The sequence below is a fragment of the Primulina eburnea genome, chromosome 3, assembly GCF_022965805.1.
Source record: "Primulina eburnea isolate SZY01 chromosome 3, ASM2296580v1, whole genome shotgun sequence".
NCBI lineage: Eukaryota > Viridiplantae > Streptophyta > Magnoliopsida > Lamiales > Gesneriaceae > Primulina > Primulina eburnea.
Window position 1 is genome coordinate 10,667,695 of NC_133103.1, and position 138,561 is coordinate 10,806,255.

A 138,561-nucleotide genomic window follows, 5' to 3' on the forward strand; every position below is an offset into this window, starting at 1 on the left:
TAAAACCACAAATCAAATACGCACAACGCATATTATGTAGATATAAACTTTACCAAAATAAATACAAAGATATCATAGAGTTTCATTTCTCTTGATATCCAACATAAATGAAAGTGTTGGGTTGTGCTTTCCACACCTGAATCGTCACCTATACTTTAGAGCCTGCTCAATACCGACGCGTATTTCATGTGCACCACACCGAAACAATTAACCGTCTATCTAAAAAACCTCTAATAAAAAAAGTCACGAAAATCCAATTAGTTTTGCACATAAACATTCTTCTTTCCATTTTCTGATCTATATCTTTCTCAATAGAAAACAAATTAAGATGACGGTGAAAATTTGGTGCCCAAAAAGGATGTGGTCGAAGGGTCCTTTAGAAGACTGAAACTCAAGATTTCGTAACTATCGCAATTTTATTAGGGGAACCCAACACGGATAAAGAGAATTTGCAGAAATCTTGCCTCACCTCATAACAAAAGAAGTTGAACTGATGGTGACGGAGGTGCGGCGGCTGTCGTCGTTACTCCCAATTGTCTATTTTTTCATAGATTGGGGCAGAACAAAAGACACAGCAAAATTCTAAGTTGGAGCCCAAAATTAAAATGAGCTGAATATTGAAACAATCGCCGACATACCTATGTGTGCGAAGGCGGAGAGACGTGAATGGAGCGAATTAGAGGTGGTCAGATTACCATGGGTAGATGAGAGATTGCGGGGAGAAATGGAGTACCGGCGGTCAGCATTCGGTGGATTTGATTCGAATGAGTAAAATTGAATTACTCGAGAATGTGTTATGCTATTTTTATTTTTTGAAAAAATTTAAGAAACACGCTTCGACGGGTCGTATTTTATGACACGTATCTTTTATTTGGGTTATCTATGAAAAATTAGACAAAAATTTGTGTGAGACAGTTTCATAGATCATATTTTGTGACAAAGATATCTTATTTGAGTCATCCATGAAAAAATATTACTTTTTATTGTGAATATCGGTAGGATTGACATATCTCACAGATAAATATTCATGAGAGCGTCTTACAAGGGACCTACTCGAAAAAATATTATTTTTTTATGCTAAGAACATTACTTTTTAGAGTGGGTCTCAGGTGAAACCGTCTCACGGATCCTAATCTGTGAGACGGGTCAATCATATCCATATTCACAATAAAAAGTAATACTTTTAGTATAAAAAATAGTATTTTTTCATGGATGACTCAAATAAGAGATTCGTCTCACAAATACGACCCGTGTGAGCGTCTCACACAAGTTTTTGCCCATTTTTTATTGTGAAAATCAGTAGGCTTGATCCGTCTCACGGACCCGTCTCACGGACCCGTCTCACAGATAAAGATTCGTGAGACCATATCACAAAGATCTACTACTTATTTTTTTAAGATAGCATCGGAACCGAAATAACCCGACAATCGAAAAAATTGTTGAAAAAATTCAAGTTTTAATTAAAAAAATTAATCAATTATTTTGTTAAAATAAAATATTCTTACTTAACTTTTTATAGCCTAATTATAATTGCAAAGTATTATTTACATTCAAAAAATATTAACAACACTTCATTTATCAATATTGTTAAATTATTAGATTGTCGTAATAGTATATTTCCTTATATAATGAAACCTCAATTTATCTTAAAAGAACCTCAATTAAAATAATTTTGTATGGCAATAACTAATATTTTAGTTTTTATAAAAGTTTTTCACGATATTTTATGATATATAAATTAAAAGAACAAAACATTATTTTAATCTTAAAATATTTATAATTTGTCCAAAATTTAATATGAATATACAAAATATTGGACCATTTTTCGCACAAAAATATATGAAATACAGGATTAAAAAATTTCAATTTACCAAAAAATTATTTAAGTTTGATGTAAAATTCAAAATATCTTAAAACATAGACTAAATTAAAATTTCTATGTTATTTTATATTTTGTAATATATCCCCCAATGATTAACAAAATAATTTATATACTATAATTACTTTAGATAAATACCAAATTGTAATTTTATTTTGCTTTTTTTATTTTGAAAACTGTAAATACACAAATATATTAACTCCAAATTCGATAAATAATTTTTAAAAAACTAATTGTTTTGAAACTTTTTAAATATATCATGATTAATTAAAATTTTAATTTTTATAATTTTTAATATTTATTTTTATATTTAAGGATATTAACAAATTTAATTACAATTTTTTGTAACTAACATTTTAGATAGTAATTTTAGGAATTTTCCATTGTAATTATTAATAAATTTATTAAAAATAAAATCAATTATTATAAGACTTTTCTCGAGTTTCTTTTGGGTTAGCAACCAAAAGTTTATTTTATTAATCATGACCGATTAGTTGAACTACTTAAATGTTATATTAAGTGTGGAAATCGGTTCAAACAGTGCGGCGCAATAGATTACTCACACTGAAAGCTGATTATAGAATAACATTTTATGAATTTGAATTATTTGAGATATTACGTCTCTATTTCTTTTGATTTTCGTGAAATTTTACTAAAATATTTTGTTCATACAACGTCTTGTACAAACTCGACTTAATTGAAGTCACACTTTCACTGCCAGCAAAACCTCTATTCGACAAGCCAAAAATAAGAATTCAATTACACAACAATTCAACAATCGTTCCAAAGCACAAATCTACGATTTTTAGTATAAGACACAATCGTTTATACAACCACAATTCTGCACTCTTTTGACAAAAATGATTTCTCCTGGAATGACTGAGGGGGATAGATAAAGCAATAAATATTGCTATTTTTTGAACATACCCGGTTATAGCTTTTTAGACAAAAACTTGTGTGAGACGATCTCACAGGATCGTATTTGTGAGACGAGTATCTTATTTGAGTCATTCATGAAAAAATATTATTTTTTATGTTAAAAATAATACTTTTTATTGTGAATATGAGTAGGGTTGACCAATCTCACAGATTAAGATCCGTAAGATCGTCGTCTCACATGAAACTCCCTCTAGCTTTTAAGTGATGGCTCCGATAAACTACCTGAAATAAAGAGAGTAGAAGAAGAGGTTTTAATGAAAGCTTTTTCATGGCTGAAGAACGTTTTTCTCATAGTTCTAATACTATTTGTATTTATGTTTTGTTTATTGGATTTTGTACCATTATTTATCTTAACAACAACATTCATTTTTTAATTTTCCCCTCAACCCATTGAATACAGGTATAGTTCTGATATGAATGTTAACTCGTTGTTAAAAACTTAAAAAAGCTGTGAAGTCCGAGGTCAAAGAGGGCTGTTGTGATCGTTCCATGAAGTTACATGGACAATGAGCGGTTCTTAGTAAGTTTTTAGGCGAAAGAAACATAAATGAACATATCTTACACCGAAATATGGGGGATTCTAAAATTGTCCAGGTATGAGATTATTTAATTGAGAAGCGCTTAAAAGATTTGATAGGAACTACTCATATCAACAATGTGTATTTTTTTATGATAACTCTAAAGTTATGTGTGCTTGACTTTAAACAATTCTAGGATAGGTGACTCCGGAAAGATTCACATGGTTCGTGTGAATGATGACATAAATACGTTAAAAAGACACATATTAATACAATGTAGACAATTGTTGAATCTAAAACGTTACAAGCGAGATTAATGCATGCTCTAAACAAAGGTGATAATCATGTTAAGAAAAATATGTATTACTAAACATTTGGGTAAGGACTTGTTCAATCTAGTACTTTAATAAAAATGATATCAAAGGTCCTAATTTTTGCGAGGATTGTTGTTTTAAACCATGTCAGAAACGAAGGCCATCGAAAGGGTAATGTCGATGCTACCTGTTGGGGTAGTTCCCTCACAGGATCTCAGCCATTGATTTTACATGGTGATTAAATTTAGGTCCTTTGATCACTTCATGAGGTGTATGTATGTGTAAATCTGGACCTTTGATCACCTCATGAGGCAGTGTCTCACAAAGTAGGGTGAAATGAACCATCGAAAGGATATCCTATATATAGTCACCATAAACTTGATCAGTTGTGACCCTCGATCTTACTCCGAATTTCTTGGAAGAATCAAGAAACAAGTTTATTCAATTACCAACAAACGAGCCCGATTCCTTCTCTACGCTTGCTTAATTTTCTCAAAATACATTAATTATCAATCGTCTCATGGTTGGGATCATCCTCCTTCAGGTCCCGTGACATGGGAGATCAAACTCCACCACAGACGCCCACCTCGTCCTCCTCCTCGTCCTCCGCCGCACCACCGCCCCAGGCTTTAACTCTCCTCCAGCCCTCTTCCAAGAAGAAAACCAAGCCCGTCAAAGTATTCCGCGTCTTCCGCTCCGTCTTCAGATCTTTCCCCATCATAACCCCTGCCTGCAAACTACCTTCCCTGCCCGGTGGCCGCCTCCCAGACACACGCGCCACCGCTGGAGCTCGAGTCACCGGAACTCTCTTCGGATACAGGAAAGGCCGCGTCAGCCTCTCCATTCAAGAGAACCCCCGGACTCTACCCACGCTGGTATTGGAGCTGGCAATGCAGACCCAGGTTCTGCAGAAAGAGATGAGCCTGGGCATGGTTCGCATCGCCTTGGAATGCGAGAAACGGGCGGAGAAAGACAAGACGAAGCTGGTGGACGAGCCTCTGTGGACGATGTTTTGCAACGGGAAGAAGATTGGGTACGGCGTGAAGCGGGAGGCGACGGAAGAGGACTTGCATGTGATGGAGGTGCTGAAGGCGGTGTCGATGGGTGCGGGGGTGCTGCCCGGGCGGTCGGAGGTGGAGGGGCCCGACGGGGAGATGGCGTACATGCGGGCTCATTTTGAGAGAGTGGTGGGATCCAAGGATTCGGAGACGCTATATATGTTGAGCCCAGATGGGAATAATGGACCTGAATTGAGTATTTTTTTTGTAAGGATATAACGAATTTAAAATATATATATATATATGTATAATAAAATTAATATTAGGTTTTTCTTTTCTAACTTGGAAATGATAATTAGTTTGTCCATATAGATGAATATTTAATTCCATTTGGGATGATTTTAAAATTCAAGTTAATAAATTGTAGCACAAAAGTAGATGCATAATTTTTAAGGTTTACACCAAGCTGTGGCTCTTCCTTGCATTTGACAAAGAACACTTAATTATATTGAAGCTGCAACTCCTGAAGCTAGAGCATTCATTTTCTTTCCTCTGACATTTGTGAGCAACACCCTATGTAAAAAGCCTCTAGGTCCATTTACAAAAAATAAGCCACCATTTCCCTGATTTTCACACACACTCGAGAATTGTTTCAAATGCTTCCTGTTGCCCGACAATTTTACTTGAACTGCGCCAAATAATCATCCTTTGAGATTTGTATAGACGTTTCTTCTTATATTTATCAGCAAAATGTTACATTTTCAAGAGATACTCATGGAAGATTAAAAAAAAAAAAAAAACCTATGTGTTTTCTCATGTTTTCTAAAGTTATATTTATATTTTGAAGTGTTTTTTAGAGTATCAAATCCCATAACAATTTCACGTCAGCTGGTTCACAATACACCAAAATTGGTGCAAATAATCTTGTGATGTTTGGAAGGTAACAACTTCATTCAAACATTCAAAATTACTTGGTCAGAATCAAGTAATCCCCTTGATGGTGCCCCTGGATGGATTAAGATTTATGGTTTGGGGAGCCGCATATTAATTGACGACAATGTATGGCGATGTCGAATCTACCAATTTCCTGTGGCGTTGCCAATTTCATTTTTTTTGACTCGCGGAATATGTTTATTTTCCTAAAACTTTATGTTTGAGTATTGAAAAAAAAAAAAAATTGAGAACTAAATGACACGAACTTTGAGTCTAAGTGAAAAAAGTCACAAAGAAAAAATATTTTTTAGAATTTTCAAGAGTCACGGAGATCTGTCACTACTAATGAAATTAAAATTTAACTTAATAAAAACTCTAATTTTTTCCCATTTAATAATTAATTTTTAAAATTAAATTTAAAATACATAAGAATTATTTTTACTAATTTTTAGATTTTGTAATACGGAAAAAAAATGAATTAAAATAAAATTTAAAATTAGGTTTTAGTTTTATGAGAGATGTTTTCACTTCACGTCAATACATAAAAAAGATAAAAGTTAATTCAACTCGATAATATTGATTGAAATTGGCTTAATTGACCAAAGAAATAGATTTTGGGGAGGCATGGGGAGTTATTACAAGTTTGCCCCCAAAACAAATGAATGTTTTTCATAAAAGAAAATACTTGAATTGAGGGGCTTCACTTGGTATGTATAAATACGTAAGAATCTCATTGTGTTTATTATCATTATAATACTAAATTTTTTTAAAATCTTCGGGCCATAGGTCTCCATTTAGATCCGCCTCTGTTTGATGCCTTTAAAGTAGCATAAAATTATTTTATATTGAGAGTCCGGAGATATTGATGATTAAGATCTAATATATTGAGGATCTAAAGATACTCGTCTGAATATTAAGAATCCAAATATATATATATATATATATATATATATATATATATATATATATATATATATATATATATAGTATCAGATCTAAAATTTATAAATATTATTGAATGATATTAGATCTAATATCAATTAAAAAATAATGGTAAAAAGATGCTAAGATTTTAGATTTGTTTACATTCGTGAAAAGTATTAATATAAGATCTAATATTTTATTACCACCTAAAATTTATTTTTTCAAATTTGAATTTATTTCGATGAAACTAATGATATTTACCAAATTCTTAAAAGAACAATAAGAAAAAAAATTAAAGATAACAATTAGCAAACTAAATATCATAAATAAATAAAAAAATGTTATAAATAATTTGTTTCAACACCATTTTCCAACAAAAATATCATAAACTCTATATAACATATGAACAATTTTCCCGTGGGTTCGAGGTCCCACAAATAAAACCCGAAATAGGATGGGTCGAGGGGATGTTATCTGGTGTGGGTCAAGGTCTAGGTATGGGAATGTTATCAGCCATCCCCATCTCCGGACCTGTCACGATCATCATCATAATAATAATAATAATAATAATAATAATAATAAAATAACATTTCTACTTATTAAACCATAAACTATTAATATCATCATATGTGTATTGTTTAAGTAATATTATTATTTAAGTAAACTAGTTATCACGAATTTTTATCTGTGAGACGACTCAACCTTATCGATGTTCACAATAAAAAGTAATATTCTTAACATAAAAAGTAATACTTTTTCATGGATGACCCAAATAAGAGATCCATTCGCCCACCAAACAAAAAACTTTTATGTTTAAAAATTATTTTCATCGCTCATTCAACATAATTGAAAATTAAAGAGATTGTACGTTAATTTGGTGTGTGTGTGTATATATATATCAAACACTCAAAAGCTTTATAAAAAAGGATATTTATCACGATTAATCTCTTGTTTTACACGATACGTGTGTATAATATAATATTATATAAGAAATATTTTTTGATTAATTATAATTTTTACATCTAACTAATATATAAATAAACTGAAAAGGTATTTATCCTATCTATGAATAGTCAGGTGAGAAAAAAGATAAAAAAAAAAATTGATGATAAATATTTAGAGTTACTGATATATACATAAATCAAATTTACATATCTATACAATCTAAATGCAATTTTAGAATAAAAAAATTGATGTCCCTAAGCTCAGCTATTATTCACAGTAAGTATAGGTAAATATATTATCTATAGTAAACTCTGTTTTAGATAAGAACTAGTATTTAACCCGTGCGATGCACGGAATGATATTATTAAAAATTAGAATATATATTTAAATTGAAAAAAATAACATAATTAAAAAAATAAACATAAAAACTATTTTTCGTTAATTTTAAAAAACTTTCTTAAATATAACGCATGTCGATTAATTTTTTTGGCTAATAATCACTATCATACATTAATTTTTTCAAATTATAGAAATCTCGAATTGCATGCATTGGGTGTCAAACATTTCTGATTATTGAAGGTAATATACATGTTTATTGAGAGTAATTTAATGTTCATTTGAAACTCTTTTGAATCTATATCTTTTAATTTTTTTTTGTGTTCTCTTATTTGAATTTTTAAGAAGACAATTCAAGATATACAATATACATATGATTTTGGAAGAAAACTACAACGCATTAATTCTTTCAAATTAAGTAACTAATAATATGTATTTGGGATCAAAATTTTATGATTATTAAATGGTAAATTAATGTTCATTGGAAAACCTTGTTATAGTGATAACTTTTAACATTAAACCAATTTTATTTTTAGAAAATTTAAATAACTAATTAAATATTACATTTATTTTTTAGTAAATAATTTAAACAGAGAATTACTTAAAATAGGAATTTTTATTTTTGAATGATTTACCTCATGAGTGATATTGAATATTGCAATCATTTGAATTTTAAATTTGTTTATACAGTTTTTAATTAAACTAATTGATATAATCAATACAAAAATTTTAAAATAGTTTATGCTTTCAACATAGTTTAATTTTAATCTGAGTAAAAACATAAAAGACATGTAATACATAAATTACATTTGAATTATCAAAATTGAATTAAATGAATTGATATAATCAATGCAAACAATAATTGAAGTGATCATTTATTGCAGTGCACATATATCAATATTCATGATAAATCTTTCCTTTTTTAGAAATGATATTTTTGCGGAAAATTACTATTTTTAGCAAAAACTCCGCATATATATATATATATATATATATATATATATATATATATATATATATATATATATATATATATATCTTGCAATGAAACAGTTAAAGACATATATCTTTATTTGACTAATAAAAACATATATCTTACTCAAAATGCATAATGGTTGAGTAATTAATATTAATTAAGTATAATTAATAATTGAATTTTTTTCACAAGTAATTTGTACATATTATTAATTAAAAAAATAAGGGAAAAAATAAAATGAAGGAAGAAGAAAAGGACATAAAATAGTATTGCTACAAAAGATAAAGCAATGAGCATTATAGTTGCCCCTTGCATGTTGACACATTGTGGATAGTGATGGTTATCTGATATTTATATAATATAATGTTACTTTTTTTTAACTAGTATGCATATTGGGTTGGTGATTGAATGATATGGTCCACGTTGAAGGCGCACCCATCCGAGTATATGCATATCCCCTGTGTTTGATGACATGAAACTCCACTACCTAGCTAGCTCGTCCAGTATATGCATATATATATATGTGTGTGTGTGTGTGTGTGTATAGCTGCTACCTATATTGGCAATTATGGGCGGTTGGAATATTAATGTTTACCTGGATACCATAATAGTTCCATCCAGTTTGTTTTTCACCATCGGATACCATGCCTATCTGTGGCATCAGTTGAGGCACAAGCCCATTATCACCTCAATCGGCCTCAACATGGTGAAAAGAAAGGGTTGGATGAGGGAACTGAACGAGGGCGATGATAAAAAGGGTATGCTGGTTGTCCAAACACTGAGAAACACGCTCATGTACTCCATTCTCACCTCCACCATCACCATACTCATCATCCTCTCTCTCGCCGCTCTAACTAGCAACGCCTTCAACGCCAAAGACATCTACTTGATGGGGTCGCATGAGTCGAGTCGGATCATGGTGCTCAAGTTTGGTTTGGCCTCCATATTCTTGGTTGCCAGTTTCTTGTGCAGCTCTATGGCGGTGGGTTACTTGGTGGATGCAAATTTCTTGATGAACGCGATAGGCATAGGAGTGGAGTGCTCCAATTCTGGGGTAGTGCTGGAGAGGGGATTCATGCTAGCGGTGGTTGGGAACAGGGTGCTGTGTATTGCTTTTCCATTGTTGTTGTGGATGTTTGGACCCTTGCCGGTGGCTGTCTCCTCAGCGGCGCTTGTTTGGGGGCTTTATGACCTGGATTTTCCTGCTACTCATAAACTCATGCCACACTCCTCCTCAACCACTTATGCATAAATACGTGCTTTAACCATCTGATAAATGAATATATATTACTTCTATCTGCATGTGCTACATCTATCAAAAAGGTTTCATCCATAGACCATCATGTATATGTAATATTTCAATCAGTGAGTGTTTGCTCTCTATAATTACTATATATCACCATCCTATGCACTTAGGGAGGTTAGATTGTAACATCTCCTGTGATCCATTCCTAATCTTGATTTAGGCTGGATGAAGATAAATGAACCCTCTGCTATTTTCCCTCGATTTCTCCAGCAAAGCAAAAATTATATTATTTTCGGCCCATCTGTAATCAAGCTATTAGATAAAGTTATAAAAGCCAGATTTTTCCATGGGATCTGATTTGGTTGGTAAAAGAAAAGAAGCATACAGCATAGATCATATTTCAAAAAAATCTGAGTTGAATAATAGCTTATACATGTAACCAGCCACACGTATTTTCTAAATTCGTTCAACTGCGTTAATTCATTAATTATATCATCAAAGTATTTATACAGCCGAATTGGTACAAGCAAGCAACTTCAAAGATTTTCAATACAATATCGATTCACACATAATGGCACCAATGTAATCTTTTATTATTGTTTTTTTTTTTGCTGATACATGCATATATTATATAGAAACATTTTGCTGATAAACTCGTAGGAAATCAGCCAACTACACATAATTAGCATTTATATATGATATCCACAGCCATATATATTACACCATGCTGCTGCTGCTGCTATTCTCATATATGTCAAATAACTTCACCTACATAGGTAGCCCCTCTTGTCGGATCGCTCTAAATAATTCCTTCATAGAGCGCAAGAATGTCATCAAAAATCATATTGTTGGTCTCTGTGGCAGTAGCACAAGAATACACATCCCCCGCATAATCTGATGCTGATGACGAAATAACACTGAAATTATTGTCAATGCATCTGAGCTGGTCGGGGGAAGTATCGAGTACAACGGATGAAGAGGATGATGTTTCTGACTTGCTAGTGTTTTCCCGTTTGATCATAGACGACAAGAGTGAATCGAAACTCCATGTGATGGAATTAGAATCGGTGTCCATGATAATTTGATTGGGTGAGTTGGATGAGCAGGTATGATGAGAAAGGTATGTAGTCTTGAATAAGGGAAATGGATCATCTTGAATTTTCTGAACTTGTTTAGTAGCTTGGCATCCCTGGTCAAACTTGTGGGTGCATCTGTAGTAGTTTCTGCGATCAAACACAAAAATAATTAGTACTCACCAGTCTCAAAAAATTAAGTCTTGCTCTGATCAATTCAATATTACCTACCTGGGATGCTTGGCATTGAGTATAACCTTTTGACCATATTTCCTCCAGGCGTGACCGTCTTCAACCAAGCTAGTGGTCTCTTTAATCAGTATTTCCGAAGTTTTCCTGAACCAACACAAGATAAATCAAAAACTTTAATTTGTCCAATTAAGTTCAATGCAAACAGCTAATTGTTACCTTCTCTTATAACATCCTCTCCGATCTTTATGTATGGGTAATGCTTCCGATTTCAGAGGTAGTTGGGAAGTCAGGAGTATGGAAAGGGAGTGAGTGAAGGAGTGGAGGATTTTTTCAACCAAACAGCTCGAACTGGCACTGGATGTGTCGTCTCGGAGCATGGCTAACAGTTGATCTGCATACCGGCGACCTTGACTCAGCTCCTCCATCACTCGTTCGCTGCCTTTATCCACACTTATACTTGCTGCTGCCTCCATCTATCTATGTACTGTCGATCGATGGATCTTCTTCCAACAACAAAATCCAAGGCTAACGTTTTACTCAATAATTTATATATATAGCAAGAAGGAAGTACTTTTGGGTGTAAAATTAGTAAACAAATTCAAGGAAACATCAAGGAAATTCATGTAGATGGGAGTCCCACGCGCATCACTGGATTCGGAGTCACGCGCACAACCAGAAGAAACTTGATATTTCTCGTAATGAGGCGTGGGAAAGTAAACATGTTTGAGGGGCGTGGCCTAGTTTTCTTGCGCATTGGTGATTACGTACGACTGCCTTGTCATTCTCTACGTCATTCCATGTGCCACTTCAAATCTGACCCTTCACTATAGATTCTGCTCTATCCAACGTTCCACATATTTATTCATTTAAGACAATTTGGTACTATATCAATCAACGAGATCAGGAAGCAACGCAGGTAACGGAGTAAGATAAACAAGAATATTGAGGGCAGCTGGGCAGGTAACAAGACTTGGGGCGTGTTCACACTTCACACTCATTCATGCCTCTGTTTTACCATATATTATTATAAAATGTTGTTGCTTTATTTTTGCTCCACGTGTTAACATGGAATGCACTTGATCAAATTAACAAAACATAACACCTCCCCATCTTCCTTCTAATCTTCTTGGTAATGGGCACACTCTTTCTTTGTAGCCATCCTCTTCACTTACTTTTTTTTAAACATTTTTACATACAAAAACAAAACAAAACAAAACAAAAGAGAGAAAAGATCCACGGCTTCTCAATTCACTGTTATAACAAATACAACTCTTCTCAACAAATTTACCCTTCTTTTTCTTCACCTGGCCGATAAAACACCTCAGATATTACAAACTTCTTATAAAAGTGCTTGAAAATCACTACCTATTCTTTACATAAACTAGTGTACACTTTGATATATCTTTCCCTTCTCTCTGCATCTCATAATTTTTCTCACACAACTACAATTGTTGAGTGATATCAACTATTAATCACATCTAGTAGGAAACTTGTAGAAGAACCAGCCAGCAGGCTTATTTCAGTTGACTTCAATCTCCCTTTACGATTAACACAGCCTGGCTGTGAGGTCATACTTCGTCTCCCTCTTTGCTCCTGTTAAATTAGCAGAATATCCAATCCACCTTTTTTGCTTGTTCCACTACTTTTCTTTCCACATGTGGGTAAACAGTGCGCCAATAATCTGAAGGATTTAAAAGCAAAAGCTTCAAGGATCCATGGGAGAAAATCCAGAAATAGTTATGATGTGTCCAAGAACATTCGAATCTTTGCTTCTGCAGGATAAGTCAGCTAAGTATGCATTATAGATCAATCCACAAGCTACGTAAATGGTAATAAATTTCACACTTACTATTTAAAAATTAAATGATATTTGCAGAGTTCAAACAAAATTCATTCTGAAAAGATTCAACGTTCTATTATCGAACGTTCCTTTTCAATTTGAAACTCTATCAACAACAGCCACTTCATCAAAATCAATCCCAAAGTTATACACAGATCTTGAAAAATCACAATTTATATAGTAGAAGCTTCTCAAGTTGCTCAATCATGATTGGACAATTCATTAAAAAGCATTTGGACATTAACCCTAGCAGTAAAAGAACCCCTATAACACTTGGTTACCATGGCCAAATCAGGTATCATCTAATTCAAACAATTAAAAATAACATATTTTAAGTAGTGAAGAACCTAAGAATGGCTGATAAAAGAACAGCTCATGCAACAAACTGCGAGCCATATCCAACAGCCATCACGGCCACGAGTGCTAGCAAATCCATGGGATATAAAAACTGAAAACCCAAACATGGAACCCGACGATCAAGAACAAGACAACATGATCCAAGACCCAATCAATTCATGGGCGTCAAAAGTATGAGGTCCTAAGTACATTACACATGCCATTGCCTATAAGTATCCCCGAGCTATTAACAGAATATGATAGATACTAGTGGATCGCCACCTTGTGTTGAATATGCACATCATGAGATGAGCCGTGTCAATAACACAGAAGGGAAACCATGAACTTACAATTGGGTGGCAATGCCCTATGGAAGATGCATCTGGAAAAAGTTGAAAAACTTAAGGTTTGTTGAAATAGAATAAAGTAACCGGTCAGCTTCAAACTACACCAACCTATGATTCAAAAAACCTGTGCCGCTTTCTCAATATTTCAGCCTCTCTAGCAATTTGGATATCTGAAGGCCAAAAAATCTGATGGAAAACTTTGAAAACAAATCGAGGGAGCAATCCTATAACTGTTATAAGCAAAATGGAGAGCCAATAAGTTGGTGACTTTCCCAGGTTGTATATTGTACTGCACAAAACCAAGAAAGATTCCAGTTATGAACAATAAGAAACAATGAAACATAACAAAAATGTCTGATTTCAACAAACTAAATCACTTTGCAAACTAACCCATAATTAGGCAAGACGGGAATAGAATCAAGCACCACCATGCAACCATATGTTACAATTATTGATCCCCACGTGGCCATATGAGTGATAACTACCCAGCGTTTAATATCCATTGCCAAATGCACATTGACTAAGATTACAACAGCAATTGTCCACAAGCTGCCCATGCTCCAAATGTCAATGGTGCTCTCTTCATAGGTGAACAATGGGATATAGAAGAGAACAAGGCTCTGCCATAGCGTGTCCACCATGGTAATCCAGAAGAGGAACATATTGTAGCTCTCTTGTCGATGACCCGCAGCATAAAGTTTTGGATATTTAAGTAATGTCTTGTGACTTAAATCCTTGTCAAGAATACCAACAACTATAGTAGGTACTGAAGTATATATAACAGAATAAAAAACACTACTCCAGTCTGTCAGTGCAGATGTAGTTGAGAAGGCTGTACACAATATATACCTGAAATTTAATTTTATTAAAGTAAGGCATTAGTTCGAAAGAATACGCCACAATACAATTAAGTGAAAAATTACAATGCAAAATCGAAACCGAACAAGAGATTGTCATTTTTCATCAGCATTGCCAATGTGTGATTAACAAGTACATGGGGTCAAATATTGCCAAGGAAAAACGATAGTACTATCATTAGTCACTACAAAATACCTTGACCTATGCTGCTGTACATTCAACTCTATTTTTTATTGATGACTGATGAGCACAGAGAATTTGAAAGCCTTAATGGGAAATAGACAAACTCACAGCAGCTAATGCAAAATATTAAAGCCAAGAATGATAAGCATACCAGAAAAGCATCAATACGAAAACAGCATTGCGATAGAAGTTATATAGGACCAGATAACCAATTCGCTGATAATTCCAGTGTCCATGCACCAAAAGCAATCTTTTCAAAAATCTGAATTGTCCCATAGCAAAATCTGAAGCCATCACTGCTTGTCGCCCTTCTTGACCACAAATTCCGACACCAACATCCGCCATTTGGATCATTGAAACATCATTAGCCCCTGCAGATACATTGTGCATCAATTGTAAGCAAAAGTAATTTAAAAACCCTTATTTAAAGATGCAATTTGCAAAGAGCCTACACACACACACCACTTGTTTAGGGTATGAACATAATTCACATTAGAAAGAATCTGCAGAGTCAGGATACAAAGCTTTCTGGGGATTAACTGGAAAAACAAATGCAATCATCTCCTATTCTCCTCCCACGCCCGACCTCCCAAAAGAAAGAGACCAAACAAAAACTGCATTATAATATCTTTAATTTTACATGAATTCAGTGGACTTACTCACCATCACCGATGGCAAGTGTCATGTCATCAGTGCGGCCTTTGATCATGTCAACAATTCCAGCCTTCTGCAACGGTGCAACGCGACAACACAGCACTACCCTGCACAAGGTTGCAAGGTCGAATAGCTGTTACAAAATACAAAGAAATTTGTGAGAAGCAGCGTGAGTGAGTAGAGGACAGAGCATTCTCACAGTCAAAGATCAACAAGGGCCATTCAAACCAAATTTTAGCAATCATAGGAGCAAAACTAAATCAAGAGACCAAAGAAAACAAAGTAAATCAAATTACAACAAAGATAGAGATGATGCATGCATGCCTCGGACTCCAGATCTTTCTCTAATATGTACACCAGACTATTCCCATCAATAATAAGTGCCAGCGGTCTGGAAGTAGGTCCATCTTCCTGTCCTGCATGCAGCTGTGGTGAAGCTGACTTTGTATTAGAAGGGATTTCAAGATAATCAATTTCGGCACTTTTTTTCCGTTTAGGAATCTGATCGCAACAACTTGCGGACTTCAGAAAATATCCGTCCCTAGCATCACACAGAAGTTTTTTGCATTCATCCTCTGAATTCCCATTTATGATTATCTGGTGCATCTCCGTGGTCAAGAGTCTGCAAGAAAGACCAATAGATATCGCTGTCTCCTGCTTATCCCCAGTGAGAACCCACACCTTTATTCCAGCTTGCCGCAGGGACTCAATGGCTTCTGGTACTCCCTCTTGTAATTTGTCCTCAATGGCTGTGGCCCCAAGCAGGGTCAAGTCACGTTCAATAAGAGCTGCAGTTTGGCGCAATTTTATTGATCTGTCAGTTAAAGATGTGCTAGCATCTTCATACATGCATTGCCACTCCGCAAGTTGTTCACCCGTAAGGTCTCGAGCAGCAACAACAAGAGTGCGCAAACCTTCAGCAGAATATTCATTCAAGTGAGATTGTGTTGTACATATTACAGGATCATCACTGGGGTGGCTCTGCTTTAAAATGCTAAACATAGAAGTATCTGCCCCTTTCACCAATACTTTTACAGTATCATTTGGAAATCTAATAACCACAGACATCCTTTTACGCACACTATCAAATTCATGCAGACCCAAAACATCCAACCTGCATTAGAAGTGTATACATTTGAGTATTCAAAGTAACTTCAAATTTGATAGAAAAGGTAATGCCTGGGGTTTACTATTTTAGATTACATATTGAAGAATATAGCAGTTGATTCAACTTGATATCCTTAAAAAATTCAATGAAATGGATGGTGTGTATGCGTTAAAGGAAAAAATAAAATAAATAACATATGCTGCAAAAGAGGCGACGCTCGTCCATAATAACAGCACGCATCACTCAGAAATAAAATTCCAATGAGACCTACACTTTGTCGAAGTAAAGAGAGCCTTCTAACCTCAATTTCTCACCATTGGCATCAATGACAATATGCCCGGATGTACGTTCAAAAAGTGTATACCCATAAGCTGACGACGCAGCAACCAGAGCCTGTTCATCTGGAGATTCCCCTTGATATTCGACAGATTTATGACTTTCACCTGGTGTGCAGTCCAGATCACTTGAAGGGCATTCAGATACAATAGGAATCACTGTATTACAGGCTGCCAGGGTCAGAAAGAAGTCATGTGCTGCAATCTTTTCTTCTCCATATAGATCTTTGTACAACAGTTTCATGAGTTCAGAGTTTGGAAAGATCTCAGATTTTAGCCTCCATTTTTGTTTATAAAACTTGGCATCTTCCCCTGCAGAGGTATGCCAACCATTAGCATATATACAATTGTATATTGTCACTTGATAGATGTGATAAAAAAATCAATGCATTATTCCACCTCAGTCATTGCAAACATTGTCAGGCACGCATATGTATACAGGTATTTAAGGAAAGCAATATACTAAGTACATCACTATTGCAGATTCTGAAGGTTGAAGAAAGCTGTATAAATTCAGTAAAAGCTATAGTTGTTAAAGAAAGCTGTATAAATTCAGTAAAAGCTTGCAGTGTGTGGGGTCTAGGACCAATCTTTATGTTTACAACTTGGCACCCTTTAAAAGCTTCTCCTACACGAATGAACGCATTTAGGCTATGTGAATTCATGGTGATACAGTCATTCACATTTCCTGTAGTCTTGAACATCAATAAATTCTGAGAGCCTGATTTAATGTATAGGAGAATCAACCACCGGCTTTAATGTGTATTTAGATATATACACATTCAGACGCATGTGAATCACCTGAAAAGCAAAATGCTTTTAACAATTTCATATATCATGATGTGTTCTGTACATATAAATTCAAGCAGATTCATGGCGTATACTGATACCACATTTTGCAAGCTTAACTATGGGGGGGTAATGAATTCAAACTTACGGTATTACCTCCATTCCTAGAATGCAACAAAAAAACACACAACAATATTTTTAAAGTACTAAATCCTCTGGAGCGTCAAAAAAAATTGAACAGAGCCACAATATTATAATTTTTACTATTATTATCATCAAAAAGTGAAACAGGAATTGACTTGTACCTTCAACACCTGATGGGCCAGTCAACGAGAGTCTGCAATCATAATTCTTTCCCCAAATGCTAGCTTTTTTGAATTCCATCTTGTTTTCTGTCAGTGTACCAGTCTTGTCAGAAAATACATATCTTATTTGTCCCAAATCCTCGTTAATATTCAAGGATCTACACTGAAACTTGGAATTAGTACTGCTGTCGTACATATCCCTGTCGCCGATCATAAAATATGATTGTCCCAACCGAACAAGCTCCATGGTGATATATAGAGATATTGGGATCATTATTTGGAAAACAATAATTGAGCTTAAGAATGAGAAAAAGGTTTCCATAGGAATTCCATAATATTTGTATTTTTTTCCAACTTTTCCTTTCTCAAAGTAACTTTTCCTGTAGTAAGGCAATGTATCAAGCTCGGGCTCATGACGCTTTAGCCATAAACCCATCCCAAAGGCTACAACGAGGCACATGATCAAGAGGAAAACAGATAACCATAAAGTCTCCCTGTTCATGTAGGTTTCCAGTCTACTTCGTTTAGAAGGAGTCATTGCGCTATTTAGCATAGCTTTTGTCTCCTGTCCAGCATAAACCACAACGCCAACAGCCCATTCTGTATTCTTGAGCTGACAACCACGCAAAATGATGTTTGATTGGCTGAGGGAAAACCTATGCCCTTTCAACTCCATGTTTGCGGTGAATTCATAAATGTTTCGGTTTGGCTGCTCACATCTGACAATCCCTGATATTGTTGACCCTTCAAGTACCAAATTGTTAGTTTCTTGCCGAGCATACCTTGTCTTCAAATTTGACTCGCCGTCTAAATTCATTGTCAGTATATAAGCAATTCCACTAGGATCACTTGTGCCCAGCAACACCATATCGCAGGGAATAGACTCGTCAGAATGGATCTTTATTACATCACCAGCCTGTATTTTTTTCCACCTTTTGGGATAGAATTTATCAGATTTCAGCACTAGAGCCTCCCGGTTGTTCTCATTCCTATCTGACCTGTGTCTTCGCCAATCTTCATAACCATCTTTTACAGCTGTGACAGTGAGCACAAAAAGAAGCGGGAAAAGGGAAACCGTTCTCCCAAAGACAGCAAGAGGGGGAAGTTGGTTCAAAGCAGCAATGGCTAGAAAGTACAAATAAGCGACTCGATGGAACTGAATAAAAAGATTCTTAGGCAAAAAATTAAGGAATGTATATTTACTGGTCCGGATCTCATTCCCGGAAAATTCATCCTTTTCATTAGTCTTTATTGAATCATTGATGTGGATCAACCTGGGGTTATCATGATGAGTTATACTCTCAGCAAGCTGCATGCTTATCTGAAGGAATCTTTCAGACCTTCGTGACTTGTTCAAGTTGTCCTGCACCCGAGAAGAAGCACCAGAAACTTCCAGGGCACTAATATCAAGCCATGAATCCGCTACACCACCCCATGACACAAGGCCTTTCCTCTTGCGTCGGGGGCATTGCAAATGAAGCTCCGCTGACCGATATTCCTTTCTTTTAGGCCAGAAAGCAGAACCTTCACGCGAGTTCCTTGAAACAGTAGTAGTTACAGTATCTTCCTCCACATCCTTCAGATCATACAGATTGTTATCTAGTGTTTCGTCAGCAATAGAAGAAGAGATTGATGCGGTATGGCGCAGGCATCCCAATGAGCTGATAGTCAAGGAAGAGTGACGGTTATGGTGAATGGGGTGAGGCTGTGGAGCAGAAAGGGGTCCAGATTGAGACAACAGCGGCTTGCCAGAAGACATAAAGAATCCACCAATGCGAAAAACACATTGGAGAATGGCATAGCTAATCCTTAAGCAAGACAACTGCCGAACTTATCAAACACAATTGGGACCACCCCCAAGAATATATGTAAATCTATACCTTTTCTCAACCCAAGGAGTATATGCCCCGCCCAAACCAACAGTCAGAAAACGAGGTGCCCAATTGAAGGTCTGCTCACCGAATAATTTTTTCCTCTAAATATTAGCCAACATTAGGAAGATGATAAAAATACAATAAGCCGCACTACTAATGTTCTCCAAAATAATTAATCTTGAAACCCCAGACAGCAAAAAGACTGTACCTTTGGCCTTCAGACATATAAAAAAAATCTTTTCGCCTTCAAACAGAAAGAACGCCTACAAATGCGTGATTGCTCCAGGAGAAACCAAAAACGTCGAAGAAATGCCAGAACTGCAAAAAACAGAGACACAACACAAAGCCAAATCTGAATCAAGACTTATATATTGGTCGGGCAAATAAATGCGAGCGATATGAAATGACATTGGTGATTGAAGATGGGAAATTGAAAGCAGAGAGAGAGGTGGGTCTCCCTCGTTTGTTTACCGTCTCGGAAAAGGCTAATCGATGTCAGATTAGATTCAGATCTGTTGCCTGCCTTCTACCCCAGTTTTTGGGCTTTTTCTATCCATCCAAGTTCCAACAACAAGAATTCTATGAAAATACAAAACAAATTGCCGATTAATGAACAAATTTGAACGTGTAATTGATGATGTTGACACAAAGAGAGAGAGACGAGTGGAAGAGCATGACTTTTGGCTTTCCTTCTTTTTTATTATTACAAGGCTCGGTAACTAATATTATTTTTAATTTCTTCTTTTGTCTCTCTCTAACCACCAATCCGTATACAAAACTAACAGACAAATATTCATTTCTCTTTTGAGTGCTACTACATCGTTTTATGAATCTTAATCTGTGAGATGTATCAATCTTATTTATTTTCACAATAAAAAATAATATTCTTAGCATAAAAAATAAAAAAAATTCATAGATGTCTTAAATAAGATATTCGTCTCACAAATACGACACATGAGATCGTCTCACACAAATTTTTGTCTTTTTCTTTTATAATTTTATTTCTTCCTATTTAATTTAACTATATTTCTCATACCAGAACAATCAATTAAATTTTCATCAAGGACATAGTCTCGCTCATTTTGTCCTTTTTCCACCCTTCACATTTGTGTGGGTTGATGATTTGTACCCATCGTGATGGATGTTTTACGTCTTTTTATCTTAAAAAAAATCAAATTAAATTTCCAAAAAAATATATTATCTTTCAAAATGACCCATTCTAATAAAAAATGGACCCAATATCCTATATTTCATATATATGATAAAGATATGTATATAGTTATTTCTAAGGCAAAAACTGTGTGAGACGGTCTCACGGGTCGAATTCTTGTGAAGGATCTTAATTATCATCCTGAAAAAGTATAAATTTTTCGAAGAGTATCACTTTGTGTGAATATGGTAGGGTTGACCTTCAAAAGTATCCGTGAGCGGTCATTGAGACTTCTTATTCTAAATTACTATTACTAACTTAAGTTTAGTTCGGTGGCGCTTTCGTCTACGCACATTAAAAAAATATTTTTTTTAATAAACCTAACAAATTATTTAGTTTTACAAAAAAAAATTATTTAAAATTACATATTTTTAAGTTTATTGGTAATACAAATACAAAGCTAAAAAATAATTTTCCCAGAAAATATAATTCGTTTAAATGGTAATAGAATAGTTTTTCAATTTCAAACTCGTTCTTGTTTAATTCGACAAAATTATTTTTATTTATTCAAGGGCATTTTGGTGAATTAAAATCATATATCTTTATGTTTTGGATTTTTCGGCAATAATTAATTACTAGTTACTCTGCACACGTATCGCGTGTGTACAATTTTTTTTATCATTATCGATGGACTAAAGTGAAATTTGATAAATTATGGAGGGACTAAATTGATATTTAAATGGTTGAAATAAAAAAAAAACGTGTGTTGAAATTTAAAAAAAATAAAACAAAAAAACAAAAGTGTAATATTAGGTATCATACAATCTAGGTAGTTATTATCATGACCTCACACTTAATAATATAGCGTAGATAGCATAGATTACAATGGGTTTGTACGGCAAAACAAAAATTACTTGGGATTTTCACACAAAAAAAAACAAAATTTTTAGTGACTTTTTATTATGATAATTTTCTCCATCCATTATAAGCACGCTTCTCTATATTTTATTCGATTATTTAATAATATGTAAAAACACGCGCGCGCACACACTTATATATATATAATTTTATTATGTTTTTCATCCATCGTTGTGGTCACCAATTATGTGAAATTCACACACATAAAACATTTATATCTGATATATCAACTAAAACATTTGTAAAGTGCAATTGCCCGCACGCACGCATGCATAAATTTAATCATCCGGCTGCATATGTATATGATCGTGCCTTCTATGGCATCCCCATCGGCATTTCCAGGAGCACAAGGAATTGAAGGTCTTCAACCTGGTGGACTGAATGGATATGATATTCGAAGTTGAAGGGGACTTGGAAAGAACAACTGCATATCCATCGTCCATGTAATCCGTTCTCTCCGGAAACAGCTGCCACAAAAGGCTTCCTCCGCCACCGCCCCCCTTCTTGGAGGAGTTCACCAGTGTCTTGTACACGCTACTAATCAGGGTGTCCCTATAACTTGCGTTGTAGCCTGGATCTTTTGTCGACACTCCGAACTCGGAGAACAGGACCGGCATGCCTAGGAAGGTCTCAGCATCATCGATGTGAGATTGCATCCAAGATTTTGTAAATTCGATGTGTGCATCAGTTATTGACTGAGAAATCCTTGATCATGCAATAGAATTAATTAATTCACAAATTAATGCATACTTCATTACTTTGTTTATTGTTTGGAAAAACTCTTACCAAGAATCTGGATAAATGTGAACTGAAGCAAAATCAACCCCAAGAACTTGATGATTGCGGATGAAGTCGGTGCCAACTTGTTGAGCATAGGTATTTGGGTTATTTTGAACCTTATGAGGTGTCGATGGACCGTAGAACCCTTCGAGTCCAATCTCTACTAAATGCTTTGGATCAATGCTTTTCACATACACTGTCATTTCTTCTATCCAACTCTATAATCAACTTTGAACCAAAATGTTATATACCTGGGAGGCATGCGTATAACTAAATGGAAGGATCAACAACACACAATTTCATTATGAATTGCCAATATATATCATGCATGCTTCAACTGATTACTCATAACAATTAGATCAAAACTGAAACTAGACCTGCAACTTATTTCCTGAGGGGTCTGATTCACACCGCGGTTCGTTCATCAGTTCCCAAGCAAATATAGTAGGATCATCCTTGTACGTTATGTTGGTTATGGTATTTACTCTGTCTAGAACTGCCTGTACATACATACATACATATATATATATAAGAGCGGAGGAGCTAGAGCCAACGAAAGACGGGGAACAACAACATAATTATTTCATGCAGTTTAATTACCTTAACATGAGATTTGTAATAGGTTCTGATAGTTGGATGGGAAAAGAAGTCATCGTCGGAAGTCAAATTAAGGCCAGCTGCAAGACCCCATTTCACATACTGCGGTTTTCCACCGTATGCTTCCCAGTTGTTAACTAAGGATAATATCAGTCTTATCTTATACTTCTTTGCCTCACTTAAAACAAAATCCAATCCCTGTAATAGTTAGTTAGTGAAGAATCAAATACAGAAACATCGTTATACGAATCCAGAAATTAAAAATGATGATCGGGTCACCTTGAAAACTTGCTCGTCATAAATAGATGGGGACTTCTGAAGAGCTCTCCATTGTCCATCGTTGAAAGCCCAGGTCCTGCACACCGATAGTCCAACAGATGAGGCCTGTTGAAATACCTCACTCACCTTTCCTTTAGTTGATTCATCCGCTGAAAAAACCATTAACCAATAAGTGTTGAATCCATTAACATAAAATGGTTTCCCATCAACCGTGAATTGGTTCCCGTTTCTCTGCACCATACTCCATGCATCTTCATGCATATCACATAACCTGATCACCATAAATTCTTTGCTAAGATTTATCCTCATGTATATATGTATATAATCAAGCAGAAACTATACGAAACTTGGGCTACCAACCCAGGGTCTGTAAAGCCACAATAGGATGATAAAGCATTCCCTGCAGAACTGAATTCCTCCATAATTAGCTCGGCATGAATATGTTGAAATATTGAGTAATTAAGAAGCATTGAGAGAACGAAGAATACTGGATAAATGGATTTATCGAGAGGACTATATCTAAAATCCATCGTTTTTACAAATATTTGGTGCCAGCCCATTGAACTTAACTCAAGCTAGCTACAAATAAATATAATTGGGAAGAAACTTCATGATTCATAGATGCTTAAGATAGAGAATTGAGTTGAGTTACCTTCAAAGCAAAGATGACGTACCCCACATCCTCACCAAATTTCTTCTCTTTCAAACACAGATATGAATATGGATATACATGTCACGCTCTCATTATAGAACATGGTATCGGCGGTACATTACATGATCTGATATATTTCTAATAAAACTTTCAAAGCACATCAAACTCATAATACAGAAACTTGCAAAACCAGTCTTTCATTTCATCAAAACAAAAGCATCTCCTGTTACAAATGAAATACGTTCCAAATGATTTCTTGGAAACTTATCTCTATATAGGTACGCCCTGGAAGGGTGTGTTGAGTTTCATCCTCAACTTGGATAGATGTTAGCTCAGCTAGTCAACATAAACCTATCACTATCTTAATTAACATCCCATGCATTCTCCAATATATATTTCTGGAGGTCCGGGTACTTGGTATATTTTAGTCTGTATAATTGATTAATCTAGCTACTAATGGTCTTGGATTACATAGAAGAGTTGGTCCATAGCTGAATTATTTTTTCATTGTCGATTATCTATATTCGGACCTGATACAAGGCACATGATGCCATTGCCTCATGCCCAAATCCAAGCAGAGACGGTTTAATTTTAGCCTACTTTTGGATTTACTTACTCGATCTCCAACTTTTTCTTTTTAACTCTCAAGCCTCGCCTCTTATCTTTTTCTTCGAGAGTCAAATCTTAAACCCATCTGTCTCCTATTTAATGGAAAATACTAGCCTAGCCACACTTGAAATTTTGGTTAAAATCCATCAAGTTTTAATAAACTGTTGATTTTTTGCACTCGGAAATTTATCGTGCATTAGATAGATAAATTTCAAGAAATTAAAGTAGGTTGATTTGAGATGAGTATATCCACTCATCGCATATGTAGTTTTGTCATCCATAATTAGTCTTCATATGCGCACACACACACACACACACAAACTAATGTAACATCTTTTTGTTAAACTTTTTGTCATTTTCAGTTTTGTGATTTCTTACAATGAATTTTTAAATAGTAAGAGTTGTATAATTATTTAAAATTTCAAAAATTAGGATTAAAGATAAAGAAATATTTTAGTAATTCTAAAAATTATGGAAAGTAGATATGATAGTTATAAAGGAATGTATAAAGCTACCGAAATATATTTTTATCAAATAAAAATATTTTTTATAGGGTACTTTTGGTATTTTCAAAAATCATCGATACACAAATGTAGTTATCATAAGCTCATCAATCTTAATAATAACAATACATCGATGAACGCATTGCGTACTTATACAATATTTTTTATCATTTATTTGATTTATATTTAAATGATAGTCAAAATGTAATTATAAGAAATAGTCATATTACATTGCAATTATGATATAAAACAATTTTGGTGAATTTGTCCATAATGGAGGGAAAAAATGAATATACATATTTTGATGTCATTCCTTGACGGTTTCTATCATGTGATCGACTTTTATAAAATAGAATAAAATAATAATAATAATAATAATATATGCACGGTATAGTATTTTATATAAGAAAAGTCTATTACTCGTTTTCTTAAAACGTGCTATAAATTTTTTTTCTCTTTTTAATTTCCATAATTCGAAATATACATATATACACTTTAAAATATCTTGACACCATGTTTAAAATAAGACAACCAACTAACATTGGAAAATCAAAGGAAAATAGTTTGAAACATCAAATCGTCAAATGTTTTACCAAACCTAAAAACATTATTTGAAAAGTATATGTTGCAAATTCGGGTTTCTTTTTTTTACATTAAGAATATTTGTGCCTAAATGTGAAACCGAAAAAAGAGCGGTCTCACGAGTATATTTTGTGAGATGAATATCTTATTGGGTCATTCATGAAAAAATATTATTTTTTATGCTAAGAGTATTACTTTTTATTGCGAATATCGGTAGGGTTGACACATTTCACAGATAAAAATTAAAGAGACCTACTCGAAAAAAAAAAAAAAAAATTGGTCCTGCAGTACCAATATTGGTCCTGCGGTACGTGCTAGTACTGTATCGCCTTAGTCGAAACTTGCAGTGATTAACTGTCTAATGGATTATACCTAGGACTTGGATGATATAGACAAAAAAGTTTCCTGAATTAGTCCAAAAAAGCAGTCTCCTTGCTTCCTGATTTTATCAAAATAGAAGAAACCAAAATTTGTCATATCCAATCACATAATTAACAGTAGTTTAATGCTACCGTAAGTTGACATTTAATCGGGGAGAGAAAATTATTGAAGATGATTATATAAACATTCAAGTAATTATTCAAACGCTCGTATTTAATAAATTCAATCATTAATTACATAAATATAACATTCCGACGATAATATCAATAAAATACAAGTGTGTCATTAAATTAGTACTAATCAAATGCGCACCGATTACTTGAACAATTAAATAATTAAAGAGGAGTGTGGGCAGCACCAAAAAAGAAAAATAAAATAAATTGACTTATAAACTCTATAGTACTAAATGTAAGTCATCACCTCAACAAACAATGATGGGATAACTAATCCATGTACTCAGCAAAATGATTACTTATTAATTCATTATTCAAAGTCAATCCTACGATAAATATATGGATTAAAAATAAGGTTTTCTCTTTCGTTTGTTCCAAGAAATAAATAAATAAAATGGGATTATATATAATATAATAAACCCATCGACAAACTTATGAATGGTCAGCCGCAGCAGTTGTCAAAGACCTGTGGACTTGGTAATTAGTGAGTATATACTAATCATGCAGAAGTCATTAAATTTGAACGATGCTTAATGCTTACGCCTCAGGAAACCTTCAACTTTTTATTATTTTTTTGGTGATAAGACTGTTTTCATTAATTAAATCGCCAAGTTACGTTGTTGGAGAATATATTTTGGTAATTGCCGAACTGAATCGGGAGTCGATTGTCGATTCCTTGGATGGAAGCAATTGTTGATCCAGTGCTTCTGTTTGTTTGTTTGTTTTTCTTCTCTATTATCTGCATAAGCACCAAATTACCTTTTCACATTCGACACACTTTTAACAATTGTTTATTATTTATAATAATTGATTTCCTCAAATCTTTTGACTAGCTCCCCAAGTCCACTAGCAACTTGGACATGTTTATCGCCATATGCAATATTCCTAGCTACCACTTGGACTTCAATATATATAATAATCTGACTAGGAAATAAAAATAACTCGAATCATTTGTTCTTTTTTCATCAATCACAATGAAGTAGAATTCCGTTTTCAGATTGTGTGAGCATACAATACAGTTATGCGAATGGATGAGAAAACAGTATGGGTTGTGGGGATATTTCTTACGACTATCTCATTATGTTGGTGGTCTTCTCCACTTGCCTATGGACAAGTTACTGATCCAAATGAAGGTTATCATGATTTGTTTTGCTCTGATTGTCTTTGCCATTGTATTCTAGTTAACTTCATATAAACTAAGCCTGCCTCTGATCCGCTGCAGTGACTGCGTTACTGGGAGTTCGTCGTAAATTGAACGACAACTTCAAGTATCTAAATTGGAGCCAGAAGCACGATCCATGTAACTCACATTGGACTGGGGTGAAATGCTTTCTTAATCAAACTGATGGTTTCATGCACGTCCAAGAACTGTACGTGGTTAATTTTATTTTCTTCTTGATTTTTTATCCCTTTAATTAGTTACTATATATCAACTTTGAAACTGTTCTACTTTCAAGGATCTCTTGTAACAATTTTCACGTTACTGCTTAACTATATCAGGTTTAAAATGTTAATGACTGATTACATTTTTTAGGCTAATTTTATGATTGCGTGTAATTTTAATAATAAGAAAATCGGCACATAAAAAAAGATAAAAAAAGAGTTATGCGTGTTTATATTTGAGTTTTTGATAATAGGTTTCGTTACCCTCCCTCTGATCTCCCGAATATGTAACTTTCAGGCGATTGATGAGAATGAATCTCTCTGGAACATTAGCTCCAGAGCTTGGGCTGCTACTGAATACAAAAATTTTGTTAGTCCGTTCTCCACCACTTGTATTTGTTTGTTTTATGTTCTTAATAAATTGTTTGTGCCTAGCTAGCACCGTTCACTCATCAGTGCTAAATTCATTGACATTACAAGCGATGTTTGCATGTACCAGGGACTTCATGTGGAACAATATTAGAGGAAGCATACCAAAGGAGATTGGCAATATTAAGGCACTACAGCTCCTGTATGTTTGATTTCAAATTTCATGTATCTTTGATTGTCCATCCTTCAGTAAAAATGAACTCCCAAAACTTAAAGCTAGCAACCCGCCAATTGTTCTCCAGTTTACAATACACAAGAATTAAAGAACCAACCACGTTCTGATTCCGGCCCCTGCCCCAGAAAGAAAATTTTAAAAAAGATGTAGATGAGACGTACGAGACCATGATAATTTGAAACTACGCAAGCTAGTTCCTCTTCACATCATTTAGACGTCGATCCAGCCAAAACAGTACTATTATAAATTCAATATGCGTGTTTCCGTGGCTTTTCTTAATTATGATGAATCCCTTTTTATTGCATTTTATTTTATTTTTAGCCCAAGAGACATGATACAACTAATGTCTGCATTTTAGGCTTCTAAGTGGGAATCAAATATCTGGTCCTTTACCAGATGAACTTGGTTATCTTCCCAACTTGACAAAGTTTCAGTTAGACTTGAACTTTATATCTGGACCTATCCCCAAGTCATTTGCAAATTTGGACAAAGTTCAGCATTTGTAAGTATATTTTCTTATTCAACTCAGAGGATGTGATTTTGTAACATGCCTACTCTCCACACTTACCGCTATAGGTGACTTGTTTAGCCACATGAACGACAATAATTTCAGCGGTCAGCTTCCACAAGAGCTTTCTACGCTTCCTCTACTAAAACACGTGTAAGCCCTTCACACATTTCATCCATTCTATCCATATATATCATTAGATACATGCTTACAGATTGATTTTGTGGGTTATGATGTTGACAGCCTGCTAGATAATAACAATCTATCTGGGTATCTTCCGCCGCAGTTTGCACTAATGCGTAGCCTCACGATTCTGTATGTCATCTTCTGCTTCTGATATACAGAGCAGCATGACCTAATTAATTTCTTATTGACTTCAAATTTTTATTTTATTGCAGTCAACTTGATAATAACAACTTTGCTGGAAGCGTGATTCCAGATTCTTATAGCAACATGACCAAGCTCAGGAAGTTGTATGTCCTTTCCTTTAAAAAAAAAAAACAAATCATTATCATGAAATTTTTTGATGAAATCATGCCCTTAAGTGTGCTTGCATCACTAGCTCGTTCATCCTGAATGTAGATGTTATTTTGCTATTCTGATACATGGAAAATTTCAATAAACATCTTAGTTTCAAATTTTAGTTTGAATCATTTTATTTGCAATTTTAGTCTTTTTTTAAACGTGGGAGTGCTATCATAGTGTCAAATACGTCGACAATAGTCAGTGTCATATTAACACTCCCACAAAAAAAAATGACTAAAATTGCAAAAAAAATATATATATATAGCAGATTAAGACTGAATTTTGATTACTTAAATGACAAAAATCACAATGAAGCAAACATAAAATTATGATATTTCCTTTTGATACAGGTGAGTTTGCAAATAGATCATTATATTTATTTCTTCATATATAAAAACCTGTTAACCGGAATCAATGCATTCTTGAAGTGGCGCAGCAAACCAATCTCTACTTGCCAAGGTTATACAATATTATTACCCGGCCTCACTGAAAAGGTCTTGCTAATTTCATTTCATTTTAACAGGAGTCTAAGGAACTGTAGTCTGCAAGGAACAATACCTGATCTTACCGCCATGAGAAATCTTCTTTACTTGTACGTCTGTAAGTTTCCCTTAGAAATAATACTTTTGAATAGAAGTCTCTGTATTTGCTGCATGCATGGAGGAGTTATAAAGATTTATGTATTGTTGAGTACCATGGAATACAGTATAATAAACTAAGCTTCAAATCTATGATGAAATTGTAATATATACTTGGTAAGAAAAAAAACTACATGCATATGGTACATTAAATGAGCATGTGACATTAGCCTTCCCGCCATATGAATGAAATCGCAATTGTCTTGTGTTTCCAAGAAATTCGCTTTACACCAATATAATGTGCATCTCGTTGTGTTTTTCCTGTTATCAATTGATCTAGCCTAGTCACTATTAATGTAGCCAATTAGGTTGTTTACATTTTATTTAGCACATTTGATGTCATCTACTCTTGTTCCTTGCATATAACGTACGTATACTATTCGCTTGGCAGCAACAAAATGACTTTGAATCGGACAGATACCGCAAAAAATTACTATTTTCTTCATGTAGATCACGATCTTTCTAATTTTGGTGCTCTAGAATATTAGCCTTCACTTAAAAAGTTTGTTCCAAGTTTTGATTGCTAAATCAGCTTATTCATTTCACGTGTGCTTCTAAAGAACTCATGAATTCATCTAAACAACAATTTTCTTAAATTTTGCTGATAAGCTCTTCAACACTTTTTCTACAATCTTTCTATCTTCTTCAATATGACCATACTATCAAATTTGATTGATCACTATAGATATTCTAGAAAAGAATTTTTGTCATTTTTTTTTCCTTTTATGGCAAGATTACAAAATCTCGTCAAACTGAAGTAACCTTTTCGTAGCCTCCAAAATGTTTCTTCAGAGATTTTCCAAGCACTTTTGTGAAGTTTTGACGTGCATAATTGGGGGAAGAATCTCAATTTTGGTCTTGAAAATGTCTATTTCTCATCTGTAGTCATAAAAATTTTTAATTTGAATATTTAATCTAGCAAGTTCCATTTATTTTCACTCTTAGTCATTTTTCACCTGAATGTCTACGTGGTGTCGAACATGTCCACGTTGGCAACATGTAGTGTTCCAAAGATGATAACTTCTTAAGTTTGCAAGTCATACGTTACATATTTGTCCACCATGAATAAGCCAACTTAGACTACTCCATATCGAAGAAATTTTATATATACCATGATTTAACCGACTTGGAGCATTGCGGTTGAGAAGCTTTTTCAATCTCAAATATTAATTTGATTGGATAAGATTACCAGTTCTTCAAATTATTGAAAATCTTTACCATCTTATAAGAAAAAACACGAAAACCTCAAAAAAAAATTTATTTCTATTAAAATTCAAGATAATTGGTCATATGATCTATAGTCCCTTTAGTGCCTCTAGTTTCATGGTGTTTATTTTACAGGGATCTTAGCATTAATAAACTTACTGGAGAGATACCCTCAAATAGGCTATCGGATGGTATCACTACCATGTGAGTAACTCCTAAATGCTCCCTCTTGATGTGAGTGACTAGCTAATTTGTGACACAACCTTTTATATTTTCAGTATTCTGTCCAAGAACGAGCTTAATGGGTCGATTTCTTCCAATTTATCTGGGTTTTCCAATCTCCAGACATTGTAAGGAAATTATCTACTATGATTCTCCCAAAAGTATGTATGTAGCATTCATTTTCAAATGATGTTTATTCACATTATCTCTGATCATCTTGTTTTAATATAGGTATCTGGATCACAATTCTTTAAGTGGATCTCTGCCAACCACTATTTGGAAGAATATAACCTTCAGTTCAGAAACAAGACTTGATATGTATGTCAAAAAGCTTTCTGAGTCTTTAATTTCAATGTGGTTAATCGAAAACTTTGACATGGTATATATGTATGTGTTAAATTCCAGCCCCAAATGAGTTGTGTCATGCCCATGTATTCATCTAGACAGTCACTCTCTTAAGTTTCACCATCTCTAAGGTTTCCCTGCTACTACATAAAAAATCCTACATTAACCTTATCTAGTTTTAATTTGTTGTTTCTTGCAGAAATTTTGAAGATAATTTACTGTCCGATATTTCAGGCATCCTTGATGTTCCTTCAAACGTTACACTTCGGTATGTCTAATTCGTGCTCAAATATTTATGTTACGTGAGGATCAGTTCCTCCTATGAACAGTAATTGCATTATGTTTTATGAGCAAGGGTACGGAGCAATATCATAGCTCTTATCTAGATTAAACCAAGACAAAACATTTTACCCAACAGATATAACATTGTTCTCCAAATATATAATTTTTTAACTACAATTTAACTTGGGTGGATAATCACCTACACCTACCATATTGCGAAGCTTAGTAGTTTAACTCAGTTGTTAAGCCAACTTGACTGTCTCAAGTTTCTCCTTGAACAAATTTCATTTGAAATTAGAGGATAGCTCAAAATTTGGTATGTTTGTTTTGTTCCCTGTTTCTTTTGACTGATGACTCCACAATCAAATTTTAGGCTTAATGGAAATCCTGTTTGTGATATTGCAAACAAACAAAACATCAGCCTGTTTTGTGGACCTGGTTATGGAACTGATGCAAAGACAGAGTACTTGAAGAAGCCAGTGTTAACTTGTAAACCCGAGGATTGTCCCAATTACTATAAATATGCACCAACTTTACCAAATAAATGCTTCTGTGCAGCACCTTTTGGTGTCGAACTACAACTCAGAAGTCCTAGCATATCCATTTTCCTTCCATATCGTGAACAATTCCATTACTTCATAGCATCTAATGTGTATCCAAAACCAAATCGAACATTGCATCAGTACCAGCTTTATGTTGAATCCGTCCAGTGGGAACCAGGTCCAAGGCTAAGAATTTCCCTGCTCTTCTTTCCCGAGGACACCAATGATTCTAATATATACGCCTTTAGTTCAGATGAGATTCTAGCAATAGCAGAGACATTTGCGACCTTCACCATACCGGGAAACGACACATTCGGCCCTTATGATTTACTTGGTTTCACTGCCGAGGGTCCTTATTCTGATGGTAAGTAGTTTTTGAAAGTTAAAGCATTTTTTATTTACCTTGGTTGTGTGACTTCAGAATCAACATAACTGACTGAAAAGGCGAGGGGTGACAATTTAGATTTTCTGTAACCTGACCATATATTTTCAATATTTTGATATACTGATAACTCTTTGGAGTACAGTGTTACTTCCTTCTCTTAGCCGTGGGGGCCTACGTAAAGGAGTGTTGGCTGGAATTGTGGTGGGATCTATATTGGGTGCAAGTGTCGTGCTTGTGGGCATACTGCTTGTCTATCGAAAACTGCATCCTAGGATGCAAGTCGAAGTTGGCAAAAAGGAACCACGTGAGTCTACTTTTACCTTCGTTACAACCATATTCCCTCCAACATTTGCGGTTACTATTACGATCCTTTAAAATGAGCAGTATTAGTTCTGGATTTGAGGAAGTCCCAAGTTCTCAATGAAACTGCAATGCTCATTGTTCCAGTTCATCTTAAATACCTGGAAACATAATTAATATTTGTATGCAGATCCAAAACTTCCAATGAAAATGGATGGGATTAAGGCGTTTAGTTTCGAGGATTTGCAAATGGCAACAAATAGTTTTAGCGTTAGTGCTCAAATTGGTCAAGGAGGGTACGGAAAGGTCTACAAAGGGGCTTTAGCAGATAGTGCAGTTGTGGCAATAAAGCGTGCACAACAAGGTTCCTTACAAGGTGATAAAGAATTTTACACTGAAATCGAAATGCTTTCACGATTACATCATCGAAATCTTGTTTCTCTGGTTGGATATTGCGATGAAAAAGAAGAGCAGGTAAGACTCAATATCACCGCTATTCGGTCCAATATATATATCTTGGTACACTCTCAGTTTTCACATACCATGATACATATTCTGAGTCTGTTGTCCTTTTCAGATGTTAGTGTATGAGTTCATGCCCAATGGCTCGTTACATGACCTACTATCTGGTAACTGATTTTTGGTACACTTAGTTGATTCTCTTTAGTGCTTTTCATCTTGCGTTTTATAGGGCTTTGATTTATGTTGATGTTTTAATCACAGTATGTATAAAAAAAATCAGACGAGAATGAGTAATTATCATGTATGAAATTTCTTGAAAGTTGTAGTTAATTAATTGTTTTGTTAACAGCTAAATACAGAAAACCTCTCGGTTTTGGGACAAGATTGCACATTGCTTTAGGTGCTTCCAGGGGCATTCTATACCTTCATACGGAAGCTGATCCACCTATTATTCACCGTGATATCAAGGCAAACAATATATTGTTGGATTCCAAGTTGACTGCCAAAGTATCTGATTTCGGGATTTCAAGGCTTGCGCCTGTGTCAGCTGCTGAAGGAGATACAACTGCACATATATCCACCAACGTTAAAGGAACACCAGTAAGACAAATAGAAAAACAATTTCCGGATTCGACTTAACTTTCGAAATTCTCAAATACATAATTGTGAAACAAAAAACCATGGTAACCATGGTACATTTCAGAAATCATAAATTCAAGATATTGTAGCACAAATGCTTCTTTTCAACAATATTATTTTTTAATAACATGTGATTGGCTCTTGATTTTGAAAGTAAGTTTACACATATTGAGTAGAACAAACTATGGAGCAATTTTGTTTTACTGGAGTGATGTTCCTGTAGAATCTCATGTCTTGAGGCTTTGATAACTGGAGTGATGTTCCTGTAGAATCTCATGTCTTGAGGCTTTGATAACTGTCGGACGCTTAAAAGATGCATCGGTTTACAACTCTAGTACGGTTAAAAGATGCATTAGTTCACAACTCTTGATGATTCCATAGAAAAACTGAAGTTTGATGTTGCAGGGTTATGTGGATCCAGAATACTTCCTGACCCACAAGTTGACGGAGAAAAGCGATGTATATAGCCTTGGAATTGTATTCCTGGAGCTCTTAACAGGGATGCAGCCTATATCTCATGGAAGAAACATTGTCAGAGAGGTACCAAAGCCTTTATTTATGCTGTTATTAGTTGTTGTCCATCCATAACACTTCCAGGAAATGAACGAGAAAAGATGGAATACTTAAACATGTATATTTTTTAAACAAGGATTTGATTAGCTTTTTAATAGGTTGCTTACGGTTATTTATCAGGTCAATGCAGCGTGTCAAAGTGGGATGATGTTTTCCATCATCGACAGGAGTATGGGGCAATACCCTTCCGAGTGTGTGAAGAAATTCATGGCTTTAGCCCTCCGATGCTCTTTGGATGAGACCAAGGAAAGGCCATTAATGCTGGAAATTGTAAGGGAGTTGGAAAACATATTTGCAATGCTTCCGGAATCTGACAACACGGCCTTGGAATTGAACTTAAATATGTCGAGCTCTGGAACTTCATCTACCTCAATTCCAACCTTGTCAGATCGGAGGAGCACTTATGGCACTATGGATCTGATCCCTGGAAGTGACCTTGTTAGTGGTGTCATTTCTACCATTAAGCCTCGCTGATGCCAGACTTGTGAATCTGTCTGTCCACATGTGTGTATCTATATATCTCGTACATTGATAGACCACATTAGGCTTATCAACTACAAAACTGCCACCGCCTCGAAATGTGTCGCCATTGTCATCAATCATTAGTCTCTTTTACTGAAAATTATCTTGGAAGATGGCATGTTTTGGTTTCCCTCTTGTAACTCGTTAAAGTTTGGATCATAGTATAGTAATTTTTTTTTCACTTTTAGTTTTTTCTTGTGAATGTTGACGTTGGGCAGGAAACATCAGCAATGTCAGAGACCATATCATTATCAGCAATATCCGATTCCCTCCATTGTATTACACATATAATAATGGCTACTAGTGTCTTTTAAATATGGTTGTGGTTTGCTACGATGAATGTGTGTAATAATTGCTAAAACATCTAATGAATTAACGTCAAATAATGCAACTTCCTAACATAAAAGCGATTCTGAGATTGAGGAATGCATTATAGCATGTGTTTATGAATAAAACTACATATTGGAACTATGCTGAGAAATGATGGTATACAAATAAACTGCTAACTGGGTATGATGACCCAACGCTCCATAAAACGAGTCCCAGTGCGCATTTTGTTTTGTCATTTTTTCAAATTAATTCACCCACCTATACTACTCCCAAGTCTACTACCACTAATTGTAGATTTATAAAATCCTTGCATCTGCTGCAGCCTTGCTTTCAAAAAGGGAATGTCGAATGTGAATCGCGAGGTTAATGGCGTGCATGTATTCTTGTTAAATATTAGCTCATCTTTACCCCATACTGATGCACTGCTTTTCTTGTTTCTTGACTGATCAGCATCAACATTCTTTATATTTCTTGTGTGATAATTCTCTAAAGCTAATATTACTGGCCGCCGCGGTTGATCAGTCTTTGGCACCATCTCTGAAACTATCAGCTGAAGGACGCTTAATGGCTGAACAGGAATCATCACTGATGATAATTTCATTTCTCTGTACCACACCACATTCTTCTTCTTTTTGTAATTTATTATTCGACTCTTTGAAATATTTGTCAGCTTTGTCTTCTCCCTTATTATGAGTATTATTATTCGTTGTTATTATATCAATATTATGGCAGAAGGTTGCTAATCTTGGTCGACCGTCCCCGTCTTCTTCAATTCTTTTACTCATTGTTCTGCGGAAGGGACAACCACCCAATGATGTTCCAAATGCATTGGAATCCGCATGATTAGAAGCCACAGAAATAATTACATCATCTCCTCCCAACGCTAGCTTCCTCTTTGCAACCATTTGCGCCACCGGCCCCAACTGTTTCGCGAATGACAACAGACTATTCTTGTAGCTATAATCACCATGCTCGTTCAACTACATAAGTAGAATTATTTACACAAGAATGATCAAATCAAAATTCAGCATCATGAAGTTTGTTGGTGCACGCATAAAATTAAAAGAAAAACATAAGTTATTTCGAGAATCCTAACCATCATCAGTGGTTTACAGTCGGTATAACAGGCAGAATGATCATTAATCTCATTGTGCAAGGCGGATGATTTCCAAGACAAATATGTGCAACGCCTATCCGTTGCTCCTCCTTCGCGTGAATTGGATACTCTCCTACGACCTACATGCACAAAAATCTTAATGATCTATTAGTATTGCAAAATTTAAATAAGATGTTGACATCTACTGAATGTACGAACGTTTACCTGTCGAGAAATTTGTTGGGATCTTCCTTTTCTTCTTCCCTTTCTTCTTGGTGCTGCTACATATTACCCGGCCTTCAGAAACAGAGGACATTGTTAAAGTTCCCTTTAAAGCAGAAGACACATCACTACCCGATGTTTTGGCAATGTGACATCTTGTTGAATTCTTTGAATCATGACTCTTCAAAGCTTTTCTCATCGATCTTCTTCTCCCCCCAGAAAATTCCAAAACAAAGTTTTCAGGATTTGTTTTAAGAACATGAAAAACCTTCTTAGCTAATTCATGTATTGCGCTGGCCTGCATATCATAGATATATACACAGATTAGCCTACGCAAAATCGAGAAAAAATGGATATTAATTGCTGTCAAAAGATTATACACACTAACTTACCTGTCTGAAATATATGGTGGCTGAGGAATTGAAATGCATTGCATTTTTTGGTATCAAAAATGCATCATGCTGCGACGTTACATAGCGGAAAACCATTAATAATCAAATGCTCTAAGAACACGATTCATTATATTGAGTATCCTACTATTGATTCAATCAAGGTAATGGAAACTGGAAAATTATATGCTTAGGAGGGAAGAAGCCGGCGAATTAACCTCGAATTGTTCAAGGTTTTGGTACATTCCTTCATGGAGTTTAGCCCTCATGGTGCCAAAGTCCATAGGCTCTTTAATGATTTCATAGTAATCCTCAGCCTTATTAAAAATATATATATAATAATTTAGGTTAGTTATTCAGATTATAAAATTATTGAATGAAGTTCACACCTCTATATCAACATATATACTCTATCACACCAGCTAGGTATTGAACATACCTCATCCGGGTCAACTGGTTCAGCAAATATTTCGTATCTGTCTCTCCTAAATTAAACAAATGAGGAAGACACTTCAAATTTAAGAGAAATATTTCCTCAATGTAGTTACTCGTATGTAAAAAAAAAAGTAGCAACCTCTGTAGCGTATCAAGAACGAGCTCGAGTATATGCTTTGCTGGCATTGTAGATGATTTACCTGTGAAATGGATGCATAAGTGATTTCAATTGGTATACTAGTTAATAATATTTTTAATCTGAGTATCACAACTTATCAAAAGTTAGGTGTACATGTACATAGAAACCAACCATTTGAAATTGCACCATCGACATCAATTGTACAGCTTCTCCATTCTGTTGATACAATCATCAAACAAAATTACACTCCACATTTCCATATATTTATAGACAAGTCTGTTTGTGTGCATACGTATACTACTGATCAAGTACGAGGTGCATGGCGACTGACCACATTCGATGGTTGAGAGATTGTGTTCACGACTCTGCGGGTTGTCTCTACCCTGCATTCACAGAATCACAATGTTATATACAGGTATGAATCCAGAGCAAGCACGCTGTATTGCCAATTGTAAATATATATCATGCACGAAAAAGAACCTTCCAAACTTGTTTGGCCAATTTGAAAGTGGAATGAAGAGAAGCAAGTTGGTGGTGATGATCATCATCAAATTTTGGTCTCTTGATTCTGCTTCTCAGGGTTCTTCTCTCTTCCCCATCAACTTCAAGGGACAAGATTTGCATGCTTTCGCTCGATCTCCTCGCCGACCTGTTTTCTTTAGTTTTGCTGCATAAGCCCATATAACCATCCTACTGTTACGAATAAACTTGGCATAATTGCATTGCAACCAAGAACAAAAGTCAAGAAATTGAAAGAACCAAATATAAATATATTTTGCAGATAGAACATGGATCAATATAATATAAGCATGTGTGTGTGTGTATCTACATGTGCATTGAACTTTATATAGGAAGAACAAGGCAAGAAACTAAATGCAGGAGGATGATTCATGAGAGACACGTACGTAGGTAGCTCTATAATTTGGACAACAAAGATTCTGAATTTTCAGAAGAGGAATTTGGAGGATGGAATTGATCACCAATATACGTATTTAATACCTCCGGTTAAGAAATTTGTGATCACGTATTCACTACCTCCAATTCTTGATTAATTAGTCCGACCAATTTCTATTTAAAAGCATATTTCGATTTAGATTAATGTGCCAGTTAAGAATTGTGTTTAACGTTTAAATTATGATGAATTCCATATTTATTATTTTTAAAAAAAATAACTAGCCAGAAGCAAGCATTAATACATGTTCGATATAAGATATTTTTAAAACCTTGTTATAATTATGTCTTTTAGTACCCAAAACATATATCTATAATTATCTTTGGTTTATTTATATTGGCCAATTATTTTGGTAAAAACTTGTGTGAGACGGTCCTAGGGGTCGTATTTTGTGAGACAGATCTCTTATTTTGGTCATCCATGAAAAAGTACTACTATGTTAAGTATATTACTTTTTACTGTGAATATCAATAAAGTTGACTCGTCTCACATATAAAGATTCGTGAGACCGTTTCACAATTGACCTACTTTTTTTTAGCATTTACTCTTTACTGTATAATATTATCATTCTCTTTCAATATTTTTAACAATGACTAATTTGGTGATTAATATAATACATTCAATATGATTATTGCATTGCATTCAAGTGCATTATCAGTTTCTTCTCTCCATATCACTTGCAGACAGTCTGTAGAGAGTGATTAGGACAAAAATATAAAGAAAATATTGTCTTCAGTAAAGTTTTTCTTGTTTAATTCTTAGCTTATTATATCTTAAAAAGTATTATTTTATATTAGTTCATAGTTTTTATCATTATTTTAATAATTCCTATCCTAATTTATTCATCTTTTTTTAGTTGCTCATTTAGTCATCTTAAATAAACGTTTTTTTAATCATTATTATATATAAATGATATAGTTTCACTAAGTATTATTATTATTATTATTATTATTATTATTATTATTATTATTATTATTATTATTTTATTATTATTATTATTATTCTCATTCTAAATTTTATCATATTAAATAAACATTAATCATCTTCCATAAAACATTTTTAAGGTTTTTTAATAGGAATTAGGGTGAAAATTAAAGAAAATGTTTAAATGATCGATGGTGTAGGGCCGAGTGCTTACCGCTTTACCAAAAGCTATAGCTAGTGGTAATGGTGCAACTCAAATCTTTTAAACCGCACAGCAGCACAAGCACCACGGTTCGATCACTCTACCAAGTAGGGACAATTATTGCACCCAACAATCTCCCTCCCAATAATTGCAATCCTTGCAATCAATGAGAATCGAACCCGTGACCTTGGCTCTGATACCAATTGTAGGACCGAGTGCTTACCGCTTTACCAAAGCTATAGCTAGTGGTAATGGTGCAACTCAAATCTTTTAAACCGCACAGCAGCACAAGCATCACGGTTCGATCACTCTCTCAAGTAGGGACAATTATTGCACCCAACAGATGGTAATGGCATATTATAAATTGCATAATTAATTGAGGAAGAGAAAAAAAAAAGATTGTTATGATGATGAAATATAAACAATCGATTGGTTGAGCATAAATATTTTTAATTATTATTGTCATTACTATTGATAATTTTACTATCATATGAGAATAGTAATTATCGTTTATAATTTTTTAAAAAAATTATTTTTATAATCTAACAAGAATTAGGGTGAGAAACAAAGATAACGTATAAATTATTATGGTAAACGTATAAAGAAAAGTTGCATAATTATTTTAGATTATTGACCAACTCAAACAAAAAAATAACTATTAATACAACTTTATTGGAAAAATAAAAAAACAATGAATGGGAAGTTAAAAGGTTGAGAACCATAATTACAATTTTAAATGGCATTGAATGGGGTGTTAAAAAATATTACTAATCGCCTCTTGATATGCCTAATATATGTTTACATACTTTTTTTTTATTAGTGTACTTGTTCAACTGATAAAAAAAATTACTGATTAGCTGATAGCTATATTGCACCATAATTCAATAGGCATGACTGTAATTGATTTAGCTCTACTGCTCGACGTTGAAATAATAAAAGGAACTACAGATTTCCTTCCATGTCTTGAAATTGCAAGGCCAATTAGATGGACTTGCCACAAGTAAGCATAATGATCACACAATCACACGTAGTGCATAAATCAGGTCTATTTACATAAAGCAATATCAACTGATGAAGATGATAGTAGTCTCCTCAACAATAAAATAATACAGTGTATTATCATTAACAGATATAGTAATGAAGTTGAAAATATCACCAAGATGATGAAATCTTTCCAAGAGTGCTAATAAACTCATATAGATATCAGTCAAGCATGAAGACGACCTTTAACACTTTCATAAGGAAAACAATTCAGAATTGAGATTTATCCAAGCTGTCAAAGTATGGGTGATCAAGAGCAGCTTTCGCTGAAATCCTGTCAGCTGGATCATATATAAGCATCTTCTGCATAAGCCCAAACAAGATATAAACACCCATGTCACAATTTTTATTAAAAGAATAACGGTCAAACCATGATGGATATGCTTAAAAAGAATATAAAATCAATTCAAAGAACTGAGTGTGATGAATCATGAATTGCACCAGTTTTTCAAGCAAAGCAATCATAAAGATATATGAGAAGCTTCGAGCACTTCCATCATTTGTCTTAGACCAAAGACACACAAGCATGCATGCACAAAATACAAGAAAAGCTGGAAGTTCAAGAGACTCAAAGATCAAATCACTATGACCTTCAATATTATTGGAAAGTTGAAAGGAATCTGTGTAATTTACTAATTTATATACTACACAAAATTTAAGCCACCAGCAGTTCAAGGATAAGGAATTTACCGATAAAAGGTCGACACCATCAGGTCCCAGTGAGGGAACGGCACGGGCCAAGTTCTGAGGTTCCCATTGTGGATACACATGCCAATCTCGCAGTGACCTAACTCCTGGCCACTGGTTCTCAGTTGGTGTCCCCAGCAACCTGCACGATGCCACTATCCTAAGTCAATTAAAACTTTTATGAAACAATTTGATGGTGACCAGTTTGGGATTTTTTTATTGAAAGAGGCCACTAATATGAACTAAAGATAGCATTCATTTAGGTCTAGGTAGAAGAAATGTCCATAGGCAAAATATTTTTTTAACACATGCATTTCATGTGTGTTCCTTCAGTCACCAAATAGAACAGTTATATGATGGTTAGATTACAACATAAATACTATAATGCATTGAACGAGCTGCGACAAGTTTAATAACCAAAGGACCATAATATAGAAAATCAGCTCCCAAAATTAACTAGAATTTTGATTTCTTTATTTCCTTACTTATAGTGGGTAGTGAAATTTTAATGGGTTTTGCAGTTTTCCAAGTGACAGAGAGAGGATAATACTTCTTACATCAATATTCTTCTTGATTTTGAGGACATTTTGATCGAAGGAACTTGGTCATTATCTTGTAAAAACTGTGTTCTAAATGGCGGTCGAGACGGCCACCTAGGCACCGCCTAGGTGATGGGCGGCCCTCGACCGCACCGTCTATGCATGAGGCTGGTGTTTTAGGCGGCCCAAGCTATACGACGTTGGGGAGGCGGGTCGAGGCGGCGAGCAGACTGGTCGAGCAGGTTGAGGCGGCGAGCAGGCGCACGAGGCATGCAGTCAAGATTTTTAAGTTGTCAACAATTTTAAAAACCTAGTCTAAGTCAACTAATTTTAAATATTAAAATCCTAACACACCTAACTTTATTTTATTTTTGGTTTTCACTCTCAACCACCACACACAATCCGCCCGCCCCGCCCGCCGTTGACTGCCGCCAGCAGTCAGAAAAATAATTAAAAAAAATTAACTTAATTTTTTGATAAAAATAATTATATTACTCTGTTAGCATAATAGCATTAATATGACGATGAATCTTTATTAATTGCACATTATCTAGATGATATTATATTTTGTGCTTAAACATTATTTAATTACACATTTTATATAAAAATGATTATATTGCATGATTATCTATAAAAAAAAGTACTTAAAAAGATTCAACCGCCTAGGCGGCTGAGGCGGTGCCCCGCCACCGCCCACTCCATTTACAACCTTGTGTAAAAAACATTTAAATTATATGAGACTGAAAATCAGGACCCCGGAAGGAACTTTTTTATATCAACTGGCTGGACCCCGGATCCAGTGGAGGAGAAAGAAACCAGGACAACAACAAGAAACGAGGCCAAAAAATAATCCAGAGAGGAGGCGCTGGTGCACGTGGAGAGGGATAAAAAATAGAGGATCAATTACATAAAATAGAAGAAACGATAGAGACCATGCATCAATCCATCACTTACACCATCACTTACCAGCTGGGAATGAAGACATTAATGGAGTGTCCCATCTGATCAAGGAACATGGGACAACATAACCAAAGCACAGGAAAGGAGGATTTCATTCAAATAGGAAAAGGAGAATCGAGCAACCAAAAGGTGGAGGAAGATGAGCAGGCAAGTGAAGATCGTCGGCTGGGCAGCAACAAAGTGAAGCAATCCGTACGAAGGGTGGAGCTACCAAGCTTTGAGGGATAGTACTTTGAAATTCAGGGAATTAGGATGGACAATAGAGTCCAATAGTGATATGTATGGAAGAGGAATTGTACACGGGTGTTGAAGGGTGAAGATGAGGATACCAGATATAACATGGGATGGATTTGCCCCGAAATTCATAAGATGATACAGGTCCCAAAAACTTCCAACCCTATGAACATAGGATTCACTCCAGCAAGGAGATCAAATGGTGCAGGATGTAAACAATTTGAGTTGTTGATGGCCATGTTTGAGGGATTATGGGAGGAGAAAGTATTAGGATATTTGTTAGTGAGTTAATTATGTGTTGAGGAAGATGAAAACTCATGGACCAAACTTACAGCCCACAACATCAATACCTGGGCAAATCCTTGCGCATCACAGTTTTGTCTAAGAATGAGGATTAACCCACGTAATGATGCCAGATCGATTGAGGAAGAAGTTTCAATAATGGGATATTGGATGCAGAGGCGGATTGTAGGCTGCTCGATTCCCCTTGTATTCTGCGAGGAGATGCAGCCATCCTCAAACTATGAAGATGGGGAGAACTATGGGAGGAACACCTCCATTATTGATGGCAGATAATAGCTCAAGCCACAACTATATTTTTCTTTCTTTGTTCTCTCTCGCATCTATAAAGAGGGATCGTAGTTTTAGTTTTTTTGTATTTAGTGGATCAATTTCATATTCCCTAAATATGATGTAGCACAATAATCTCAACTTTAAACGACATTCTGCGCAAACTACAGTTATCATTTCCAAATTGCATCCAATATTTTCAAGCTTTGATAATTCTAAAATTAAGTAAAATGTACCTAAAGATATGCAGCAGTTGTTGAAACTCGGAATCTCCAGGAAACAAAGCTTGTCGTCTGACCATCTCAGCTGCAAAAGGAAAAAAACCCAAGTGAAGAAACTTGGCTAAACACAAGCTGTTTCGGGTGCAAGAAAAGAAAGGAAGTCTTTCTCACCGAAAATACACCCAACAGACCACATATCAACTGCAGTAGAGTAATTAGTTGATCCGAGGAGGACCTCAGGAGCTCTATACCATAGAGTAACGATCTCGTGTGTGTAGCTCTTGAGAGGTACAGTAAATGCCCTTCCAAGACCGAGATCGGCGATCTTAAGAACGCCTTTGTCCTTATCAAGAAGCAGATTTTGGGGCTTGAGGTCACGGTGAAGAACTCCGTGACTATGGCAGTGAGAGACGCCCTTGCAGAGCTGGTAGAGGAAGCTCTGAACCAATTGTTGGGGGAGCGGCCTGGGGTTGGGGCCTTTGCGGTGGGAATCGATGAACTTCTTGAGGTCGGTGTCGAGATACTCGAAAACCAGATAGAGAAGGGGCTTTCCGTTCTTGTTATCTACGTGCTCCACGCAAAGCAAACGCACCACATAGAGGGATTGGGACAGCATCTGAAGGAGGGACACCTCTCGAAGTGCGGTCGGCGGAACCCCCTCTTCATCCATCTCCAGCCGCGTTTTCTTCAACGCCACCACCTGCCCCGTCGCCTTCTCTTTGGCCTTGTACACCTTCCCGTACGTCCCTTCCCCTACCTTCTCAAGCTTTTCGTACTTGTCCATTCGGGAAGATCTCTATCTCTATCCCGCTTTCTTTTTCATTTTTTATCAGAGTTTTCCCGCTTCAAACCTTTAAATTTTGAATTTTGTGGGACAGAGCAGAACCCCACCCTAGCTGGCTGACCCCAATTGGATTCAATTATTCCACACAACACATCCCTCCCTCAATTTCAACCTCACCCCTTTAATTTTCAAATATAATTTTTTATTATTATTTAAGTAATATATTAAAAAATGATATTAATTAGAAAATACAATATAAATCCAAAATCAATTTCTCCTAATTCTTATTTCGTTATTTCTTTGATTTTTATATATCCAGTTTTCTACGGACCCAATTAAGTGATCGGCTTAAATCATATTTAGCATGTCGGGAGCATCAAATTTAACTATAGAAATTATTTCATGTAGACACTTATTTTTTTATTTACTAATTTATGACGTATTAATTTAGAAAAATAGTGTATATCGATTTGCATCAAACATCCATCATTATGTATTCGGGTACACTTGATTTTTATTGTTATTTCTTTCGTTGATTTGACATGAAATATCCTGCTTTCATATTTGTATTCAAATCTCAATTATTTTCTAAAAGAGAATGTTTTTTGAAAAATAGAAAAGAACGTGGACTTAAGGCAACATATGAATGTGTTTATGAAATCCATACCAGCACCGAACGGTATTTTATGATACACACAAACTCTTGTGAAACGATTTAATAAATCAATTTTTTGAGACAAATCTTCTGTTTGATAAATATAAATATAGTTAACATATATCATAAATGTGATATCATCTCAAAAGAAAATAAAGTGACATGAACCTAATCATGAAACTCGAATGACTAAAAGAAAAATATATCAAATTATTTGGCCTTTGACACGAACTGTTAACGCATGGGCCTGATACGAGATAATTGAAAATGGCTGATGTGTGCCACTCATAGCAAAAATTGATAAATACAGACAATTTATGTATCATCATGTATATGAGATTTGGTTGAACAACCAATAATCCTCCTATCAACCACAGAGAGCATACCACAGATGTTAATTATCATATTTGTTAAATAATATAGTTAATACCGAGTGTGTTTTAAATCGTAAATTTAAAAATTTTATTGCATTAACGGAAATCAGAAAAATAAAGTTAGATATAAAAAAGGAAAACAAACACACGGGAAAATGTGTGGATAATATATGACAGACCAAAGTCTAAACTGTCCTGGCCTTTCTTTTCCTAGTCTTCGCCCCAAAAAAAAAAACGAAAAAGGCAAATTAATTCAACAATTAAACGTACAGTTTTCCTCCCATACTACATCCAAAGATAGAATTTAACATGTGTCGTCATATACTTACATTTTTAATTATTGAATTTACTTGTTCTACAACTTCTAAGACTCCAAGTAAGTCAGAATAAAGATAATTTTACAACTGCAAGAACAATCTTGAACGTCTGTAGAAGTTCACAGGCCACAGCAGCTGATAGCACATATTTATCAAAGTAACCGACAATCTGAAAATGGTAAAATTAGATCCACGAGTACCACAACCACCAGCAAAAATTACCGGATTGTGGCAAAAATAGATGGTTTCATGCGTTTACCTCCACTATTGTCAAGTCAATCAGTCACCCAAAACATAAGATTTATCTTCATAATACCTTCTCTCACTTTCAGCCTTTTTCTCATTTCGTCTCTGCACAATAACCAGCCATCTTCTTGTCACATGAATTTGTTAAAGAATCACATTTCATAGAACTCTTTCATGTCTTGAAACAATATCAGAAATAAAACCTGGTATGCCTCATGATTTGATACAATCCTCTTGATTATTGTGCTAGTCGTAATGTCCAGAGGACTTTCCAAGAGCTTGAAAATACCAAGGCTGTTTGGGACAGAATAAGGATTCCTCTTCTCCTAAACAATCAACGACCATGAATAACTTTTGGTAACTAACATTATACCTCCATATATCAATAGACTACAATACAACTATACCTTCTGAAAATCATTATCCTCTGCTACAGTTCCATGCACAACCAACGAGATATCGAAGGTGGTTATCTACAGCAACAAGAAATTCGAATGAGATTGAAACTGAAACAAGCGTGCATGCTAGGAACATTTGTGATCAGGATTTGATTACATGGAGATATTTTTACCCTCTCCATCTTTCCTACCCCAACATTTTTTTGGGGAAAACAAATATCCCTTGTAAATACATGCACATGCACATAACTTTGACATGAATTCATGGTAACCACAATTGGCGGAAGTGGTTAAGCCATTCATTTTCTTTCACGCAGCACACTTCATGACATGAAAACAAAAGCTTAAGCAAGACCATAACCGTTGACTAGCAAAACAGTAAGCTAGGTCAACAACATTCTCTGAGTCGAATTTTACCCAACTGTTCATAATTTCTGTAATGCCCTAACAATCAAGCTCATAATTAGACTGTTAATCATATGCTTATGCGCAAAATCTGGCTCAGGTCAACCTGAAAAACAATCATAGGTTAAAAGTATCTCTTGGGTGTTATTACTTTGCCAAACTGAGTAATAAAACAAACTCGAAACAAAAAGCACGGAAACCTACTTTGACACTAACAGATGAGATACCAAGGAGAAAGCAAGACAGCCTACACTATGAGAAACTGGACAAAATCATGCAACACATTGTATTCAGACGCCTGAGATGTGAATTGGTTGGATGAGATATTTACTGCAGCAGATGTCACGTTCAAAGTCTTGGACAAGATCCAGCCACGACATGAAAACATCGAGGAGACCACCCAAGTCATGTCAGCATCAACACTAGCAAACCGAGCCCCAAGCAGCCGGGCAGTTGGACTCAGAATTTACTATAAATAATGGCTTCAACTTTCACTAGCATATGAAAAAAAAATTCTTCTTTACCACATATATTTCCTTCGAGGGCCTTCCGGGCAGTCTTTTAGTACTTTTTGCAGGTTCTGCCGTGCTTCTGCCCGGGACCTTGTAGCGGCTATAAGGTAGGGGGTCAAAGCATCCAGGAAGTAACCTGCCTTTTCTTTGAGCTTTGTTATTCTTGGTAGAAGCGTACACTAGTCTTAGTGATACTCTTGCAGGTACGTGTTTGGGCTTAGTAATACTCTTGTATGCCTAATTTGTCGTATCCGTGCTTATTTGACTTTTATCTGTCCGATTGTAGCATTTATTTGGTTCATTTTTATAGTGCGCGACGTTGACAGCATATTGGAAAAGAAACGAATAAAAAGAAAAGTCCAAAAAGGAAACGGGGCCGTAGAGTCACTCTCGAGATTACACCGTCAAAATTGAAGGATAAAAGTGAGCAAGAATCGAAGCACAGTACCACGTATAGGGTCGTGAGTGCCATGTTTAGAGAGGAAAACTAACATGTAAATTAAGAAGCCAACAAAGAGGCGAACACGTCTGGATACATGGTTGGTGTTGTTAAGAGATAGAACTTAGAAGCACGGAATGGTTTCGTCTGTTGTGTCACGTAATGCATGAAAGATAAAAATGTGAAGAAAACAATAAAGCAAGAATTTGGAGAAGCACGACTCCATGCAATACTTCGTGTGAGGACCATGTATTTAGCCCTCCTTGTCCAAACTGTGTGTTGTACACACACATCGAGATATTAAACAATTAATGGAACACAAAGAAAGGAGCAAGATTAGAGATGAACAAGCTAGCATCGCGGGCCGGCTTGTCCAAACTGTGTGCGCACATTGAGATAGTAAAGAATGAATGAAACACAAAGGAGCAAGGCTGGAGATGTCAGAATGGGCTAGTGGGGCGCATAGTTTTTAATGGCAAGAGGCGCAGCCAGTCGCACCCCACGCGCCTCGGTAACCATCCAGGCGCGCTGAAGCGCTCGTCTTTGGCCAGGCGCAAGGCCAGCATGAGGTGTAGAAAAGCGCCCGTCATGAAAATTGTCTGCCAGCTTTGGTTTGGTTATCAATAAACCCAAGTCCAACCAGTTTTTAAGCCCAATTACTAAACCCGTAACTTTTTATTAATAAAAAAACCTGAAATGCATGTTTCTATGTGCCAGATTTTTTATCTCCCTGTCTCACTCAAACTTCAAACTCTTACGTATACGCCGTGGAAAATCAGCAAAACTAAGCGCATGTTTGGTTTCTCACTTTCTACCAATTCCAATCAAGCAGCAGGCAGCCGTTATTGATCTTTTTCTTTTTTTCCCCAACTCCTCTAATGCCGAATGATAAAGTTGAGGAGGATGACGAGGGGTTTTTTCCTTAGCATATTATGCACTTATGATGTACAAATGAATTTTAGATGTTTGAATTATTCTTTACTACATTATTTATTAATGCAAATATATTTAAATTCAGGTAATATTATAGTAATCACTTTATATATGTGGATTCTCAAATTTTATGTCAAATACATTTTACTTATATATGTGGATTCTCAAGCTCTTGGTACGAGGGAATGAGGTGGAATTAGAATGGGCATTCCTGACTCATTCCATATACACATACTCGCCCATTCCCATGGCAATGACTATTCTCATGTTCATTGGATTCGTCATTTCACCCATGTTAGATGGGTATAGCTATTCTCCCTCTCTATTTTTCTACTTTACAAAATTGTTCTCTTTCTTCTATTTACTGTAACCTACCTAAAACCTTGGCATATTGTCGTTTTAATGATGATGAATTGATGATAATAATAATAATATAATTGTTACAATCAATAATAATCATTATTGTTTAATGATGTAGAAATGATGATCATACACTAATTAAATAATAATAATAACGGTAACAAATAAAAAGATAATTTAATAATCATTGTATTAATAATAATAGTAATTAATAATTAATAAATAAATATGTAACAATAAATAAAACAATTATTTAATAATTAATAATATTAATAATTTATTTCATAATAATTATTTTAAATAAATAAAATAGTAATAAAAAACTCATTATATAATTTTATTAACGAAAAGTTTTTTTGGTGTCACAAAATAACTATTTTTTAAAACATTTGATCCAATTTCAAGGAGAAAAAAAGGTAATAACTATAAAATTATATTTTAAATAATTCATCATCTTTTAAGTTTATTGTGATTTTATCCTATTACATACAGATAATTTTTCTCCACATCAAGTATAGTAGAAAAATATTAAAATATTATTTTTGAAAAAGAGAACATTAAAATATTAGATTACCACATATGAATTTCTATTCATTCTTAGCACACAAAAGATTGCTAGTATTGATAATAATTTCTTAAATAATTATTATTTAAATTTTTTTAATTAAAAAGTGATTTAGGTATTAAAAATAATTTTATTCCATTTTTTTCGTTCCTTATCACACTGATCATAAGACTGGTATAAGCTTACCATTCCATCATTGTCTCTATTCCATGCCAAAGACGATTCTATTTTTATCTTATCCCATTAAAATATAATAATCATGGTGGCCTCAATGTTTTCTTTAGAAGACCCTTGCCTTCTTATTAACCTTGAATCAACATTAGACATGAAAGAGTAAAATACTTTAATTTAAAATTACTATTTATCAACATTATGATAAACCATACTGACCATATCTTTAGAAACCTCCCACGGAGCACCAATTATGACCTCATCCGCATAGCGACAAGCCAAAACACTTAAGCTTCGTTCGTGTAGATTCATAATCGGACGGTGTGCTCCTCTTTTTGAACTGCAGAATGTAACAAAAGTAATATGTCAAATACACCCTCCAGTTGCATAAGAATAATGACAGTTTCTTTTAATATGGCTTCAGTCAACGATAAAAAATGAAGACAACTAAAGGCAATCGGGATTGTGTATAACAATCAATGTACCATTTGCCTCAAAACAATATTCATTAGATTAATAAGTGCTAGGGAGATCAGTTAAGATTCAGAATTTAACTTTAGCAGCTCCCTGAAACCCTAAAACATTGACGAAGTCATGACCTAAGACAAATCTACGCAGACCAAAGAATGGATTTAGTTCTTTCACTTTCCAATATGTCTGAAATTTTCCATTGACGCGTTAGACAGAAAACTTCAAATAAAGCTTAAAAGGTCGATACCAATTTTCTCCAGCATTAAAAAATAAAGGTTAAGCCAGATGACACGCTCAACCTGCCTCAAAATATACATATTCACACCACATTTTGAGGCCACAAGTTATAATGATGATGAGACTAATGACGCAATCAATGGTGACAAGATCCAGTCCTCATAAATCACCTAGCTGGTATTAATTTTAATATGCTGAGAACGAATCCATTCTATTGTTTTGGAAAAAAAAAACATGCCAGGAACATGAAGAAAAACTTATAATGGAAAAAGGTCAGAAGTTTGTGGAAAACCTTTAAACAGAAAATAGAAATAGCCATGTTGATCAGTTGAAGCTAGCCACTCAAAAGATCATGTATCTAGAGCAAATTAAGTGTTCTTACTACCAGCAACCTCGTATCTCCAGAAAGAAAGATTAGGGAAATATTGATGTTAAATGGATCATTGATGTCCAGACAAAGATAAAGAAATGAACAGGTGCTTTCATTGGGAGGAAATAAAGGTAGTTTAGGGAAATTTGATACAAAGGGATCTCTAAGTAAGTATACAAAACACGATCAGCCAAGTACATTCGCCCTGGAATGTTGATTTTCATAGAATGGCATGATAACATTGTGTTGAGCTATTGCGTGATAGCATAGCCTTGAGCTATGGCGTGTCCAGTCGTAAGGCACAAAACATCATGAATTTAGTGAAAATCATGGGATAGAAAATTTGTACGGGCCTAGGGCTTTAGTGATTTAATGGACCGGGTAATTACAAAATAATAATAAGTGAATCTAGAAGCCAAGGGAGAGAGAGTGTCTTGCAAGTGAGAGAGGGGAATAAAATGTGAGAAGAGGGTTGTTATGTCATTCAGTTTTCAAATTTTGGGGAACTTTTACTAGCTTATGCTAGGGTAGGTTTACTTGACAGAGGGAAATCTCTGGGTTTGTCGATCTTCCTATCAATTCATATGATTTCAGCATCAATTTCGTGTTCTTGTTTGGTTCTTGAGTATCTTTTTGTGTTAATAATAACAAAACCACATTCACTCGAGGAAAAGGAAAATTGGGAAAGGCAAAAATAGAAAGCATCTGAGAAAAGTTTCCACCTGACAGTTTGGTCAGTATGGATACCAACAAGCAGAAAGTCACCAAGCCCCCGGGCCATCCTAAGTATCTGTAAATATGAGCATACAGAGTAAACAAAGAAAAAACTTGGTAAGGAAACCATCACTTTTACCAGAATTTATACATTATGGCAGGCATGAACGGGGTATATGAAATTTTCTAAAAGCATAAACAAGCTCTTCTTGAACATAGAAAAAAACTCATAACATATTGAAACAAAAGGACGGGAAAGATATAACCACTAGACGGAAAATAAATAACCATAAGTGTCAGCCATAAAAAACTAACGAGGATGCATGCTCATTTCACAATTGTTTCCCACAACAAAAAGACAACAAAACGAGTTATAACAATTACCCACCTCCACATGTCCAGCATGGAATAGATCAAATGCACCGTCTATATAAACTATGCGAGCATCTTGTCCAGGCCCCTAAAAAGTAAAAAATTATAAACTTCAGATATTAAGCAACATGGTTCAACATTGCAATCAGAGTAGAACTATATGTCCTGCAACAGAACAGGAAGACACGTGTTGTTAGCTTAAAATCAGGATCTCAACATTAGTCCGGGTTAAATTCAAAGGTAGAAATGAATGCAGAGGGGAAATTAAATGGATGAAGCAAATTGTGCAAAAGAATCCACAGCAGAATTATGAGCTACCTTTTTCACTTATAATTTGAGTGAGTCTAGTATTAATATCCATATAATATCCTGATACAACAGGTAAGCCACAGCTTAGTCCAAACTGGCTAATGGATAATACCAATTAGACTGAAAGTTTTGCTTTCTTGGAGCTTATACAAGAAAAGGCAAAGATAGTAGGATAAGGAAAATGGCACCATAAAATTTTTTTTGGTCTTTATGGACAGAGAAAAGCTAGAATGGCTGAAGACGAAGAAAAGTTACTGCTTGCTCAAAGAAAGAATTTTTGTATGATTTTAGTACTATAGAGAACCTCGTAAATAGCTAGAGCTACGGTTCTTTGGCTACTTTTCAAAATGATCCAGCAAACGTGTACAGATAGAAAGCATTATTCAGTATACATGGAAGGCACTCCTCGGTGATTTATGGTACCTTTCCATTGGAAAATTGGACAATCCTGCGAGATGTAGGCAAAAAATGTGATATTCTTGTTCCACTACCAGACTCACCATCTTCAGATTTGTGGCTATGACCATGGCTGAATTGTCTTTGTAGAGAAGAGTGGTTATGACCGTCACCAGTTGACCTCTCTCTCACACAGAGAAGCATACGACCTATTATGCAAAACCACAAAAAAATACTTTAATTTGTAGACAATTACATGAATAACATCCAGGAGTCGAATGTTAAGTTTTACAATTGACCAAAAAATATAATGTTACAGGATCTGTCTCCAAACACTAGCGCTAAAAGAGCTTCTGCTGAAGAAGTGATAGCATTGTGTGAACAATATTTTTCTTGGAAAAACACTATATGAAATAAACCATCCAGCATGCTCTTAATTCCATTAATCTATCTATCTATACACACGCACACACAGATATATATATATATATATATATATATATATATATATATATATATATATATTCGGAAATATATTAATGGATAGTCACATCACATGCCACTAAATCAATGAGAATTTGCAAGAACGGACCAACAATGTCAGTACTTGAGACCCCTTCAGTACGCTTAATCTGTTTATATCGTCCAACCTTCTTGGCAAGGGCATAAGCATCAGTCCCATCTGGAAGAATGCAGGGATCATCCCCATGGATAATATAATCAATATTGTACTCATCAAACAGTTTTCTCATGAAATCTTCAGTGATAGCATAGGGAGCATCAGGAATAACTTCGTCCACCCATTTTACAGCACTTACCATGATCATCCTATGACAAGTAAAATAACAAAAGCGCAGATGTTAGTTGGTTACTTGGTTTGAAAAGGTGCATCACAGGAGGCTACTCAGAGAGATTTACAAACAAAAGTTATGGGACTGACTTAATGAGCTGACGAAATAAAGGAAGTAACACAGTGATCTAAGGAAGATGAAAAAGTGTGTAGCGATAATGGATGTAGACAACCCATAACTAATTTCTAGTACAAAGCAATCAAGCTACCATGAAGAACAATCACATGAGTAACGATGAATAGGTCAACAGCATAGCTCACCAACTGCTCATGATTAGTCGCGTTTTAAGCTACACTTGATCCTAAGACCTAGGAACAAAGCCTTGTACACGTGAGGGTAAGATGCTATGATATTTTGGTGTATCGAAATTCATCCCATCGTGACGCGGAGTAAAACAGAATCGATAATCAAACAACAGAGGCAAGAAATTCAGTGTATACGCAAATAGTGTAAATATAAGACAAATTATCTATAAAAGATAAGCAGCCAATCCAACGCCAGTATGTAATGAAAGGAAAAGGAAGAGGGTCTGAGCTCAGACCTCTCACTAAGAGGCGTGACTGGAGGGCCTTTGTTGGCAATAATTTCAGCATCGCTTACAACGCCGACGACCAACTGATCGCCGAGGGCTCGAGCCTGACGAAGTGCGTTGCAGTGGCCGTAATGCATCATGTCGAAGCACCCATCCATATACACCCTTATCGACTTCTTCTTCCTGTTCTTCGGCAGGGCAAAGTTAAAACCTAGAAATGAGACCCCAATTACCAGCCCTCCAATTAGCCAAGATTCCAGAATCCGCGAGCTCGGCTGGCCATTCTCCCTCTCCGACACCATTTCTCCACTTGTCTAATCAAAACACAATAACCATCCACCAGGCAACAAAACCCCTAATTTTTAAGTCTTCCACGACAACCCATACGATTTCTCCTCTCTGTTAGCATACCATCGGGGATGACATAAGAAATCTCGACTTTTTTCGTATAAAAATTTACTGATTGCAGAGACATGGAAGAAAATGAACAAATTCTTGAGATTTGTTGCGGAAGAAAAATACCAACTCTTGAGATCGGGGTGGTTAGGCAATATATGAGAAAAAAGAGGAATTTCGAGGATCAAACTGATAATAATAACTAGTAAATGAATGAAAGGCATAACAAACACTTAACGTGTGGATCGTATATTTTCTCATCCCAGTCAATGACTTTGTTATAATTTAAAAGTCTGATTAAAAATATCTACAAAATTATAGACAAAATTAAGGCGTTTTAAAAATTATTATATATTGTATCAAAACAATATAGAACGTCTTCAAAATCAATAACATATATGTTATTGTATATAAATTATTCTTGTCAAAGACCTAAGATAATATGGAAACGAACCGAATCGAGTCGTATATGTTGAAAAATTAAAATAGATTTATTCAAGTTCGAGCTCGGATCGAAATTCAAAAAATTTAATTATTTTGTTCGAGTTCGGTTCGAAAAAAGCTCGAGTTCGGCTCGAAAGATTCAAACATATTTACGAGTTATTCATATTTTTGTGCGAAATATATTTATATAATATATATTTATATTATATTAATAAAATATCAAAGTTCGTCACAGCTATTGAACAATAGAACGATATAATATGGGCTCAAGTTCTCGACTAGGAGGAATTCAAACACAAATCAAAAAACAAATTCGAGTCATTGACTAGTAACATATATTATTGATTTTGAATGAGAAAATATGAAGTTTTCTCCTCGTCGACTCAAATTTATATAGGTCTATGTAGAAGTATAAACGAACTAATTTACTCATTAATTGGTGTGAAATATAAATTTTGTACTCTAAAATCCTTTTTATTTTAATTTTTATTATTATGCAAAATATGCTGTATTGAGGTGTATTTGTTCTGCATAAGTTAGTATGTTCAAGTTTTATACGTATATTTTGGAATAAATGATTCAATTTTTTATTTTAAGATATTATTATATTTTAAGATTTGTTCAATATTAGTATTTATTGACTAAGTTATAAAATTATTTGAACTCATTTTATTTGAATTCATTTAACGCTTAAAATTATAAAATTACGAACAATCTGGGATGAATAAACTGGCGCTGAAACTCAAGTGGCTAAATATAATTAATTTATTCGTCAACTTCCGTTACGTAATAACCAAAATTCCGTTCCGTTAATTAATTTCATGTTTTATATCATAATTAATTTCATGGTTTAATAACGCAATTGTCATTATAATTAATAAGCATTGACTCAATTAAAGTCCAAAAAGTTTTAATAACAATTCACCTCACCTAATTAATATAATATTAGACATGATTGTCCATATAACATCTTTCCTTACATAATAAAATCTTGATTTACTTAAAAAAAATCAATTAAATCATCATCATCAAAAATTTTAATATTTTAAAAGTTTGTCATAATATAAATAAATATAAAATAGCAAAAAAATAATTTTTTGATCCTAAAATATCTATAATTTATCCCAAATTATGAATAGGTCTTATGTGAGACAGTCTCACGGATCTTAATCTACTGAGACGGGTCAACCCTACACATATTCACAATAAAAAGTAATACTATTAGCATAAAAAGTAGTATTTTTTCATGGATGACCCAAATAAGAGATCCGTCTCACAAATACGACCTGTGAGACCGTCTCACACAAGTTTTTGCCCCAAATTATATTATGAATAGACAAAATATTGGACGCTTTTTTTTACGAAAATATATGAAATACTGGATATAAAAAAATTTTGATATACCAAAAATTTATTTGAGTTTGATATAGAATTAAAAAGATCTTAAAATGTAAGACTAAAATTAAGATTTCTTACCTCTTCCAGTGATTAACAACAGAATTTCTATAATATAAAGATATTATTTGAACTTTACTTTATGTTATGTAGATAAATACCAAATATTAATTTATGTTTATTTTGTTTTTTTATTTTGAAAACTGCTAATACACAAAATATCAACTCCAAATTTGTAAATTTTTTTTTTAAACTAATTTTTACAATTAAAATTTTAATTTTTTTTAAAGTTAGAACAAATAATTAAAAAGACATGTAAGATAAGTAATAAGAACTGATCATAAATTTTTCGTATATTTGAATATACAAGTAAAATTTAGTTTTTAATATTTATTTTTACATTTAATGATATAACAAATTTAACTATAATTTTTTGAGTAATTAACATTCTAGATAGTTATTTTATGAATTGCTGATTGAAATTATTAATAAATTTACTAAAAATAAAACCAATCTATTAAAGAGCATCATTGTCAATTTTTAGTATAAAAGTTGAAAATGAAAGCACATTTTCACAAAAAAGTTGTGTAAATATAACTCCCCATATATATATATATATATATATATATATATATATATATATATATATATATTATTTTTTTATTATTATGATATACTATATTATTAAGTGTGAGGACATGATAATAACTACCTAGAGAGGACACCAATTTTTTTTTCTAATTTTACCCTTATATGATACTAATATTACACTTTTTTTTTTTTAATTTTATTTCAAGACACACTTTTATTGGGATAATTTGAAATATGACCTTCATACATTAATTTTTTAGATTTTTTATCTTCTAACCATTTTAATTTGTAAACTAACCTTCATTTAAAAATTTTTATAAGAATTTGGTCAAAATTACCCTTACATGCTCAAACATAATTGTTCTAACCTAATTACTCATTTACTCTAATCTAAAATATTGATTTTCCTCCTCTACATGATATCTTTTTTTAGGCACCTTCCCTCCTATTCTCTATCATTATCTCTTTTCTCATATTCAAGATTATCTTCTTTCTTATGTTTTCTTCTACATATCTTTCATAACGAAAAAGAAAACAGTCTGATATCATTTGCTTATCCCGGGTAACGATTATATGTATAATTTCTGTTATTTGTTTACTTTTGATCATTTATGTTATTTCTGTTCATTTTTCTGCAAACTATGTGAAAAAGCGAAAAAAAGTAGAAGAATGTGAATTCCTTTTTTATTTATTTATTTTTAAAAGAATAAGACAAGTAGTGATGTTATAGTGATGAATGTTCTTGAATTTTAATATGCTATTGATTTAAGACAAATTATTGATTTTTTGACGCCCTCATTTATTTTCATGGCTTATTTCAGAATAACTTTCTAACGAAACAGATTTTGGGCGTGGATACGCAATATTCTCTTTGGTTATAACATAATTCAGCTAAATTTTTCTATCATATACTAGAGTTTTTATAAAATGATCCTGAAGTTCTACGTGCCTCATTTTTCTATGGAAGTCTGTATTTTTAGTCATATCTAGATGCTGTAAGAAAAAATTGTAGAGCCAGTCGAATTTTGTGATGAATTTTCAAGAATTGTTCTCAGTAAAATTGCTTCACAAACTAAATTAATAGCTGCAAGCCGTACAGTAGTCCTTGTTATCGTAAAAATTTTTAAGATATTTTTTTCAGAATTATCAAATAATAAAATAAATTTTGTATTAGTTTTTTTTTTTAGAAAAAAAAAGTTCATACGTGAAATAAATAGATAGTGTTGATTTTGATTTTCGATTTTTTTTTTTTATTTTGAGTGATGCATTTTTTTTACTTAATAATATACTTCTTTCTTTTTTCTACAAGAAAATGACGCAGGTCATTGTGTTGTTCCGATATGATGGAAAATGGAAAAATAATGAGCGAGAAGAACCTGAATGGTGCTCGGGGTTGAATGGTGGATATGGAGCCATAAATTTTGATGACGCTGAAGTAACCATGTCAATGTTGAAAGATCAAGTATACGTGAATTGTGGCTTGAACAAAAGCGAGCTTGAATTAAAATTCAGTTACTCAACACATATTTGTGATCATATTATTGGTCCGATATATCTAAGAAGTGAAAAGTGTCTGTTGACCTATCTATTGCTTGGTGATACACATCATAGGCCTTTACTGCTGGTCACCATGGTATAGACACATATGAATTGTGCTCACATTATTATACCACGAATGTATGGGCTTTGGCATATACAGAAACTATTTATCCTATTCTCACCTCTGAAGAATGGAACATACATGCTGTCATTGATTCTCTGATTGTACTACCTCCTAAGGTTAGAGTTAACAAATGAAGAACAAAGAAAAAGAGGATTCTTTCTGTTGGTGAATTTAAAAGTAGAAAGAAGAAATCAACAGTTTAATATATATATATTTAATTTTTCAATTATTGTTAAGTTGGTATTTTGAAACTTACACGTTCATTTTTTTTCTTTGTTTCAATGACATGTTCCTTTGACATTTGAAGCTAATGAGGAAGAACATACATGGTGGAAGTTGTTATTTTTTTTCGATTTCTTTGGTATTTTTGACATCTAATTATTAAATAAGCCAACCAAATACTTCATTGCATCCTGATTTTTTTTCTTTTTTTCTTAATTTAAATGAAAACTTGAAAATGAAAATTATTTTATACGTTTTGTATGGTATATCATAAACAAAAGAACAAAACATCATTTGTGATTCTAGTCCGTTTTTTTCAAAACATAACTGCTGACATTTGTAATTTTTTTCAAAATTTAAACAGAAGCATTTGTTTCTTGTTAGATTGATGTCAAAATGATTTTTTTATAGCATTTATGTGAAAATAGTAAAAAACTAACAATAACTTAATAAAAAAAAAAAAGTCATATATCTTTTATTGGACTTATGTGAAAAAGGGTAAAGAAGTAACAACTACCTAATTAAAAAAATAAAGTCATATATCTAAGTGAGAATCAAATGGAGGTTATATTTTTAAATATCTTCACTTTTATTTTTATTTTTTTCAACCATTCAAATATCAATTTAGTCCCTTTTATAATTTATCAAATTTTACTTTAGTCTATCGATAATGATAAAAAAAATTGTACACACGCATTGCGTGTACAGAGTAACTAGTATATCTCACATAATAATAACTACCTAGAGAGGATACCAACTTTTTTTTTCCAATTTTACCTCTATATGATACTTATATTATATTTTTGTTTTTATTTTTATTTTTTAATTTCAACACAAACTTTTATTTTTCTTTTTTATTTCAACCATTCAAATATCAATTTAATCCCTATAATTTGTCAAATTTCACTTTAGTCTATCGATAATGATAAAAAAAATTGTACACACATACAGAATAACTAGTATATAAAGAGATATCGCCCACTTTCTTCGCCAACTGCAGTTCTAAGCAAGCATCACATCTCCCCAACTTGGGGGGTTGTTACAAATCAGGTTTATAGCCGATAACGGTAGGTATCAAATGGAGAATTGGGTAACAAAATTTAAAACATGTATAGACATACATACGAGTGGTTAAACACAAATTGTAAAAACATGCAAATCAGTTCTAATATTTTTCTTTGTTGCACGCGCAATTTTCTAGTGAACATAAAATAATCACGCAACAAAATGTAAATAAATATTGTGTCAATTTGGTTTTCTCCTCTTGTTTGTTTTGGAACCCTTTTCTTGCTTATTTCTCTTCCCCTCACTCAGCTTCTCAATCTTACTTTTACTTGATTTTACGCTAAAATGACCACCAGACAGAGCCTTTCCACCTCCATTTTTCAAGGCAGTCTCGAAATCAACTTCTTTCTCTACAATTGCATACTGTTGTAGATGTTCAGGGTTCAGCATACCATCTGCCTTTGCTTTCATCTCATCCTGGATACAGTACGAGGTAAGAGCCGCAACAAAAACGTTAAACTTCGAATTGAAGAATAGTAACAAGAAGGTCCACAAACCTCAACTTGTTTCGCTGCAGCATTGAGATCTTCTTCCACGGAAACTGGATGAGGTTCCATGGTGATCTGAAAACCAAACACACATCAGTAACATAAGTTCTTTCTTGCAAACAGTAGTTTAGTAGTAACTTACATCTCTCAAGTGAGGAACACTACAATGAATCTCGTTTGATGCCAAATCACGTAAGAATTTGTAAAACTTCTTCATTACTTTCATGTACAACGACATTATTTGCTGCCTCTCTATCTCCATCTCCGCCTATAAGCCAAAATGAGTAACAGAAACGGTAATCAGATTATCATCTCTATGAGATTAAGAAATTCAGAGGTCAAAATGTGCTGAACAATATGCTTTGGAACCAGATGTTCCGCCAACATCAGTACATCTTTCGGCCCTATAAAATTGCGGGAATAATAGGGCAAAATATAAATAAAGCTAAATGTGAACAGCTCTAAAAACTCATGAATTGGATGTAATTCTGCTTGCCTAGAGTGGAGATTTTGCTGAGTTCAGAAAAAATTCATTGGACACAGATGTAAGTCACCAAAACCAAATTGAGAAATTATAAGTATACCTCAATGCAGGAAATATCTTTTCCCTGCAAACCGATGCAGAGCAGAACAGAAGCCTGGGCATAAGACAAAGTGATTGGCATCTTCTTCCAGAAGTATGCACGGGCAAGATCGTCTACAAATGCTGCAGTCTGCCATATGCATGATAATAGGCAAATCACACTGGTAACTCAAAAAGCAATGACATCATAAAGGGACATAGACTCCTAATAGTCGGTTTTATATTCAGATATTCAGCCAGATAATAAAGTGGTAACAAAAAATGGTGATCAACTCCGAAAATATAAAAGGTGCAAAAAGATTCTGTCATGGAAAAACCTAAGAAAAACAACTGATTTTAATGATTGATAGTCAGAGATTAACTCACTGATACATAATCAAAATTTTATAAAAGCAAAGCATATCCCTAAACTTTTTCTTGAAGTGACCATGTCAAAATTGTTATAGAATTCAATGTGAAAGTCAAAACACAGGATGCTGCATATATTCTTATTAATTATTCATAAGATAATTAAGAAAAGGTTCTAAAAGTTCAAACGAAAAGCCATAGGAAATATACAATCAATTAATAAAATTTCCCCGAGACGCCTGACTGCTAACTTCTTCAATCATTTAAATAATATCCTACCATGCGATAGTCTACAAGATTATTAGTGTATGCTTCCAGGCGTTCCATAGCAAGGGGTGATAGGATCCCACTAATTGAATTTAAAAATCCACTGGACGAGGACAGATCCACCTCTGAGAACTTTATCTTCGGGTCCAAGACACTGGCAAAAAATCCAGCAGCGTCAGAATATTGAATTATGATTTAGATGAACACCAGAACCATACCTCATGGCAAGTTTATATTCCATTCGACGAAATGTACGAGCCAACAACTTAGTGAAGTCCTTCCTGAATTCTGAGAACTTAAAAATGATCATTATTCTCGTCCAAACAGATCAACTTCTAATTTGAAATAAAAAGGTTTGTCTTAAAAAAAGAAACAGAGCAAACCTTCAGAAAATGGACTGAAAAAGCCCAAAGTATCAGATCCACTGGTTTCAAAGTCATCATTATTTAATGGTTTCAGAACCATGCAGGAGTGTTCACCAGTCACATTATTCTATTGAATGAAGTTCAGAAAATATGCTCGTATCTTAGAACATTTAAAAAGTAGTAAGAATAAAACAAAAACCAAGGGTTGGTTCATTATAGAGAAGTCACCATCTTACCGGAACGGGGCTAATGTAGAATGGAGCAAAATTATGTTTCTTCCAAAAGCCAAAAAGGTCAAGAGTAAGCCCAAACGAGACACCAAGATAATGGAGCTTTTCTGGCCGTCGTTCACGGAGAGGTACAAGCAATGGAGGAAGGTCGGTTCTTGGGTTTATACTTTCTTCCAGCAACGAGGCCTGCAGTCAATGACTTGTAGAAATTACAACAAAGACAATAAAGAAATATTCCCGGCCATAAATTCAACGAGACTGAGTGAACAAATGAAACATCACATCCTCAACATCACCACTTCATATTATAACAGAAGGCATTGATTTAACAGTTTCTGCCGCAATTAAGTTGCAATTCTCACGCTTCTCTCTTTTCCCCATTAGAAATTTCATTCGTGTCAACTAAAACAACTTCATCTTGGTAATGAGAGTGTGGAGACTGTAATTTATCCTCAGTCTTTGGTATCAACTTGAAAAAACAAGAGGCCCACTATCATAGCAAAACAGCAAAACGATCACAATCCCGCAAAGACAAATGATAAGATGTACGAGATCCTCACCAGAAAAAGAAACAAAAAGAATTAAAAGTCAAGTAAGTTAAAAAATAAAAGACAAGGAAAGTAATGGAATTGTGAGGGAGACCTTCTCTGCAGCATCAATGACCCTGACTGGGGAACTCTCTGTGAGTTCGTCAACTTCTAATTCAGATATTGGAGTCAACTGGCCCTCAAAATACCTATAAGCAATACATATATAATCCTTGCATCCAATATCCACGTAACTGAATCATTACAGACAATTGGCAGCTCATTCTACGACGCTTGCGCGAGGGGTAGAAAAGTGTGATAAACATACCTTCTAAAGCAAAATTACTTAACCGAGGAGATGAAGATATGAATTACCTCACTACATTTCGATATAAAATTGTAAAATAAAAGGCAAGAAGAAAAACTAAAATCAACAAAAACCAATATCCTCATCTGTTTGGCATGTTCAAAGCTACAAATAATAACCCTCAAACAGCATTGAGGAATGCAAGTCATTATAAATTACCAAGATGGCTAATATCACCATAAAGGAGCCTCATTTTCACATTTGCAGAAATAAGCAAATTATGAATCATGTATGGACATGTTATCGCAGTTATTGCTATTTAGAAAAAGGGAAAAAACACTAGAGGTAAGTTTAAAGTAGCTGCATCAGCTATTTGGAGGTTCCTATGCAGATAAATTGACTACAGAGACCAGACCCCACACACAATCATCATAACATCGGTTTCAGGAAATTTTGTTGTGGCAAGTCCATAAATGCAAGAGATAGACTAGAAAACGAACAAATTTAGTTAGAATTCACAAAACCTACTAGGACACAACAGAAAATTTCTATTTATATTGATTTCATCACGAGTTGTTGGCTGTCACAAACTGCATATTCTCCTAAATCACAGTACATGAAAACGCCAACATAACCCCCAACCCACCTACACGGACAACCCAGAACTTCCATCTTCATCAAAGAAACCAAACAAAGCAATCAACCAAATAGAAAATGAAAGAACACGAGCATGATGAATTAATATTCTTTCTTAGTGGCTCGAGAATCTTTATCATTAAAAAATGAGTAGGAATAAGTGAATACTTTAAGAACATGTACATAGAACGAGGTTTCTGTTATACAATGCATAAACAGGACAGAAACCAATGCATAAACAGGATGATCAGGCCTCAGTTTTGTTTGATTCATTGGTGGACTATACAGCTTAAAAGTAACTGCATCCAGTACAAGTAATTATAAAGACCTACATGGGTAGAATAATAGTTTTGGAAGAATATGAACATACCTAACTAAAAGTTCAACAGCTGTAGAGCCATATTTAAGCTGCAGCAATTGAATTATGTTATTGATGAAGAGGGTATACAAATACTTCATATGTATCAGAGCACCCCAGTATTACCCTCATTGCACTTGGATGTGTGGCAATGCGTACAATACGAGCGCCTGAAAGACTGGGAAAATCTGTGTTCCGAAACTGCTCACAAAATTTCCAGGGAATTTGATCTCCAAAGGGCTGATGACCCTCACTTAAGCTTTTAACCGCAGATTTACGAGAAATTTCTCCCTCAAGACAGACCTACAGATTGTATTAACAAGCAAATATTTTACCAACAGCATAAACAAGACCATCATTGTTTTGTAAAAAGTAGATCTCGTGTTGTTAAAGAAGGCCCAGGTTTCTTTAATCATCTACATTATAATTTTAAAAACCAAAAACTGTATCTTAGGATTATTATCGCTCATATATTAGTGATGCTATATATAAAAGAAGATGGCAAGCGGATAGAGAGTGCAACCGATGGAATTTTCAGAATCGAAAAAAGATTGCATTTTGATAACCAAATTGCAACAACTAGGCTAAAGACTGGATCAAGGAAAAGCCGGGTTCCAAACCTGTCATTCTACTAGAATTCATATAAAAGTCCATCACAAAAACTTGAAGAAGCACAGAAGTTGTCTACATTGGGAAGCACAGAAGTTGTCCATCAGGCTAGATATAGAACATTTATTCATAAAATGAACTTCATCATTAAATAAGAGCATCTAGAACTAAAGGTCATGAACACATTTTTTAAGGTGGTAGCTTATAAAGGAATTCAGACCTGGACTACACACAGAATATCAGGAAGACGGTTTTGGGACTCATCAATGGGACCTGCAAATATGATCAGTAAATATACAGCTGGAGGCAAGGTAGGTAAAAAGTACCAAAAAAAATACCAAGTAGCACAAATAAGTGATGTGCGGGAGCATCAGCCATCAATTGCAAATCATTGGGAGAATTCTTGTAGTGTGAAGCAACATACAGAGCCATCATTCGCTGCATAAATGGTCATAAAACAAACTTAACCACCAGTTAGATAAATACATAAAAAAGGAACTCATTAGCATCATTATCAACAATTAACCATTCAACGGAAAGCTTTTATCCCACTAGATGTGGTCGGGCTATATGGGGATATATGGAAGGAGAGGTCCGTGCATAAAAAATTGCCAAGGTTTTATAATTACCTGCAAAAATAATTCACTGTCCTTATGATAGGAGAACAATGTATCTCGATTGACATAGTAGAGATCGCATTCGCCAGGTGAGGGTAGCCTGATAAAGAAAGAAGAGACCTTCAGTGGAGATTAATGTTTAGCTTCTCTTTTCAATAAAATGTTTAAAATAAAATTGCAACCTGTTAATATTAGGGATGGATTTTGTAGCATCAAGACACAGTAAACCATGAAGCCATGATTCAATTGGATCACTGGAAGCATATCTGATAGATTCACTCAATTCAATCTTTTTGAAAAGCCGACCTAAAAATAATGATAAGCCAGCCTAAAGATGAAGTTACTGGTACTTGACCAAGTTGACCAAGCAAAGTTTTACAACAAAATTCATAAAATAAACACATCACTGAGGCTTCTCCACAGAAAGGATAAAATGCTAGAATGGATATATAATTAAAATTGTTGAAGCATTCTAGAATCCATCCAATGAAGAAAACCAACAAAGCAGAGAACAGTAATGAAGCAGGTATAATTGTATCTTTCTGGAAGCAATAAGGCAAGATTTGTTACATACTCAAAGAAAATTGATAACACGGCCATCCTAATGCTCAGCTTTACTATTTATCCCATATTTCTATATCATACCCACTCACATATGCCTACGACTAAATCAAGAATTGCTACAAGTACACATTCAGATATAAGCCTCTACGACCTTATTTTTCTAGAAGTGACACAAGTTCTTTTGCATGCACAGACCGATTTGACTTAAATATGGGACTTACACACTAGTTTCTGGGATTAAAGTATGGAATGTTCTCACATGCTAGCAGCATATTTGACTTAAAGCTGGGAATTGAACCTTTATCATGCAAAACATTCTCATACGCGCATATCTACTGAGCTTATATCACATGCAAGATGTAGACGAGCAGCTTTTATTGTTATGCCTCCAATGTTGAGTAGAATTGAATGGATATATATACACCACTTAGGAATGTAATTACTTTGTTTGGATGACAATTGACAAACTCCTAGCAAGGAATTTGATAGATGTGAGATTTTGGGTGGGTCCCAAATATTTCTCGATCTCACAAAGGGCACATTCCTGTGGATTACTTTTTTTTTTCACAGACAGCTTACCATTATGCATTCATATCTTGAGTAACACTGCGTTAAAGTGAGGTAATCCAATCGGCTTTGATGCATGTAAGAGTTAGCAAAGAGTAAACTATAGGGATTTAGTTCTGTTTACAAAGCAAGCAACTTAGGTTAATGGGTCAAAATATGGCAGGCAGCAAAAATGCTTCACACCACTCTCTTTGGCTCTACCCCTGAATTATCCAGTAATAGGTCTTTCACAATCAGACCCGCCTATACAGTAACGGTATTTAATTATGAAAATTAGCTGGGTAGCTGACCCTTGTAGTCCGTTAAACAAGTCATATAAATTTGTACATGCATGTTTACCGTCAGTAATCAGTATTAAAAAGAAAGATCATATGAGATTAAATAAAAAACTACGACTAGTAAAACTCCAAATGCAACGGTCTCTTTTATGCTAGGAAAGAAAATAAGAACTTAAAACACCTGAGACAACAGACTCTGTGCTCTTATTTGACATCTGACTTTGTTGCTCCAGTTGCTGCAGAAGTTTTAGAGATAATGACCGTCCTGTACCTTCATAGCTTAAAAAGAAGGAAATTAGAAGAAAACATCAAATGACAGCATTTAGTTATGAAAATAATGATTCCTTCAAGAAATCTACAATTCCAACCAATGAGGGCACTCATTTTATAGAGTATTAACAGAATCCGCAAAAGAGCGTCATTTACCCATTGACAGTAGATGAAAGGAATACAAGATAAGGACCAAGCAAGGACTTCACAACTGGTAATGGATAGCTGCTGCTTCATCAACCACCAACAATTCAACTTGGGAGAGCTTCTCATGTTCATGTGGTTGAATATACTGCACAAACATTGGGATGCAACTTATTTTTCCAAATTTCTTCATTCAAAAGTATACAATGTCATTCTTAACCTATCATTTCAATTATTTAGGTGTAAAAAATAGCTTCAAAGAACCTCTAACCAATTAATTAATGCACTTTAAAGCAACCTTCATGTTCTCTTTTGAGTAGGTAACAAAAGAAGAACAAAAAGTTTTTCTTATTCCTTCCACGTGAATACTTTAATCAATCAATGATGGAGAGATCTCACTCTTACGCCAATCATTCCTCAATAAATGAAGAGTTGGTCAATGACAAAAAAATGATATATTACTCATCTCATTTTCCTCTTCAATAATGCCGAAGGCAAAAAAAAACAACACACCCACACTTCTTCTCAGCTCAGCAGCCCTTAACAATCTACCACTTCCGTCGTTTCCGTGAAAAAAATAAATGTCACAGAGAAACATGAAGTCCTAAGAAGCACATTACATAATAGCTGATAGCCCAGAAAAAAAAAAAGCATAGCAAAATAAAGTTTGTGAGAAAAGTCCTTGAAGTATGGTTAAACTTAATACGGTTGTCCGTAAAGAAAAAAAACACTACAAATCTACTAACCTGAATTGTCTGTCTGTGTTGTTTGTAGATATTGATTCGCACAGTGGATTTTTTGAAATCAGGATTTGCACTTTTCACCATGTCATAATCTAAGTGTTCCTAAAATCAAAACAATATGTTTCAGCCAAATAATGAATATTGTTCTGCAACTTTTTATAATAAGAGGAAACTCTATAAGATTTTATTTGATTAAAAATACTTTAACATTCATTACTAAAAAACACAAACTTCTCACACAAAATCTCTAAATACATTTGACAATTCAAAACACAAAAGTCCTTACCACAATTTCATACGAATGCGTGCTAAAAGTGACTAGCTTTGACACAAAAATTAAGGCATGAATCCAAAGGATGACGGGGACATTTTCAGTACGTAAAAAATAACCTGGAAATAGTCGAGCCTAACAAGGAATTTGTGTTGAACAACCGCTTAAACAAAAAAACACTGATTTGTTTTCACTCACCTCGTACAAGAAGAGGAACGGACCATACCTTGTAATCGAGTAAATCAAATCCCTTGCTTATAAACTCAAACAATGTTTTCAGGTTCTCTGGGCTTGGTGCGGTTACATAAATATTTGAATACCTATTATGGAAACTATTTAATCAGCATGCAGAGAAGCTAAAAAAATAGAGGAATGAGGTTAAAGCTTGCATGCAATGTCCTGCATTACCCAGTAGCAACTGCTCCAGCAATTGCCAGACCAAGAGCAGCAGACTTCCCACGGCCACGAGCAGCAAGCAAAGCTACCGTTTTTCGAAGGCTCTTGTCCAAAATTGCATCAAGGAAAGTAATTACAGCTTTTCCCTGAGTAAACAAATAGAGTTCTTCAGAATCAGAACAATAAAAAATAATAGTTCATTCTACCAAGCAACCTTTACCTGATCCAACGTGCAGCATTTTCTAATCAGAGGGCCCACAGGAAAATCATCATTGAGTTCTTCTTTCAAATTCTTCAATTCTCTTTCAGCTTCTGAGAGCCCCTCAGAATCCTTGCAAAGTCAACAGAAAATAGCCAATCATACGTAAAGCATTCCAGACATATTTTGGTTTACTAACAGCAAAAAAAATATAATCCACCAAGCAGAAGTCCCGTAGCTCAAAAAGGATTTGCAATAAGTGTGGCAAGTACTTCAAGAGTATGCATTATTTACAAACAGTAGTTCTCCCTCCAGTGTTTTACACACTACAAAATAATGTATTTTGAAATTGGGAAAACTGAGAGATGCTGATTAGCTCCATTGTAAGCAATAAACATGGTGTAATATTGCTCCACCAGGTAGAACTTAAGAGTACGGAGTACCCAAGAAATAAATAAGCTCACCTCTCGAACTGCAACTGGGGCAATTGTTTTCATATGCGAAGAAATTGGTAGAATGTTGAGTTCATCATCCATGACAACACAAGCTTCGCATGAAGCAACTGAAAGCAAGAAACGTTCATTGAAACGCCCAGTAGCCTGATTATGAGATTCTGTACGAAACCTTTCGTGAACATCCTGAGACAGTAAAGCCCAATAAGCACAAAAGACAATATTAAATGGAAAAAAAATCATCTCGTCTTATCTTCAAAGCAAAATTTGTATCATCAGAATTCAGAATTATCCTCCATTGAAACTATCATACGATATAATTAAGAGTTGAGTTGACATTACCATAACCATAGTGCACAGACTAGTGAGTGAGGAAAGAGAGCGCAGAAGCAATACTATCAATCCACCACCTTCAACAGTTTCGATAGTCCTTGCTAGAAGGTTTGGTGTCAAAGCTTCAAAATCCTTACAGGACATAAAGAGTGTGAAGTAAATATTCCAGATGGATAATAAATGCCCATAGAAAATGCTGTAAAACTGACAAGTATCAGGCAACTAAAAAATTCATGTTTTACCTGTAATACACACATGCCAAAAGTGTTCCCCAGAATTCTCTCAGAATCTCTGTACAAGCAATAGGTTATTCCTCCAGTTTCAACAAAAAGCGTGAAAGGATCAACTTTCTCAGGATCCAGCTGCCCCCTTTGCACTAGCTTCTTTCTTTGTTTGGCTCGCTTTTTTTGGTGGCTACAGTACCAAATATCGTAATGTATTGAAACAAATTTCTCTTCTCAGAAAACAAGATACTGTTACAGATTCATATTTGTACCAAATTAAAAATAACAAAAGAAAAAATCATGAAATATATGGAGAGGCATTAAGTAAAATAGAGCAATGCGGGTATAATTTTTATCATCCTTCATAAATAATTTATTTCTCCTTTCCATATCCTCTAATCTACACAAAATGGACGGAAGTATGCCACTTAGTAACTGCGTGATACATAGAAAGTTGACATCATCAACAACAATGTAACTTCATCGCCAAGTGATGTTTGGGTAAAATCATAACAGCTTGAAATCCAAAGTTTAATCCTATATCATAAAGACATAAATTGAATTTCCAATGCATAACTTCTAATTTGCATATTGCTAATACTTGAAAAGGAAAAGGAACCTGCTAAGCTCCAGCTTGTCCTTGTAGCACCACAGAACACTCGGCCTCGACTTAACCACTGATTTGCATAGCATGTAATGCAAATTCGCTATCTGTTTCAAGAAGAAAATTTGATAATAAATTTCAAGTCACCTTCTCCAACAAATGATCAGATTATGCATGAAAATGTGTATATACGTTTTTATACCTGGTCACGAGACTTGTCACCAATTATGACAAGCATAGAGCGGTGTCGGGACTTGACTCCATTTTCTATCAAAGTTCTGATGCGTTCGTCGACTTTTTTCCTCATCTTTCCTTTATTTCTGCTTCTTCCTCTTATTTGAAAATATTAGCGGTAAAGAAAGAGAATTTGAACGGATAATTCATCAAGTGCTCGAGGAAAGTGGGGAAAATATGAAACGAGTCGGCAGCCGCGGCGGCGTCTAGCGGACGATATGATGAGCTGAGCGGCGGGACTCAGTTTTCTGTCCAATTTATAGTAATTTGGGCCCAATGCTAAACATTGTGGAAGAGCAACTCCATTAGGCCCAACATTTCGGCCCGTTATCAAACCAATCATCTTTCTTGTCCTATTTTACAACCCTTTTTTTCTATTTATGAATTATTAGTTTAGATTTACTTTAATTGCTTTTGAATAATTTTGTATTGGCATTGATCTGGTTTTAGTGGCCTTTTATTTTAACTTCTCTTAAGTAGGAAATGGCACGACTTGATTATGTGCTTGCCTGCTTGATGTTTATTGGGAGTCCTATTACCAACGAGATTTGTGGTTTGGTTTTAGTACAAAAATAACTATATTTTATAATACTAATATCCCAACTAGGATGCAGAAAAGACAAAAATTTATGTAAGACTATTTCATAGAGTCGTAGTTTGTGATATTGGTCTTTTATTTAGATCATTCATGAAAACTTATTATTTTATGCTAAGGGTATTACTTTTCATGCTAAGAATGTTATTTTTTATTGTGGATATCGGTAAGATTGACTCGTCTCATAGATAAAGATTCGTGAAACTGTCTCACATAAACATCTCATAGAAATTAGTTTATCAGATAATATGCAGTTGAAGTTGAATAATTAAAAAGTCCCGTTTTGTAAAAAAACAATAATATAATTTGTATTTATTATCCACTACACTATATAACTACATGATTTTAAACTAAAATTTTAAGTTGTAAAATGAATTTATAGATAACAGTACTTTTGTTTACAGCGTAAAAAGAAGGATACTTTTGTTTACAGCTTAATCAGGATAATGGTTCTTCCACCGTCGATGCTCTACCATCCATTCCATGCCCGCTTCATTTTCCCAACGCTCGAACTCTCCGTTCTACACGCAACTAATGAATACAAGCCTCGACTGTACCGCTCACCGGCTTTCTTCATCGCCAAATCATTCGGTTTTCCTCCGAGTCACCGCCTTTTATGCCATACAAATCTATTGATCCGAGGCACAGATTTTCGTAATTGTTCCACTTCAGCTGCCACGGACGAGAGTACGAGTCCGGTGAGAATAGTGGCTCTCGTCGGAGAAGGTAGCGTAAGCCCGCTTAAATCCACACCGTGGTCGGACGTTATGCTCCACACAGTGAGTGTCTGTCTTTCAATACTAATTTGAACTTGGTAAAGGATCGGTTGGGTTGGATCACGTTCGATGATTTAGTTTTATTACACACCTTTTTCTCTGATTTGATGACATTTTCAAAGTTGAATGCTTTTTCATGAATAGTAAACTCTCTGTATCTTTAAAGGCTTTGAATGATTTTCTTGTGTTAAATGAAATTTGCAATCAAGTTGATAATTCTTGGAACAATTGATAAAATGGGCATTCGTGCATGGTTTTTTATTCTCTATCCTCTTGTATATCAGAGTCTTGCGAAACTGTTCGAATAAGTTTTGATTTTCTCTAATTTAAGTAACGTCTTATGTGAATGATCATCGATCATGCGTCGACAGCTCAAATGATGAATCACCAATGCCTCGAGAATCATGTATTTAGAGAAGCTTTATTCAATTTAAGTTTTTTGAATGTCAACTTCTCCAATTTATAAATTTTGTATTTCTTTGGTCTTTTTTTTTGAAGTTTTCTTTGGTCTATCTTTACTAATGCTATAATGCATCAATTGCCCATTGATTTCAAGATTGATTGTTGCATTTTATGCATCTATTAGTGATCTTATTTTGTTGGCGTGGAGTGGTGAATTTGAGACCTCTAGATTTTTCTAATTAATTCTGTATCCCCAGGCTGAAAGATTGCGATGGATTGATGAAGGGTTTGAAATGCTTGTTTTTACGGATAACTTTAATCAAGCGAATTATGAGTTCATAGGGATGAAAATAGATCATGCAAATATTTTGATGATTGTTGCTGTAGTAGATCAAGAATCCGTTGAATGGATCCAAGCCAATTGTCAACAAGTCTCAAATGTCATATGTTTTGATTCATCTCCTGCTTTGACAAACAAGTTAGGGGGGTATCTTGTCCAAACTGAGGCAAAAAGAAGTATATTCAGATTTTTATCATTGCCTCCACAACGAGAACTCGAGAAATCAGAGGAAGTTGTTCGAACTGTATTTGAGGCCTGGGATAGGCATAATGCTGATGATATACGGTTCTGTCTACTAGTTATAATAAATGCTTATATAAGGCCAGTTTCGACCCTGAAGAATCTCAGAGCAAAAGGCTTTTCGACATTGAATTGCATGGTGAAAAATTGTGGGCCTCAAATATTGAATTGTCTGTTGGATCCAAATTGTAGGAAAGCTCTTCAATGCTTGAATCAATGTAGTCCAGTGGACCAAGTATGCAACTATTGTTGCATTGCTTCATACGAGAGTCCTAAACTCGAAGAATTTTCCTTATGTGTACTGCAGAAGCATAACTGTCTTGAATTGGATGCCAAGATTCCAGAGAAACCTCATGTGATGCCAATGGTTCGGTTTCGAGGGGAGGATTTGAGTCATGAAATAAGTGAAGATCTTCTTGTGGGTTGGTTAGGAAGGTTGGGTTGGAGTTGGCGTGTTGTTGCTGGACAAAACCCCGCTTATGATCAGTTCCCATGCCAGTACCAGTTATTCTACCGGGGAAAGGCGAGAGGGTCATTTTGGTATGAACCAGTTTTTCAAGTGAGAACACTTGGAGGGGCTTTGGTGTGGAGACGAAGAAAATACCGTGTTAAACGAGGAAAGATACCTGGGACATTTTACTTCAGTGTATTGGATAATGGAGTGGTTTCAAATGAATTTTGGACGATAGTGGATGTGACAGATGATTTTACTTGGGGTCTGTTTCACTATCATGGAGCTGCTCGAGTTGCGGGACAGTCGTACAGTGGGGCAGTTCTTGTCAGCCCGGATGGCACATACCCAGACGAGAGTCAGAGGCATCGATTGGAGTCTGCGTTAGGTAGATGTAGAATCAAGGAGTGGGAGCTATATTTTGTTGATAATTCTTGTTGTCAAAATCCACCTTTAGGCCCGCACGAGGGTTAATGTTTGCATCATAAGTCGGAAAGATTTATTCTTTGAGATTCTTGGAAAATAAGCCAAACCTATCGTTACTCCAAATCCATAATAACATACTTGACGTTTCATCAATTTCGAACTGTGGGATAGGATCTAAAGCTGATTACAATATGTTTGACATAAACTACTCCCAATGTCTATATTTATGATGTTTGCTGTGAACTTTTACGAAATAAGGTTGAAAAATTAGTTTGAGAATCTAAAACCACGAGAAATTGTGGGTTCGATCAACAAGGCTGCTGGGTTTTTTAAGCTTGTGAAATCCAAAATATCAGAACATGAATTTCATGTCCCCACGCGTAAAAATAGAAATAAGATTAATTATTTTTTTTTTCTTGCGACAACTATCACGTTGTTCAACCGATATTTTAGTACTCATATTTTCCGTACTGGAATATTTCTGGTCTCTGAGATATTTCAAAAAGACATTTCCGGCCGTTTAATTTTAAAAAATGTGACATATTTAGTTCCTATCGTTATTTTCAATTACAAAGTTAACGCACAAAGACTAAAACATAGCGATAAAATTCACCGTTTATAATATAAATTCATTTGTTTTGCCATTTCAACAAAATTTTGTAATCATGGAATTTTAAAATAGTAATAAAAACCACAGTAAATTTTAATCTTGTTTTTTGAAATAAATTTTGTTTAATTTTATGATTTTTTTATCACAGGCGGAGGGATTCGAACGCAAGGAATCAGCTAATCTGGTAAAGAGTGAGATCACTGACTACAAGCTGGATCTCAATATTATGATATTTCAATATAACATTTATAGTCCCTAAGTTTTAAAAAATATGGTGTGTTCTTTATGGTTAAGATAAGGGTAGAAATTAAATATGTTATATATATATATATATATATATATATATATATATATATTCATATCCTGATATTTTATTTTTCCTCCTTACAATAGAATATATATTATGGGGATTTTTTTTACTAAATACAACATTAAAATTTATAAAACTATCGTAATTAAATAAATAATTAAAATTTGGCATCTATACACACAAATTTTCTATTTTTCATAAATTTAAAATAAATGAATTTTTTAGAAAATAAAATGATCAATTATTTTTAAAAAAGATGAATCAACTACTATTTCTAAAAATAAACACGCTTTTTCAAGCAATGGTGAACCGGTCCATTTGGACCCAGATTTTTTAAGTAACACGCGGGGGTCTCCGCCAGGCGCCAACATAAACGGAGTTTTGCGTTTGTACCTTATTTTTTTTAAAAAAAACCCTAAATTCTCTATCAGGAGCGAAACAATGACTGGTTTCTCTGGCAGAAAATCTACCGTGAAATCCGTTAGACAACAGAAAAGAAAGATTGTCGAGGTTGGAAGAAAGCAAGACGAAGGTCCTGCAAAAAAATCTGCGAATATAACTGGTCGGGGGTATCATGAAGCCACAGGTTTGGAAGCTTACTTGCATTTTTTTTAATTTGACTGTCTTCTGCAAAGATGACAGCACTTTCCACCCAGCAAGATACGACTCAACATGTTGCCCATACGCTGACTTAAAGCATTGAATTAATCGAAAGCCTGTCACTTGCTAGGAGGTTATGGATTCAAGCTGAATCTATCTATCGAACCAATAAAATAGGGCTTAGCGTCTTAAGGTGCATGTATGCCATTAAATTTCGGCTTATTTCCTTATTTCTTATGTTGGTAATTTTGTGGTTGCAACAATGATTTAAAAAAATAGTGACCGCCTCTTTTACTTTTTTATTCTCTTTGTATTGCATCTGTGACTGCATTGTGGTCGATCCTGAGTTGCGTTGGTTCATGTAAATATATCAGTCTGTATCCTTTTACATTTTGAGACCCAAACCAATTTCTACTAAAGTTCTAAAAATAATCGCTGTCTGTCTTCTTGAGTTTGCAGAAGTTTTCACCCTATTTCTCTTAACCCAATTTCCACAGGAAACCAAAGCATTAATCAGTTAGCTAGTTAAAGGATTTCATATGGTTATTTCTGTATTGCAGAAAGTATAGGGATTACTAAATTGCAGCCTCCGGCTCAATTGCAGATCCCATCTGCAAAGATTAAACTGCAGCTTTTCCCAATAAATGAAAGTACTCGCTTGGGATTAGAGGAGGTATGACTGTCAACTCCATAGGGGCAAGTTGTTGCTTGCTTCAAAAAATTTGTTAAAATTGTTTTGTTGCATGGTGTCATTTTGTCACAGCATGGCTACAATCCATTTCTAGAACTCACTCTAAGTGCTCAGAAGAAGATATCATCAGTGGTCAGACATCTGAATGCAAAATGGAGCTGTTCAACTATTGCAAGAGGACAACTCATGCTTTCCCCCTACAGTACAAAGTCAGAAGCACTAGATACATGCCAAAAATGGACGATAAATGACAATGCCATTACTGCAGAGGAGGTGTATGTTGCTGCGGAGAGTCCATCCCTTTTCCGCCTAAGGTAAAGCCTATTTCTTCTGTCTTCTGGAAATCCGTGTCCTGTAGTTCTGTCATGCTACTTGATTTTCTTTCTAGGTATGGCTGGTACTCAAATATCCAGCATAGCACGAATGAGAGAACCCCTACATTTAATGGATTTGAGGCTCATACAGATTCTGAGGGAAAGATCAGCCTCTGCAGTAGATTTATGGATATCAGAAACCAGCAAGAAGCTAAAATAGTTGAGGATAGTGAGGATGTTCAAAATCTGATCAATGTGAGTGAAGTTTCAGATCCAGTAGTGAATGAAATGAAGGTTGTGGATGCCATGGAAGATCGCATGGTAAATTTGGGATTCAGATTTTGGTTAATCAGTTTTCTCATGCTACTTTGTTTAACTGTGGATGATTTCTCTGGTAATAGTCTTGAATTTCAATCTTTCCTGGGTAACAACGAGTGTATTGTGACTTAAATATTTGTTGGAAAAATGGTAATCGTCAGTTGTTAGGGATGCGCAATTGAATCAATAATATGAAATGAGACTAAACCAAATATTGATTTTTAACCTGCTTTGCCAGGTGGAAGGAAGATCTTATGATTTCCAAAATGCTGTGTCTTAGAGTTTAATGTGAACAGAATTATGTGGATGTGAAGTTTACAGTCCTTGAAAAGTATGTGCATTATGTTCAAGATGACATTATGGAGATAGACCCATAACGGTCTTGGACATAAACTTCTTGGAAATCATCAAGGTTAGGCTGCATATAAAGGAACTGCTCTTGAAAGGTTTATTTGAATACCCAAATTTAACGATACTGCTGCCTTTTGAATACGTGTTCTCCTAACATCCTACGGCCTCCTTTGTGTAGAGTTTTTATGTGTTTCATATGATTTTTCTCTCTGACATATGAATACTCTTATGGCCAGGTAGATCATCTTTCCAACTTGGTATTAACTTCTATGTTTTATTTAACCAATGCATCTTGTTCTTGTTAGGATGATGAGGTAACCACTGACGTCCCTGCACAACCAACAATACTTTGGGATGATACTTTCACCAACTTGAGCATTGGAGACCTGCTATCTGAAATATCTTTGCAGGGAAATATCAAAGACTCTGATCTCAACTCCATAAATAAATGTATCATGCAGCCAATTGGTTTACTTTCTGACATAAGTGTTGGGGCCCTGTTGTCTGAAGCATCTTTGCAGTCCAAGATCAGTAATTCAGGTGTGAAATTGGAGACCGAGTCAACCTTGCAACCTATTGTTTTGACTTCTGGTGAAAGAAATGGAAAGTTACTGTGCGATGTGTCTCCACACACAGATGAGAGCAAGTTGGATGGACAAACAATAGAAAGGAAGCACACAAAATCTCAATCTCCATGGGATGATTGCTTTACTACCTTAAGCATTGGAGGCTTGTTATCTGAAGTATCCTTGTTGCGTAAAGCTGGTTGTGAACCAAAAGAGAATGAATCAGGCTTGCAGCATGGTGCACCCTTGTCTGATTCATTTGATGCTTTTGTCACAGCGCAACTATGCCAAAGTTCTGAACTGCAAAATCCATCATGTGACAAGTCGACTTTATCTATATTGGATGCTGAAGAAACGTGCCATGGTTTTCCTATCCAGAAACTTCGACCATGGAACATTACGGATGTGACTTCGAGTGAAAGAGCTAGCCCTGGTGGATGCTACGTTGATACTAGTGGAAGGCCATTTTGGTCCCCCAATGTCGGAAAGGTTTGTGTGGACATTCTTTTTATGTTGAATTATCTTGAAGTCTGAACTAGTCCCAGTTAAGTGATTAGTATTTGGAATGTGTTGATGTTTGAATATCCGGTAGATTCACTTGCATACCCAAATAGAATGGTTGGCTGTTTAGGTAAAGATCTGCAGAGATGTGGTGCAATGTGCATCAAAGCTATTAAGTAGGTGTATCTGTACTTTATTTTAATGTTAAGAGTGCTGTTTATTAAAAAAATTCAGATTTCTGATTTGCTTCTGATGGGACCGTATAGTTTAGCATTGTTAGTTTGTTCACTTGGAATTGCTTATTATATTCCTGGTCAACATTTCCTCGTGAGGAAAATGAATATATTTTGTTTGTATTTGTAGGAGAAGAATGAAACAGTGTTTTTTAAGGAATCTTCGTGTCAAGAACAGAATCCTTTGACTTGCTCTGGAAACGAGTTTGATTAAGATAGCACCCTTGGCCTGTCAGGTAATCTCTTTCTGGATGTTGGCTAAACTAATTTCATTCCATCAGTAGAGTGACTCTTTTGAACCCCTTTGCTCTTGTTCCAGCGCAGCACGCGTGAATTTGTCAGGGTACTAGGATTAATCCTCATCTTTGGTACAAAGCCATACAACATAGAACATATGAACCCTACTGCGCAGAAGAGGTCATCGAAACAAGAGACTATAGACAATGTGAGGGGATATGATTTGGTTGCATGTTAAATAATCAAATCATTATATACAAAGCAATACATAATTTAATTGGGTCGAATTTAAAGTAGAAGATAATTATAGGTGATTTGGATGTGATATTAATGTTCGATTATGAAATAAAATAATTATTGTCCTTTTTCCCTTAGACTATTACAAAGCAGCACACATTTTGGTATATCGTATATATCAATCTACGGAGCTGTAAACTATAGCTCTATCAAATCTCGTTGGTGCGATATAAAATACTATAATAATGTTTCACGGAACAAATATAGGATGACATAGAGAAAGTAAATAACCCAGCCTACTAATCCTATGTAATTTCCTAACCACTAAGTAACATTATTTACCATTCAATAAATATTGTCCTATTATCTCATCAAGTCACCCAATCAGATTGATTACACAAAAAACATCAAAATTATGGTTGTGATCATTATATACGAACTTCCCGCCTGTCATCTCTCATAAGACCCCATTAGAGCCTTAAATAAGACAAGCGATCAACTACATTCACATACATTACCATTCAATCAAACTTGACAGAAATTCCAATTTTGGTCGTCTTAAAAACATCGATGGTAATTTTAATTAGCAGTATAAAACAAAATTACACATGCAAAAGCTCTTCTTTTAATTTATAACGATAATGATGATGTTGGTGATTCGGACAAAATGTATCGGGGGACCAACCAACAGCTTTTTGGGAAACCCCTTTATCCGAAACAATGTAATGTGGCACACAATTTGATATAATAATGGTATGATATAATACAACTCAAAAGAAAGGAGCAAATCAGCGATGGTGCCTTCCCTGAAAGCCACTTTTGTTCTTTGCAAAGAAGGCATTCTTTGGTTTCGGGATCTCATGAATATCCATCACCTGAATTGTCCTTTGCTTTTTGGCTTCACAAACCAACACAAACAGATGCCAATCAGTATAAAAAGAAACATCTCTAAAAGGTGCTGCTACATGCCTACATCTTCTATTACTAAGCCAAGGGGTAAAATCACACCATTCTCAGCTTCTTGGTAATTCTCTTGGAGCCGCCTTCTTGCTGAATTAAGTCTTTCGTCATCTATCACAGATTCCCTTTGTGCTCTCTGCAAAAATTCCATTTTGTTCATTAACACCTAGTCAAAATACCTTGGACTAAAATCTTTATTCAAAACGAGCAAGCTCCTAAATAGGAACTTGACAACATAAATAAATGGCTTCAACATTTCTGCATCAGACCGAAACTGACAAGTTCATGATTCACAGTTAACGTGCACACAATTATGATGCCAATTTTTTAAAAAAGTTTGGGCTCAGCTTCAGATACATTAGGAGGAGCAGAGGAAGATTTAGGAACAGAGTGCGGTGGTCTTGTTGTTTCTTTCCGAGGTACAGTTTGAGGTGGCTTAGGCTTTGGTTCATATTCTGCATGATTTCTTTCCACACTAGAACTCCCATCTGTCAATTAAGAGAGGAAATTAACAACATAAATAAAATAGAAACGAAAAGTGAAATCACAATCTGATTTGATGCTTACTTCGTGGATTTGGAGAGTAGCCAAAATCTGGAACCTGAAAGAACCAAAATTTCATCTCAAATAATATGTAGAAACCCATTTCAGATTCTCTTCATTTTCTTTCCAAACAATATAACCATTTAGACAAACTCGGTTACCTGGTGACGACCATTTTGCTGATTTTTGGGTATGTTGTGCTGAGGTGAATCCCCATCAGCTGTCACCACCATCACCCACCAAGAATTAGCAATAAATTCTCTTATCTACTTCAGATTATTCATTAACATTAAAATGAAGTAATTTTAGCTAGCCTGTTTAGTAACAATACAATAGAGATCACTTTCTAAATTTGGAACGTCTTAACAACTTTACCTAAGAGGTTTGAAGATGTTTGTGGTTGGTTCACCTTGACCCATTCATCCACAGTTTCTTTCCATTTTCTGTGCACCAACGAAGCCCCCAAAAAAACATCACCAATGACCAAAAGCACGAACACCAGCGTAATAAAGTAAAAACAAGAAACAGAAGCATATCAGATAAAGAACAAAACAAAAACCTGACAACCATCTTGACCAATCTGCGAACTTCGCCTGATGGATGCTTCCTCAATCGATTCACATGCCTCCCGATATCAGTTTCCTACAGTAGAAACACAGATCCTTTCATCTTTTGTCCAACACTTGAAGTAAAAAAGGTCTGGTAAATTATAAACAACTAGATGGAAGATGGCTAAAACTAATTCTCACCTTGAGAGCTTGGAACGTGATATCCATATCAGCCAGGATTTGAAGCAAATCCACCACAGCATCTTCGCTCTACACTCGAGAAAATATTCATATACAGCGGCAGCTAATTTAGAAAGAAGCGAAAACTACGTAAAAGAGAAAAGTGGAAAACCTGGTGTGGGTCTTCAAGCTGCTCTTTGATGGTGAGAATTTTGGTTTGTTCATCGTCGAACAAACCCCCATAGGGATCCAAATCTTGCTCGTCTCCTCGGCTGAAATCGGGGTTGTTTGACTCGGGAGTCAGCGGACTCTTGCTAAAATCCTCATTTAAAATCCTAGTACTATTATCATCATTAGATTTATTACTAATAGTGTTGGTATCAAGGTTGTCGTTAAAATACTGATGCTCCTCAACAACGTTGCTGTTGCAGCTTCGACAAAGCTGGGATGGCGGTGTATAGAGAGCCTCGACGATTTTGTCGCGGCGAAGGCGAAGTTCCTCCGAAAAATCGGAATTAGCTACTCGAATGGCCGTCTCAATAAGCGCCCATATCCCTACCCTCGATCTGGATAGAATCGCCCGAAACTCTTCGGAATCCATGGCTGGATAGGTAATCGTGAGGTTACATCAGCAGATCTGAGGAAAGTCGAGGAAACGACAGAGGATTGGCCATCTGATAATCTCACGCTGATCAGGCGGAGCCAGCGGAAGAAGATGACAAATTATATTCTTATTCTTTTTTTATATTAATTTTTAATAAAAGAAGAAATAGTGGCGAGGCGAGAGGGATTGGGTGAGCTGTGAAGCAGCAACTAAACACAACACTAGTTTAGTTGCTTTATGATTGGCTTCTTCTTCTATTAATTGTTTCTTTTTTATATTATTATTATTATTATTATTATTATTATTAGTATCAAGAAAATCGTCAAGTTTTAAAATAAACTATTTTTAAAAATCATTATAATTCATCTTATTAATTCTTATAAAAATGAATAATAAAAAGTAAAAAACCAGAATTTCAGGTAGAATTCCCACCCTGCTGTTTTTTTTTTACGACTGTTGTATTTCAAATCTCAGTTGTTTCTCGTACAATTCTTTCTTTGTTAGGTTGCTTTTTCTTGCTGTTATCAAATGAAAGAACCCATTTTATCGAAGATGTTTCCCGATAATTTTTATGGGATTCACAATGATGGATTCTTCTTTAGATTGGAATTATACATCTGGTTCAATTTCCTGGGTTTTGGGTAGAATACGAAGTGAAGGTTGTCCTTTTTGTTGAGGCTTGATAGTTGATATTGTGTTTCTTCGTTGGACGTGAATTACTAAGGCGATTATTTTGGATTGTTTTTCCCTTTTTCTTCGAGTGAAGAAATTTTAGTTTCAGGAGCTGCTGACATATGTTTTGGAGAGAAGAAAAAAGAGAACATGGTCTTTAACAAAGTTTCCTGGAAGACACGAGGTTTAGGACTATAAAATTCTGCATGTTGATTCCGACAAGTTTACACAATAGACGGAAATTCTGAACTAATACTCCAAAATGGCTTGTTTATTCTAAGGAATATCAATTAGGTCTAACACATGTCCTTAAAACATGGAGATAGTGACTCCGCTTAGTCCCCGACTAGGCACTGATCCGACGACTAACTAGAGTTTTAGAACCTTGAATCCATTTGAGACAAATGACCATCACTTCCTCTCATTTTTTCAGACAAAAAATAAAGAGTGCAAACGACGAAGCAAAGTCCAGGAGTGATGACGAAGTCCGCGAGTAAGATTTCCATAGAATCCATTAAATCGCCATCTTTGTCATTCTCCCGAAACAACCACCGAATCAATGTGTCCAACCCCGAAAGTGTGTATATTATCCAGTTTCAACTCCACTTCGCCCTAAACCGTACACAACAAAACAATTATGAAAACCCATTTTAGTTAGCAAACTAGCAGCTCGAGATCCTTTTAGCTTTCGAGATATCCCGGATAGCCATTCGGAGGGAATTGGCAGCCCGAGGGTCCACCAGTCCTCGAGCATCCAGCATAATATCTTCACGATACACGGTGTGGCTGCGTCGTTTTAAAAAAAAATTAAATAATATCTTACGAATAAAGGAATAAAGAAATAATCCTCAAATCAATTTTTCAGAGCCGCCAGGGACACAACCAACCATGAAACAAGAAATCGACCGAGGGGAAATTACCCAAAAGGGGACGGAAATTGGTTACATGCGTCTGCAACTCAACAAAAATCACAATCATACCGAAATAAAATTTTTCAATGCAACAACAAAATATTCACAAAAAATACAAAATCCCTTGGTATTACCGGTGATAATTTCAGGTGACAATAGACAGTTTTTCTTTCCAATCATTTCTAAAAAAATTAACCTATATCTGTTTGTGCAGCATATATACAAATACACAATGTCAGCTTTCCAATCATTAGTTCCATCTTTTAGCATTCTTTAATCCTTTGGATTTCTGTTTAGCAGCTTGAAATGCCTGCATCTTCTGTTTCTTCCTCACTTCCTTTTCCGCCTATCACAGACAAAAGACGCCCATTCTATTAGAACAAATTTCAAAGAACCTAAAGATACTGAGCTTCACTCTAATATCACACATTCACCTTGGACATCTTGGATTTGGCTTTGGCTTTTGGTGACTTATCCTCGATCTCCGCCTCTCTTTCAAGTTCCCTTTCTCTAGCTTCAAGATTCTTCTCTAAATAGTACTGTCATCTCAAACAATACCACGTCACCAGCATCCATAATGTGGATAAAATTGCACGTAAAAGAACCATTCAAATCTAAAATATTGAAGTGCACACTCAGATCGAACTCAAATATATTTTCTTTCTACCAGTTTAAACTAATATTTGATCCATGGAAACCCAATGCAATGCCTAAATTTAGAGTATTCTGGAAACATTAGATAACCAATTAACATAATTTGAATGCCCATAAAATATATTATGTTGTAAAGCTAGGACTTACATCGTAGTCTCCAGCATAGTCCTGTAGCATCCCATCTTTCACTTCCAAGACTCGATTAACAATTTGCTTTATGAAGTATCTGTCGTGAGATACTGTAATAACAGTTCCCTGGTACTCGTTTATGGCTTCCTGATACATGACATCAAGTGAATAAAAAGAGAATAACCTTAGTTGTATTAATGTCGCATCTGAAAAAAGTAGGGAAATAAACTATCAGATGTCGAACCTCGAGCATCTCTTTCGTAGGTATGTCTAAATGATTTGTCGGTTCATCCAAAACAAGAAGGGTTGAAGGTTGAACCATGAACTTGCAAAAGGCGAGTCGAGCCTGCACAAGGGAAAATTTGATAGGAGAAAACAATTCATTTTTAGTAGTTACTGGCAAAACATGATCATGACATCTTCAAATTGAACTCAAACATTTTGTTAGTTAATTAATATGATAATATAGATGAAGTTCAATAGTTTTGAAGGAAGTGCAAATTTGTGCAAGCATGTACCTTCTCACCACCACTTAGAAAGGAAACCTTCTGTTCAAGCATATCTGCCTTGAAGTTATAACGACCTAGGAGACCCTTTATGTCATCAAGTCTCCACTCTTGCGCAACTTCAGCAACACTTTCCAGCACTGTTTTATGCAAATTAAGAGCCTCTGCCTGAAAAAAACGGTAACAAGTAATTTCAATCACGAAAGGAAATAAATAACACACACAACCTTTCAGATCATTGGTAACAAATATTAGAATTAGAGCTAAGTATCACAAGGAAACCAGCAGCACTTGCAATAACCAACCTGATTCTGCTCAAAATAGTTTGGCAGTACATTGTGATCCCCAAGTAAAACTTCTCCACTTGTTGGCTTTTCCATGCCCATAATCAGTTTAAGTAACGTACTTTTCCCACACCCATTTGGACCAAGGATAGCAATTTTCTCTCCTCTTTCAATGGTCAAATTTGCATTCTTGAACAGAACCTGGAAAAAAGTGAATGTAATAATGTTGGGTGTGCTAGCCCGTAAAAAAGAAAAAGAAACTTCATGGAGGCAATCCTTTGTTAGGGAAAAAATTAGATTCTGAACCTATCTTTGTCTGCAAATTGATAAAATCTATAAAATTAATTACACAAGTACCCTAAAAAATATCTGGTACAAGACCCTAGTATTTACGTGACGGAATAATTATATAATATGAAATTTTAGATGTGGTGTAGAAAGTCGATTACCATGTTCTCATAACCAAATACTAGGTTCTTTATTCTCACAACTGATCGGCCACTTTGTCCACGTTCTGGAAACCTGATCTTCATTTGCTTCCGAATAAAGGGTTTCTCAACTTGTTCGTCATCCTGGAGCTTTTCCAGCTTCTGCTCCAACCAGAATTTAATAAAGAAATCCAAAGGCAAGGAAAAAATCGTAAGTATAACTTTGAGAGACTCCAGCAGCACCGGCATAGAGGAAAAAATAGGCAATTTATTATTAGGAAAATAGAAAAGAAGTGAAGTAAAATTTTTAACCTAAATTGGCCCTTCTGTAGGTAGCAGGAAGATGACTCACCATCGGACACAAAATTTAACAAAGAAAAGCTAAATAATGTTCAGATAACAGCCAAATCAAGTATGACAGCTGTTAAAAGTCTAAAAATAAATAGGAACAACCAAGCCTTGGGGGCCTCATGGAAGCACATTAGCTCATTTGGATATAGAAGTGCTAAATTTTAAAGAAAAATAACTAAGCAAAACCCTGAAGCGTTCTCACAAAAAGTAGTGGTACTTGTGCATTTAGATGAACAACAATTTCCCACCAGAAAAAAAACATTCAGATAACTATCGAATACATCAGAAACTGTTTCTCCTCCAAAAAAAGCTGAAATCACGATGAACGCAAAGACCATTAGGCAATGAATTATCTACTGCAGGGGCTCCAGGGAGAACATAGAGCAAGACAGAACCCGAATCAAATAGTACAATCCCTAGACTGTTATTTTGACAAATAATAAAACACACATACACGATGTAATGTAACATATCCTAAGTATCAAGTGACCAATTCATGAATAGTACTAATTAACAAGATTATTCAAGTTAAACTAAAGTACAAACAAAGGCTGCATCATTTATTCAGGTAAAGCAAACCCCACTGCACTTTAAAGACTTAATTTGAGTTCCTAAAAGATCTAGTTGAGGCTTGAGCCTTGTTTGTACCCTTTTTTTCCTAGAAGAAACAGCATAAGAATGAACAAAAAAAAGCTTCAAGGCAAGGTTAAGTCCTAAAATATTTCAAGCTCCTGCTGTATGCTTTTTCCTTCAGAAACCACAATAGAAGGAAATGAAAATGTGGGAGGCAAAGACTAAAAGCAAAACCGGGTCATGATCTGAAATGAGGTCATATCAATGACAGGTGTTTTTTTTTGGAGTTGGGGTGAGGATTTAGTTACAATTCACAACCCCAAAACTTCATCCCAATTAAACAGTTTTAGAGCACACGAAGGCTTTATCCTTCATTTCCCGAAAAAGGGAAATGCATCCATGAGGAAAGAGCAGACCCACACTTCCAAGGACAAAATGACGTCAAATTTAGGAAATCTTTGGAGAAGTTTAAGTATAAAAAATGTTATAAAAGCCTTTGGTCTCCTGAAGATTTAACGAGAGCCAAATGTTCTTAAATCTGAACAAAGAGAATTCATAAAGTGTACTGAAACACAGAACAAGGTAGAAGTAGGTTAAAAAAGAAAAAAAAATACCAAACTTTCTCATCTAACACAAGATTAAATTTATTTAAAGCTTGTTGGATGGATGGACAGATAGATAACAGAGAGATCGAATAACTAAATATAGACCTTTTCGGCAGAAGAAGCACGGCCAGTATTTGCTCCACCACTTAACCTGCTTATAAGGTCCCTAGTCTGTTCAATCTCTTTCTGTTGCTTTTCCCATGCTGCAAACTGAGTTTCAATCCATGCTGCCTTTGCAATGATATAATCAGAGTAATTTCCTTCATATGTTTTCGAAACACCCATATCGGTGTCCACAATTTTTGTGCACAATTGATCGAGAAAAGCCCTATCATGTGATATGATGACCATTGGCACATCCTGCTTATTTAAATAGCCCTCAAGCCACTCGATGGTATCAAGATCAAGATGATTTGTGGGTTCATCCAAAAGCAATAAATCAGGATCCTGCAAATAATTTCATAAATATATGATAAGTAAACAGCACAAATAACAAAAACGAATCGAGTAATCATAATCTGCATCAAAATTGTCATATGTCTGCCATCATCACATGAAGGTCATAGCTCATACCAGCAATTCGGTAAAAAAAAGTATACAAAACTTATAGAGTAAGTAGCGTCAGGTCGTTCATTCATGACTGGGAACAAAAATCACCACACTTTAAATCAGCTAAAAACCAATCCACCTGACACTTAAATCTATTTTCGTACGTGTATCAAGTCCAAAGAATGATGCAAGCGATTAAATTTTACCTGTAATAGAATCTTCCCGAGCGACATCCTCATTTGCCACCCTCCACTAAATGATGCAACAAGTCTATCCGCATCCTCGGGCACAAACCCAAGCTCAGGCATCAACTTGCTGATCTTAACATCTACCTCATCTAAGTCTACAGCTTGCGCCCTCCTCTGAAGCAAATCAAACTCATCCAACAGCCTCCCCATCAGCTCCAAATCATCCACGGATTTCTCCATCGCCTTCTGCACTTTCTCCAGCCTCCCCGCAACCTCCATTTCCTCCCTAAAAGCGCTCAAGAATTCTTCTTTCACCGTCCTAGTGGACACAACCTCGAATTCTTGGTTCAAGAACGCAATTTTCATGTTACTTTTTGCCTTGATTACATTCCCTGAATCCGGTTGTTCAAAACCGGCTATAATTCTCATCTGGGTTGTTTTTCCTGCGCCATTTACACCCACTAACCCAACCTTTTCTCCTTTCTTCACTTCCCAGTTGATGTTTTTCAGTACGGTGGCTCCCTTGTAACTCTTACTCACATTTTCCAACCTCACGCCCGAGGAAATGGCGGACGCGCCACTGGAACCCTTATTAGATCGTTTGAAGCTAACTTGGGAAGCTTCGGAATTATAATCGGAGAAAAGGGCCTCTATATCTTCATCCTCTTCTTCAAAAACAGTGGTGGAGGCAGAAGTTTCAGTGGCCACGGAATGTAGCTTGGAAAAAATTAGAGGAGGAGTCTTGAGGAGAGGACTGTGGACGGCGGAGGTGGAGACAGCAGCGACAAAGCGGTAATGGATAGGGCGGCTAGTGGTGGAAAGTGGAGAGGCCCCGGGAAGAAAAGAGGATCGAAGTGTTGATGCCAAATCCATTTCTTTCTTCCTAGAGAGAGATTCTCAGAGGAGATGGTTAGAAATAGCAATGTGAGAGACTCCTCTTTCTTTCCCTCGGGCTCTCAGCTCATCAAAGACAGAAGAGGATGACCAAGAGAAATGTGCTCCAGTCATATATTTATTTCTAGATTATAATAATAAAATTAAGATTTTTTTAATAGAAGGAACATTTTTCCGACTTCTTCCCAATAAATAAATAATTTACATATTTTTTTTATTGGACTTCGAGAAAATAAAAGAAAATAAAAACAAAATCTTTAGATAGATAATATTAGTTTACTGAGAGAGCGAGAGAGATAGATTAAGTGGTGCCAAATTCATTTTGTGTGGTGCAAACTCTGTTACCTCAATCCTCCAGTCATCTTGTGCCACGTACACAAAACAATTCAAGATGCTACATCAACCACGCATTTGGTTGATTTGTGTGTGTTTGTCGGTCAGACTTCAGAGTTCTATTTATAAAATTTAATCTATGAAAAAATAAATAAGCCTTAAACCATCACCCATTGGGCTTCGGGCAAGCCTGTTGTGGCAATAATGTAATTATCGTATGCATGTGTCTTTCCCCAACACCACCATTTAAATTTCAGCGTTGAATTGTATTACACTGCACTTCAAAGAACAGTGCAAAACTAAGACAGAGAATACATCAGATGGATGATCCTGCAGAAGGGTTCTGTATCTTTAAAGATAGCAGCATTCATGTAAAACGAGCTACGTTTATGTATGTATGGCACAGGCAAGGAGGAGCATCTTCACTGCTGTGCCAAGGCATGATCGTGATTGCTCTTCCTCTATCAATGCAGGTATGCTGGTTTATGTTAACTTCAATTCGAAGTGATGGTAAACTCAGTTGAATCACTATTTTGAATGGTCATGTTTTATATTTTCTCGTTTTGCACAAATAATTCTATCTGTCCAGATGCGATAACTGTGTTCAGTGTCTTTCATAATTACATATATTAGTAGTTATTATGAATTTCAGATGTCATCAGACATCCAATTCATCTATTCTACATTGTACATTGAGTGATTGTGGATGATATTCCTTGCGAATGAATACAACCTTTTTAGCTAGATGGATTGGATTTTAATTGAAGGTAAATATTGAAGAGAAAATAAACATCTCTTGGACACTGAATAAGGTTTCTGATTATTTCATTTTATACAATTTGTTTAATCTCCATGACCATCAGCATCTGTCGTGAGTGTTCTTTGTCAAATGCAAGGAAGAGCCGCACCTGACTAGTATATATCTCTCAATAATTTCATACAAGTAGAAACCCCGTTTGTAGCTGCATCTACACTATTAACTTGAATTTTAAAATTATGGAATATTATCCATTTCCACATGTGAAATTCAAATTCTCTTGCAATAATGCATTTGCTCTATCAAGTCACCGGACTTTCAGCTGGCTAATACCTAATTGGCCCGTCCAAGCTCCCCGATGCAAACTGAAAACAGATGAATGTCAATGACTCATTCGGGAAGGTTGTATTCTTGCTGAAACTAATGATTATAAAAACCAGTTGGATGAAAAGTTTTTAAAAAATATCTGAACTTGAATGATATTCGAGTTGAGAAGTGGCATCATGAAATAGTTTTTCCTTTAAACTGAGGTTCACCTGCTGGACAATTGGATTTGGTGATGAGCAGAACTCTTGAGTCATTCCTTGCCACACAACCTTTCCTTCGTACAGAAATATGAGCCTAGAAAAGATCAAACAAAGAAGCCATGGTAAAGTCAAAATCAAACCAAAATATTTGCTCTTTAAACAATCCAGTTCATACCTATCAACGGCTCTATTAATTGTGCTGTGTTGATGGGTGACGACCACATAGGATGCAATCTTCCCGAGATTCCCCACTGCATCCTCTCCTTTCATATGGACAGAACGGATGAGATCCTCAACTACTGTGGATGCAATTGGATCAAGTCCAGCAGTTGGCTCATCATACAAGAGCACCTGCTCGGTAATTTGAATCGCCATCAGTAAGAAAAAGTAAACTTCATCATACAAGAGGGAATACTGATATAGTAAAACAAGAGACGTACTATAATCACTAAGAAGCAAGTCCCATTTATTATTTTCCTCAAGTAACTTTCGTACATAATACTCGACTTTGAGATACCATCTTTACATTTAAAAGCAACATTTATCTTACTCCAGTAACAGGTAATTTAAAACTTTCAAAATTAGATAAATGGTGTCCCAACAAGTTCTAACTATTACATGTCCATGACTCAGTTTCATACGAGTACTGTAACGGGCCTAAACCGAAATATGAATAAATAATATCAGACTACGCCTATTATAACTATCACAAAAATATCAGTTACTCCACCTGTTATCCAGATAGGGTTATCACAGCAATGACCAAGAAAGAAATGCATTTATAATTTCTCGAGGACAACATGAACGGAAACAACTGCAGACAAATAATTTATGTCTCAAAAAGGCTGCGAATCCACTCATCAAAATCTTTTAAAATCTAAGTTCATGAGAAATTCAAATGACACTATTATATATAATCCAAAAAAACAGATAATGCATAACATAGAAAGACAAGAAACAATATGGAAACCCCTAATACTATACCTCAGGCTCTATTGAATCCTTTGTGGTATCAAAAATTATGGATCGAGCCAAAGCAACCCTTTTTTTCATCCCACCAGACAATTCAGATGGCAACCGGTCTTCAACTCCCTACAAACAACATGCATTTAATCCTCTTCAAATAAGAGCATATCAAGGAGAAAAATAACTGGACAAGTCATGAAAAACCCTTCACAGACTATCCAGATTCTTTTTAATTATTTGGCCTGAATAATATCTGGTATACGGGTTAGCTTGTTTCAGTATACAACAGATTGCTCCATGTGTTTTCCACCTTAGCAGGCATCTTAAAAGTAACTTTGACGCCACATAAATATCATTGCATATTAGTTTTTTTAAAAACAGTCGAACTAAGAATACATAGACACTAGAACTAGTTATTCCTGCTTATCCGCAAAAATAGAATCAGTATAAAACTGATTTGCTACTGCTAATTAAGTTTCCAAACAAACCATTGCTCATTAAGTTTCCAAACAAACTGTAAGTCGAACGAGACAGACGCGAGATTAGATTGGCAAATTCCTACCTTCAAACCAACAGCTGCTAGGGTCTCTGCCACAAGCTCTGAAATGCGATCATCGGGCATGGTTGAATTTTCATATCTAATGTTTAAAAGATACGGGGAATTATTCAGAATTATATACAAACGAATAAATTTAAATTCTAATGTCTGTAGGATAAGGAATAATTAACATTTTAAAAATGTAGCCTCCATAAAATCTTACAATAGGAAACCAACATTGTCTCGAACGGACAAAGAATCAAAAAGTGCTGCGCTCTGAAAGACCTGTCGCAATACCGAAATAGAATTAAGGAACTGCAAAGAATCAACGCTGTGCACACAAGATTGACTAAAGTTCAATCTGCTGATCTTTTGAGCAGATTATGTATTTGCATGCATTTATATCTTACCAAGCCAATTCTAAGACCAGATATTTCGTCATCGCAGATTAATCCATGCCGCCTTCTACCTCGAATCAAAACCTCACCCTAATCATAAACCAAAATCTTTTTAAAGATTCACAATGTGTCAATAAGAAAATCAGTCTTTCTGGAGCATGTTTGTGTTTAAACAAATTCAGAGATAAGATAAATGCCAAAATGAAAGTATAAACTATAAAGTAAGAACTACCTTATCCGGAGCTAGAAGCCCAGCCATGATCTTCAAGATGGTTGACTTGCCAGTTCCAGATGGCCCAATAATTCCAACAGCCTCTCCATGCCTAATCTACAAAGAACCTTTTTATGAAATTTAACCTTGAGGAAGAATAATGTTTTAATAGGTGAAATTTTTGTGATTAATGGTGAATTCAATTTTAAAAACTAATGAGTAATTCATCATTTCAACCTGTAGAAAACAGAAAAAGGGCACTGAACAATTAACAATCATCTACAATTCCACTGAATTCTTAGTTGTTATTATCCTCCAAATGAAAGAATATTGTAACTCCGTATAATTTTGCCCCTATCAAATGGTAGTGGTTCTGTCTAAGATGTTAATAAATCGTCATTTTAGCCGATACGAACAAACTTGTCATTCTGTGTAGGGTTTATCACCATGTCCTTGTAAGCGGGTAAACTAAAATGAACCAGAAAAACAAATTAGATTTTGAATATATCCATGCATGCTTCTAACTTTTGAGTAAGTTATGTCATAATTAAAGAAAGTCACCTTGAAGCTCACACCTCTTAAGATGTGCTTTTCCCCAAAAGATTTATAGACATCTCTGCATTCAATAAGCACATCAGACTCATCCACCGGCTGCTTCCCCACCTTCAAAGTTTCTGCTTGATGAGAACCCTGAAGAAACAATAATTGAAAAAAAGGAACCATAAAGAAACACACAAACAGTGCCTTCTCAACATACTCTGATAATTATGAATTTTAGTAGTAGCACAAAAGCAGAAGGGAATTCCTCTAATAATTTCCTCGGCGAAAATAAGCTTGAAATGCCATAATTTCAGGATACCTATATCCTTTTGTAGTCCCTTTAAAATTGTCGGCATAATTGCAGAGCATGCCAACGGCAGCAAACATATGAAAGAGAGACTTAAGAAACACTAGCAACAAAGAAGGAAAATACATAATAGCAACTCCATACAGACTGGATGATGATTTATTTCTGCAACGATAACTAAAAAGATTGGCTCCTATGTTACACCACAAATTCACGGGGAAAGAGCACAAAATTCATCAGGAGAAGATGATGCTCGGAACATAGCATGCCAAACCAAATTGACATATGACATTTGGGGGGATATGGACCATAAACTGAGGTAAATATACTCCTCCCAAAACTGAATAATTTACACATATGACCAAATTTTTTATTGATATATGCTCTATTCAGAACCTGAAGGAAACAATCCGGATTTTAAATTCACATAGATAAGTTTATCCACTTAAACCCAATTGAAACCAATAAAGATAGAAAAGAAAATGGCATTCTTTTGAGTAGAAGCACACATTGAATTTGGCGGGTGTTAAGTCCTTAGGCGGAGCCACACCACAAGCACAAATAACCGAGCTCTTCCTCGTTGCATTATCATTAGCTTCGGAAGAGTAAGAAAAGGTAGGAAATAAGTGGAGGAAATTGGAAGATCCCTTGCGTTTGAAATCGGATGTGAAAGGGGTACAAGACCACGAAACCGCTGAAGAAACCATATCCTCCTCCTATAATACTTTTTAACGATTATAACCTCAACAACATCTATATAGGGAAGTTGGGTCCAGATGAAATGGAGTCATCGATCCAAATCAATTATATAAAAGGAAACAACTTTCTTTACAAACACTTCTTCCGTAAACACCACACAAGTGATGGAAACGATTAAGTAACAAGCCCGCCGAAATTGAACATATACACTACGGAGTAGCCGCGTGCGTAATCCGCAAATAGCAGGCAGATTCTTTCTAGGGTTGTTCCAGAAGTATGATTTCTCCAACTCCCAGAGCCCCCGAAAACGTCGCCTCACAGTGGAAACGATCCTATAAATTTTATATTACCATTTATAAAATAATCTGCTCAAAAAATCATTCCAAATAATTATGAAATATGAACAATCTTGTAAAAAAACTTGGATATCCTCAATAAAACTCAATATTTTATATTAGTGTCCACATATTAAAATTTTTAATGTTAAATAATTTTGTGTAGAGTGAGTATCATGTGAGACAGTCTCACGGATCATAATCTGTGAGACGGGTCAACCCTACCCATATTCACAATAAAAAGTAATAATTTTTCATGGGTGACCCAAATAAGATATCTGTCTCACAAATACGACATGTGATACCGTCTTACACAAGTTTTTGTCTTTGCGTAAAGTTTAAAAATTGTATTAAAATCTATTTTTTTTTTTGTCAAAATTGGTATTATAGTTTATAAAAAAACATATAATGATTCTCTCAATCTTATTTGATTGCTTTTTGAGCTGTTTTTACTTAAATATCATTTTAACATTTATCTACGTAAAATTAATTTAAATATTTAATTTTATAATTAATTTTACAAGAGTAAATTTTATTCTTGAAAACTCAAATATTTTTTTTGTCAATTTTATATAGATACAACCTTGTATAATTATTAAATTTAAATTATATAGACAGTCATACTTATGAGAAAAAGATCAAACACATTTAGAAAAAAAAAACATAAAAAATAATAAATTGTCGTACAACTAATTGTTAATTATATGTTAAATTAGTAGAATAATAAAAATTAAAAATATGTTGGGTCAATATTTTGATTAGTAAAAATTTGAGTTTTTGAGTTTTTTTTTATATCATTTCCTTGTATTAAAATCGAATACCAATTTAAAAGAATATTAGTTCGTTTTCTTCTATTTTATTTTTGAGAAAAAATTATCAAATCGGCCGCGCCTTCTAAATATTGAAGCTATACACTAAAGAGTGGGTCTCATGTGAGACCGTCTCAAGTATCTTAATATGTGAGATGGGTCAACCCTAACCATATTCACAATAAAAAGTAATATTCTTATCATAAAAAGTAATACTTTTTCATGGATGACTCAAATAAGAGATCCGTCTCACAAATACGATCTATGAGACCGTCTCACACAAGTTTTGCCTACACTAAATTGCTCTATGTTGTTTGAGCACAACACCTAGATGCCATGAAATCAAAAGAATCTAAAAATTCAGCAAATAATTAATAATTAAGTTGTATAATAAGTTATTATTGTATCTGCTTAATTTTTTTGTTTTTTAAATTGTATTGACCTTTTTCATAAGTGTGATATTCCAATTAGTTTTAATTTGGTAATTACACAGATTTGTATTCATATAAAATTGACCCAAAAAAATATTTAATTCGTAATTTTAAATTTAGTTTTTTAAAAGTAAAGACTTAAATTAATCTGATATAAATAGATCAAATGAGTATTTAATTAAGTAAACTACTAAAAAGGTAAATAAAATAACCAGAAAAAGCGTCGAGGGATGAAAATGAGATTTGAAAGGTCGGAGATTTTCCCATGGGGCCAAAAATACATTTATTAAAAGTACAGGGACCTAGGAAAATCAAATTTTCCACATTTCTTCATTTTTTCCTCCGGTGACATTTTACAAAGTGATTTCCCATGGATGCCCCTCTCATCCGACGCCACCATCCTAAAGCGGTAGCTGAAATACAAGGCGGCGCCGGTGAATCGACGGCGTTAGTTCATTCTGACGCAATTAACGGCTCTACCATTTCCTGTAGAAAAACGAAAAAGAAGAAAAAGCTAGCTTCTGACTCGGTATCATCGGCGTCGTCTGCTTCCTCTAACAATTGCTTCTCCGCAACGTTGTCTTCGAAAAATGGCTTCAAGATTTTCAGAAACGCGAAAAGGATCCGGGTTGGCTCAACGACGACCCGGGGACGTGTCGGCCCTAGGGATGTCGATGCGCTTGGCCTTCCTCTTGGAATGTCTATCGCTGCTGTAGTTGCTCAGGTTTTTTGGATTTTTTTCTTTTCTTGTTCATGTCCTGGAATTTTTTATTGCTTGATAATTTTGATTCATTATGTACATGTCTCCCTTTTCTCTTTCGTTTTTCCTCCAAAAATGGACTTTAGGGAGTTCATTTCGGATTTTGAGTAAAGGTGAGTTCTTTGTGTACACTTTATTCATTTTGGATTTTTAGTGAATGTGAGTTCGTTGGGACTTGGGTACACTGGTTGAGGGAATTTTTTTATTTAAGTTGATTCCTTTAACGGTGTTTATTTTATGTCATAAAATTTGAACTTTAGCGACGATGCTTTAGTTTATGTGAGTACACTGATTAGAGGTATGGGTATCCATTTGGATTTCGTCGTACTTTTTCAGTTTTGTGGAAAATTTTGAACTTTTTTGGAGAGGGTTTGCCTGATTTTCTGCTAGTATGCATTTTTTGTGGGTAGTTTTTTTTTTTAACGAGTTTTCAGATTTATTGGAGAATTAAGCTGTGGAATTATTAGTTGATGTGTGTGTGTGTGTGTGTGCAAGTTCCTTTGGTAAACTTTATTAGATGATATCGTGAAAAGTTTTCAGCTTTTATTGTATTGAAAACTATTGATGCATAAACTTTTGTTGATGGAGTGGTTTGTTACAAATCATGTGAGGGTTATATTTTTAGCTCCTTTCTTGTGTTCAAAGGGGTCTTGTTAGGGAAATTCTATAATTGGCTCTCATTGGGTGGTCTTTCCACGAATAGAAATGGAGTCTATTTTCGATCAAAATAATATTCCACAATAAAAATCAATTTATTCAAAATCTATTAATGTTACACATTCAAACACTATTTTTACTGCTTTTTGACCAATCATTGAAGTGATTTATCTTTTTGTAAATTTTTTACTCGACACACTTAATTATATATCGCACCATGTTCAAAAAGTCATATAGAAGCACCACTTCAAAAATATATGAAACTTTTTGTGTTGTAGGGGAAAATATCACAACCAAATGTTAACCAAAAACATACACTTTTCGTGTTATAATATATTTGTTCAAGTTGAGTGTTTTAGTTTCTTGAATTAATGAAATCTTATTGAACTTCATCTTGTGTTATCCATAGTTGGCTTGATTGAAGTCACTTTTATGTGATAATGTTGCGACTATTGAGAGAATGAAACAGCTCGTGTAAGTTAGTATTCCCGCTCCCTCCACCCCACATCATATGTTTGTGGACTTGTTTCTGTGATGTAGTGTGATAAACTCTTCAAGAAATGTACTTTCAAATGACATTTTCTGTTGAGTGAGAGTGTTGAGAAGTGGTGGTGTTGCTGATTGGTCTTGGTAATATTAACCTTGAATTATGCTGGTCGTTTCATTTCCATTCTGTTGTTAAGTGATTCCTTGATATATGTTTTCTGTTGCTAAATGATTTTTTGATGTACTTTCTCTAGGCACTTAACCCTGACTTTGAAAACTGTTGTTACTTCTGAAAATTTCAGGCCATCATCTGTACTTTTGCCAAATCATTGATTGGATTGTTATGCGCTTTTCTTCATATTTTCAATTTGAAATATGAAGTGTTAGCCTTGCTTATTGTAGGTTTTGGAAAGAAAAAATGCTAGTGGAGAGAAGATTTCTGATGATTATCTGTCGGGTGTACGTTTTCTACCTTTCTCAGTATGGTTTTATTAGCTATTTGCTTCTTAAGCTTAATATAGAAGGGCATTTATATTCTAAAATCATTTTTTAAGTTTGCTCAAAGACATCTAGCCAACAGATATGAAAAAATCTGTCTGGTTGATTTCTTCCAGCTTAAGACCAATTAAACCAGGAACCAAATTTGAGGTGTTCCTTGATATACTTAGGCAAAACAAACCTTTAATTTTTAAAGGATAATCAAAAATCATTTTGCGTACTGAAATACTCTCTCTTTCTGCCTTATTTCCTGTATACATTTGTTGACATTCCTCGTCTCCCTGCTCGCAGCTCTGTATTTTGGCAGTCAGAGAGTCTTTATCAAATGTAAGCCTAATCTAGCTTTGTGCTGATTCTGATAGTGTGGTTTGATTTCCACTAGTCTCTTTCAATTTGACCTAGTCAAGGTTGTGTTTTTTATCCCTTTGATTGCTTGTCTGAAAGCAGGTTTTTGGAAACAAATTTGATAGTTTTGTGACGAACTTCGAAAAATCTTTCCGTAGTACATTGATGACTCTGAGATTAATCAAGGAATCGTCGCAAAATGCTGAAGAAACACGCCAAAAAGCTCGATTTAGAGAGAGTTCTTGTTCTGCAGCAAGAACACCATTATCACTTGACGGAAAAGAAGATTCTACACGCTCTTCTGATAATAACGATGGGTTGGAATCATTTTCTATTAGAACCAGAAATGAGGGATCATACCTCACTAGTGAGCAGATGGAAGATAATACCCAGATGGATTTGATGAATCGGCAGCTTGTCAATTCTCTGCATGATGAACAGATAAAGCAGCTGTTGCCTGGTGCTTATACAATCACTAGCCCATCTAATCCTTCAATAAATAAATTTTCCATGCTGAGCACTGTAGAAAAATCTGTAATGGAGCAAACACGTTCTAATGACCTGAAGACATTCGAGATTGGTCTTATCATGAAAAAGTTGCAACTCAAAGAAAGACAGCTATCTCTCAATTCTGATTCAAATTTCCTTGAGAGGTGGAAATTATCAATGGGTTTCTCTAAGGCATCTTTCAAAGCCGAAAAATTTAAAACTCAATTACAAGACACAAGAGAAACGGAGCTGCTCAGGAAATGCTTGGACTTTCTTGTTTCTGGTCTGATCATCATGTTGTTTGCCCTCGCATATGGAACTTATGTTTATTCTCACAGAAGAATAACTGAGATTACTGAATCTTGCTCTCCGCCGAAGGTAATATCATACTTACTCTCTGCCATATCATTTGATCCCATTACTTACGTGTTACTATGACATATCAATTCTGGGATTTGCAATGCCTTAATTATGTAAGCTTAAAACCATGTGAAAGGGCTTACAATAGTTAAGCTATAATTTAATTTTCTTTTGGCAGATTGTTCTTTTCTAGACCAGAATGTAGTGGGGGATGTGGGGATTTCACAATTGTTCCAATGCTAATATAGCTAGCTATTTGGAATTTTTGTAACATTTTTTTACCCCACACGACCAGTTAACTAAAAAAAGTTTATCCATTGAGGTAGCAAGTAAAATCTATCTTTTATCATCACATAAATCTCTTAAATTTTCATTCTTCTACAGTTGGCTAGTGCAAGGGTTCATTTATTTTGTTTGAGAGAGCACATGTTAAATGCTCTGAATAATGGTTGTCAACGACTCAACAGTATTCATGATTCGTGTTCTGTATTTTTTTGTTTAATTTATTTCTGAGATAAATATCAACTCTTCTTTGTTCCAGGAATCCAAGTCTTGGTGGATGCCAACATCCATGTCAACTTTCACCTCTGGCCTGCAGATTTTTAGATGCCAGATTCAAGTATTAAGTCGCATGCTATTTGGCATCATATTGATTGGGGCAATCACGTTTTTACTTATCCAGCGATCTTCCACTACACATCAGACAATGCCCATTACTTTCATCGTGTTACTCTTAGGCGTCGGCTGTGGTTGTGCGGGAAAGTTTTGCATCGACACCTTAGGAGGTAGTGGGAACCACTGGTTAATATATTGGGAGGCTATATGCTTATTGCATTTCTTCTCAAATGTGTTTCATTCAACTCTGTTCGTTGCTCTAAATGGGCCTGTTACTATCGTTGAAAGTTTGGAAGAGAAAACTATGTTCCCGTATTGGGCAAGGAGGGTGATTTTTTATTCAGTTCTGCTATCTTTGCCGCTGTTGTGTGGTTTGATGCCTTTTGCAAGCTTTTGGGAATGGATCGATCATTTTTCGTCTCTGGCTGTGGCTTTCAATGATGAATTTCATTGATGATTTTTTTAACTTTTCATATTGTAATTTAACTACGTATATAACTACGTGACCACCAGATTACATGGCATCATGTGTGAGCCTTTCATGTATAAATTATCTGGTGTTCTGGACGTATATGGTTTTCTGTATGTATAACGTAATTTATCAACTTCTCTACAAGTCGATTTCTGTTTGTGCTTATGCTTTTGAAGCATGGATTGTGTGGAGGACAATGCGTTTCAACAATTTGGAAACTAGCTATAAAACAAAAGACTCGACCCTTCAAGTTCCCAACCTGTCCCGCCTTAATGGAGCTGTTTCGGTTGATTTCATTTCGCTACATCTTATGAAATTTGATTATTTCTACAACCAGTGTAGCAAGAAGTTCGTTTCTTGCAAAATCTTCCTTCAAAAATAACCCTGATCACGGTACATATCTCAAGAATTGAATAAATCGTTTCCACAGGTTGCGCTTGGTCTCGGATGATTGAACTATATTGGGGAATGGTGCAGCTTCATAAACCTTGGAAGCGCGAGTGTTGAGCAAGGTAAGTTATGTCACATCCAGAATTTGTCCTTGGAAATGTCACATGACTTTGTGAGCCTTTCCATAGTATCGATTGATGAATGGTGCCTGCAAGGAAGGTTTCAAACACATAATCCGTCAGATTCTAACCTGAACTGTTCAAAAATTCGTAGTTTTTCATTTCTTTGTGAAAACATAAAGCTCAAACATGAATTGAAGCTTCCCACCCTAAGCAAAAGTTCCTTGGGAACAAAACAAATGGAGCAACACAAACAATAATAATAACAGTAGTAATTCACCTTGACATTGGATACATCAGGAGTATCAGGTGTAGATACAGGATAGAATTTGTAGAATTTCATATTCTCAAAAGCGGCCTTTGTTTCCTCACTCATTTCCTCCAATGCCTTTCTACGTGCCTCCCTGGCCTCACGATTAGCTTTTTTACCTTCTCGGACTTTCTCTTTCACAAAATTCTATACAAAAAAACAAGTGACTGGTCTTCCTTGTACAAGGAACTTTAATATTTGGGATGTGAACCATGTTCACATATTTAAGAATATATTTTTAAGGGAATTTACGAGAAATTACCTTAAAAGGTACCTTCTGATCTGTAGATAATTCTTCTTCCTCAATAAGCTTATCAGAGAACTCCTGTACAGTTTTACTAATCAAGTCAGGAAATTCTCTGGTTATATTCAAATCAACTAATGCACTTGTTTTGGAAATTGAACCAAAAACATCCAAAAGATGAACACAATTTGCAGATATACCTCTAAATCATCAAGTTCCCAGTCAAACTCACAGAAAACCTGGAGGCATAGTTGAAACTATGTTAGTTTGTCGCAGTCATTAAATAATCCAACCTATGTGCATCATCTGAAAATTCTGAACATTGGCTTCTTAATTGTCACCTAGATGAGCATTCTTGCTGGTATTAGCATTAGAAACTTACTGGTTTTGGGTCAATAGGAAACAAGATTTGAACCACTGTGCTCTGTTCAAGTTCATCTTCCTGAAGAGGCTGGTAGAAGTCTGCCCAAAGATGAGATGTAACGTAACATAAATTTCAGTAAGTGAAACCAGAAGCAACATTGACATGGTTACTAAACCACGATGCAATCTGTATTCTAAGAACAACGTTTTCATTAACTAAACATAAAATAATGTGTTGATATTTTCTAGATTGCACCTGAAAGGATCCCAATAGAGAAGCAGGACAGGGAATAGAGCTTGAGTGAATGTGCTGAGTTTGTTGCAAGGGTTTAACTGTTAAATAATCAATCTTGACTACAAATAAGAAAAAATAAGCAGCAACTGCTGATCTACAAGACAACTAATCATAAAGAAATCTATTGTTTCAACACTTACAGCTTATGCGTGTCTAATTCTGACAAGGAAAAAGGCTAAGAAACAGCTCTATCTAGAAAAAAAATTTGGGTATAAAAGGTATGCATATGACTTTTCAAGGTTGTGTTTTGTAGAGCTAGTGATGAATCTGGAACCACCAGTTTCACTGCATATATTAAGAAAAGGAATATGAGGAGGTAAGTATTGCTAACAAGCAATTGGACAATTTGTGCATTGCCTTGCCGTCACATATAGCTAGATAAAATCATCAAAGGAAGAAAGGGGCCAATGATTCATATCTTATCCTTAAGCTTTAAACTCTTTCAATCGACAAAATATCGCCTCGTAAAAATATATTGAAGCAGTTCTATAATGGCCCATTGTGTTTGTCATTATAGCTCAATAGGCTCTAGATCAGCGCATCTGAAAAGAAAAAGGACTTCATCCCATCTGTAGTGTTGGTGGAACCAACCATGACACATACAGTCCAAGCAAACCTCGGACTTTTTTTCCCTTGGAGTCTATTGTTTAACAAAATCCAATAAAGAAATCAACTAAAAATGTAAGGCACTCTTTTTACATAGTTTCTGCAGAGACTACAAAAGTAAAAAGCCCCATAACCATGAGAGTAACAGAATGCCACATATAAGCAAAGGACATTTAGTTGAAGGAAAAGGGCGCTGTGTTCACTCACAGGGCAAGCAGTACTCGAACTTCTTCAAGCGCTCAACCTTCATTTGCCGCAAACCTGCCCTGCAATAAATAACTTTCAGAATAAATGTTAAAAGTTCGATGAGGTCCTTTTATCTGATCCCTCTGCACCATGTTTTTCTTCATATTCCCAAATTGATTAGCCTACACTTAATTTAGATGAAGGAGTCAGTTCAACTGGAAGAGAATGATAATGTGAGAGCGATCAAGGAAGCCGGTTTTTCAAGTTTATTCTTAGTAAACCCCGTAGATTATTCCTCACCCAACATCAAATGTATCATCAAACAAATGACTATGAAACCATCATCATCATAAGGTTTGAGAGAATTGATTGCTATTATGCCTTTCTTGTATTGAAATATGCTACAGTTTCAACAGCAAAAGAATTTCATGGCATTAGAACTCCTTGTAATATTCAAATAACATGAAAAACTTTAGGACTGTCCATAGATAAATGACTAAAAAATACAAGAATTTGTAAAGAAGATAGACATTTAAGACAATAAACAATTTTTGCACCAAAAATGTAAAAAAATGTGCAAACTGAATAAGCTTAGTAGCTTACTGTGTCAATGAGATTAATTGACATTTCCTATTCACACCTGACAGAATAGATTACTAAAGGCAGACCAAATAAAAATCGCAAACACAAAACATCTAGTTCTTCAACCAAGTACATAGAAAGAAGGGAAAACAGGTAACAGAGCATACCTTCTCTGAGTGCAGCTCATAATGAAAATTTGGGATTTGAGTCTTTCAACTTGAGATTCCCTGTGACCACATGAAATTAAATAGGTTTCTACAGTTTGAAGACGAAAAGCACCGGGTAACAGAATCAATGGCAATTAAAGACCTATTTTCAAATGGAATATATGGAACCCAGTCCATTTTCATCTGCTTCATTGGCACGATTTCTTCAGTCTCCCTCTGAACTGATTTAATCCCGATTTTGTCAGAAGGAGGAAAAGGTGATACCACCTGTTCAAATTTAACATATTCATGAAAAAAACAGTAAGAGCTATGAATATCACATAGAAAAGTGTTTAACGCAACAGCCAACACTTCAATTCACATTGTTAAAACATACTATGATAACACAACTTCATCTTCTGATGGCATAACAGAACTAATACCCCACACAAAATGTGCATCCTAAGTAGCATTATCAAACTAGTTTGTACACTTTCCTGCCATTCAGCAAACTGTAATACACAATACAAAAGAATTCCAAGCAAAACTCAAAATACTGAAGGTCTAAATCGTTAAGGTTCATTGTTTGAAAAATAACGCCACATAACAATAAAAATTGAACCAGAGATCAGAATAAAATAAACTTAAGGCCTCCAAAAGGAGATATTAGAACTACCATTGAAATTGATGGCAGTTTCCAAAATACACGGTAACTTAACTCATAAAGGCAAGTGCAGCGAAGCACAAACCATCCACTGAGAATGTATGGAGTGTAGAGATTATGTGTAAAGTCAACACTTAAAAGAATCTCATCAAAGCAACACCCAATCAATTACATTAAGTATGATCAACCAGACAATTCAAAAAAAAGAAACAGTGAAAAACAAAGTGCCATAGGATGGTTAACTGCCAATCGTCATTATACAAAAGAAAGTTTGGGGCTTACGGCAACAACAACAGGTATCATTGTAACTTTCCCTTGACCTTGAAATGAGACCAATTGAGCTGCAAAAGTAGATAGAAAGTACCCAATCATCTGAGAGTATAAACATGGCTATAAAGAAAATACAATTAAACAGCAGTTAAAAACACGGGCTATCTTAAAAAGCCTTTGATTGCATTGAAGTAAGATGCAAGTGAAGCAAGTAACATCTACGACCAAACAAAGTAAAGTGGTAAAAACATGTTCATGGACTGCCAAACACTGAACTCCTGCCAGAAAAGTCCTTCTGGTCACAATAAAAGCTCTAATTCGAATTATAAAGAAAAATAAAGTTTAAATGCGAGAGAGAGAGAGAGAGACATTAATCACATATGATATTTTTCAACACAAAAGGAAGAAGGGAACTTACGCTCTGTACAGCCAAAGAGGTAGACTTTCTTATTATACAATTCCCCACCTTCTTCAAATGCATCCTGCCACAATATCAACACTATAACTCAACTTCTCTACTTGTCCTCTAAGTCTAATTTCCATATTTTTGATGCACCAATTCCAGAGACGAACAAATGTACATTTTATACCAGGTAAAATAGTGATGGTACAGTAAAAAATAGGGTAACTCACTTCTAAATTAGAAAAGTTCCATTTGTACTGATAAACCATGTCCAACTGATCCCACTGATCATCAAAACATCAAAGTCACTATAGCTAGATTAGCATGCAAATTTATAATAACCGCCAAAGTTTATAAATTAATTTCTAACCTCGGTGCCAACAGGAAAAACTTGTTGCCAGAGGTCTTCCTGCGAAAGATTAGCACAAAAACTTAACATTAACACCGCAGTTCCAACTAGTTACCCCAAAAGAACAGATTTACACACAATGATTCAAAATTCAACCCAATTTACTGAAAATTATCCAAGCAATTTAATTAGAACTTTTAAACCGCAACATTACCGCCTGCCTTTGAATTTGTACGAAAATCAATCACATTGCTAAAGAAATCAATAAGCTACAGACGTGTAGCACAAAAAATAAAGGTGTAGCAAAGAGCAGATAGTAAAATCATTTAGCCAAATAAACACGAGCATAAAATTAGGTAATTGCATATTTACCAAGTTACGTTTTTCGGGGAAGTACTCTGGCACGACTTGGGGGTTGGAAGCTCGAGATCGTTTAGGGCGACCTTTGTTGGTCGGCTCGACGTGCTGATTTTTCTGCAGAGGCGGCTCGCTGGGCTTCTCCAGCAAGTCGCTTTTGTGAGATGTCTTCCTCTTCGTACCTCTCCCCATCGCAAGGAAATTTCTAACAAATGAGATAGGGTTTTCGGAGAGATCCAAAATTTTTGAATTTGAGAAAGAAGAAATGGTATGGCGGAAACTGCTGATGTGGTCGTGAACGCGTGTACATATACATATATATATTATTAAAAAATTGTTCGACCGAACTCGACCCACCCAAAAACTTCGAACTCAATTCAATTCGACTCAACTTGATTTTGATTTTGATTTTTTAAAATAATTAAACAAAAATTTAAAAATAATAATATTTGCATTTATGAACATAATAACAAAGTTTCTCTATATTATTTAAATTCGAACTAATCAAAATAATTGAAATAAAAAATATAAAATATATATTAAATGATAAAAATTTATGATATAAATATATAACAAATTTTTTTAAGCATATAATATATAAAATGAAGGCAATATTTAATAATTGTATATTTTTTAAAAAAATTACAATTTTCGAGCCAATTCGGGTTGACCCGTAACTGATTACTTTTTCCGGTCAGATATCGGGTCTAACCCGATCTGACCTGAACCTGAAAACTCTCAACTCAAACCTGATTGTTTCGGGTTAAATAGGGTTGGTTTGTCGTGTCATATCATATTTTGACATCTCTATTCCGTGAAAACCTCCGTACCAACTAATGAGGTGTCATTCGTCTATTAGATGTTAATTTGGATATGTTTTATCACATCTAACATATGAGTGACAACTCGATAATGGTTACGAAAGTGGATACAGTTGATGGACAACACGTCAATATATATGTGTGCGTTTTTCTGGTGGATGTATAGGGATTGAGTCCTACTAATGTGTATTCAGATTGGAGGATGTATTGGATCGGATGTATTAAGTTTGGTGGATGTATTCGTTTTGGGAAACAATGTTCTGTCATACTTAACTGCACACTAATTAGCGTTCTACGTTTTTCTTTTGTACATTTCACTTAAATACGGTATGATTATAGTTAGTCAATTCAAGCATAAATTGTTCTATTTCAGATACAATCATGTGATAATCAAGCATCACATTACCCTTGTTTGGAATAATTAGTAACTCCAACCTTAAAGTTACGCAAATATGTTTGGATTTTGTATCTCCAACATTAAAAGTGGATCTTGTATCTTCAACCTTAAAAGTTAATTGATGTATCAATGAACATTCATCACGCAGATATATTCGGATTATGTATCTTCAAACTTAAAAGTGGTATGAACACAATACAAATATGTATGGACCAAACAAATACCTTTAAGAAATCTTTAGTACAATGATACACATGAAGTCTCATAAATATGACAATTGTATAACTTGATTACTCATTCAAGTTATATCCAATTAGTTTGAAACAACTCATACGACTTAACTTGTTTTCAATCAAAATCATTACACATCTAACACTTAAATGTCATATTGATGTGTCGATAGACATTCATTTCGTAAATATGTTTGGGTTTTGTATATCCGACCTTAAAAGTGGTATGAATATAGTTCATTCTAGAACATATTGCCCTATTTCATGTATTTATTTTTATTGATTTGGTATCATATTGTCTTATGTAGAACAATCACTTATTGTGACAGATGAGTGATTATACGTAGTTATTATGTGTGGGATAACATATGATATAACATATGATTGAACACAATATATTGATATATGGATCAATCAAACAATGTTGAGAAATATTTCGTACAACAATATACATGTATATCATATGGATGCCAATTATTTAATTTGAGTACTTATTCAAGTGACACCCAATTAGTATGAACCGAACCGACCCATAAATCCTATCTTGTTTTCAATTAAAATCATTCCGTATCTAAGACTTGAATGACATATTGATATGTCAACATATATATTCATTACGCAAAAGTTTTACTACCTCGAATCTCTTCAAATTTATTTGATGCCCTCAAATCGAATATGCTCATCTTCAAACACATATGAGGATTTATTATGTTACGTACGTCATCATTGTCTTTCAAAGTCACTGCAAATTTCTCATGGAAGTAATAAATTTGATAGGATCGATTGAAAGATAATCATTGAGTTACAATAGTCAGTTCTTGAAATATTAAATACCGATGAATTAAATCGAATTTGGTTTTCAAAGAAGACACTCAAAATAATCTTTCGTAGAAATCAATTAAACTTTCAAACATTTAAAAGATATACAAATTCAATGAATAAAAAACAATTAGTTTGAAGTATTTTATCAAACATTTTGTATTCAATATTTTGATATTTTAAATTTACATAAAAATAATGCTTCAACAATGCATTATAAAAGCAGTAACAATAATTAAATCCAGTAAATAAATAATCATGAATTTGTTTATGAATGTTCGGAGTTAACAACTTCAGTGTCACTCATTCTTCTCATTGGGAAGAATCCACTAGAAGATTTTGATTTATACAACTCCTTGTGCAAACTCATTTCAACTTAGAACTTATCTCTTGCCTAATTAAAACTCCTAGCATATTCTCGATTGTAAGTCACAACTTCACAATCCACATAATGTTTAACGTCTTTTATGCCAAGGCTATCAACACAATTTTTAATATATTTGTGTGAAGACTCATTCAACTAGATTTTGAAGTTCAACTCTCATGTATATGTTTTAGTAATTGTGTGTGAGGATTTAATCATTTACAGTGTATTTATCTCTCAGATGTATCATTACATATTGAGTTTGCTCTTATTTTAGCTAATTTCTTCATGTAGGCTGCCCATGCTTTAAATCCCATTCCAAAGCTTGTATTTGATCTTTAAGATGTTGTATTTACAGGCTTCATGAATGATATATACGTCAGAAACAAAGATTTTTGGGCAATATTTTGACTTGTAATTATAATTATTTTGGATAATTGATTGCGAAAATATTAAATTTCAAAAACCAAAATACAAAGAAAATACTCCAAGCTCAAGTGCGGTTAAAGAAGACTTTCTTCATAAATTTAAATGCTGAAAATCGTCTTAAAGTTAGCAGCAATCGACACAAGAAGCGACGAGATGTATGCAGATGGTGAGCAAATTAATTTCTGGAATAAGTGATCATGTGTCAACAAAAGGCAAACTTCTTATTTTACAGATCAAGAGAGTGAAACACAATAAAAACAACTGGGTCAGAGAGTGCATAAAAAAAAAATGTACGTGAGAACTGAATCCAAACAAAACTTGTGTATAGAGATTTTAAATCAATCAGGCCTCCAATCTCTCTATCTACAATATATTTTTATTATTATGATTAAAAACCTGTAAAATAAATAAAATATAACATATTTGAATACAATGTATAACATAAAAAAGGCAATATATACTAGATGAACACACAATAGATATTTATATATCTATATGTCTATACTGTCAGATAAATTTATTTAGATATTATTTTTGTTTCCACTTTGCCCCCAAAATTTTTGCATATTTGCACTTATGTCAAGTGATTTCATCGTGTTCCTTTCCACTCAGTCAATTATTTATCTCCATTCCATCAATTTCTCTCTATCAACAAACATTGTTGTCCTCATTTACAGATTTAATTTGAAATTATTACCGTTCATGATATTTATTATTATCTGTCCGAGAATATGAACAATGCTATAAAACTATTTTATTATTATTTATCTGAGAATTCGAACAATGAATTTCCATTTAATCCTCTTTCTCAGCAAAAAAAAAAAAAAAACTATAAATAGAAAAGTAAAAAATAGTGAGGATCATTTCTTAATTTACCATCTTCCACAGCGTACAACTAATCATAATAATCAAAGAAATAACAGTAAATTTTTTTGATAGTTTAGTGTAATTAGATTGTTTGCTAAATAATTTCCTTTTATATTATATCAATATACGTTATTTTGATATAATCAAATTATATCATACTCTGTTCTAAAAAAAACTTGAGTAAGTCTCTTGTGAGACGGTCTCACGAATCTTTATTTGTGAGACGGATCAACCCTACCGATATTCATAATAAAAAGTAATAATTTTTCATGGATGACCCAAATAAGATATCTATCTCACAAAATACGACCCGTGAGACCGTCTCATACCATTGTTTTTGCCAAAAAACTTATATAATACTTTATGTATATTTTTAAAATAATATTTCCTCGAATGTCATCATAACTTTATTTTTATTATCATGATATCCTTCAATATATACTTAATAATAATATATATAACATATTAATTAAATGTTTTAATAAGTATGTGAAGACGTTGCCAACTAACGTATTAGGATTTAATTGGCAATGGGAATCAACCAACCAATCAGAAGCCACCAATACTGATACTCTTGACGCCCATCTCTTTGCCCTTTCCAAGTGGCACCTTTCTTCTTCTCAGCCTCAAAAAAATAAAAAAATTAAGTTAAATTTTTGAAGAAAATGCTCAATTGAGTTGCATTCTCCACCACTACTCTTGTTCTTCCTGCCACTTGAAGTTCTTCTCAAAGATCACAAACTCAGAAAATGAGTTATTGTGGTTGCTGAGAATCAGGAAACATGGCAACCTTTTCAGCTTCTCTCTGTGCTCCATCTTTGCCCGAATTATTCTTTCTTTCTCGTAACTACCCATCAAAAAGACTGAAACTTTCCCTCTTTGGACCCACTTATCTTGAGCCTAGAACCAAATTCAGGAATATTGGAACAAGAATTAAGTCTGCTCCCAGAGAGGAAAGCGCTGTGCTTGATGAAAAAGACAGAGAGTTATTTACTAAGCTGAATGGTAGTGTCAATGGGAATGGGAATGGGCACGTTAATGGGGATTATAGCTTTGGAAATGTTTCGGTGGAAAATTATTCGAATGATAGTGTGAAACCCGTGAGTGAAAATGGGAGTTTAGACAAGTATGTGAATAAGAATGGGAATGGGAGAGCAGCTGTAAGAAGTGAAGAGGAAAGCATTGAAGTAGTAAAACCGGAGGTAGTGGTTACTCGTAAGAAGACAATAGAGGAGATTGGACAAGAGGAGGCGTGGTTTAAGCAACGTTTGCAAGATCAAGTGGAGGTATTTTATCACTACTATTATGTGCCCGATTTTGTACATCTTGCTCGATCTAAGTTCGTAAAAATGGTGTATTGGATTTACTCTTACTATTTTTTTATGCATTACACGAGAAATTCCATTTCTGTGGGTGCTTATTGTACAGGGAGCTAATTGAACTGTCGAAATTTCTTCCTGCAACTTATTACATCAACCACAATATGCAACTTATTACATCAACCGCAATAAGCAACATATTTATAGCATGAAAATATCAGTTATGATGGAGAACATCATAAATATTATGCTGTGATGTTTAAAGACGTAGAATCCCTTCTTTCTGGGCCATGTTATCTGAGTGATGCGCATATTTTCCCCCAATTTCTTATCCTTCATGATTTTCTTGAATGTCAAATACCGATTTTTGGAGAAAGTAAACATTTAAGTGTCTCTGTATTGGATGAAAATTCTTTTAAGTCATGCTTGTATGCTGTCGGTGGTTACCCTCTGAAGTCTTATGATATTTGATTAAAATGGATACACTTAGTTGTGGTTTATTGTGTGGACCAGAGTTCATACTTTTCTTCATTGTCTGGGTTTTTGTAGGTATCTGTTGCTCCTGGTGGTCGTTGGAGCCAGTTTAAGACCTATTCTACAATTCAAAGGACTTTGGAAATATGGGGATTTGTCCTGACTTTTTTATTCAGAGTTTGGCTGAACAATCAGAAGTTCTCTTACAAAGGTTGGCCATTTTCCAAACTGATTCTAAATGAACGTTTAGTGGGTGACATTATTATATCATGTTAACATGCCATATGCATGGTATGCAACCTAAGAAAAATGACGTAGAAAGGTAATTTATCGGCAGTCCATTTATCACCATGACACCTATCTTCTCTATTATACGGCTACATCAATGTGTGTATCACCATTCCGTATTAAACCTATGTAAGATTAACTAAACTGTCTTCCAGAATAGAACAATTGTGAACATTGTTTTTATTTTACTCTTTCCCCTAAAGTTTTATCTACTCTTTACCAATTTATTAGCCTAATGGATTTGGAAATGCACCTTGTTAAGGTGGAATGACAGAGGAAAAAAGGGTCCAGAAGCGAAAGGTTCTTGCCAAGTGGTTAAAAGAAAATATTTTGAGACTTGGCCCTACATTTATTAAAATTGGTCAGCAATTCTCCACAAGAGTAGACATACTTGCTCAAGAATATGTTGATCAGTTATCAGAACTACAGGTAAGTTCAGTTATTTATGAAATACTATTAGTCATTCTTTATTCTATTGGGCTATATTCAACAATTTATAAAATACAACCTGTCTTTTCTTCACAACTTTGAGTTTTTGTCTTATATCTCGACTTTAATATTTTTACGCAGCATTGTTTCCTGATAACAAATTATAATCTGAAAAAAACAGTCTGAGAAAAAAACAAATAAATGTATTGATGCTACGTGCAGGATCAAGTTCCTCCTTTTTCTTCAGAAACTGCCGTCTCAATAGTTGAGGAAGAACTTGGAGCCCCTGTAGATAATTTATTCCAAAGATTTGACCGTGAACCTATTGCTGCGGCAAGTTTAGGTATTCTTTATCCTCTCAATACAGTAAGTAAGATATTTTATTTATTAGCTAAGTACATATAACTTTTCAGGGTACTGATTCTTGAATGCAGGTCAGGTACATCGTGCAAAGCTGAAGGGACGTGAGGTTGTCATTAAAGTACAAAGACCTGGTCTGAAGGATCTATTCGACATTGACCTAAAGAATTTGAGGGTGGGTTGCAAATTTTAACTTTTCCTAGTCTCATTTGCTCCAATGCTGGAAATGTCTTGTCCTCGTTATTGAAAATAATTAAAAATTTAGCAAGCGCTTCTTATTTTGTTGTAACTTTCAAGGGTAAAAACTACATCGGTCTATATTACTAATGATTTTGTTAATTTACATTGACATACTTAGGTATACGTTGACCATCTTTATTCACTAACGTTTTTAATTTGTGGTTTCCCTAGGTAATAGCTGAATACCTTCAGAAGATTGATCCCAAATCTGATGGTGCAAAAAGGGATTGGGTTGCTATTTATGATGAATGTGCAAATGTCTTATATCAGGTTATGAATTGCCTTCGATGCTGCATATGACATAAATTCATTATATTTATTATTTAATATTCCAACACTTTCGCAGTTCGCTAGTTTATTATTAAACCATAGTGATGGTGTGTTGGAATAATATATTTCAATGAGGGTGCATTTGATCGATGGATTTGAAATTTGATTTGTTTAGATGATACAAATTCAAGTAAATTTCAAATACACTCTATATCAAGTTGAGCATTTTCAATAGTAATTATGATGATGGACGTCTTTTGAAATCCATCCATAAAAATCATTTCTCAACTCAAATCCTTCCATTCAAATCTCAAATCAAATTCATCAATCCAAATGCAACATCAAAGAATCGTTGGCTGCAACTTAGAGCCAAATGTTGTCTTGAGTGTTTGTATGTATTTGCATTGGGATGAGGAAGACCGTTACAAAAACCCATTTATTGCTAAGTGTTAGGGGATAGATTATAAACCTAAATCTTTTGGTTCGATGTCAAATAATAATTCTACTTCCTGTTTTCCCTACAAGCCATTTCAATAAATGTATAAACATATGAATGCATGGTCACTTTGATTGTTTATTTGATAGAACGAACTTAGAATCAAAAGGCTGTAATACGGTTACCAATAATTAATGCTTTTGTTGAACTCAATTCTTTTGAAAGGAGGACCAAGATTTCAATGAAAAAATTGAGTCCTGGTAGCTTTCTAGCTGGCCTTCTAAAGTTTACCAAATAATTTGGGCACGTGATAATTCACTCATGAAATGCACCTAACATGTTTCCATTACTTATGAGTAGGACTTTTGCTACTAAACGTGGAATTTAAGCAGATACTACTCTTCTATAAACAAACTTAAAAATGTCTAATATCCTTCACTTGTTATGTAGAGATTCCAATAAGGTATTAATTAGACATTATTTGCCATGTTCAGGAGATTGATTATACTAAAGAAGCTGCTAATGCTGAGAAATTTGCGAACAACTTTAAAGATATGGATTACGTGAAAGTCCCGACAATTGATTGGGAATACACAACCCCACAGGTTCAAACGTGTGGAAAGCATAAAATTTCAGTGTTAACCACACTATTCTTGATGAAATATTATTAATTTGCATAGCTTCTCCATGTTCCATAGATTCTAACGATGGAATATGTTCCTGGAATCAAAATAAACCGGATACAAGCTCTAGATCAGTTGGGTGTGGATCGCAAACGGTATGATTCTTGTAAATTAAACTTCAAAGCAGACTTATTCTTGCACTTCCATGTTCAATTCTCACTGTGATTTTTATGTATAATGTTCATCAGGTTGGGCCGTTATGCTGTTGAATCTTACCTGGAGCAGATTTTGTCCCATGGGTTTTTCCATGCCGATCCAGTGAGTGGTCCTCAAATCTATTCATTCTTGAATGCTTTGTAAAGAATTTCCTCTCACCTCATCAATTACACTATGCTTATGAGTACTTGCTTCGTATAATTGATTTTCTTAAAAGTTGGATTTCCTGGCATCACCTATTTGTTCTCTAGTATTTTGGGTACATATCCCAGAGATAGATTCTCTATTGCATGCCCCCATATAAATTTTCTGAAATTACATGCTTCAGGATCAACCTTGTGAAATTACTCCCTGTTTTATCTACTGTGTCAATTTTCTTTCTTCTTGCAGCATCCTGGAAACATTGCTGTCGATGATGTCAATGGTGGAAGATTGATCTTTTATGACTTTGGAATGATGGGAAGGTGCGTTTTCTGCCGTGCTTTCTGCATGTAGAAATATGTTTCCTGGCTTAGAGTTATCAAGTCAATTTAATCTCTATGGAAATATGATACTCTGGCCCTAACTTTGTGCAGTATAAGTCCAAACATCAGAGAAGGCTTGCTGGAGGTTTTTTATGGAGTTTATGAGAAAGACGCTGAAAAGGTGATTGTTCTAAATATTGCGACGTGTTGTCTATATTTATGTGCCTGACTGTCAGCTAAGAGAATGCATGACAGCTGATTGTGTATCTTGTTTGTTCCATTGAAGAAAATGCATGAATCTGCTGCAGGTTATTCAAGCAATGGTTCAAATGGGTGTACTAGTACCTACGGGAGATACGACTGCTGTCAGACGAACTGCACAATTCTTTCTGAACAGGTTTTTGTTGGCTCATACATAGATCTTTTTCTTTCTTGTTTCTCTGATTTTTTTCAAACCTAAACGCACACATATGTTTCCCTTAGACTCTTTTTTCATGTAGCAGCACCAATGCCTCAGCAAAACATTTTACCAGAAGCTGAAATGCAAGAATTCCACCATCTTAATTTGAGTTTAAGACCATTCAAATCTTAGCCAGATAATATCAATTGCTTGGCTGGAAACTAGATTTAGTTTGATGCTTAATATGATGAATGTGTTGCTCATAAGCTTGTCATATTGAAAGATATGCACGAATGACCCAACAAGAAGTTGAGGACTGTGAATTGAGCTTTGTGGTTGATTCACGTGTTGGACTTGCATATTTTATGAGAGATAAGTTTTGGGTTTACTAGTGATGCATCTTTTTTTCAAGTGTATGTTTTTTGCCATTGATGGCAAAAGATTTTATGACTGGTGTTTGCCTCCAATATAGAAATCCCATTATTGTAATACTATGCGTTGTTGCTATTGGTGTTTGCGTATGTATACCTTCCTACCATGTGATAAACCGGTATCTTGGGCACAACTGTTTCCTGGACTTCCAATGAATTAATCAAAGAAAATTTTCAGTTACAAAATACCTTTTGCAGCTTTGAAGAGCGACTTGTGGCACAAAGAAAAGAAAGAGAAATTACACAAACAGAACTTGGATTTAAGAAGCCATTGAGCAAGGAGGAACAAGTTGAGAAAAAGAAACAGCGTCTTGCCGCAATTGGTAACTCTTCTGTTAGGTTAATTGTTTTCACACCTGTAACATACTGATTTATTGATTATAATGGAATGCAGAAGTTATTTTGGTTCTAAAATGTGTCATCTTTTTTAGAAATATGCACTATTCCATATGCATTATTTTTTATGCATCTATTGGGACTTCATTTGTGTTCTTGTTTTTGTGTTTTTAACAGGCGAAGATTTGTTAGCGATTGCAGCAGATCAGCCCTTCCGGTTTCCTGCCACATTCACTTTCGTTGTCAGAGCTTTTTCAGGTATTCAGCTCTTGTTTCGTATACTGTGCTGCCCTTCCCAGCTCATTCTGATTTCTCAATCGCAAACCTTTCGTCAGTGTTGGATGGTATTGGAAAGGGGCTCGATCCTCGATTTGACATCACTGAGATTGCTAAACCGTAAGTTTATCCTGGGATTTATGGGTCAGACATTAAAGAATATTGCATCTTTCTTTTGACTAAATGAGTTTCATGTACAATGCAGTTATGCTTTGGAATTGTTAAGATTTCGCGAAGTTGGCGTTGAAGTTATCCTAAAGGCAATGTTCTCCACACCTTAGCTGACAAAAATATTTCGAATGTGGTTGATGGTAGTCAAAAAGGGAAGGCTTTTCTTCTGAAACTTTATCTTTCTTGTGTTCAGGACTTCAGGAAGAGATGGGACAGGCAATCCCGTGCATTTTCGAATTTATTTAGGCAAGCTGATAGAGTAGAAAAGCTTGCTGACATTGTCCAGCAACTGGTAGGTGATTTGGTACTCAGAAAATATACAATATTCTCTAGTAGCATGCTTTAAATATTTCATTGATGTGTCTCTTCACAGGAGCAAGGCAATTTAAAACTTCGTGTTCGAACTTTGGAGTCTGAGCGGGCTTTTCAGCGTGTTGCGGCTGTTCAAAACATGGTTGGGAGTGTAAGTTCCCATGATTCAAATCGTAGTGCCAAACTATACAACAAATATTATGCAAGCAATTTTATCAGACAAGAATATAATTTCCTTTCAACTCTATTCCTTATTTAAAAAGAAAAGTGCACAAGTTTCGGTTCTAATTTACAGGCAGTTGCTGCCGGAAGCTTGATCAACCTTGCAACAATTTTATACCTTAATTCCATAAGGGTTAGTCTTCCAGTATATTCCAAGTGACTATCAACTGGATCAATTGTTGTCCAACTCTCGTTACAATCCTTATTTTCTTCTGCAGATGCCTGCAACTATTGCATACATCTTCTGTGCGTTTTTCTGCCTCAAAGTTCTAATTGGCACAGTGATAGTTAAGAAATTAGATCAAAGAGAAAGGCTGATCACTGGAACTGCTTAAATATATGTATGATGCACTACTCTTCTTAAATTTTCTATGTTTCTGCCGACATTATTATGTCATGATACAAACCCCGGTCTTGCTACAGAGTCAGAACCACAAGTTATAAATGCAAGGCGAGTCGTTAACCTTCAAAATGCTTCTGTCTTCTGCATTGTGAAATTTGGAGGGATTATCTGAATCCATGGCTTGGAACTGCATGCTTTTAAGAACCATGCTAGATCCCTATCTTAGGCCCAAACCGCAGTTTGCTCTCACATTTTGACATCTAAATGTGTTATTTTTTGCCAAATCGTTGTGTTCTGGCTGGAGTTCACCATTTAAGTCCATCAAGTAGGCCACCCGTCTATGTGCATTCATGATTTGTTGTAAAGATCGGTATGTGCATCTTGTATACAGTAACTTTTATGAAAATTTTCCAGAGAAATAAGTGAATATACTTTGTTATGAACTTTTTGTATAAATAAGTAATTCCTTATTGTACAAAATCTTTAATGAATATAAAGCAAAATGGATTTCATGTCCATGTAGACCCCGCTAACTAGGGGTTATGAGCAATGAGTAGATCCAAGTATGGAAATTGAGATTTTTCTAATATTAATACAAAGTGAGTCTATGGTGTCTTCTTGCTTTTGCGATTTATTGGCGATACACGAAGCATAATACGGAGTCGTTTGACTGTCCTAAGACTAGCTTTGAAATTTCCAACATGACAAGGTTTGCAGTCTGTAATTACTAGTCTACGTATACGTTCTGTAGAAGTTTGTTCCAGAACTTCGTCAAACAATCCAAACCTTCTTGATTTTTCATCATTTTTAGGTTCCTCCATAGTCGATGATTGTTTTTTTCCGTTGGTTATAGTGTTATAGAAAATAGGTTTATTTATTTTTTAACGTTTACTTGATTTCTTGAAAGACCTTTGATATATAGTTCGCTATTCCCTTTAGACGTAGGCTCATGCATGTATAATAAATTGATTTTTCACGCCATTTTTCTTTGTTTTACAAGTTTCACCAAGCCATGCATGCATGCGTGAAGTATCACTAGATAATAAACAACTTTTTGTTATCTAAATCTTAGACTCAAATGAGGGATAAATAATTACGAACTTTATGTATAAATACAGGAAAAAACAATAACTTTTTTTTTGAAAGGAATAACTTTTCTTTTTCTAGATATTTAATGTGTACTTATCATACATATATATTCTCATCAAATAATTCTAGTCTTCTTCCTTCTGCGTAGCATGATAACCGGAATTACATCAAATTAATAATTTGCGTATCCTTTTCACTCTCTTCTTTCGATATAATAACAACTGGAACAAAAATAATAAAAAGAAAAAGAAGGTTTGAGAGGACAAGATGTTACATGTAGTTTGTATTGAACATGTGATACTGTCTTACGGATCAATTTTATGATACAGATTTCCAATCCAACCTGACTTGACCCGATTCATGAAAATATTATATTTTATGCTAAAAGTATTATTTATCATTTTAAATATAGATCGGGTTAACTCTTCTCATAAGAATAAATTCGTGAGATTATATCGTAAAAAAGCTATTGAAAAATTAATGTCTTCTTGCTCTAATTCGGAAATTGTAATAACAAGTCATTTGATGGAAACAAATTAAACGTTGACAGGAAACGAGATGCACCATACCATATGTGTATTTAAAAAATCGCCTATTTCGTAAAAATCTAAATATGACCAAGTAATGTCTTACAAGAGATCTATTGAAAAAATTATGTCTTCTTGCACCAATTCGGAAATGGTAATAATTTGATGCCAAAAAAATTAGAGTAGTTATCTTATGAGACGGTGTCACAAATCTTTATATGTGAGACGGGTCAATCCTACCGATATTCACAATAAAAAAATAATACTCTTAGTATAAAAAATAATATTTTTTCATGGATGACTCAAATAAGAGATATGTCTCACAAAATACAACCCGTGAGATTTTCTCACACAAGTTTTTGCCATAAAATTAAACGTTGATATGAACGAGATACACCACACCACATGCTTACCTAAAAAAATTGTCCTATTTCATAAAAGTGTAAATATGGCCAAGCAATTCATCACATGGTGGTACAAACCCGAATAGAACCAAGCTATACACCTACGTTTCAATATAACCCCAAGCCTAAAAAAATTGTCCTATTCATAAAAGTGTAAATATGGCCAAGCAATTCATCACATGGTGGTACAAACCCGAATAGAACCAAGCTATACACCTACGTTTCAATATAACCCCAAGTCTATTACACTTTTTAATTCACACACGGGGTTGGGTTTCTGGGTACATATGTATTTTAAATCAATCTCAATTCTCATTATATTTATCGTATATTAACAAATGAGTTAAATTTGAAATTCACCTAAAATAAATTCATCAAAACAATTAAATAAATTTGAATCATCTCATTCAAGTATAACTTGAAGTTGTAGTTAATTAGATTGATGGATTTGAAAATCAATGACTTGCTTGCATTGACAAATTGAATTTCAAATCTACTTCATATCAAGTTATGCAATTACAATAATAAATTGCGATAAATTTTATAAATCAATGACTTCAAATCTCTGAATCTAAAAGTGAATGCACACTCTACTTGACAGGCCCGAGTGTGGCATTTGGCGAAAGGTAGTGTTTGCTAATGAAACAATCCGGGCGAACATTTAACAGTTGACTTCAAACTTTGATTTAAATGGAAAAAATTATAAATTTAAACTGAAGAGAACCAAAAACTGAATCGAAATGAAAACCAATTTTTTTAATTCGGATATAAATTTCAAAACCAAAGTTTATATAGTTCGGTCTTGCATTATATATATGTCTGAATCGACGGAAAAAACAAAATTTAATTAGATTGATAATTTTATTTTTATTATATATTTTATGTAATTATATTTAGTGAATTAAGAATATTTTTGTTAATTTTTAGTTTATTGTTGTTTATATAATTCATTTTATTTTATATTTAAAGATTTTAGTGGAAAAAAAACTAAAAATATATATTATATTTTAAAGATATAATAATTTTTAATTTAAATAATTGTAAAAAATGAATCAAATGAAGCGAAATAACATAACCTTAAGATAGAAAAACGAAGCGACAAAAAAAAATTCAGATATTGGATTACATATTTTTAAAATCGTAAAAACAAATAAATTACATAAAAATCGAACCAAACAGATCAGTGAACACCTTTCGTGAACTTACCTAATTTATCAAATCTAGATTATACATTTTCACAACTACATATACAAAGGAATCACGAGCTCGCCTCAAACATGCGTTCAAATTAAGGGAGTATGTGAGCGCTTGATTAATTGTCAATAGTTCGATTCTCCCTATCAACATCTCATATGACGAGCTTGTCAAACAAGACTTTCTCAGCGTTGTTTACTTTATCAACGTAGTTTACAAATTATTACGTGAATCCAAGAGTTTACTTAGTGTACACCGAATATTTGTCCATGTGGGAAAAAAAGAAGAATCACGATCTCGTCAACGCAAAGTGTCGAACAACTGGGCAACTCAAGGAGTCCGCAGTTAGGCAAGTTGAGGGACAAATAGATTCTTGCTTGCTTTATGCATCACCCTTTCACACTAATTACCTTATATATCATGGTTTGTTTTCAGACACTACAATTTATTAAATAAATTCCCATCTCCAAACACCGTGGCAACTCCGGCAAAATTCTGGTGCACTCCGGCGACTCCTTTTATTTTAAATTGAATATCAAACTTACCAAGTATAAGTCTATTTTTTAGATATTAATTTCCGAACTTGGTTACGAAAATATCAAAAGATAATTTAATCGTGACGTAAAATATTTCTCTTTATGTCGCCGACTTAGGAAACCCGATATGGGTGATTTCAACAAAATCCCACATAAGAACAAAATTATTCGTGGATGAAAGAGTAATTGTCTGATAAAGCTCTAAGAGCGTGTCTCATGTGAAACCGTCTCACGAATCATAATCTGTGAGACGGGTCAACCCTACCCATATTCACAATAAAAAGTAATATTCTTAGCATAAAAAATAATATTTTTTCATGGGTGACCCAAATAAGAGACCCGTCTCACAAATACTACCCGTGAGACCGTCTCACACAAGTTTTTGCCAAGCTCTAATAACAAAGTATATATATTCGGGTTTTTTTTGGGCGATCATCTATAGAGTGAAAAGTTTGATCTTTGTCGATGTGTGCCTCTCTGCCAGACTAATTAAAAATATATATAGGTAATGTCTTCCAATTCACGAATGAAGGTAAAGAATATACTTTTTTGACATCGTGAGAAAATATAAAAAAGACGATATTGACCTACCATAATGTAATAGTCTGCAAATAACATTGAGCAAACTCTGTGTGTCGGATAAGGTGTTGATAAGAGAAAACAAACTCATGACCATTAACCAAACAATCAGCTATTCCTCCAACTCGAACACATACCATTATTTTGTATTTTAGTCACATACTCTACTTAATTAAATAATATTGTTCATGAAATGAAATAAAATACTGTGATGCAGAGATAGCTAAAAAATTAAGAGGAAAATAAATAGAAAGAAGATGGTGGGATCCTCAACTCATCCTTCTTCCTCCCAGTGAGTCAGTAAGTCAGTCAGGCAGGACAATTCCTTTACAACTCATTGCCCACATATAAGAACCCTAATTTCTCATCATCTAGCTGTCTCTCACACATTTGTTCATCTTCCCCAATTACAGAAACCCTAATTTTCCCCAAAACCTGAAATGTCTAATTCCTAAACCTCTACTTTACTTTCCCTCTCTCACTAGATGACTATCCCTCCCATTCTCACTCTATTCCTTACCTTCCACCTGCTCATCCCCCTCGCCTACGCTGCTGAGGAAGAAGTTCGATCGCTTCTAGAGTTCAGAAAAGGCATTAAATCTGATCCCTCCAATCTCATCTTCTCCACTTGGACGCCTCCCTCCAATTACTCTGCCTGCCCTGATGCTTTCCACGGGGTTGCCTGCGATCCCTTCGCCCACTCCATCGTAGCCATTTCCCTAGACCACCTCGGCTTATCTGGAGACCTCAAATTCAATACTCTCATTCCGTTGAAGCTCCTGCAAAACCTCACTCTCTCTGGGAACTTTCTTTCCGGCCGCCTTGTTCCTACTCTAGGCCAGATGTCTTCGCTCCAAGTCATGGATCTCTCAGGAAATCAGTTCTATGGCCCCATACCGGCTCGGTTTAATGATCTCTGGGCTCTGCACTATGTTAATTTCTCGAATAATAACTTTTCTGGGGGGTTTCCCGCTGGAATCAGGAATTTGCAGCAGTTGAAAGTGTTGGATTTGCATTCGAATAACCTTCAGGGGAGTGTGGCGGAATTGATTCCTGAACTCAGGAATGTGGAATACTTGGATTTGAGCAGGAATGCGTTTTCTGGATCCTTGGAATTGAGTGTCGACAATGTATCCAGCTTAGCTAACACTGTGAAGTATGTAAATTTAAGTGGAAATGGTTTAACGGGCGGCTTTTGGAGGAGCGATGCGATGATGTTGTTTCGGAACTTGAGAGTTTTGGATCTGGGTGACAATGGGATCGGTGGCCAGTTACCGGACTTCAGGCAATTGCCTAATCTTCAGATACTGCGGCTGGCAAATAATGGGCTTTATGGGTCGGTACCAGAGGATCTCCTGCAGGCGGTTGTACCATTGGTTGAGTTGGATCTCAGTCACAACGGATTTTCGGGTAAGATTTGTCTTTTTAATGATTTTTTTACCCTTTATTTTTAATGGTTTTCTCATTGCATTGATTTTAGTTACTTTAATGTCGAAAGAACCTGTACACGATTTATTTGTGTTTTTGTTTGTTTTTGCAGAATTCATCACTGCCTTTTATTTTGATAATTATGGTTGTAGTCAGGAAGTTTAACTTTTATGGATCTTTTAGCTACATATGGAACGTGATATTTGCTTATTTGTTGGGGTCTATCCCATCTATCGACATTGAAGGCGTTGCTTTAGTTGGAATTCTTCTCAAGTTAGAACTTCAGGTTCCGTTTAACTTAGTATGCTCACTAGCTGAGAAAATAGTATATCCATTTTATGGTTAAACCTTGACCTTGTGGTCCTCACTCTCAGAATTAGTTGGAAGACTTTATTTAACGATGAAATTTTAGAATTGTAAATTTGGAATAATATTAACGCAACCTAGGTATCCATTAATGAAGTTGTATATTGCTCTAGATTGAAGTCTAATTTGGATACATGATCCTTAACTTAAAAAACAATTTATCAACGTCAGCTTGTTTTAAGTGTTTATCTTTATTTTAGAAAAAGACCAATAGTTTTACTTTTTAGGATTCAATTGTGAAATGAGTTTATTTTTGCTGTTTTAAAAGAGAAATAGAAGCCCAAAACTCACGATTTATGGCTTCTGGATTTTTCACTTTTTGAGCGCCTTTGAGAAGAGTTTCTCCATCTAAATGCGTACTATGGCTTGTGGCTTGCTCTAAGGGGAAATATGTTGCCCCATCCTACCAGACTGTTCCCATTTTTTCAAGGTTATCCTGATGTCTCACTGCACTACAGTCTGAATCACAATCTTCCTCCATAAGGCGAGATACTTGGACCAGGAACAAAGCCAACATCAACTGCTTGCTTATCCAACTCCCATTAGGCACCTCTCGTAGTCCAGAGTCAATGCAATGCCTACACCATCACCATCACCGTGAGCTTGAATAAAAAAACCATAACCATATTTTCTTGGGTGCCAAAGTCAACTCATTTAAGAACTTTACAAATACAATTTCAAAGCTCCATCTAACATATTCTTTTTGAAATTTTCAGTCAAATTATTGTAGTACATTGGAAATCAACCATTTATAGACAAATAGTATGCACTTGCCACTTTTCTTTTGTTCGAGTCTTCAAAATATCATTGGTTTATTTTACTTGTTTCTTTAATGATTATTCATTATTACTTCTTTATGTCAAACTTTCATCCAAACACTTTCTCAAGGTCCTACCAACTTTTTTCACTGCATGCTACATCAATATCAGTTTGAAAATATTTCAACTTCGATAGCTCTTCAAATATACTACTCTTTTTGTCCAAATTCTTGAGTTGGAACGCTTTGAGAGCTAGCCGAAGCTCACATCTTTTTCTCTAATCTATTATTTTATTTTTACTTTAATTCCATAATCTTTGTTCTATAATATCGTGGTCTTGAGTTTATGAAACATCTCTAAAAACAATTATTAAGGACTATTATCACAGAACATGATCTCTATCGTTGAGAAATTTGATTACTCTATAAAATTAACAGCTGATTTTCTTTTCTGTTCAAAGGAATGTGATACCAGACTACCGGTAGATATGTGGTTGTTTATGGTCATTTGGATGCACGTGGAAGATAGAGTATAAAATTTTATTATTCTTATTGCTAATTGCATCGATTATATGCAATTCATGTAGTTATGTTATAATTCCATCTCACATCTTTTGCAAAAATATGCAATCCTTCCCTTCATAAATGGCTTGGTGTGTCTTTTGATAGCTGTATATATTTCTCTTTCAAGTGTTTTCCTCTCCATCACAAGTAGTTAGTTAAGGTTCTTTCATCTGAAGAAATTATGACAAGTTTCATCTATGTTTTTAGGTTCCATTCCGAAAATCAATTCAACAACTTTGGATATCCTGAATCTTTCATCAAATTCAATCTCGGGCCTGTTGCCACCATCATTAGGGAATTGCAGAATTGTTGATCTGAGCAGAAACCTTCTATCTGATGACATAACTGTTCTGAAAACTTGGAATGCCAATTTGGAAGTTTTAGATTTGAGCTTCAATAACTTGACTGGAGGCATTCCCAATGCGACACAATTCCAAAGTTTGACAGTTCTTAGTATTAGAAACAATTCTCTATACGGTATTTTGCCTTTATTGTTGGGTTCATATCCGAAGATCACCACAGTTGATCTCAGCTCTAACAGACTTGATGGTTCTATCCCACCGAGCTTCTTTACTTCTACAACCATGAAAAATTTGAACTTATCCTGCAATCAATTGACTGGACCAATTCCTCTTGAAGGTGCTCATACGAACGAATTGTTGGTTCTGCCATCTGTTCCACCCATGGAGTTTCTTGATCTTTCAAATAATTTGTTGATGGGTGAGTTGCCTTCCGATATAGGTAACTGGGGGAGGCTTAACTTACTGAATCTTTCATATAATAATCTATCTGGACTGTTACCAAATGAATTGAGCAAACTTAGTGGCTTGGAGGTCCTTAATTTATCCCACAACAACTTTAACGGTCATATACCTGATAGACTACCATCCAGCATGAAGTTGTTTGACGTGGCTTACAACAATTTATCAGGAAACATTCCCGACAACTTGGAAAATAAGTTTCCCATTTCATCATTTTATCCTGGGAATGGGCTTCTTGTATCTCGCAAAGGCTTCCCCAATGGCAATCATGGCCCTAATGGAATTCAAGATAAAGGAAAGCATCACAGCTCAAAATCGAGTATCAGAGTTGCCATTATTGTTGCTTCAGTTGGAGCTGCTGTTATGATTGCGTTTGTTCTTTTAGCATATCACCGGGCACGTTTTCAAGAATTCCGCGCTCGAAGTGGATTTTGTGGCCAGGACTGGTGGTAGAGACGTAAAAACCGGAAGATTTAGTCGTCCTTCACTTTTCAGTTTCCATAGCAGCATGGAGCCTCCTCCAACTTCATTAAGCTTTTCTAATGATCATTTGTTGACTTCGAACTCAAGATCACTGCCTGGGCAAATGGAATCTGGTTCTGAGATGCCTGAGGGAGTGGCAGCTGGTGCAGTGTCCATAAATTCAAGTCTAGAAGCTAACCATCCAACATCATCTGGGAGGAAATCTCCACCAGGGTCTCCAATAGCATCCTCACTCCATGTGGTTGACACAATAGAACCTGTTTCGCTGGATGTTTATTCTCCTGATAGGTTAGCTGGGGAACTGTTCTTCTTGGATGCCTCACTTAAATTTACAGCTGAAGAATTATCTCGAGCTCCAGCGGAAGTACTTGGCAGAAGCAGTCATGGCACAATGTATAAAGCTACGTTAGATAATGGACATATGCTGACTGTGAAGTGGTTGAGGGTTGGCCTGGTCAAACACAAGAAAGAGTTTTCAAAGGAAGTAAAAAAGCTAGGATCATTGAGCCATCCGAATATCGTTCCTCTTCGTGCTTATTATTGGGGGCCTAGAGAACAAGAAAGGCTTATTTTAGCTGATTATGTTCTGGGTGACAGCTTGGCTTTGCATCTTTATGGTAAGGGCCCTCAACATTGCTTACTTGGTTCTTGGTACTCTCCTTTCATCAAATGAGCGAATGAACCCTAGCTTTGGTGTTCTTGGTATTTGAATTCGACTGCCTATTTGGTTCATGGTACTTTCATTATTTATAACCATCTTCTAGTTCTTGGAACTTTCCTTCCATCAGAGTGAATGGCTTCTAGTCTTGCTGCATTTTTCCTTGAAGATTTCAATATCTGCCTCTTGTACGATTGCATGGATGAATTAAATTGTACTTCATAGTTTAATGGACGTCTATGCTATTTTCCTTTTGTATAAATTTTTACTAGTCTTCGTACTCTGCAGAGACAACTCCACGAAGGTACCCTCCATTATCATTCAGCCAAAGGTTGAAAGTAGCAGTTGATGTTGCTCGGAGTCTTATGTTTCTTCATGACAGAGGCCAGCCTCATGGAAACCTAAAACCAACGAACATACTCATAGCAGGCCATGAATACATTGTTCGGTTAACTGATTATGGCCTCCACCGTCCTAATGACACCCGCAGGCATTGCAGAGCAGATACTGAATCTCGGAGCTCTTGGTTACCGAGCTCCAGAACTAGCCAGCACAGCCAAACCCATCCCATCATGTAAAGCTGACATTTATGCATTTGGTGTGATCATGATGGAGATGTTGACCCGCAGAAGTGCTGGTGATATCATATCAGGTCAATCTGGAGCTGTTGATCTTACTGATTGGGTTCGTTTATATAATCAAGAAGGACGTGGAATGGAATGTATGGACAGAGATATTGCAGGTGGAGAACAGTCGAAAGCCATCGATGACATGCTTGATGTATCATTGAGGTGCATTCTTCCTGTGAACGAAAGGCCTAATATCAGACAAGTTATTCAAGAACTCTCCTCAATATCAGTGTGAAATTTTGTACATGTGCCTTGGAATTCTTTGTTTTATGTGACGTGTATTGTTTTTTTTAAAAACAATTATTTGTCCAATTCCATTGCCTTCTAATTTGGGCTAAATCTTCAAAATTGTCTAGTTTCTGTCCCTTCATTTTTTGTGTAAAGGGATACGCTTAATTTATTGATTAATTGAGAATTTCCAATTTGATCAAGAGATTTGATGAGTCCAGATTTTTGGAATTTTTTTTTATTTTCGGCATTATAGCTAGGTCAACTTTTATTTTTCGTTTCTCTAGTTATTTAGAAGTTTGTATGTGGTTCAAGAAATTAAAGATAGTTAATTCAAGTCATTATTAAAATAAAATATCAACTTTTTTAAGTTTATAAGATGTAATATAAATATACATACATAAAATCTTGAGAAATCGTATCACAGATTATTTTTGTGAGACGAGTATATAACTCATAAAAATTATTATTTTTTATGGCAAAATATTATTTTTACTACCAAAATATCATTTTTTTTGTGAGTTATAAGATGCAATATATCGTGTAATGTACTGATTTGATCTAAGTAAAAAATATTACTTTTATATCAAAAATAAATTGAACAATATATAGTGATTTGAATGAAAATAATATTTTAATGTGAAAATATTAATGTTCATTGCTAGTATTAACCTGGTCGACTCATGTCATAGATATAAATATATGAGACTATTTCATCAAAGACCTACTCTTAAATGTAGCTCATATTGCATACGAGAAGATTTCATTTAAGAAATAATCAAAATATGATGTTTGAATTATTTATGTAGGCTCCCTGAATCGAAATATCCATCATTAACTTATACTTACCATAGCAAAAACGTATACAAATTTGATTTTACAACTTATAACCAAATTATATCAGTACGATCTCGAATAAAAGAAAAGAGTAAGTTCACGGTCTTGCTAAACCGACATTTCTATTTTCTCAATTTTCATCCTACTCGGAATCATGAAATCTTGTATCTGGAATTTCTCAATTTTCGATCTACAAATGTTATGTTTTACACTTTTCAAGTTCTGACTGGATCAATATCAGAAAATTAAAATGATGATCATGCTCAATTCCGAAGATCAAAATCTGTACTTCCGGGTGACTGTAGAGAAGATCGTCCAACACTATTGTAAACAAAAAAATATTTTGGACACTCTTTATTTTAAATCAGAGTGAAAATGGTTAAAGAAAATGAGTATTATATACTGAAAGTAGCAGCCTTAATCATAATCGTTAATCTTAATTTTCTGGGCAAAATAATTTGATTATTTTGTCACACCACCTATAGTTGCTTTCTGAGTGAAAGAGGAGTGTTGTATAAATTTCTTGTAATTTTCAAAGGTAGTTTGCTATTTTTTAATATTTTATCTCTATTTTTGCTCCTCATTATTTTTCTCTAAAAATCACAAATTTTGATCAATCTAAATTATCTAATGTGATAATATGCATTATATCAAACAAGACCATGCGTATTTAATCAGTAATAATTATTTAATACTATTACATTAAATTTTGTTGTTATTATTCTATTTGAAAAATATTTTGTAATTCAAGAATTATAAATTTAACTATTTTAGCTTGGCTAAACGTATATATAAATTATGAATATGCTTTCATAAATTATTTATAAGTAATTTATAATAATATATGAAGTTTAAATAAGATCTGCTATGAAATAACATATTGATCGGTGAGATTTGAGTTAAATCAAATGGTGCGGTGAAAAGTACTAAATTTGAATCAGAATAAATTATAATTAGTTGGGTATATGACATTTCCATGTCAATCAATTGTTATTAGCTCATCAATGCAGCGGTATCTTTAGCTCATCAATGAATGACGAGGTATGAGCTAATAATGAGATAGTAACAAGAATGTATAATCAATTCAGTTATTAATTAGTAATTAGTAATTGCGATGGAAGTATCATTTGCTTCAGAGTTTCGGTTTCTCCAGAGGAATGCACTGATATGTTCAAGTCGTCAAAAGTGGAATTATGTTCTTTTTACGCAAGCCAGTTCTTGTCATTTTCTGGTCCTTTTGTCTGACACAGCCAGGATAAGGTCCACTACTGTACTGAAGAACTGCTGGCAGCTAACGAGGGTCGTGTTTTTTAATCATTGAAAAAAAGGTCTCGATCTTTCAAAGAGGATGAGTGCATGCCAGCATATAATCAAGTTGAACTTGTGATCATCAAAATTTCACCGCAAAAGCAAGAAATTAAAACTTCATAAATAATCCCTGATAACAATTGAAAATATTTCAATTATTCAATAACTCGGTTTTAGTAGTTTGATGGGCATAATAGTGAAAAAGAAATCTAATTTCTAAAATGCCTCGACACCACCATGATTTCCAGAACCAAGTCAATCGCAAACAGCGCCGAGACAAAAACTCACTCGGGAGACCAATATTCATTCACTCGGCCAGAAATAGTGTTTCCTGAAAGAATCCAACATCAAACAGCATATCCAAACCTATATATACAGGAGACTAAGGTGGATCAGCTCAAAATACGGTCATCGTAACATGCCCCAAAGCCAAGTGAAGTTGCCAGTAAGATCTGAGTTTGAGTTGAAATGGCATAAAGTTTGGCACTGACATAGAACAGAACATCTAAGCACTAGATAGAACAAAACCAGATGTGAACCTGATGACTGGCCATGGAGGTAGATGCTTAGTTTAGTTCATCTTCAAGATAATTGTACTCAAAAGAGAAATCAGTCTTAATTCTCTGACACCTGATTTGAGCCCAAGAATGCAAGAGTCAATAAAATCAGAGATAGCTCAAATAACGAAAATCATGTAAAAACAGTTGTAAATTCAAAGGTGAATATGCTTGGTCAGAGATCGACTTTTATCCTCACTTGTCAAGAACTAAAGCTTAATCAAACTCAAAAAAGAGGAATAACCATACCATCCGTGCTGTTCTTCATTGGCTATATGGAAATCAAAGTACACATATGTCCCCTGTTCAAAATCATCTGTGGCGACTTTTGGCTCTTCATGTCGTTGGAACCATGTGTTATACTTTCTGTGGTATCTCCAAGATTGTTTTTTCAATTCTCTGGCCGCCAAATATTGTTGGTACGTGTTCTGCAGAAAAGGGTCCAATAAAGAACAAGATAAGCGCACTTAATCACGACAACATGAAGGAATCCCCAAAGAGACAAGATTTTCAATTAACCTGCTGGTAGTAAAATGAAAAAAAGAGAGTATCAGTGCCATAAGTATCAGATCCAAGCCGTTCCCAAAAGGCAGGATTATTAACTATTGGTGCTTGAACTTGAGGATAGCTCGGTGGGGTAACAGCAGGATGTTTCTGTACGTAATAAAAGAAAACATGAGAAAGTGAACAGAGTATCAGGCCAAACATTAATGTCTAGTGTGAGATGGTTGCATACTGGAGTATAGCTCTTCGCACGCTCAGAGTCTTTGGGTTGAGGAAGCCTATGGAAAGCACCCTCAAGCATCTGCAAATTATACAATTGATCATGCATCCCTCCAGAATTTGCAGTTGATGAAGTTATGTTATCACCAATGGCACCAAGATCAGATACACTTCGTCGACCAATCACACCAAGACTTCCAGTAGATGCACTGGGTTGCAACGGCTGCCCGGGAGATAGGTCAATATCCCTCGTCACCTGGGAAGGTTCAGAAATTGAGACAGCAGCCTGCTTGTAAACAATTTGACAGGACCATGAATTAAATGAACTATTAAGTAAATAGATTAACAGATCATAATTGCATATTAAACACCAAGAAAAACATTGCCACCATGAAACTGAGTTCAGGAAATAACTTGGAAAATCATAATTTATGTATAACTTGATGCCCTGGATATTTAGTAATTACAGGAAACTGAGAAGTTGTATTTTCTCTGTTACTGAATTTGTTTTTAAAAAAAAACAACTCAGGCGCGCCTAAGGCGCGCGCCTGGGCTAGCCTTTGTGAATCGTTGCGTCTGGGCGAGCCTTTGTGAATCGTTGCGCCTGGGGCCACGCCTGGTGGCGCCTCTCGCCTCAAGGCGAGAGGCGCTCGCCTTTGACAACTATGACTTGATCTAACTGACGTGTTTTATTTTCACAAGTGTGGGAGGGAAAAGGCATAAATATCCACATAATTAAACAGCATCATATCCAACACCACCAAATTTTAAATTTCATCACTTCCCAGTCAATGTGCTCAAATAAAAAACGTTCAAAACAAATCTCCACAAATTTAAACATAAACAAAAGATTGAATATATACTGAGGTATCCAAGGTGTGGGAAGCCTTAATTTCATCCTCTTGCACAAGACTCTTTCCAAGTCCAGGATTTGTAGCAGAATCCACTGATGAATCTTCAGTTATGGGCTGTTGCTGCAGTAACTCCTCAGCTTTTGCAAGACCACTTTCTACACGTGCAAGTTAACTTCTCCATTATTATAGTGATACAATCCATTCAGAATATTTATGGATGACCTAAAACACTGAAAATTATGGAAATCTTATGATTTAAATATTAGACGCATAACATTCTACTGTGGTCCAGATTCTGTTGACAATAAATAATAGGTTGACACCAGAAATGCATCCAGTAAGTTCATATTCTGCTACCGAAGTATTTCTTTCCTCTCTATAGATTGAGATATTTTTATAGCACAAAAATAGCAAAATAACAAAGAGAAAAATTGGATAGGAGTTTTTACTTCTGGTTTATCCATGGGTAATATGCACTGAGGCTGAACAAAAGATCACACATATCATTCACATGCACATACAACATGGACAAGCATTTTCATCATATTGACTAGCCATTAGATGCAAATAAAACAGATAAATACAATAGTTCATTTCTGCAATAAGTTTTGGATGCAACCACAATACCACATGTAAAGGAATTCCATAACTTCAGTATTGTTAACCAAAGTTTAGTATACCAATGAGCAGCAGATACCAAAACAGTAATCTTCTAGGTGAAAAATAGGCATGTGCGGTATTACCAGCCTCCCTAGATGTCGTGGGTATCATGGTCTGCTGATTAACTGATTGGTGGATTGCGCTCGGTGGCTGCTGTGAAGCAGATGATGCAACACCATTGAGTACGGAACTTTGGACTCCAATTCCCAATCCCAGTTGAGGCGAGAGAGATGAGCTTTGAGCATTAAACTGAGAAAATAGATTAGAAACAGGCGAAAATGTATCGATTCATGACACAAGTATATCTCAAAAGAAGTTGTAAGATACCAAAACACAAATATATCTCAAAAGAAGTTGTAAGATACCAAACTTATCTATTGGCACTATGTAAGACTTGAACAAGATATCAAACAATTCATTCACAAGCAGGTGTGCATACTGACAACTTTTCATCAATAAGAAGTAGCCATCAGACCTAAATGTAATCAAATAAAAAGAAACTATCACGAGTCCGCAATCCACATTTTAAAGATAAAAAGTACAGCCTATTATCCGGATGAGGTTAATTCTATAAATGATGTTCGTGTTTCAACTGGAAAATGACAAACAAGTTAAAGATTCTCAAATGTTGTATCTAAAGAAACTTATGCACAGTAGTCAGTAACAGTGTGTGATGACTAGGGACTTAGCAAATGTAAAAAGAGAAGTCAAACAATGAAATATGAAGGGAGTGACACCTGCGTCAAGAGCGGATTTTGCTGCTGGGCAGAGTATTGTTTCCCTCCAGTAAGAGAGGTCATACCGAGAATGTTAGTCTGGCCCTGCTGCTGCACCTGCTGAAATCTTTGTAGAAACTTCTCCCTTTGGTCAGGAGCAATCTCAGTTCGTCCACGAAACTGCCCCTGGAGATTCAGAAGAACATTATTCCGAAGTGAGGTATTTCGCCGACAAATTGAATGTGTGGATGAGAAAGAGAGAAAAAAAGCTGCTCTGTGTGTGTGCGCGCATGCGCGAGTGCATATGTGTGTTTCACACAAGTCCCTGGTACAAAAGAGTAAGAAAAATGTGTGGGTTGCATTTAAGTTGCATTCAAAAGAGATCAATCCAAAATAACGTCATTAACAGTAAACTTCAACTTTCAACTTTCAATACATAAATAAAGATGAAGATAAATATATCAGAAAAAAAATTTTGAATTACCAAGATTAATGAGTCAGTTAACCCCCCTCTAGATTGTTAGCTATTGGTAACAAAAGCATTTGGTGGTTTTTGACGTCAATCTCATTTTTCTGTTTGCATTGCCAGCTTGCTTCTCATAGATGTTAAAACACAGAGAACAAAGAGAAGATGGAAAATAGGAAAGAAAAGTGGGTTGAAGAGAAAGGTGGTAACAGCAATAATGGATACTTTTGGCACAAGCCAACGACGTGTGAGGGGAGCGGTAAAGATCAGAGGGTGGATGGTTGAAGGTATCGGGGAAGGTAATAGATTAAGGAACACAGTGAATTTATATTTTCCGAATTTAGAAAACTAAACAAGTTTGAGGTCCAAACCAATCCTTGCTAAATTGATGTTAGACCAGATACAATCACCAGGAATCACTTCAATGCTTTCCACCCTTTTTCTTTTTGCGCCACACTTCACCAAATTTATCGACTTCTTAGATTCACATTCTTCACTCTAGCATCATATTTCTCCTTGTTCTTATCACTACTGTGGTCATTTCATGGCTCTAAGGATTGATGTTAAGTTCATGATGTTTCAGACCAACAAATATTGAACTTTAAAGTCACAAATGGTACAAACAAGAAAATGCGGCCAGTCTAAATTTTTTAACCCTCAAGGACGAAAACCTAATAAGAAGTTAGACAAAGTATTAAAGCTGGAGAAAAAAAACCCGAGGATAGCCAGCAACATGAACAGAACAATGTTCCATACCGTTTCATTTTGGTTTTGAAAGGAACTTCCAGGCCTCCATTGCATACCAGGAACCACAGGGGAGGTGAAAACTCTGCTACCCATTATTGCAGAATCACCGGCAATTACTAAATCGCTTGCGCCAAGTCCATCACTTGCCTTGGAAGCTTGTGGCAAGATTACTCTATTACTTAGAGGAGATGCAATGGACTGTGTCATTCCAGTACTTGCTGATCGGTCATCAGATACCAAAATATTTAATTTTCCAATTTCTGAAGCCAACGGCATGGCACTAAGGGCTCCGTTGTTAGAAATCGTACTGCTAGCACTAAGACCAATTGTGGAAGATGGTTGACTAGGAAGACCGCCTCTACTGATGGGCCTTAACCCAGTTTCGGATAGAGCAGGAGATGATTTGCCACCAGAAAAGCTACTGATATCCTCTTCTTTGGTGGCACTTGACTCAGTTAATAATGATGAAGCAGTGGCAACACCTACATTGTCAAAAGCACAAAAAGAAACTCAGGGAGAAAAGAATAGGAGATTAACCGCTACTCACAAAGTTACAATCGAACAACTTGATACCTAGAGTAGCATGGCTTGCCGCTGGTGGTGTTTGTGGTGCAGAAGAACTAAGATTATTACTCTTAGGAGGTGGGGTTCTTGCAACTGCATCTGAATTACTGTCTTGAGAAGCTGTTTCTTCCACTTGGTCTGGAGCGGAAGCAACCTGTGGTGTGGAAGATAATGTTGTCTGGAGATGGTGGCATCCGAATATAAGTCATATCATAGATGTTGCCAACATTCATAAACAGTTTAAAAGGGAATCAAGGACTTAGAAATTAGAAGTCCAAAAAATAAAATAAAATTCAGGATTCAACATATCTCTGTCATCTCTCAAGATGTTTCAAAAACATTTCGCATCGAAGAGCGACATTACCTATGATTTTAGGATGACAGCATGGAATTGTACCTTTTTCTTAAAAAGAAACAAATAAAAAGACCCCCCAAAATGAGAAGGGAAAGATAAATCAATATAGTTATGTGATTAAATGAATTGTGCACTCAATATATGAAGTGAAAGCTCAAACACAGTCAGCCTTGGAGATAAATTTTAAGATCAAATAAATTCATGGTAAATAATGTAGACTACTTTGAAGTTAATAATGTAATTCACAAAAGAAAAAAAATTGCCGCTACTACATATCCAATTTTTATCTAATAATTGATTAACAGTACTTCCATTTGATAAGCTACCTTTGAAGGTACTCGCATTTTTAATCAAAATCATTTCCAAATGTCTGAACAGAATCAATTTTTTCCTAAAACTGTGTAATAGCCTCAAATGTAAAAAGGAATAGCCTCAATGGACAGGAAACACCAAATGATTTCGAGTAAAAAATATTGTTCCAGGAGTATTGTATAACCTTTTTAATGTAATCAAAAGTCATGCAAAACAGAAACTGATACAAATATTGTCCTCATGTCCATGTATTTGGGGAATAATATTGGATGATTTTGATATCACATCTATACAGATTATGAGATCTTTTTTAAGAAATGGGATTAGGAGATTAATAGGCATTTTTACTAGTTATACCAAATCATATAAAAAAATTGGTAAACGTTATTAAATAACATTTGTACTAACAAGTATTTGAGTGAGGAATTTTAAATTTTTTACATAAAAAAGAATGGTAGAATATTTTTGGGAGTGGTAAAAATCTGGCTTAAATGTAATAATTTATTGGAATGTATAGGAACTGAAAAAATAGACTTCTGGAAAATGAAAAAAGATGTGATAATAGTATATGATTTTATTTTGGGGAAAGGAAGTTAGTTTAAGAACTAAAACCAAACACTGCAATAAATATATTCCTAAATTCTAATATTAAAAAATTGATCATCGAATTGAAACCATTCACTCAGAAAAGATATTCGAAAGGCTAAACCTGGAATGTTTCCCTATAAGACTCTGAATTGTTCTGCACAATCAATTGTTAAATAACTATAACCAAATTGTTTTGTTGCCAGTAGTTTAACACATTAAGTTTTAAATCAAAAGCAGTTTCTCAATTCCACCCCATCAGATGAAAGAGGTGGGTACAGTAAGAGAAAATTCAAACTCATACATACCAGAGCTGTAGAGGCTGTTGCACCCAAAGAAGATTTCAAACTTAAAACCGTACCAGAGGCACCGACACCCTGAAAATAATAGAAAATGAGATAACACGAACAAGACAGCATGATGTTTTGCATTCTTATCAAGAGAAAAGGGAAGGGAAGGGAAGCGAAGGTACAGACATTAACTCCTGTTGTACAATTCTGGTATGATTTATAACTGTCATTTGTTTTATTTGTTCTTGACTTGCTCCTAGATTTAATTTCTCGTCGTGGATCGTGGATCGCTCATCCACTTCGCATTGTAAACTTTTGATATTTATTATTAATAAAATAGTTTCTTATCAAAAAAATAAAAAAATAATTGTCATTTGTATATAATATAGAGATGGTGACTGGTGAGGACGGGGTGGGTCACTGGGGAATACTGATAGCTCATCAGACATAAAAACTTACTTGGAATTGGGCATTAACTTGCCTATTAGCAAAACAATTATTGAGAAACTAAAGCACTATATCACATACAAAAAATATTATATAACCAACGGAGAAATCATATAACCTTCACAAGATTAGAAGGACCAACTGTCACTAGATCTTCAAGAGATTCCACCTTGTCCAAAGGCAAGGAATTGTAAAGTTCATCGACATCACTAAATTCGTCAAAGTTCTCCTGCCAATCATATTCCAAAACGAAGAAGATTACATCAGTTTTACCACCGTTTAATCTACGTATTGTCCAGAATGACAACCACACGAGATGTTCAAACAGAAATCTTATTGTTTCCCATTTGAAAGATAAGAAACAAATAAGACCCCATGAGAAGCCAAATATTAAGGGAAAAACATGGTCAACATCATGGTTGTTTAAACAAAAAAAGTTGAAATGAGAAGAAGACAACTTGTTTTGGACTAGAATACCTGATTTCTTTCCACATAGTCATCCAGGAAATCCTTTACATCGTTGACTTGTTCTGGACTCAATTCGTCATTGTCCAATAGCCTTAGAATCAATTCTAACTTCATAATATGAGCCTTATGCCGAGAAATGGATGTCTCTAGATGTGTCTATGAAATTTTTAAAATTAAACATAGTAAGGCGAACAGAGTATGCTGCATAGTCAGGAGCCTTTCCTCAATGACATACCAGTCTGGGAGGCCTTGACTTCCCTTTCTTAACAGAAAGTCCCTCTACTTCCGCTTCAAAGCTATCTATTTGACTTTCCAGTTCACTAACCTAGCAAAGCGGCACATACATCCTCAAGACGATTCATAAACAATTAATAACTTATCTAAAATGATAACAATAACATGCAAACTACTTAAAAATAATGATTTATGTCACTAACTGTCGACTCCTTTGAAATTGCAGAGATATGGACACCTAAAGTTTCACTTCTCATACATAATCTTAGACTCCATCACACCAAATTGAATTATTGTAGGTCAGATGACGTACATAAGTAGTTGAACCAAAAAATGACAGCAATACAAAGATAACTGCAAAATCATACTAAGACGAGAGATAGAGATGATTCCATAAATTAATCGAAAGACCAAAAATTCATATTAGCTTCCCATTCTTCAGCCTCACTTCTTTAACAAATTTGTTAGCAAAGAAATTTGATATAATAGACCTAGAATAACAGGCAGCATCAAGAGAGATAATTTCACATGCTAACCCCCCAACCCTCTGGATTATGGATTCCCGGATAAGGAAACACAAGAAAAAATTCAAGAGCATACCACATTATTCAACCAATCCCTGGTCTCTGATTTAGCCTTTTCTTTGGGATCCTACAGTGAAACAGAAATCACATATGCGTGCTGGAAGAAGTTAGAAACT

General features: G+C 34.9%; 20 protein-coding genes and 1 long non-coding RNA gene across 28 annotated transcripts in view; 9 read left to right on the plus strand and 12 right to left on the minus strand.

Moving 5' to 3' along the window:
• The first annotated feature begins 4,111 nt into the window (after positions 1–4,111).
• Positions 4,112–5,037, plus strand: LOC140828220 (protein MIZU-KUSSEI 1-like). The gene has a single exon (XM_073191206.1). The coding sequence runs from the start codon at positions 4,205–4,207 to the stop codon at positions 4,925–4,927; it is 723 nt and encodes a 240-aa protein (XP_073047307.1). The 5' UTR covers positions 4,112–4,204; the 3' UTR covers positions 4,928–5,037.
• A 4,190-nt stretch (positions 5,038–9,227) lies between these two features.
• On the plus strand, positions 9,228–10,269 carry LOC140826271 (uncharacterized). Its single transcript, XM_073188482.1, has one exon. The coding sequence runs from the start codon at positions 9,331–9,333 to the stop codon at positions 10,012–10,014; it is 684 nt and encodes a 227-aa protein (XP_073044583.1). The 5' UTR covers positions 9,228–9,330; the 3' UTR covers positions 10,015–10,269.
• Positions 10,270–10,460: 191 nt separating this feature from the next.
• On the minus strand, positions 10,461–11,814 carry LOC140826270 (WRKY DNA-binding transcription factor 70-like). The gene is made up of 3 exons (XM_073188480.1): positions 11,490–11,814; positions 11,313–11,417; positions 10,461–11,231 (listed from the first exon to the last, which is right to left on the minus strand). The coding sequence occupies exons 1-3, from the start codon at positions 11,744–11,746 to the stop codon at positions 10,808–10,810; spliced, it is 786 nt and encodes a 261-aa protein (XP_073044581.1). The 5' UTR covers positions 11,747–11,814; the 3' UTR covers positions 10,461–10,807.
• A 681-nt stretch (positions 11,815–12,495) lies between these two features.
• On the minus strand, positions 12,496–20,573 carry LOC140826269 (phospholipid-transporting ATPase 1-like). Of its 5 annotated transcripts, none has more exons than XM_073188477.1 (10): positions 20,374–20,573; positions 18,029–20,220; positions 16,901–17,246; positions 15,816–16,605; positions 15,501–15,624; positions 14,989–15,208; positions 14,187–14,645; positions 13,905–14,085; positions 13,800–13,831; positions 12,496–12,954 (listed from the first exon to the last, which is right to left on the minus strand). In XM_073188477.1, the coding sequence occupies exons 2-8, from the start codon at positions 19,785–19,787 to the stop codon at positions 13,905–13,907; spliced, it is 3,879 nt and encodes a 1,292-aa protein (XP_073044578.1). In that variant the 5' UTR covers positions 19,788–20,220; positions 20,374–20,573; the 3' UTR covers positions 12,496–12,954; positions 13,800–13,831. The 5 variants fall into 5 exon arrangements, with proteins under 5 accessions (XP_073044578.1, XP_073044577.1, XP_073044580.1 ...); XM_073188476.1 differs by having other exon boundaries at positions 12,496–13,045; XM_073188479.1 differs by lacking the exon at positions 13,800–13,831.
• A 1,568-nt stretch (positions 20,574–22,141) lies between these two features.
• LOC140828221 (mannan endo-1,4-beta-mannosidase 6-like) lies at positions 22,142–24,195 on the minus strand. Its single transcript, XM_073191207.1, has 6 exons — positions 23,987–24,195; positions 23,627–23,897; positions 23,351–23,545; positions 23,128–23,250; positions 22,757–22,968; positions 22,142–22,675 (listed from the first exon to the last, which is right to left on the minus strand). Exons 1-6 carry the CDS (start codon positions 24,184–24,186, stop codon positions 22,249–22,251), a joined length of 1,428 nt encoding a protein of 475 aa, XP_073047308.1. The 5' UTR covers positions 24,187–24,195; the 3' UTR covers positions 22,142–22,248.
• Positions 24,196–27,381: 3,186 nt separating this feature from the next.
• On the plus strand, positions 27,382–35,985 carry LOC140826272 (probable LRR receptor-like serine/threonine-protein kinase At1g06840). Its single transcript, XM_073188483.1, has 20 exons — positions 27,382–27,659; positions 27,749–27,896; positions 28,208–28,279; positions 28,409–28,480; positions 28,872–29,015; positions 29,103–29,174; positions 29,265–29,336; positions 29,420–29,494; positions 30,070–30,138; positions 31,526–31,594; positions 31,669–31,740; positions 31,844–31,930; positions 32,157–32,225; positions 32,613–33,145; positions 33,309–33,470; positions 33,657–33,940; positions 34,044–34,095; positions 34,278–34,528; positions 34,973–35,107; positions 35,261–35,985. The coding sequence occupies exons 1-20, from the start codon at positions 27,548–27,550 to the stop codon at positions 35,612–35,614; spliced, it is 2,904 nt and encodes a 967-aa protein (XP_073044584.1). The 5' UTR covers positions 27,382–27,547; the 3' UTR covers positions 35,615–35,985.
• A 160-nt stretch (positions 35,986–36,145) lies between these two features.
• LOC140828222 (uncharacterized) lies at positions 36,146–38,932 on the minus strand. Its single transcript, XM_073191208.1, has 10 exons — positions 38,754–38,932; positions 38,605–38,656; positions 38,445–38,489; positions 38,274–38,334; positions 38,139–38,184; positions 37,918–38,016; positions 37,703–37,771; positions 37,314–37,608; positions 37,089–37,228; positions 36,146–36,972 (listed from the first exon to the last, which is right to left on the minus strand). The coding sequence occupies exons 1-10, from the start codon at positions 38,895–38,897 to the stop codon at positions 36,511–36,513; spliced, it is 1,413 nt and encodes a 470-aa protein (XP_073047309.1). The 5' UTR covers positions 38,898–38,932; the 3' UTR covers positions 36,146–36,510.
• Positions 38,933–41,455: 2,523 nt separating this feature from the next.
• Positions 41,456–45,491, minus strand: LOC140826273 (cell division control protein 2 homolog C). The gene is made up of 4 exons (XM_073188484.1): positions 44,775–45,491; positions 44,619–44,688; positions 42,083–42,221; positions 41,456–41,695 (listed from the first exon to the last, which is right to left on the minus strand). Exons 1-4 carry the CDS (start codon positions 45,385–45,387, stop codon positions 41,603–41,605), a joined length of 915 nt encoding a protein of 304 aa, XP_073044585.1. The 5' UTR covers positions 45,388–45,491; the 3' UTR covers positions 41,456–41,602.
• A 1,060-nt stretch (positions 45,492–46,551) lies between these two features.
• Positions 46,552–55,595, minus strand: LOC140826274 (ethanolamine-phosphate cytidylyltransferase-like). Of its 3 annotated transcripts, none has more exons than XM_073188487.1 (10): positions 55,024–55,595; positions 54,224–54,459; positions 53,659–53,840; positions 52,943–53,014; positions 52,563–52,630; positions 50,982–51,102; positions 47,387–47,452; positions 47,183–47,305; positions 46,993–47,084; positions 46,552–46,868 (listed from the first exon to the last, which is right to left on the minus strand). In XM_073188487.1, the coding sequence occupies exons 1-9, from the start codon at positions 55,314–55,316 to the stop codon at positions 47,013–47,015; spliced, it is 1,233 nt and encodes a 410-aa protein (XP_073044588.1). In that variant the 5' UTR covers positions 55,317–55,595; the 3' UTR covers positions 46,552–46,868; positions 46,993–47,012. The 3 variants fall into 3 exon arrangements, with proteins under 3 accessions (XP_073044588.1, XP_073044587.1, XP_073044586.1); XM_073188486.1 differs by having other exon boundaries at positions 46,552–46,902; XM_073188485.1 differs by having other exon boundaries at positions 46,552–47,084; positions 55,024–55,594.
• Positions 55,596–60,797: 5,202 nt separating this feature from the next.
• LOC140826275 (RNA cytidine acetyltransferase 1-like) lies at positions 60,798–71,647 on the minus strand. The gene is given in 27 exon segments (XM_073188488.1): positions 60,798–61,207; positions 61,288–61,353; positions 61,421–61,546; positions 61,863–61,991; positions 62,489–62,630; positions 62,695–62,764; positions 62,860–62,968; positions 63,078–63,257; positions 63,714–63,807; positions 64,912–64,949; positions 65,026–65,202; positions 65,729–65,781; positions 65,847–65,946; positions 66,138–66,225; positions 66,308–66,431; positions 67,716–67,813; positions 67,961–68,027; positions 68,030–68,096; positions 68,695–68,793; positions 69,189–69,282; positions 69,371–69,504; positions 69,579–69,689; positions 70,022–70,195; positions 70,352–70,474; positions 70,585–70,756; positions 71,186–71,277; positions 71,373–71,647. Coding segments are annotated over 27 exon segments (3,069 nt in total). The 5' UTR covers positions 71,478–71,647; the 3' UTR covers positions 60,798–60,970.
• Positions 71,648–72,418: 771 nt separating this feature from the next.
• Positions 72,419–74,884, plus strand: LOC140826276 (violaxanthin de-epoxidase, chloroplastic). Its single transcript, XM_073188490.1, has 2 exons — positions 72,419–72,778; positions 73,435–74,884. The coding sequence occupies exons 1-2, from the start codon at positions 72,446–72,448 to the stop codon at positions 74,680–74,682; spliced, it is 1,581 nt and encodes a 526-aa protein (XP_073044591.1). The 5' UTR covers positions 72,419–72,445; the 3' UTR covers positions 74,683–74,884.
• Positions 74,885–75,909: 1,025 nt separating this feature from the next.
• On the plus strand, positions 75,910–79,850 carry LOC140826277 (uncharacterized). Of its 2 annotated transcripts, none has more exons than XM_073188492.1 (7): positions 75,910–76,140; positions 76,715–76,827; positions 76,918–77,159; positions 77,234–77,480; positions 78,134–78,883; positions 79,259–79,364; positions 79,453–79,850. In XM_073188492.1, the coding sequence occupies exons 1-6, from the start codon at positions 75,996–75,998 to the stop codon at positions 79,340–79,342; spliced, it is 1,581 nt and encodes a 526-aa protein (XP_073044593.1). In that variant the 5' UTR covers positions 75,910–75,995; the 3' UTR covers positions 79,343–79,364; positions 79,453–79,850. The 2 variants fall into 2 exon arrangements, with proteins under 2 accessions (XP_073044593.1, XP_073044592.1); XM_073188491.1 differs by having other exon boundaries at positions 79,448–79,849.
• A 361-nt stretch (positions 79,851–80,211) lies between these two features.
• LOC140826278 (probable mediator of RNA polymerase II transcription subunit 26c) lies at positions 80,212–82,643 on the minus strand. Its single transcript, XM_073188493.1, has 9 exons — positions 82,006–82,643; positions 81,855–81,923; positions 81,665–81,747; positions 81,481–81,548; positions 81,267–81,325; positions 81,130–81,163; positions 80,920–81,050; positions 80,611–80,698; positions 80,212–80,500 (listed from the first exon to the last, which is right to left on the minus strand). Exons 1-9 carry the CDS (start codon positions 82,432–82,434, stop codon positions 80,391–80,393), a joined length of 1,071 nt encoding a protein of 356 aa, XP_073044594.1. The 5' UTR covers positions 82,435–82,643; the 3' UTR covers positions 80,212–80,390.
• Positions 82,644–84,120: 1,477 nt separating this feature from the next.
• Positions 84,121–89,276, minus strand: LOC140826279 (ABC transporter F family member 5). Its single transcript, XM_073188494.1, has 9 exons — positions 88,306–89,276; positions 87,656–87,997; positions 86,043–86,183; positions 85,615–85,794; positions 85,322–85,477; positions 85,048–85,149; positions 84,822–84,950; positions 84,455–84,559; positions 84,121–84,366 (listed from the first exon to the last, which is right to left on the minus strand). Exons 1-9 carry the CDS (start codon positions 89,158–89,160, stop codon positions 84,271–84,273), a joined length of 2,106 nt encoding a protein of 701 aa, XP_073044595.1. The 5' UTR covers positions 89,161–89,276; the 3' UTR covers positions 84,121–84,270.
• A 141-nt stretch (positions 89,277–89,417) lies between these two features.
• LOC140826281 (uncharacterized) lies at positions 89,418–90,342 on the plus strand. Its single transcript, XR_012116800.1, has 2 exons — positions 89,418–89,859; positions 90,123–90,342. It is a non-coding gene; the product is annotated as an uncharacterized lncRNA (long non-coding RNA).
• A 19-nt stretch (positions 90,343–90,361) lies between these two features.
• LOC140826280 (protein TRIGALACTOSYLDIACYLGLYCEROL 3, chloroplastic) lies at positions 90,362–94,816 on the minus strand. Its single transcript, XM_073188495.1, has 10 exons — positions 94,268–94,816; positions 93,473–93,601; positions 92,933–93,028; positions 92,713–92,790; positions 92,526–92,587; positions 92,327–92,402; positions 91,783–91,890; positions 90,974–91,149; positions 90,808–90,892; positions 90,362–90,636 (listed from the first exon to the last, which is right to left on the minus strand). The coding sequence occupies exons 1-10, from the start codon at positions 94,463–94,465 to the stop codon at positions 90,598–90,600; spliced, it is 1,047 nt and encodes a 348-aa protein (XP_073044596.1). The 5' UTR covers positions 94,466–94,816; the 3' UTR covers positions 90,362–90,597.
• A 1,536-nt stretch (positions 94,817–96,352) lies between these two features.
• LOC140826282 (protein CPR-5) lies at positions 96,353–100,809 on the plus strand. The gene is made up of 5 exons (XM_073188496.1): positions 96,353–96,756; positions 98,338–98,394; positions 98,725–98,760; positions 98,881–99,645; positions 100,169–100,809. Exons 1-5 carry the CDS (start codon positions 96,403–96,405, stop codon positions 100,694–100,696), a joined length of 1,740 nt encoding a protein of 579 aa, XP_073044597.1. The 5' UTR covers positions 96,353–96,402; the 3' UTR covers positions 100,697–100,809.
• A 150-nt stretch (positions 100,810–100,959) lies between these two features.
• LOC140826283 (protein HEAT INTOLERANT 4-like) lies at positions 100,960–106,292 on the minus strand. Its single transcript, XM_073188498.1, has 13 exons — positions 106,014–106,292; positions 105,663–105,701; positions 105,523–105,576; positions 105,308–105,371; positions 104,902–104,960; positions 104,119–104,243; positions 103,977–104,036; positions 103,249–103,307; positions 102,160–102,239; positions 101,978–102,016; positions 101,796–101,858; positions 101,504–101,680; positions 100,960–101,312 (listed from the first exon to the last, which is right to left on the minus strand). The coding sequence occupies exons 1-13, from the start codon at positions 106,188–106,190 to the stop codon at positions 101,265–101,267; spliced, it is 1,044 nt and encodes a 347-aa protein (XP_073044599.1). The 5' UTR covers positions 106,191–106,292; the 3' UTR covers positions 100,960–101,264.
• Positions 106,293–110,568: 4,276 nt separating this feature from the next.
• LOC140826284 (protein ACTIVITY OF BC1 COMPLEX KINASE 8, chloroplastic) lies at positions 110,569–117,974 on the plus strand. Its single transcript, XM_073188499.1, has 21 exons — positions 110,569–111,211; positions 111,794–111,929; positions 112,269–112,435; positions 112,658–112,778; positions 112,870–112,970; positions 113,207–113,305; positions 114,236–114,346; positions 114,440–114,519; positions 114,613–114,682; positions 114,971–115,044; positions 115,156–115,225; positions 115,353–115,441; positions 116,074–116,198; positions 116,389–116,469; positions 116,547–116,607; positions 116,693–116,747; positions 116,852–116,950; positions 117,032–117,121; positions 117,266–117,325; positions 117,411–117,533; positions 117,616–117,974. Exons 1-20 carry the CDS (start codon positions 110,708–110,710, stop codon positions 117,525–117,527), a joined length of 2,310 nt encoding a protein of 769 aa, XP_073044600.1. The 5' UTR covers positions 110,569–110,707; the 3' UTR covers positions 117,528–117,533; positions 117,616–117,974.
• Positions 117,975–122,109: 4,135 nt separating this feature from the next.
• LOC140826285 (probable inactive receptor kinase At5g10020) lies at positions 122,110–127,943 on the plus strand. The gene is given in 5 exon segments (XM_073188500.1): positions 122,110–123,274; positions 125,187–126,181; positions 126,183–126,840; positions 127,170–127,354; positions 127,356–127,943. Coding segments are annotated over 5 exon segments (3,153 nt in total). The 5' UTR covers positions 122,110–122,349; the 3' UTR covers positions 127,746–127,943.
• Positions 127,944–129,983: 2,040 nt separating this feature from the next.
• LOC140826286 (uncharacterized) overlaps positions 129,984–138,561 on the minus strand; it is a 9,780-nt gene continuing 1,202 nt past the window's right edge. The window contains 14 exon segments of the mRNA XM_073188501.1: positions 129,984–130,513; positions 130,690–130,868; positions 130,960–131,094; positions 131,177–131,449; positions 132,027–132,172; positions 132,761–132,926; positions 133,415–133,579; positions 134,616–135,088; positions 135,180–135,348; positions 136,731–136,799; positions 137,278–137,388; positions 137,637–137,783; positions 137,863–137,952; positions 138,462–138,512. Coding sequence (XP_073044602.1) covers positions 130,450–130,513; positions 130,690–130,868; positions 130,960–131,094; positions 131,177–131,449; positions 132,027–132,172; positions 132,761–132,926; positions 133,415–133,579; positions 134,616–135,088; positions 135,180–135,348; positions 136,731–136,799; positions 137,278–137,388; positions 137,637–137,783; positions 137,863–137,952; positions 138,462–138,512 — 2,238 coding nt within the window. The 3' untranslated portion in view covers positions 129,984–130,449.

Excerpts from the sequence above, each read along its gene's own strand:
- LOC140828220 (XM_073191206.1), top strand. The coding sequence starts at position 4,205 with ATGGGAGATCAAACTCCACCACAGACGCCCACCTCGTCCTCCTCCTCG.
- LOC140826271 (XM_073188482.1), top strand. The coding sequence starts at position 9,331 with ATGGGCGGTTGGAATATTAATGTTTACCTGGATACCATAATAGTTCCA.
- LOC140826270 (XM_073188480.1), bottom strand. The coding sequence starts at position 11,746 with ATGGAGGCAGCAGCAAGTATAAGTGTGGATAAAGGCAGCGAACGAGTG. Across the intron at positions 11,418-11,489 it reads AGAGGATGTTATAAGAGAAG|GAAAACTTCGGAAATACTGA; the intron begins GTAACAATTAGC and ends GTGTTGGTTCAG. Across the intron at positions 11,232-11,312 it reads CTCAATGCCAAGCATCCCAG|AAACTACTACAGATGCACCC; the intron begins GTAGGTAATATT and ends GTTTGATCGCAG.
- LOC140826269 (XM_073188479.1), bottom strand. The coding sequence starts at position 19,787 with ATGTCTTCTGGCAAGCCGCTGTTGTCTCAATCTGGACCCCTTTCTGCT. Across the intron at positions 16,606-16,900 it reads GCCAATGGTGAGAAATTGAG|GTTGGATGTTTTGGGTCTGC; the intron begins GTTAGAAGGCTC and ends CTTCTAATGCAG. Across the intron at positions 14,086-14,186 it reads CCCGTCTTGCCTAATTATGG|TACAATATACAACCTGGGAA; the intron begins GTTAGTTTGCAA and ends GGTTTTGTGCAG.
- LOC140828221 (XM_073191207.1), bottom strand. The coding sequence starts at position 24,186 with ATGGGCTGGCACCAAATATTTGTAAAAACGATGGATTTTAGATATAGT. Across the intron at positions 23,251-23,350 it reads ATTACAAATCTCATGTTAAG|GCAGTTCTAGACAGAGTAAA; the intron begins GTAATTAAACTG and ends ATGTATGTACAG. Across the intron at positions 22,676-22,756 it reads CACATTTATCCAGATTCTTG|GATTTCTCAGTCAATAACTG; the intron begins GTAAGAGTTTTT and ends TGCATGATCAAG.
- LOC140826272 (XM_073188483.1), top strand. The coding sequence starts at position 27,548 with ATGCGAATGGATGAGAAAACAGTATGGGTTGTGGGGATATTTCTTACG. Across the intron at positions 29,337-29,419 it reads ATGCGTAGCCTCACGATTCT|TCAACTTGATAATAACAACT; the intron begins GTATGTCATCTT and ends ATTTTATTGCAG. Across the intron at positions 35,108-35,260 it reads GAAGAAACATTGTCAGAGAG|GTCAATGCAGCGTGTCAAAG; the intron begins GTACCAAAGCCT and ends GTTATTTATCAG.
- LOC140828222 (XM_073191208.1), bottom strand. The coding sequence starts at position 38,897 with ATGCAAATCTTGTCCCTTGAAGTTGATGGGGAAGAGAGAAGAACCCTG. Across the intron at positions 37,772-37,917 it reads AAAACCTTGAACAATTCGAG|CATGATGCATTTTTGATACC; the intron begins GTTAATTCGCCG and ends GTAACGTCGCAG. Across the intron at positions 37,229-37,313 it reads CCCAACAAATTTCTCGACAG|GTCGTAGGAGAGTATCCAAT; the intron begins GTAAACGTTCGT and ends TTGTGCATGTAG.
- LOC140826273 (XM_073188484.1), bottom strand. The coding sequence starts at position 45,387 with ATGGACAAGTACGAAAAGCTTGAGAAGGTAGGGGAAGGGACGTACGGG. Across the intron at positions 44,689-44,774 it reads GTCTGTTGGGTGTATTTTCG|CTGAGATGGTCAGACGACAA; the intron begins GTGAGAAAGACT and ends TTCCTTTTGCAG. Across the intron at positions 41,696-42,082 it reads ATGGTGTCGACCTTTTATCG|AAGATGCTTATATATGATCC; the intron begins GTAAATTCCTTA and ends GGGCTTATGCAG.
- LOC140826274 (XM_073188487.1), bottom strand. The coding sequence starts at position 55,316 with ATGGTGTCGGAGAGGGAGAATGGCCAGCCGAGCTCGCGGATTCTGGAA. Across the intron at positions 54,460-55,023 it reads GTCACGCCTCTTAGTGAGAG|GATGATCATGGTAAGTGCTG; the intron begins GTCTGAGCTCAG and ends TACTTGTCATAG. Across the intron at positions 47,306-47,386 it reads AGGATAATGATTTTCAGAAG|GAGAAGAGGAATCCTTATTC; the intron begins GTATAGTTGTAT and ends TTGATTGTTTAG.
- LOC140826276 (XM_073188490.1), top strand. The coding sequence starts at position 72,446 with ATGGTTCTTCCACCGTCGATGCTCTACCATCCATTCCATGCCCGCTTC. Across the intron at positions 72,779-73,434 it reads CGGACGTTATGCTCCACACA|GCTGAAAGATTGCGATGGAT; the intron begins GTGAGTGTCTGT and ends CTGTATCCCCAG.
- LOC140826277 (XM_073188492.1), top strand. The coding sequence starts at position 75,996 with ATGACTGGTTTCTCTGGCAGAAAATCTACCGTGAAATCCGTTAGACAA. Across the intron at positions 76,141-76,714 it reads GGGGTATCATGAAGCCACAG|AAAGTATAGGGATTACTAAA; the intron begins GTTTGGAAGCTT and ends TCTGTATTGCAG. Across the intron at positions 76,828-76,917 it reads CTCGCTTGGGATTAGAGGAG|CATGGCTACAATCCATTTCT; the intron begins GTATGACTGTCA and ends ATTTTGTCACAG.
- LOC140826278 (XM_073188493.1), bottom strand. The coding sequence starts at position 82,434 with ATGGATTCCGAAGAGTTTCGGGCGATTCTATCCAGATCGAGGGTAGGG. Across the intron at positions 80,699-80,919 it reads CTTCCTCTGCTCCTCCTAAT|AGAGCACAAAGGGAATCTGT; the intron begins GTATCTGAAGCT and ends GAATTTTTGCAG. Across the intron at positions 80,501-80,610 it reads TTACCAAGAAGCTGAGAATG|CCAAAAAGCAAAGGACAATT; the intron begins GTGTGATTTTAC and ends TGGTTTGTGAAG.
- LOC140826279 (XM_073188494.1), bottom strand. The coding sequence starts at position 89,160 with ATGGATTTGGCATCAACACTTCGATCCTCTTTTCTTCCCGGGGCCTCT. Across the intron at positions 85,150-85,321 it reads TTCTAAGTGGTGGTGAGAAG|GCTCGACTCGCCTTTTGCAA; the intron begins GTACATGCTTGC and ends TCCCTTGTGCAG. Across the intron at positions 84,367-84,454 it reads CCAAATCCAAGATGTCCAAG|GCGGAAAAGGAAGTGAGGAA; the intron begins GTGAATGTGTGA and ends TGTCTGTGATAG.
- LOC140826280 (XM_073188495.1), bottom strand. The coding sequence starts at position 94,465 with ATGGTTTCTTCAGCGGTTTCGTGGTCTTGTACCCCTTTCACATCCGAT. Across the intron at positions 93,602-94,267 it reads TAACACCCGCCAAATTCAAT|GGTTCTCATCAAGCAGAAAC; the intron begins GTGTGCTTCTAC and ends TTGTTTCTTCAG. Across the intron at positions 90,893-90,973 it reads ATTAATAGAGCCGTTGATAG|GCTCATATTTCTGTACGAAG; the intron begins GTATGAACTGGA and ends GATCTTTTCTAG.
- LOC140826282 (XM_073188496.1), top strand. The coding sequence starts at position 96,403 with ATGGATGCCCCTCTCATCCGACGCCACCATCCTAAAGCGGTAGCTGAA. Across the intron at positions 96,757-98,337 it reads TCGCTGCTGTAGTTGCTCAG|GTTTTGGAAAGAAAAAATGC; the intron begins GTTTTTTGGATT and ends TGCTTATTGTAG. Across the intron at positions 98,761-98,880 it reads TCAGAGAGTCTTTATCAAAT|GTTTTTGGAAACAAATTTGA; the intron begins GTAAGCCTAATC and ends GTCTGAAAGCAG.
- LOC140826283 (XM_073188498.1), bottom strand. The coding sequence starts at position 106,190 with ATGGGGAGAGGTACGAAGAGGAAGACATCTCACAAAAGCGACTTGCTG. Across the intron at positions 105,702-106,013 it reads TCCCCGAAAAACGTAACTTG|GAAGACCTCTGGCAACAAGT; the intron begins GTAAATATGCAA and ends AATCTTTCGCAG. Across the intron at positions 104,961-105,307 it reads CCTCTTTGGCTGTACAGAGC|CTCAATTGGTCTCATTTCAA; the intron begins GTAAGTTCCCTT and ends CTACTTTTGCAG.
- LOC140826284 (XM_073188499.1), top strand. The coding sequence starts at position 110,708 with ATGGCAACCTTTTCAGCTTCTCTCTGTGCTCCATCTTTGCCCGAATTA. Across the intron at positions 111,212-111,793 it reads GTTTGCAAGATCAAGTGGAG|GTATCTGTTGCTCCTGGTGG; the intron begins GTATTTTATCAC and ends GGGTTTTTGTAG. Across the intron at positions 115,442-116,073 it reads GCACAATTCTTTCTGAACAG|CTTTGAAGAGCGACTTGTGG; the intron begins GTTTTTGTTGGC and ends TACCTTTTGCAG.